Source organism: Pelmatolapia mariae, linkage group LG23 (assembly GCF_036321145.2).
Source record: "Pelmatolapia mariae isolate MD_Pm_ZW linkage group LG23, Pm_UMD_F_2, whole genome shotgun sequence".
NCBI lineage: Eukaryota > Metazoa > Chordata > Actinopteri > Cichliformes > Cichlidae > Pelmatolapia > Pelmatolapia mariae.
In genome coordinates this window covers 28,699,074-28,823,522 of record NC_086246.1, presented here as the reverse complement: position 1 = coordinate 28,823,522, position 124,449 = coordinate 28,699,074, and the positions used below count along the sequence as shown (strand labels likewise).

The 124,449-nt window shown below is 39.9% G+C and overlaps 3 protein-coding genes across 6 annotated transcripts; 1 reads left to right on the top strand and 2 right to left on the bottom strand.

Moving 5' to 3' along the window:
- Positions 1–2,997: 2,997 nt before the first annotated feature.
- stk11ip (serine/threonine kinase 11 interacting protein) lies at positions 2,998–42,061 on the bottom strand. 3 transcript variants are annotated; one of them, XM_063466949.1, is made up of 26 exons: positions 41,835–42,061; positions 41,482–41,549; positions 37,450–37,652; positions 37,285–37,359; positions 37,078–37,173; positions 36,885–36,992; positions 36,727–36,798; positions 36,495–36,624; positions 36,077–36,180; positions 34,099–34,188; positions 33,754–33,795; positions 33,344–33,514; positions 33,174–33,255; positions 32,428–32,934; positions 32,056–32,273; positions 31,842–31,952; positions 30,517–30,757; positions 27,647–27,804; positions 27,297–27,549; positions 23,740–23,849; positions 22,659–22,756; positions 19,663–19,844; positions 10,851–10,935; positions 9,653–9,735; positions 7,172–7,392; positions 2,998–4,622 (listed from the first exon to the last, which is right to left on the bottom strand). In XM_063466949.1, exons 2-26 carry the CDS (start codon positions 41,546–41,548, stop codon positions 4,482–4,484), a joined length of 3,648 nt encoding a protein of 1,215 aa, XP_063323019.1. In that variant the 5' UTR covers position 41,549; positions 41,835–42,061; the 3' UTR covers positions 2,998–4,481. The 3 variants fall into 3 exon arrangements, with proteins under 3 accessions (XP_063323019.1, XP_063323020.1, XP_063323021.1); XM_063466950.1 differs by having other exon boundaries at positions 19,663–19,841; XM_063466951.1 differs by lacking the exons at positions 2,998–4,622; positions 7,172–7,392 and adding an exon at positions 7,409–9,562.
- Positions 42,062–47,080: 5,019 nt separating this feature from the next.
- igfbp2a (insulin-like growth factor binding protein 2a) lies at positions 47,081–66,788 on the top strand. The gene is made up of 4 exons (XM_063466340.1): positions 47,081–47,487; positions 63,269–63,450; positions 65,507–65,647; positions 66,030–66,788. The coding sequence occupies exons 1-4, from the start codon at positions 47,088–47,090 to the stop codon at positions 66,180–66,182; spliced, it is 876 nt and encodes a 291-aa protein (XP_063322410.1). The 5' UTR covers positions 47,081–47,087; the 3' UTR covers positions 66,183–66,788.
- Positions 66,789–69,780: 2,992 nt separating this feature from the next.
- Positions 69,781–79,130, bottom strand: igfbp5a (insulin-like growth factor binding protein 5a). Of its 2 annotated transcripts, none has more exons than XM_063467101.1 (4): positions 78,274–79,130; positions 73,202–73,431; positions 72,824–72,943; positions 69,781–72,695 (listed from the first exon to the last, which is right to left on the bottom strand). In XM_063467101.1, the coding sequence occupies exons 1-4, from the start codon at positions 78,605–78,607 to the stop codon at positions 72,564–72,566; spliced, it is 816 nt and encodes a 271-aa protein (XP_063323171.1). In that variant the 5' UTR covers positions 78,608–79,130; the 3' UTR covers positions 69,781–72,563. The 2 variants fall into 2 exon arrangements, with proteins under 2 accessions (XP_063323171.1, XP_063323172.1); XM_063467102.1 differs by having other exon boundaries at positions 73,238–73,431.
- Positions 79,131–124,449: the final 45,319 nt, after the last annotated feature.

The following is a 124,449-nucleotide window of genomic DNA, read 5'->3' as shown; positions in this document are numbered from 1 at the left end:
AGCCTCTGCAACTGCACCTGAAATTACAAAAGTAAATAAAAGGAGTCAACCACAAAATATGTTGGTGTTTATTGTTTGAATCAGACTTATAGGAGGAACACTAAACCTGCTGCTCTTCACTGGTTTTGGAGGGATCCGGGGGGATGGGTTCCTCAGCCACGTGGCTGCAATTGAAGCTTGTCCAGTGCTTCAGCAAGCATGTGCACAGCACATGTAAAACACCAATGACTAAAAAAATAATTGCACCTTGAAGGTGGTTAACTTTCACAGAGCTGAACCTGAACCAGTGGTGATTCCAGAGTCTGCTGGGGCCCAGGGCACATACTAACAGGGGACCCCTCCAACCTCCGACTTTATCGTCTTTATGTTAGAAATGTTTAAATAAATAAATAATATCAATTTTTTTTGACTGAACTGAAACGAAAAAAGAAACATGGATAACAACATAAGGAGGACTCTTTGGAGTAGAGTGCACTTATGATATAATACATTAAATGTGGAACAATACTGTGGCATTATCAGCCTTTGGAGTAGGCACCTTGTCTTTCTCTTTTGCTGCTGGTGCCAGAAAAATAAGTCAGTGATATAGTAAGGGATATAGTATAAGGTACTCATAACAACATGTTAATAACATTAAATTAAAACGTTTTACAGAATTCCTCAAATTCAACTTCTGAACGGTCTTCTTGGGTGTTTACCATCTGTCCATTCATCCATCTTCTGCCACTTATTCAAGTCTAGCTTGTGAGTGTGGCAGTCTAAGCAAAAAGGTCCTCCGTCTCCCCAGCCACCTCCTCCAGCTTTTCCAAGGGGACATTGAAGAGTTCCCAAGCCAGCTAAGAGATGTAATCTCTCCATGTCCTGGGTCCTGTGGCCTCCTCCTCATGGGACATGGCCAGGACAACTTGTCTAGGAGGTGTCTAAGTCAAATTAAATCTCAACTCCCTCGACTGACTCCTTTCAGTGTGGAAGGATAGCAGCTCTACATTGAGCTCCTGCCTACAGACAGCATTCAATCTATAGTGTTTACTGTTTTCTTTTGATAGAAGCGATGTAATAGTTCCAATACAGATGATTAAACTATTGTGCACTGTGCCTGCACTGTCCATTTAGAGTTTTACATGATGAAAAAAATACAGATTTTAGCACCATGAAACCACAAAGTCTGCATTATCAATACAGAAAATACAATAAGCGCACCAGACTGCACATCCAGCACATCCAGCACAATAATGTACAGTTCAGTACAACTTAGCATAACTTCTAGTGCCCCGTCCAAATTTCTTGAATCTAAATTTCATAACTTTCATCAGTTAATTATAAAAATGTGTTGTCTGCTGGGCCAAGGGCCTACCAGCAGTTGCCTACCTTGCCTGGTGGCCTCTGGTTTGGACTCCCAGTAAGCTTCACTTTACAGGAACAAGCTCGACAGTTTGGTTTCAACTGGCTAACGGGAAATATAACATCAACATCCTTAAACAATCAAGAATTGCTTTGAAACCCCAAGCAGAATATTATAATGTGCTGTCTTTTCTTCTCTAAATTAAAGTTTTTAGTTTCAAATAACGAGGTCACCATATGTGCAAGTTAATCCCTTCAAAGGCTTCAGTGAGTTCTAAACACTCAGTTTCAGATGGTTGTTTTCTACTCCCAGATCTGTACGATGGTCATCTCAGCCACACATCAACCATCCCTAGTTTAAGACCGTGTGGCGGCAGAAGTCACTGGGACGTTTGTATCATGAAGGACAAGTGTAACTGCACTTTGCGAGAGGCAGCCAACCCTAAGTGGGAGGGTCCTTTCACACCATTGCACTGGCTCACATTAACTTCAGGACACATTTTCAGATTCTGGTTGTGACTTTTACATCCATACACCCCAGCACGTCCCTGAGGTCATGTGACCAGAGCCTGCTGATGCTCAGAACTAAAGACTCCCACACTCTGGAGCTCTGGAGCTCTGAACTTCAGCTCCGTGGACTCAGTGACCTATGAGCTCAGAACTAATCTTTTTAAACTTCTTGCTCATATGTTTTTGGCATTTTGGTTGTGAAGAATTTTGAGATATTTATCTTGAAAGATGCTATATAAATTAAATCTTACTCCATTTACTTTAAAATGACTTGTTTCAGACAGTACACATTTATCAGGTCACAGTTCGAGAAAAATAAGCACTACTTACGAACTGTGATTAGTACATCGCTACACTATTTAACTGCCTGGATAACACTGGTCTGGTAATGCTAATAAACAGAATAGATTCCCTTCAAACTTAAGTTAGCAAATGTTTAAAAGTAAGTTTTTAGTAAAGCACATTCAATACACTTCACATTTACAGTGCTGCTCCCTTACTTCATAGTTTTTGAATATTTGTCACACTTACATGTTTCAGATCATCAAAGACATTAAAAGGTTAGATAACCTGAGTGAATACTAAGTGCAGTTTTTAAATGATAAGTTCATTTGTTGAGGGGACACAGTTATCCAGACCTACCTGTGAAAAGCAACTGTCCCCTAAACTCAATAACTAACTGTGCCACTCTTGGCAGCAAGAACGGCAGTCAAGTGTTTGTGATAACTGGTAATGAGTCTTTTGCATCACTGTTGTGGAACTTTGTCCCACTCTTCTTTGGAGAACTGATTTAATTCAGCCACATGCCAAAGCATCTCAATCAGACTTAAGTCTGGACTGATTAGGCCACTCCAAAGCCTTAATTTAATTTTTTGAGGCATGCAGAGGTGGATTTGCTGGTGTGTTTTGGTTGATTGTCCTGCTTCATAACCCAATTGTTCCTGGAGCAGAATTCATGGTTCCATCAATTACAGCAGGTCGTCCTGAAGCAGCAAAGCAACCCCAGACCACCACACTACCACCACCACGTTTGACTGTTGGTGTGATGATCTTTTTATGAAATGCTGTTAGTTTATGTCAGATGTGAGACGAGCCTTTGTGATCTTTTTGGTCAGCAGTGGTTTTCTCCTTGAAATCTGAACTTAACTGAGACAACTGAGGCCTGCAATTCTTTAGATGTTGTTCTGGGTTCCTACGTGACCTACTAACGATGAGTCGTTGATGCGCTCTTGGAGTAATTTCTGTAGGATGCATGATAATGGCTCTTTACGTGGTTCAGTGGAGTCTCAAAGCCTTAGAAATTACTTTGCAACCCTTTCCAGACTCATAGCTGTCAATGTCTTTGCCGTTTCTTTAGATTGTGGCAGGATGTGTTGCTTTTTGAGATCTTTTAGCCTGCTTCACTTATCAGACCGGTTCTATTAGGCGATTTCTTCATTCAGCAAATTTGGCAGTAATCACACCTTGGTGTGGCTACGAAAAAATGAACTTCACTTCCAAACACATCACTTTCTTTAGTCAAGTATATGCATCATTGGCATCACATTGATATAAAAATAAAACAGTCTTCTGCATAAACCTGTTATGAAAAAAAAAAAAGCACAGAAAGAAATAAATTACATTAGTAGACCTAAATTAACTGCTGACCTTTGCTGTAACTGATATGTACAGTTTCCCATTACAGTGGTTACATATGAACACAGCTGTAGACGTTCTGTCTTACAGCTTTAACCGACATACAAACTAAATAAACAAGGATTCAGTTGAGATAATGTTTATCCATCACATTTACTGAATGATGACAGTGCCTGATGTCAAAACAGATTTTTCTCCCCGCCCTTGATAAATGCTCTGAAAACAAACCAATCAACCAAACCCGAATTACAAATTAAAATAAACATCTTTTTCAAAATGTTTAAACACGAGAAGTGCTACTGTTCACCGAACGTCTGAAACATCACAAGACCTTAATTGGGTGAAAACTGCGTGCAAATTCTTTGACGACAATGTCTTGAACCTTGGCCTTTCAGAGGCTCCCCCAGCCTCGTGCTGACCGCGTGATGCAAAGCACCCTAAGATGACGAGAGAAAAAAAAAAAAAAAAAAACGGACAAAGGCGGTTGACATATTCTAGGCTCAGCTCCTTGCATTACTTCCCTACAAATCCTAAGACAGAACATTTGTTTCACTCCCTTGACTTAATGCTTGTAACTCCAAACCTTCCCCCAAAATCTGCTCCATATTAGCTTGATGCTACAGACGATCAAAGAACAGCATGTGATGCATTAAGGTGCATTTCATTAGGACAACACAGCATCAACAAAAGAAACAAGGCACACTCCATTCCAGCTGTAGAAAAGTTCAGTGGGATGGTATCTGGAGGAAAAATTATGCAACCAGTGCTTTTACAGGCTTGTGTGCCACATGAATGAGTGCAATCATTTCCAAGTTCTTGGCTTAAAGCAACAAGCGTAATGGGACCAGACTGAGTGCAGACTGCGTAGAGAGAAAACAAAGACACACTCGCTCATGCTCACCAAACTTTACCCGACACCATACAACTTTACAAAACACACACACAGAGTCTATAACTTTTTCTTTCTTTGCACCCCACCCCCCCACACACACACATTACGCCGCTTTGTCTTGCAGACTTGTGTGCAGTTTTACTCCGAACATGGCCTCCCACTGTGTTCTGACCCAGGCCAGCAGACCCTGGAGGAGCTCGCCACTCTCTGAGCGCACACACCACGTCCTCTCCTGTTTCACAGTCTGCAGGAAACACACACGGGAAAGTATGAAAATTAAAGCAGTTAATCACATGCGAGTTAAACTTGGCAGGGCCACAATCTATAACAGGCTGCTGCACAAACAGAAGGAGAACGGCAGCAGAACTTTGTTATCAGATCTGATGTTGTCAAAGTAACAAACATTAGAAAACAGCACAGCATTTTAGCCACTTACTGAACAGCAGTATGGTTAATTCACCAGTACGTACGCTGTTGGTAACAATAAACGTCAAACACAATGAGATTGTGTTCATCTTCAGTGAAACTCTTGTGTGTGATATGGTCGTCACAAAATACTGGGATGGATGATATCTGTGACATTTAAAAAGTCCTCCACATAGTTAAGACTTAAATGTATAATGGTTCTTTTTTATGCTTTTCTACCATTAATATTTATTTATCTCCACATCCCTACACTTACACTGAGTGTAATTTGTTTAAAAACAATAGTAATAAAAAAATGGGGGCAAAGACTAAAGTAAGCACATGAACAATTAAACACTGACTGATGTTTTTTTACAGGTATTTTTACCACTATAGAAAAAAATAAATAAATAAAGATTTCAATTTTAACATGTAGTAATTAAAATTTGGTGGCCTTTTATGTAACACAGATACAACTCTGATTAAAGTCAGAAGCTGCATAAAAAAAGTTGGTTAAGTGGTGGGTTGCAAAGTGGCTTGCAGTGGTAACAGGCTACATAATAGATCCTGATATTTCGGGATTTAAAAATCTGATATATTGCCCAATGGTTGTTTTTCTTAAACAAACAAAAACAAACAAACAAACAAACAAACAAACAAACAAACAAAAAAACACATAAAGCTTATGTTTGTGTAATGACCCCCCCCCCCCAAATCCATCACGCCGCTTTGCCTTGCAGACTTGTGTGCAGTTCTACTCTGAACATGGCCTTGAACGACCTTTCTCCCATCTGTTTTTTAATTTTTAAAATTCAATAATGTTGAAGTCCAGGCTCTGGGGAGGCCAATCCATGACCGATTTTCATTATTTAGGGTCATTGTCATGCTGACAAACGAACGGGCTGCTAATCAGATGTTTTCCAGATGGTATTACATGGTGGATCGAACTCTTATGGTACTTTTTCTTTGTTCATAATTCATCAATTTTGACAAAATCTCCAACACCACCGACTGCAATGCAGCTCAAACCATAACAGAGCCTCAAACATGTTACACAGATGCCTGCAGACACTCACTGTTGTACTTCTCTCCAGACCACTTCGGGAAATACTGATGATGATTTGAACAAAAAGCGTAAAATTTGCATCCATCACTTCATCAGACCTGTTGCCACTGATGTTCGGTCTAGTTCTTGTGTACTTTGGCGTACATCGGACTTCTCTCCCCGTTTCCCTTCCTTGCAAACTGCTACTTCATAGACATCTTTAACAAATTACAAGACAGTTTACAGCTCATTGAAAGCAAAATAAAGGGAAACAAAGGTTGGCCCAGGATTTCTGCACAGAACTTTATGTCAAACCCCAATGTTAATGTAAACTGAGTGATAACATCTACCTGTTTAAGTATATCTTTACTTTATCTCCATCTCCAATGAAAATTAATTTCCATTGCTTCTACATACTGCTGTAAGAGTTTCCAACTTCGCCTCATAATCACTGACACAACCGCAGATTGCAGGTCTCATTTGTGCAGCATGAAAATATTTCTTAAGGTCTGGCAATGCCATATCTCATTTGAGTTCCCCTAGCTGTTTTCAGATTTGATTCTCAGCCTTTGACCAGCCCGTATGAACTTTGAGAAAACGTTATCCCCGGCTCTAAATCACACAACGTTTTCTGACTTTATATTTCACTGTTGCAACACAACAAAATTTTTCCACAGTCAGACAGGCCTGCCAAAGTACCCGAAACAGACAGACGCACACACCCACACATGCGATCACAAGATTAAATCAATACTAACTTTGCAATTGTAGTTGCTAATAAAGACGAAGGAATGACACAAACATCCCCTACCGCCACGGCCAATTTAAAACCTCGAAATACTTCATATGCAAATACGCGACTGTTTTTGTAAGTCATTTTTGTTACCTATTTGTTGCTTTATCAGCCTGTTATTATTATACAGTTCAGGATCTGCCAAAACACCAACGAGCCATTAGTTTGTTTCCCTAAATCTGTATGCGAGTTTCATACGAGGAAAAACTAAAGGTATGCCAGAACATGTTCCTGTGAACTACAATTTCTGCCAAGATACATAACTAATAAAGCGGTATTACATTCATTACTGCTTTCTACCAAAGAGAGTGTTTGCATTTTCTCATGCCTAATTATTCCTCATCTCCCCGGTGTTTTTAATCAGCTGCATGCAAAAGAAACAAAAAAGGAAGCTTGTCTGGAATCAAACCAAAGATATATTTATTCTTCATTTCTGTGTAGTTTTGAGTGGCAGCTGTCTTCATGAAAAGAAGCAGAAGCACATAAAGTTACTGTAAAGCTTTCTCATGACATTTCTGGGCTTTGTTTAAACTTCTGAGATCACACGCACCTCATCGTAAAGCTTTATATCCATCCTGCACTGGTCCACGGGCCACAGGAGAACTGAGCTCACACAGCTGATTGGCAGAGTTTCTAACACAGTGACGCTCCCGCTGCACGGCTCTTTGTTTTCATTCGCCGACGGGCTGTTTTTCCTCCACTGGTGATCCTCTCTGAGCAGATAGAGGGTTTCTCTAGTTGCCAGAACCGTCAACGGCATCCAGATAGCCTCTGAAAGAAAGCCAGAAAAGTTTCACGTTATTTAAATAACTCCAAAAGTGCCATTATAACATATTCACACAGAGCTAAATCATATCTTAAGTCATCTCAGGTCATTCTATAAAGAACTGCAGCATTTTCTCCCTCGAGCAAGAGCAACACATTTAAACTTTACTGTTTTGAGCTTTGAGATTTTAACCTCTGATCTTGTCATATAAGCTGCCTTTAGAGGTCACTGATGTTAAAAGCTTTACAAAGTACTTTTGATCTACAAAGAAAAGTTATGGTGTTACATTTCATGCCAGAAAGCTGCATCTTCTGTGGGACACGTGGAGGAAGAAAAAAAAACTGAGAGAGAAGTCAGATCCAGACATGTTAAAATTATAGTACTTGAAATTCCAGAGACCTACACAGCTCTGTGCAGCCTGCAGCTACCCCTGCTTTAAATGTGCCTGCTTTAGCAGAGCCAGTTAGGCGTCCTGCAGCGCCAGTATCTACCAAACTCACGCCAAAGCAGTCACCTGCCATCGCTGAGTAAAAACAAAAGATGTCTGCCTCATTTAATGGCACAAGTTTGATTGTCGATAGGCATCTCACGTCAGCTACTCCCCACAAATTGCATCCAGTTTTTTTTGGGAGGGGGGGTCCCTCTTCCTGCTATAATCTACTTTTATCTTCAAGGAAATAAAACCTTGTTGCCATTTCATTTGTAATTCTCCCCTTTAGCACATTATCCTGGCATTTATTCCTGCAGTAATTCTGGGGGTGCAGAAGTAGCGTCAGGGATTTAATTGGGCCAAGATTCCTTACTTCTGGCTAAAACCAACAGTTAGGATTTAGCTTTTTCTCCAGCTTGTAAACTAAATTACCTCAATACAAAAACCTCACGACAAACAACACTAACATAAAGAGATACACTCACCAGCCACTTTATTAGATAAACCTGTTCAACTCCTCATTAACACAAACATCTAATCAGCCAATCACATGGCAGCAACTGAGAGCATTTAACCATGAAGACATGGTCAAGACGACCGCTGCAGTTCAAACTGAGCAGAACTGTCAGATCGCCTTTTTCAGCAGAATGGTGAAAAAGGTGATTTAAGTGACTTTGAACGTGTCTTGGTTCTTGGTGCCAGACGGTCTGGTCTGAGTATTTCAGAAACTTCTGCTCTGCTGGGATTTTCCCATATAACCGTGTCTAAGGTTTACAGAGAATGGTCTGAAAAAGAGAAAATGTCTAGTGAGCAGCAGTTCTGTGGGTGAAAGTGCCTTGTTAATGCCAGAGGAGAATAGCCAAACTGTTTCAAGCTGCTAGGAAGGCAATAGTAACTGGAATAACTACTACTTGTTACAACCAAGGTATGTAGAAGAGCATATCTTGAAGCAGATGGGCTAGAGCACAGCAGAAGACCATAATGGGTGTGGTCTCCTGCCATCAGCTAGAACAGCAAACTGAGGCAACAATTCGCAGACTCACCAAAATTGGTCAATTCAAGACTGGAAAAATGTTGCCTGGTTTGATGAGTCTCGATTTCTACAGCAATACTGAAATGGTAGGGTCAGAATTTGGAGTAAGCATGCACGGATTCATCCTGCCTCGTATCGACTATTCAGGCTCGTGGTGGTGTGATGGTGTGGAGGATATTTTCTTGGTACACTTTGACCACCTAGTACCAAATGAAGATTGTTAAAACACCTTACCCTCCCTGAGTATTGTTGCTGACCATGTCCATCCCTTTATGACCACATAATGGCTGCTTCCAGCAGGATAACACACCATGTCAAAAAGCACAAATGACCTCAAACTGGTTTCTTTAACATGACAATGAATTCGCTCTACTCAAATGGTCACAGTCACCAGATCTCAATATGATCGAGCACCTTTTGGATGTGTTGGCAGCAACTGTGTAAAGCTATCATGTCAATATGGGCCAAAATCTCTGAGGAATTTTCCAGCTTGTTGAATCTATGCCATGATGAGTTAAAGCAGCCCTGAAGATAAAGGAGGGTCTAACTAGGTACTAGCAAGGTGTACATAATAATGTCATCAGTGAGGACATAAGTACATCCTGTGCCTTGAAATCTTATCTGTCTGGAAGCAAGTGGCTGTACTGAAAATAAAGAGATGAAAGTGATTTATCTAGTGATAACTGATAGACATCCAGAACGGAAGCAAACTCTGTGAGATAAAAAGAAACAAACAGAAAAAAAGAGTAATAAAAACTCAAGTCAGCAAAAAAAACAACTTATGAACAAGTGGATGTGTCACCTTGTAGGACAAAAGCCAGAACATAGAAGAACTGCAGCTGTCCGTCCTCCACATCTGCCTGGATGTCTTCGCACACTAAAGGCCTGACAGATCAGACAAAATCCAGTGTTAACATGACATACAAACACAAACAAAAATCTCCTTCAGTTAAAGATACAATGGCATAAACACCGATTTGTATAAAATAACAGGGCGGTTTGGAGCCTTGTGGCTGACAGGTGTGAGATTGAAGGGCTTCAACATCCCAGCGTAAAGTTCACAGTGACTCTGAAGCAAAGGGGATAATTAACATAATGACAGCTGACAGGAGTTGTGTTGTGCAAACACTGGAAGTGAGACTGTTGTTCGCTGCCTCAGAACACATGAAGGTTTGTTTATATTTTTTGATTTTGTGTTGTGAATCCTGGAGGAAAAATGACAAATTGGGAGATTTAAGGCCTTATTGTGTTGGCACCTGACTGAATTTGCTAATCTACTTAACAGGCACTTAACAGGCTTGGTTTCTGTCACTGTCAATGTATTTAAGCTAAAGAAAAAAAGTATTTATTTATGTTCTCTAACTTGGAAAAAAAATTTTTTTCCAGGATGTCTAAACTGCCTCATATACTTACACAGTTGGTGTGTATAATTGAAAAGTTGGATTATTCACAGCACGTTTTTTTTTTTTTTTTTTTTGCAGGTTTATGGGAGGTTTTTCTTTTTTTTGCATGTTTCTTCCCTGAAATCATACTTTCATGAGCTAAACCACATTCCTTTTCAGTGAGCACCCAGGAAAAGCTTCTATCTTCTGAGTGAGAAAGGAAAACATACAAATAAAGGTGCAGAAACACTACTGGCACTGTTAACAAACTACACGGGGGACATGCATGCTTTAGGACTTGCAGAGCAAAACACATGTTACAAATTAAGATGTGGTTTACCAGCTAATTTAGTGGAGCCATTTTACAAAATGGAGTCTAAAAAAAGCTGATTGTAATCAACTAAAGATGTGTCAGAAATGTGCAGTGTTAGAACTTCTACTGCCGTAACTCCCTTTAACCTACACGGCCCAACCACATACAAATGTGCACAACACTATTCAGACCACATCTTTCAGCATCTACGCAAATAAAATCAAAGACGCCTGCTGTTTTCTCACTGCATCCAGCGGGTCCTCCCTCAGCAAAAGTAGGCGTGCAGATGCAGTGTGGGTGCGTACCAGAGATGGTGCTCAGGGGTGAGCCTTGTGGTGGAGATCGACTTCAGCTTGCTCTCTGATTTGTGAGCCATCTCACGCACAATTCCTGAAGAAACGGCAAGAAAACAATTAGTAGTGGTCAAAGAATTACCCGTGAATATTCCCTCTCACCCAGGTTTTACTAGAGTTGGCTTGCATGATTCACTGTTAATTATTTTATGCTGCATCTTGGTGAGCTCCCTCAGTTCATTCTACCTGAAACAAGCCATTTTAGCACTTCTCCCTTTAACTCTTTAGCCCCCGAAAGCCTCCTAAGAGTAACCCTTCAAGCTCTTTTATGAACAGTTGTTTCTGTCGTATTTCAGACCTCCTCATAGAACAGAATTACTGGGTGTGCCTGAGAAGATAGTGAGGGTGGTCTCTGCCTATGCAGCCATCCTTGGATAAGTCCAGATACTATTCCAACTGTCATCAAACCACATGTTTATTGATATATAATGAGGTGTTAAAACTTGTCATTAAGGGTACAGGGGCAGGTTGCCAAATATCATCTTTATGTGGGAAAGTTAAAACCTTTCAATAGTTCTGCATTTGTTCAGGTATTTGAATATGTAGAGCTTATGCAGAGGGGTATGCAACCTACGCAAATGTGGTTATATGCGGTGCTCCAAAAAAAACCCAAAGCATGCAGCTTAGTATCGATGATGCTGTGCAAGCGGGTATATGCTTATTGGTTGGAAGGCAACAGGATGAAAAGAACGGATGAAAGGGAGTTCACCATGAATGGGAGAAGCATGAAAAAACAGCAAAGATTACAAAAAAATTGCATGAGAAGCATCAAGAGTGGCCGCAGTCATTTCATTGTTTTTAGCATTCAGTTTCACTTCAATTCAATTTTATTTAAATAGAAACAAACCACAACAACAGTCACCTCAAGGTGCTTTATCTTGGAAAGTAAAGACCCTACAAAAACAGAGAAAAAACCCACAACAATCAGATGAACCTTGTGAGGAAGCACTTTGCGACAGTGTGAAGGAAAAACTCATTTTTACCAGGAAGAAACCTACGGCAGAACCAGGGACAGGGAGGGGCGGCCATTCATGTGCTCCCTCTGTGACTGACCAACAAAAGTACAAACTGAGGTTTTTTCAGCATTCTGAATATGTAATCTGTTGAGATTTGGGTTTATATTTGTGGAAATTTTTAAGATATCAATTTTCATTGTGGGATATGATGCATTAGGGTCATTTTAGGTGACATTTGCAAAAAAATTCCAGAGGTGGAAGAGCTCTAGTATTCCAAAAGAAACCACAGAATTTCTTCCACATATATGGCGTGTCACTCAGTGTCCATCGATCTATCGCCGAGTTCATCATTAATGGACAATCCAGGCCCCAGTTGCCTAGATAATCCTCTAATTTATTGATAGGTCAATATTGACAGTATCCTTAGTTCGCACTGGTAGTTGCTTCATTTGGTTATCTTAAGTTTCAGGAGGTGTATTTGTCATTTGTCTGGCATGTTACATTTAGCACATTAAGAAATATCCAACCACCAAAAATTCAAAAATGGTTCCAATACTCAAAAAATGTAATGAAGGTTGAATGAAGATTAAGAGTGTGAAACCTCAACCTTCCCAACCAAAGATCTATTAGTTCACCACTGAAAATTACTTAAAATTTCTTAGATTCCTTCTGAAAATGACATGTGACCATTTCAGCAGTTTACAGCTGGCAGCTTGTTGAACACACCTCTGTTCTCACTTTCCTGAGGCATTTTAGATGAAGTTGACAGATTTGGGGGTTTAGGAACATTTAACAGGAGAAAGCAATCAGGTGAAAGGATACAAATATTACTTCTAAACTTGTAAACGTGTACTATCCTAGAAATGTCACACCCAAACTTTCATGGAAAGAAGTCTAAAGACAAAAGTGGAACCCAAGCCGAGACTTCTTCTGGTAACTGTCATAAGGTGCAGGTGTTAAATATCAGCACCATTGAATCAGTGGTTGAGAAAATGCTGGGAACACAATCCGCCGGGTCACGCCAACAGTTGTGAATTGTGGCGTATCATTGAGTGTGACTACAACAAAGGAAAGAAATGATAACTGGGGTCAAGTTTGAATAGATGAGATTTCAAAGATTTAAAGAGACACTGAGGGGGAGACGGAAAGAAAGAGGACAAGGCTCAGTTACAGCTGAAGGAACATAAAATGAGGGCAAAACATGCTCTCCTTTATTAAAAATGTGAGAATCAGAAAAAAAAGTCTTATCTAATTTTCACCTATGTTACAAAATGACACCGTATCCCCAAAAGTTCATCTACAGTTTGGTTCCTTAAGTGTGAGTAAAGTTTAAAGCATTTAATTTTACTTACAAAAGTGTTTATTTACATTTGCTATATGTCTATCTTAGTATAATGTAATGTATGAAAAAAAAAATATATATATATATATACACACACACTAGGGCTGCCACAAACGATTATTTTGATAGTCGACTAGTCACCGATTATTTTTGCGATTAGTCGACTAATCAGGTCATGCATCCACCAGCATGCATCTGCTCTTATATAACTATCATTAGCTTACAGCTTTAAGTGTTTAAAGTATGTGCTAACTAAAAATAAAGACAAGATGATAGTTTATTAAATTTTAATGAAATTTGCAGATTGTTTCGGTGAAGTTTAATAAACTCCTTGCTATCTAAAATATAACAGGACACCGGAGTATATTCTCGAGCATCTCACACTTCTGATAACCAGCTGTCTGCTTGACGTTTATTCAGCTGTGTAAAAACTATAACTTTAATCTCAGGCAAACCGATTTACTCAGGAACAAATAAAATACTAAAAAAGCCAAACAATAACATTTTTAAGTTATCTAAGTGACTTATGCATGTTTAACCTGAGTAGCGAAAGACGGCGGTGGGTTTGAAAACGATTTGCCGGGAGTCCGGTGTTCTCAGCGGCTCTAGTGAGCCTTGCCCCCGGCTAGCTATCGAGCTAGTGGGTAACAGACGTCTCCGAAAACGTCGGAGCGCTTTTGAAAATATGTGGTGTCTTGATAAACTGAGCAGATATTTGAGGTTTACACAGCTACATTCTCGCCTGAAAATATGTTAAACGTTTATTTTGTGACCCAGAAAGAATAATAAGAGTAATATTAAAACTAACTAGCTGCCGCCATTGTTGACAACTGAGCTGGGCTGCGCTATGAATTCTGGGACAGAGCTACTTCTTCTTCTTCGGGGTTTAACGGCAGCTGGCATCCTTGTACATGCAGTGCTGCCATCTTCTGTTTCAGTCCGTTATTACACTCTTAAATCCTGCTACTTATTCCTGCGTCTTTTGTGATCTTACAAAGCTTCAAACGAAGCGTCGACTATTAAATCAGTCGTCGACGATTTTGATAGTCGACATAATCGTGACTAGTCGACTAATCGTGGCAGCCCTAACACACACACACACACACACACACACACACACACACATATATACACATATATACTGTATATGTATACACACACATATACATATATATATGAAAGGTGCATATTCATTCACCACTTTACTAAAATACCCTTGTTCAACTCATTAACACAAAAAAAATCGGATTTAAACAATTGCATGGCAGCAACTCAGTGTATTTAAGTATGTAGGCATGGTCAGGATGACCTGCTGAAGTTCAAACTGAGCAGCAGAATGGTGAAGAAAGGTGATTTAAATAACTCTGAACGTGGCATGGTTGCTTGTGCCAGACGGCCTGGTCTGAGTATTTCAGAAACTGCTGATCTACTGGGATTTTCACCACACAGCCATCTTTACCAAGAATGGGCTAAAAAATAGAACATATCTTATGAGCAGCAGCTCTCTGGGTGAAAATGGCTTGATATCAGAGGTTAGAAGAGAAACTGGACAAAAAATGTTAGATGAGTCTCGATTTCTGCTCCAACATTTGGATGGTAGGGTCAGAACTTGGTGAGAATGCCACCATCTTGTCTTTTATCAACAGTCTGGGCTGATAATGCAATGATGTGGGGGATATTTTCTTGGCACACTTTAGGCCCTTTAGTACCAACTGGTTTTCTGAACATGACAATGAGTTCACTTTACTCAGATGGCCTCCACAGTCACCAGATCTCAATCCAAAGAGCACCTGTGGGATGTGGTGGAATGTTAGACTCATCATGGCTGTGCAGCTGACAAAACTGCAGCAACTGTGTTATGGTGTCATGTAAATATGGACTAAAATCTCTAAGAAATGTAACCTGCACCTTGTTGAATCTGTGCCATGAAGAATTAAAACAGTTCTGAAGGCAAAAGGAGGTCCAACCCAGTAGCAAGCAGTGTGTTGGTAAAGCAAGGGTAAAGTGGCCATTGTACATAGTGTATGTGTATGCATTTAACATCTATAGATGACTAATCTTGCTTTACTTTACTTTTAAGTACTATTTAGAAAGTGTCAAGCTTCTCTCTAAGCGTCTGGACTTCTTTAGGTTTCTTGAAGACATTTCACCTCTCATCCAAGAAGCTTCTTTACTTCTAAGACTAATTGGTGGAGAATCACAGAGTTCAAGCCCTATGGGAATGTCCCCAAGAGGGTCACGGACCCCCTATTGATCCTCTACCTAATCACACGAGCCAAGGTGTGAAAACGGGTGTGGGTCACAATCAGCCAAGGTTTCGGGTGAAACCTAGCGCCACCCTATCATGTGATTTACTGAGGTTTACTGAGAACCTTCACAGACATAAAGCTTCTCTTTTTCCTTTATGGAAACAGCCCAAATTTCAACAAAAACATTGTTGACATTTAATAAAATGATTCTAAAAATATACACCAGCTTTTAAAAGGTGTGTATCAATCTATAATGTTTGATGTAATGAAATGTCATTCATACTGACATTTCAGTAAGCATGAAGAAAGATTTAGGGTTCAGAAACCAGTCGTGACATTGGCCACACACACAGTTTTACATTCCTGATAAATTTCAAAGTTAAACAATCATTTTGAACTAATCAGTGCTTATAAACACATAATTCACCTCTCAGGATTAAGTGCCACAAAATTAGATCAACATTTTATTTTTTGTTCTCATATATTTGTAACCACTACCTTTTTTTATCCAAAAGGTAGTGGTTACCACTTTGCACGAGAACCCATTTTCATTTCTTAAAAAAAAAATAAAATAAAGAAATAAGAAAAGAAAAATCATATTTTGTCATTAAATCTAATTGTCGAATTGTTTAAAATCTTGTGGTTTATCAAACTCTGTTGCCTTTGGATAAAAAAGGTAAGGTTCTTGCCCCGCTTTGTGTCACGTGTCTGATGTTTTTCAAGACTGTGCATAGTTTTAATCATATTCATTTATTTTAATCATTTCCTTAAAAAAAAAGTTTCAAAATATTTTGGACAAAACTGACAGATGGCTCAGTCGCTTTCACGAAAATCTGCACTGGCCCCGGGTCAAAGTTTCCCCACACTCCTGGCAGTGTTTAGCATGTCTGAGGGGAAGCAGTGAGTGTTAAGACTAACAACGAGATTAAATAACGTGTTAACGTGGACAGTTTAGCGAGGTGCCATCCAAGACCGCAATCAGGAGTAAGTAAAGGTGACAAGCAGAGCGTGTTAAGAACCAAATCTGAAACAAACAGACTTTCACTAGAGCTCTGCTCTGTGTCAATATTGCTGTGTGGCTGCTTCCAACAACAACACCCCTGATCATTTTCACATGATATCAAATACCAAACCACCGTCTGATACGTTAGACACTCGGGACAGGAAATGGGTAAAGATTTGATTTTCTAATTCCAGTTTCCAAAGCAACATCTCTCTCAGTTGATACCGACAACTCGCACCAAATCTTCTACAACACGGTTTGATTGCAACAGTGAACATTAATAGAGTCCTTCAAGCGTGAGAAAAGACCTGGCAGACCCCCCCTCCCCCCAAAAAAAACACCCCAAAAAACCCTGGGCCGTAGTTTCCAGAGGTCTTGTGTTATCTCTCCTGTTTCAATAAAGCTGTGTCAGACTAGGTTGGAGAAAGAAGCTCTAAGCTCCAGAAAACTGTCCCTGTTATAACCACATCCTTCCTCTGTCTTCCAGGCAGCGAGTCCATCGTCATTCCAGTTGTGGTTTCGAAAAAACTTTGTCCACATGAAAGGAGCCAGCTTGGACAACAGTCAGACTTTGTTATGGTTAAGCTTTTCCGTATTTCTCCTGACAAAATATTGCAACAGCTGTTTTCGGGGTTAATTTGGCAGTGGCATCAGAGAGTTTGTCATATTAGCCACTTTGTTTTCAGGACAGAAATAAGTACAGCCTTCGTATAATTCACATGTAGGTGTCTAAAGCAATGAGAAACATCGGGATTCATTTGTCTTTTGAGAATGCACCTGGAAGGATACAAAAAGATCTTATTTGTGGGTTGGTGTTTTTTTTTTCTCTACTCCTTCTGCTTTGTTTTGGAGACATTCTGGTCTTGCTGAAAGCAATCTGGAATTATTTTCACCCACAAAGAATACAACGCAGTAAATGAGCGGTTTATGGACTTAAAAAGAAAATGCTGTTAGTGGAGAGACAAAACTTCAAGGAAGAGGGAGAAGAAAGAAGCAAGTGGGATGCCTAAAATGTTCCTTGATCCTGGTCAGTGAGGGGATCAAATAAGTTCATAAATACTCTCATATATGTGAGTGAGGCTCGAATTTAGCTTTGGAAACGTTCGTCAGACAAACATATTTAGATAATGAACTGCCTTTTTGTTTCAGTACATTACATTGAAATGTTTCTTCAGTTTTTTTTTGTTGTTGTATTTTTTACTGAAAGATGAAACCAGAGTGGAAATTGAAGATAAATTATTTTAATATAATGACCAACCACTAAACAATGCGACTCTTACAAAAGCGCATTGGTAAATGAAACCAAATTGTGGTAGCGACTCTCAGCAGAAATTCAGGACTATTTTGGCTAAAATATATACCCACTTCTGTGGCAGGAAGCCTTCAGAGAATTACTTGCAAAAGGGAAAATCTGCCCACTTTTGATAATTGGCAGTTGTTTCAGACCCTTTCTATAAGCGATGCGTGCAAAATGTCAATTTTTTAAAGGTTTTTGCCTTTTTAAACATTCCTTTGAAAAGGAAAAATAGAGTCTGCATTTATAAAAACAGATTACCCCTTCCTCTCAAAACAATATGTAAAAAGATTTGATATGATCTGAAATAATTACACTTGTAGCCTCAAAATTATGTTGAAATGTTTGAAGGATACAGTCCAATATAAGTAAATAAGTCAGCAAAACTCATTTGGACTTTTCTGTCAGTAAATGCCAGTGTTTTTGCCCATGTGAGCTGCTGTTAGCCTATGTTAGCTGCTGTTAGTGAAACTTTTTTTTTTTTTTTTTAAATTGGATCTAACATTATTGGACTTGGACACTTAGTGAATAAACTCGATACTCGACAGACACTCGAGCCTAACATTAGGCAGGCTAACAATAAGCATATTTATGCATGTTTATGTGTTAGAGCCCTGAATTCAGTTCAAGAAATGAGGCTTGAGGTGAGAAGGAAATGCGTGCCACATATTTGACCGGTCTCTAGCCACAGACATGCGGTAGATTACGTAGAACGGCGATGTCCATCTTGGCCACTATATTCAAGATGGTGGGACAGCTTTGCAGCTTCAACAAAGCAGCGCCTATAATCGTGTCAACCAGCTGGCAGCCAGTTGAGTTGTGCTCATTGACAAAGACTCATTCAGATTGATTGCAACATGTTGGCAATCTGTCTGTATTTATAAACTACACAGCAATTATTTGAACTTGAACAATCTCTTTGAGTGTGATTGCAGTCAACAAAAGTGGTCGTCAGTGTTGAATACCCTCCAGCTCTGTGTAACCATTTAGTCACCACAAGTGGTAATCGGTCACAGAATGTGAAAAAACTCAACACAATTAAAAGGCAGCCATCGGTTTTGTTTGTAGTTGTAAGGAGAATGCTGTCCTATTTTTACTTGTGACTGAGCCATTAGCTTGGTCTGAATTAGGAGGTAGCTTTGTCATGCTAACTGTATCCTGTGCCAGGTTGTTTTTCAGTTAAGACTTCTACGTGAACAGAAATCAAAACAAGTAAATAAACTGAGCAAGATCCTTAAAAAGTCCATATGCAAAACACAACACATGCTTTTTTCTCCACATCCATCAGGCTTGATCTGTACAAACATCAGGGACCATCCCTCTCTGTGCTGTTTTAATTGTAATTTTTGTTCGCATGGGTTCAATATCAAGACGTTATATGTGCTAAAACTAAGCATCGATCCTTTTCCACACATGCCAAAATGTTTTCCTGTTTTCTCCAAATGTTTAGGGGCTGGTAATTGTCAAATTGATTTTCCATATTTCTCCAGACATTCCAAAGCCCAGGAAGGAGTCCCTGTATAATAAAAGGTTTTCCTCTCAGCCTCTGGTCCTCTCAGTCAGACAAGTTGGTGTGGTGATGTGCTCAGTCTGTGGAAACCCAATACTGAGGGGGACGGGGTAGAAATTTGCGTCACAAAGCACACATATGGTATAGTATTACTTTGTGGAGGCGAGTGGGTCTGTGACAGGGAACATGTTGTTCAAATGTCTGCCTCAGGGACGTAACACAGCCCTCCAACTTTTAAAATTAGGTTAACTGTGTTGCATCTTCCCTCATTGTGCCCTGAGGTTAGTCCTGAACCCAGTGTAACCAGTAAACACAGCGAGAACGGGCCAGTCACATTGTCTTTCTGACTATATTAACAAAATAAAAACTTCCATACAGTTCCCTTTTATTCAGTGGGGTTTCTTTTTTACCTGTTAAACGGCCAAAGAAGCGTTTGCACCGCACGCTGTCCCTCACGAGCAGCGTGTAGGCCACGCCCACATCTTCAAACTCCATGTGGATGCTCTGAGAGCCCAGCCCCACCTCCAGGTAGCTCAGCTCCATGATTGGGTAGCTGTCCCTTTTCTGCAGCCAATTGGTGAGCTGGCCTCTGCTGGGAGGAAACAACATGAGGCATCAGGAGGTAAAGAAAATGTCCTGCCTCGCTGACCTCGATTAAACAGTTTACGTGATGTCTGACACTTGTAATACGTTTGTGAAAGTCAGAGTTTTGTTAGTGCAAATCACATCAGTAACTTATGTAATGCCTCATTTTTCAGGGATTAGGACACCGGGTCAAATCCATATTAACAGTCTGGTTTCCGAGACAGTGCCAAGAACAAGAGAATTCAGCACCTGCAACATGCAGTACATAGCAACTTTTGACGTCACCTTGGAAGAGCATCAGAGGAAAAGCTGATGTGTGAGGGAAGTCGACCTATTATGGCCGACAAATTTCTCACAGAGGGGAGAAAAACAGAAAAGAGCCCAGGGACTGCAGATGCTTTGAGGTCAATGTGTTTTCAAGATGTGACCTAGAAACAGGTTATTCTGCTGGGCAGGTTGTGCAATATTAGCCAGATCCTAATCAGAGGCTGTTGAGTTTTTCACCACCATCACAAGACATAATTGTTATCTGCCGCGTGGTTGCATGGAAAAGTTAGCTTTGAGGACGCTGCTTAAACTTGTCCTTAAGTGGCTTTGATTTAATCATCTTTTTATCTGTTTCGGTTTTATGGTCAGCATACACCTGCTCTTGGGGAAAGTCTTCACACTTGATTCAACGTAAATCAATCATCGAGGCACTGAAGATACCACAAAGCTAGAAAAAGCGCTGAGATAGTTTTTGTCATTAAGGTCTACATAAAGTACTAAAATAAAACTGCAAAACTCATAGTATTGCCATCACAGTTCAAACAAGATACAATAAATGTAAGAAAGCAAACAAATATGCATCGTACAGTGTCTTGAAAATGTACTTGCCCCGTCCTGATTTCTTTTTTTTCTGCTTACCAAACAAATTATAATATTAGACAACAATAATCCAAGTAAGTACAAAATGCAGTTCGTAACTGACAGTTTCATTCATTAAAGGAAAAGAGTTATCCAAACCTACCTGGCTCTGTGTTAAAAGTAATTGCCTTGTATTGTAAAATCATGAATAAACTGCGATTCACCACATTTTTAGAAAGCTGAGTTCAGTTTCACTCCCCAATCTCAGGTCCGATTACTGACAGACCTGTTGAATCAATAAATCACTTAAATAGAGCCTGTCTGTTAAGTGAAGTAGGTGAAATGATTTCAGAACCAACATGTGATGCCACAATCTAAAGAAAGAGCTGAGAAACAAAGTTACTGACATCTTTCAGTTTTTACAAAGCCATTTACAAGGCTTTGAGACTCCAGTGAGTGAGAACCATTATACACAAATGGAGAAAACTTGGAACAGGCGTGAACCGTACCAGGAGTCACCAACCTACCAAAATTACCCCAACAGCACATCAACGACTCATCCAGGAGGTCACCAAAGAACCAGAGCAACATCTAAAGAACTGCAGGCCTCACTTGTTAAGGTCAGAGTTCATGATTCAACAATAAGACAAATACTGGGCAAAAATGGCATCCATGGGAGAGTTCAAGGAGAAAACCACTGCTGACCAAAAAGATCACAAAGACGACGTCTCACATTTACCAAAAATATCTTGATGATTCCCAAGACTTTTGGAAAATATCCTGTGGACTCATGAGACAAAAGCTGAACTTTTTGAAAGGTCTGAGTCCCGTTACATCTGACATAAAACTAACAGCATTTCGTAAAATGGACATCATAGCAACAGTCCAGTCAAACATGGTGGTGGTAGTATGAGGGTCTGGGGCTGCTTTGCTCAAGTAAGGAAAATCCTGAAAGAGGATGACTATCAGTTCATGCCCCGAAGCACCTCTAAATGACTCAAAAAAAAAACAAAACAAAAAAAAACAACAAAAAAAACAAAAAACAAAATGAGGATTTTAGGGTGGCCTAATCAAAGTCTGGATTCAAATCCTGAACTTAAGATGCTTTGGCATTGACCTTAAACAGCCCGTTCATGCTGGAAAAATGTCCAATGTGGCTGAATTGAAACAATTCTGCAAAGAAGAGAGGGCCAAAATTCCTCCACGGTGACGTGCCAGTTATTGCAAACACTTGATTCCCCCCCAGGTCTAAATAGCTTTTTTTCCTTAAATGAAATCATCATTTAAAAACTGCATTTTGTATTTACTCAAGTTATATTTGTATTATATTAAAATTAGTTTGATGATCTGAAACATATAAGTGTGACAAATATGCAAAATACAAAAAAAGAAAGAAAAAAAAAGAGGAAAGGAGCAGAAACCTTTTGACAGTGCTGCATTTACAGTTTAGATATCTGCATAAGACTGAGAGGACTCTGTAGCAAATAGGACTAAAATCCCCTCTTATGATCTGACTCTACTGACCAATCATACTGGAGCAAGCTTCGGTTGCAGAAGGAAAGGTAAGATTACAGTTACTGAAATACAATCTTGAAATGATTGCCAATCATCTGATGATGATTTAATGTTTTGTTAGCTTTTTAAGAAGCTTTCTGCATCAGAAGCAGAGTAGTTGATGGGTTCCAAGACGGCACTGACGGTCATTCATGTTTGCCTTCTCTGTAGATTTCTGTAGTGTTGTTTTTTGTTTGAACAAAAACTTTGTGATTTATTTGGAGCTTTAGAAACTCTTGTCCCCAATTCTGTCACTACAGTTCGTCCCCTCTTCACCGCTACCAAACTAATTAATACTGGCTGAAGTGAAACACATGTGGGTAAAGGATGCTACAAAACTCCATTATGCTGGGAAACACAGAGATTTACTTGGGAAAGACTGGCTTAAGCAGCTTTGTGTGAACAAAATTGCTCTACTTACTGCAAATCTGATGTCATTTCCAGGAAATAAATACGTTGATCTGAGACAACCAGCAGCGAGGGAACCTCCCCAGGTTCTCCAAATTTGACAGCTGACATCTGAAAGTCCAGAGAAAAACAAGCAAACAGAAGGGGGTAAATGACAAAAAGCTGGAAAACACTGACCGTCTTAGCAGAAGAACAGAGAGGCTCTCCTGTGCTGATAAACTCTTTTACAACATTGTAATGAGCACCATAAAGTCAACAATAAACTATTAAACAACCACATTATCAGATGACACCAAGCTCTGCAAGTTTTCTTGCATCATTTCCTCCAATATAACGCAAGAAGTAAGAGAACAAGTGAAAAATGGAGCAGCCCCTGTCACTGGGTAAATAAACATAACCAAGATGAATGGTGTGTGACTTCCTGTTTCCAGCTGCTTGGTCCTGTTTGGCTCTTTGCTCTTTGTACAAGTGTCTCATAGAGACAAGCAACACCCTGGTGATTCGAAGAAGTCTCAAACAACATTTAATGACGACAGCAGTGCACAAGCTACACAAAGGAGCCAAAGAAGAGGAAGAAGAAAAAGAAGAAGAAGAGTGAGGCTTCAATGGGATCCTGGGAGATTTACTGTCAGAGTTCGTCTTGGCTGACTGAGATGAAACCGCAGATGAAGGGTAATAGGTCTTAAAGTTGTCACCAGCTATTAAGCTGGAATTTTTTTCACCCCACTGGGGAGATAATCTAAAGTTTTTTACATTTTTTTTCCTTTAAAACCACAGTCACAAAAGAAACAATAACACCGACATATAAAAATGCTGCACTGCCAAAATTGAGCGATCAGTCACAGGCTGCCATCGCCGGCAAACTTGTGCTTTAACACAGAGTCTGGAAATAATAGTGTTTCCTGCCTTTACACTAATGCCAGTAAAGATTTAAAGACCCTGAAAACATATTTTCTCAATCTTCTCCTTACTGTGAATTATGAAACCCTACAATAATACATTATTTTCTTTGGTTTTTTAAGCTTTTAAAAAAAAAGAAAAAAAATTATTATTATTTTTTTTTTAAATGTCCCCTCTGTGTGAGGCTCACAAACCTTAAGGAAAGAATGAAGTTCTTCTTCTTCCTCAAAGACTTCTACATCCAGGAAAAGCTTGAGCCGATGGTCCACCACCTCGTAATCCTCAGACAGAAGATCCAAATCATCTAAAAAATATATATGAGAAAAAAAAACTAAGTCATAATAAGTTACAAAGTAGCTAAAATCAGCTCTGTATTTATGCTTTCAGATGATTCTACATTAATATCGTTACAGCGTAGCTTCCTGGAAACACTGGGAAGCCTTGCATACAGTATTTCTTGGTTTTTATGAAACCATATTCGGAGTTTACTGTAGCAGACTGCAGCGCTGGCCAACAGCCCTCATGCAGAAAGGCATTTAAGAGCAATAAATCCACCAAAGAACAGCAACAGAAGTTATTAGAACTGTGATGGATGGTTGTAGCTGATCAAAAACGACAGGGCACGGATCTGCAGAGACCAAAGCTGAGGCCTTTGATTTGAGAAGAGTGCAAACAGAGATCTGATTAAAACAGCCTTTGAACTTTCAGATAACTGCTTTTAAATGGGGAGAGGTGCATGCACACACAAGCATACGCACAGGTTGACAAGTCTTTAGAGACCGGTTGAAGAGGTGCTCTGGAACAATGGATGCACTGTGTCGCTAAAAAAAACCCCCAAACAAACCCCATATTCAATGTGCGTCAGTGTTTTGGGATGAGTTGTCTCCAGAACGAAACTGCCATTTCAGAAGGACAGATTACATGGCTCTGCAACTGCAATCTCACAATTGGAAAAAAACAGAGGAAAAAAGGGGAAAAAAGATACAGAAAGCTATCATTACGACTCGGCCTTCCCTCTCTGAGGCTTTCATTCCTCTCCCATCACTTCCAGCAATGACTCTAATCTGTCTTGTTGCACATTTAACATGTGGTTCATCTAAAAATGGCAGCCAGATGTGTGTGTGTGTGTGTGTGTGCGAGGGGGGGGATCAGATGCTGTCACAGAGATACAGAGCAGCTCAGAGGATTTCTGTGCCACACAATATTCATAAATATTTCTCAGTCTGCACTCACTTTCAATTAAGACTTAAATCTGTCTTTAGGAAAGGCAGTAAAGCCGACGTAAACAGTTTAAACCACATGCCACAGCTGATGTGTTTTACAATGACCACGCGAAGTGCAGAATTTGAGTTTGAAGCAATAAAACTCCACTTATATTTTACTGCTGTTTGGCTTGTCCTTCAATAAACAGTGCTGCCAACAAAGTTATTTTAGATGTAAAAATGTATGTATGTGTATGTCGGGTGTGCATGTCAGGATTTTCACTTGGGTGCGGTTAAAAGGTGCATGGTTAGCTGTATTGTTTTTAAAACTATACTACAGGCTAACAGCCGAAGGTTTAAAGCATGACTCGAAAGAGTTCAACCACTACTCTTTATGACAAGCGCTCGCTTATCCATCCAAAGATGTGCACTGTGCCTGCAGTTAACTGATAAGAAAAGATGACATTTGAGGTGAAGTGATGCTTTTATTACTAAGCTCTTCATTTCTCTTTTACGACAACAGAGTGTTGGAATAGTGACTATAAAATGCTCTACAAGCATTTGCCCCCTTTTTGATTTCTTAGTTTTTTGCATGTGACGCTTACATGTTTCAGATCAAACAAATTCTAAGTATAAGGTTTTTTATTTACTTGGGTAATCTTTGTCAAGAATTAAAACTTGTTTAATGATCGGAAACATGACAAATATCCGAAAAATTGCTAATTAAGGAAGGGGACAAATACTTTTTCGTAGCAGTGTATACAAAAGCCACAGTGTAACATCTGCTGTGCATTGTGCCCGCTGCCACAACAAAAGAAAAACGAAAAGAAAAAAGAGAATAAGGAAACAGTTCAGTCGAGGGTACAACAGTTATTCTGTCTTCCTGCCTTTTGTCACTGCAGAGTTGCTCCAAAAAGTAAATGGTAAACGGCCTGTATTTGTATAGCGCTTTCCCTATGGACCCCAAAGCGCTTTACACTACATCCAGTCATCCACCCATTCACACACACACATTCACACACTGGTGATGGCAAGCTACATTGTAGCCACAGCTGGGGCGCACTGACAGAGGCGAGGCTGCCGGACACTGGCGCCACCAGGCCCTCTGACCACCACCAGTAGGTAACAGGTGAAGTGTCTTGCCCAAGGACACAACGACCGAGACTGTCGGAGCCGGGGCTCGAACCGGCAACCTTCCGATTGCAAGACGAACTTCCAACTCTAGAGCCACGATCGCCCTTTATCACAATAAAGGTAACAAGCTAACAGCTAGACAAAAGAAACAACAGCATGCTCAATTCAAAATGATTAAAATGTCTAATGGGTGCTAAACCACTTAAATCCAAAGTATTAATAAGAACTTCGGCATTCACATTTACAAATATTATAAGAGGAAAGATTGTAAGAGGAAACGGAGAAGCCTTTTAGCCTGTGGCCGCCCTCAGCCTTTCCACATTTGGGTGTGACTCTCAATAAACCACCACCTGGTCCTAGTCCATGGCCAGGTGATAGCAAACATTAAAGTATTAACAAAGTACAAAGTTAGTGAAGTTGTTCATCCACAAACAGAGACTGTCTATAAAGACAGAGACTGTCTTGCTTATTTAATCTTCCAGGATACCCTGTTGACAGATAATTTATCCAATCAGCTTCACTTTGGAGGTCTAATGACTGTGAATGTCAGGCTATAGGGAACGTCTCGTTGTTGTATCTGATTATATCTAATTCTCAGCTCCTCTTACCTTCCCCACACAGCAAAATCCACAAGGCCACTTTAATTAGTGTGCCACATGTGTGGTCCTACAAGTGATTCTATCACTCAATCTGTCTTTTTTTTTTTTTTTTTTTACCTGTATGTGGGTGTAATAAATGATTCCCTTTAATCATCCCATTACAGACCACACAGTTCAAATAGCCATTGTGAAGTACAGTACACACCGAAACCAGTAGTTAGGGTACTGTAATAAACAATAACATGTGAACATATACAAATGTCACAGTGTAACATGTATCCAAATATTGTGCCATGAGCCAAAGAAAACAAAAAACAAAGAGAAAACAAAGGCCTGAACATTTAATTTCATGCTTTAGTTATTTTTGTGTTTATATGATGTTTGAAAGTGAGGAGGAGGAAGGGAGGCTAAGACAGTTTGATCTGAAGAGAAAAACACATGAACTGGTTCCTAAATTTAAATCCATATGGTTTAAAAAAAATTATTGTTGCAATCTGCTGAACCCTACTCAAGAGAAAACTCACTCAAGTGAAAACCTACTACTTACATGTAACTTTCATTAGTAGTCTGAATGTATATTATTGTTGTATTGAATTTATATGTTCTAAATGTTTTGTTAAAATTCCTATTTTAAGACCTTAATGTATTTCCATTTTGTGTATGTAGTTAAATTTCAGGTTAGTATTGTCTTTCTGTCACAGTAAGAGGATCCTGGGTTGAAATCTACTGGCTGAACAGCTCAAACGACATAGACACGGATTTAATGTATGAACCTGGACCCTCATTATTTGCATTGTCTTCAAAGGGCAGACTCACCATTAGAGGTGGACCTTTCTGCAGGCTGTGCTTGCACTTGAGGTGGTGTAGCACCAGTAGTGGTGTAGTGGTAGCTGCCTGCTAGGTCCTCTCTACTTTGGCACACTGAGTTGCAGGAAAGGCGACTGGTCTGACTTGGACTATCTCCAATGAAGAAAGAGCTTCCTTGGGCAGTGACAAACATGGACTCTTCTGCTGCGGTAACAGCTTCTGGGATGGGACTGCTGCTGTTACTAGCATCTGTGTAATCATCCTGATGTAGAACAAAGAAAAAAATTAACAATTCTGAAAGTCAATTACCGCAGGAGACAGAGCAAAAGACAGTGAATAATTTAACATATGGGAAATACCTTATTAGCACTTTGCATGCTCACAGTTATGTCCCGATGGTCATCGTCACTGTCGGCCCTGAATGAACGCTGGATGGGTGTACTGCTGTAGGGAGACGTTTGAACAGCCACTTGGACAACATGGTCACTACCACATTCTGGACAAATCTGACTTTTTCCTGTAAATACACACAAAAAGTATATAGTAAAGGGGACCTGTAAAGTTTTTCCTTATTTTATGTCATAAAAACACTATTACAATGATGCAATCTCATATTAAACGTTGCTAAAAAAATATTCAAATAATGAGGTCAGTATATCTGGATCATGAGAAACTGGGACTGTAGCAGATGGCTGCACATCTTTATAAGATTAATGGTGTGGGCCCCCATAACAGGCCGCACCTATTCTTACATTTCTTGGTGTACCCCTCCACAATAGGCTGCACTTCTTTTAAAGATTACTGGTGAGGCCCTCCACAACAGGCTGTAACTCTTTATAAGCTTATTGGTGAGGCTCTCCAAAACAGGCTAAAGAAGCCCCGGCAACCTGCTGTTCAAGCCTTCTGTTTGCGAGGGGCAGCAAATTTAAGAAAAAGAGTAGGCTTAATGGGAGGGTGTCCTTGAAGAGAAAGGAACTAAAAGGCCTGTTTTCATTCAGTAGATGAATGGAGTAGCTACACCAAGACTCGGTAAAAGATATGACTTTTCTAACCTGTGACTCATGCAGAACTTCTCTTGTAATATCCAAGAGATAGAAATAGGTCCAGTTTAAAAGTTACTGTAACAACTGTATAGAAATCAAGATGTATTGTTTTTTAATCAAGATATGTTGTTACATATTTTTCATGTCAAGATACAAAAAGACAAGGGTTGTATAATAAACCTGTATGAACTTAGGTTTTGTACTCAAGAATAACAGGATGTTTAAAAAAAATCTGAAAACAACAGAGGAGTGACAGAAAACATGCATGGATATGTTTCAGGTCAAAGGAGATTATATTTTATCTGCAAGGAGTGTATTCTGTAACCCACATTCAAACAACTGTCTACGTTCAGACACGTGCAACGTGAAAAAATCTTTTGTTGCCCAAAATGTCAGCAGAACCACAGACTAAGCACACTAACAAAAGGTGTATGGTTCCAAAAAACTCTCCAAGCATTTGTCGAACACAGCCTGTACATGCCCGTGCAGGTCTTAATGTCAGGTTTGGTTGGATTGTGGGTAGGAGGCTGCTGGAATGATGACTATTATCTGCCTCCTGCTGATTACAGAAGTGGGAACTCTTGGCTATGGAATCCACAAGATAACGTGTTTGACGCTTCGAGAGAGGCTGTCTAAAACTAACATTTTGTCTTGTGAAATTATGTAGCTCTACCAGTGGGAAACTGATAGTTGGCAAGTACTCTGAAATCAAATGAATTTGGTACTTGCAATGTGTGGCCTTGTGTCATTTCTGCTTTGGTTTTTATGGTAGCTCAAAACCTGCAGACCCTCATATATTAATCATTAAAAAAATCTGTCTCTTACTATCATAGCATTATTCATTATTTTACTGCATTATTCACCATTTTTATCTTGATAAACATTTTTGGACATTTTTGGCTTAGTTTCCTCCTGACTCACAGACCTTCTGTTTGCAGGGTATAGAAATTTATATGAAAGTTGGCTTAAAGCAGTGATTCTGAAACATTTTGGCCATTCCCTAGATCAGAGTCCAAAAAATAAAGCTTCACACCCACCACCGGATTACTGAATTATTATCATTTATTTATGTTTAAACTGCTCATTTTAGTGCACCTTTATTATATCTTTTTATTGGCTATTATGACCAAAATGGCCTCTTTTTGTTAACAGTGCTTTGTGCCTGTTTGCCTGTGAAAATAAGCAAACCTATAATTTACTCACCACCCATTTTCATTAATAATAAAGAACCAGCCCAGCTGAACTTTAATAACCTGAGGTCAGCACGACAGCAGCAGCAAACTCTTCACCGTTTATTTTTAATTTTTATCATTCAATTTATTGTGTATTTTGACCCTGGTCTTCCACCGATGACGTGCTGTAGCTATGTATCCCACCACTATTGCTTGACCCACAGTTTGAAAAGCACTGGCTAAAAAATAAAGCTTAGGGCTCAAAGAGAACTAAGGGTTATTTTGTTAATCATGCAAAGCTACTCTAGGAGAGTCCAAGAAAAAAATATGGAGCTGGAAATGAGCACAAGATTGTTTTACCTCTTTATAGACCTGTCTGTGCTTTTTTTGGAACGATTTATTTCTCTGTGCAAGACATTTAATCTCTCTTTGTATACAAAAGGTGCTTTATAAATAAAATCTCCTCATCTAGAAACATCTAGTACTTGGCTATTTAAGGATAGTTTAGTTCGTGAGAGTGACCATGATTCATCAGGGATGACTCAGTTTCATGGATGAATCAGAATCAGTGTTGTAGTGTGCATGTCTGCGTGTATGTGTGTGGGCTCCTCTCACATGTGACGATGACAGATTCAGCTATAAACTAAAGCCAGATATCACTTTGCTTTGGCAGTTTTCTATTTTTTTTGTTGTTGTATTTTTTAACAAAAGATTTGTGCCTTAAGTGCATTTTTCCCCATTTCAAAACAGCTCCAAACATCTGGCTAGTGCAAACAGATCAAAAGGTTTTTCTTAAACTCTTCTTGCTGTTTATATATTTTTTCCTCTTCCTCATTTTAACTTTGTGGATGCCAATTTAAAGACAAAACATGCAAAAATACTTAAAGAAAGAATAATATTGATTTTATCTGCCTTGAGTGTTATATATATATATAACACTCACTTTACTGAGTGCCTCTTCCTGTGTCTGTTTATCAACTGTTGACAATGAACGCTGCGGGAACTCACTCTCACCTTTGCTGGCCCACTGTGCCTCTATCAGCTCCTCCCCGTCCTGTTCCTGCACACCTTCTGATAGCATCACAGCTCCTCTCCTCCTCGTTGTTCGTTCACCGGTTTCCTCTTCATCGTCCCCTCCCTGAAGAGTGAATTCTGACCTGCAGCGAAGGCACTGCAGGCAAATGCAGCTGTGACAGAGCTCAGAAACCCGGCGTTGGTTTTCCTCCACCACATTAGACAGTATGTCAGTCAGAGTCTGGTCAGCAAAAAAAAAACTGTTTGTTAACAAGCAGGAAAACCAAGACATTTCTGCTCACTAAACAGTTCTGCAGGAGTCCAAGGTGGTAATAATACATTTTTTACAGCAGTTCAGAGATATACAAGCATTCTCCACACATTCCAGACAATATGAACTTTTTCCTGTAACTACACAAAAAAATTATATAGAAAATTAAAGGGTACCTATAATGCTTTGTGTTATTTTATGTCACAGATATACCGTTACAATAGTGGATTCCCATATCAAACGTGGCAAAAAAAAAAAAAAAAAAATGGGTGGGCAATTTTCCCACAAGGCCACAAGAGAAACTGGGACTGTCGTGGAGGGCTACCTCTTAAGCTTGTGTGGTGCTCCACAACAGGCTGCACCTTATTATTAGACAATATGTCAGTCAGAGCCTGATCAGCAAAATAAATAATAAGAAATAATTCTGGAGGAGAGAAAGGGGGTAATAATACATTTCTGCCTGCAGCATATGATATATACAAGCATTCTCTTTTCTTTTCTTTCTGACAGGCAGTAGACTGCAAACTAAAAACTGAAGTATTTATATAAAATGTCTTAACAGGATAGGAGAACTCAAGAAAATATTAGAATGGGTTTCTATAAACTACTACATTTGACAAACTTCTGAATCTAGCAGCCATTCTTAGTTCTTTCCTTAAGTAGAACCTCAAGGTGCTCGTTTGGTTTTACACTTAACTCAGTTATGTGTGTATTTAAACATACATTACATATTAATTGAACAGCTTTCTGCTTTTAACATTTCATCTGACACAGGTTTTAGATTGTACTGCTGCTGATTGTCGTCAGGTACACAAAGGTAACATGGACTGAGCAGAGGACAGCCTGTGAACATGCCCAGACAACTGCAGCGTGTCCAAGAAGTCAGTGGGTGGGTGTTCTTATTTACGTACATTGCTTCATTGTACGCACCTTGCACGTCATCCGCATTGATGTGTGGGAAAATTGTGTGCTCCATCTGACAGCACAAACAACCACTCCTGGCAACAGAAGTTTGTGTGCATGAATTTAAATGTGTGAGAGTTCTTCAGCTAACCTGCAGTGCTTGCTGAGGGTCATCATCTAACAGGACGTAGCGTCTCCTCCGTTTGTCCTTGCTGATGTAGTCAAAGTAAAGTTCTACAGCTGGAAACTGATTTTCTAAATCCTGAAAGATAGTCAAAGTCATTTATCAAGCTGATAAAAACATTATATTTTCCTTTATAGAGGTAAAGATGTTAGAGATGAAGATGAAGAATCTCCTTTCATACCCCTCGGGTCCACGCAGCCTCAGTTGTTTCCACCTTAGCCAGGCTATCCAGCTCCAGACGACATCTCTCCTGGCCACACTGCATGTCCATCTCAAGCACTAAGCCCTTTTTGATGCACAAGAACACCTCCCTTCTTCCCTTCCTCTGTCCCTGACCTTCACCAAGCCCCTCCTCTTTGTCAGATAAGACACCAACAAGCAGAGGGTGACAAAGGTCCACTACGAAAAAAATAAAAGTAGTAGTCAGAGAAAGCAGATCATAACTGGAGGAGTTTTGTGCTGATTATCCTTCAGAATAACTGCATTATGTTAAGTCGAGCACATATTGAGGTAGATACTGTTTAAGATGTTTCTCAATTTTCAACCTCCCTACCTCCTAAGTCCTCTTCTTCTTCATGATTGGTCTCCCCACTCGCTGCTCTAGCAGACCTGTGGCTCTCTGGACTTGGCTGAGGTGAACTCACTACTCCCTGGCTCATCACCAGTCCATCTACCATGCTGTTATCCAAGGTGGACTCTGTCAGCTGAGGGGTCTGACCACCTTGCAAGGTGGACTCCATTTCCAGGTCTGCATCCACGTCAGAGGCCTCATTTCTGGGTTCGGAGGAAAGAATAGGTGGTGGGAGGACTTCCGGGACCTTGTGGGAAGACGGCGGCGATGGCTGCTGCTGTGGGATAGATGTAGTGGTAGCAGTGATGGTGGTGGTGGTGAGGCCGTTGGAGAGGGTTTGAGAGCAGGAGGTTTGCTGGTTAACAGTGGTGGTGAGCGTTAAGGGTGAAGCTCCATCTAGATGGTGTTCATATCTTAGCCAGTCTTCTCCAAGTTGTTCCCTGAAGCTGGACATGCGTTCAATCTCCTGCTGGTGCTGAAGGACGATGCCTAGAAGAGGAAAAAAAACAGCAAAAAAAAAAAACAAAACAAAAAAACATTCATGCTCGTATCCACCTCTATACTTTTAGTCTTGGACTTTGCATGACTTTTCTTAGTTGAGCATATGCTAAGGTTGTTATTTGATACTTTAGCAATATTTAACAAGAGCATACTCCATTATTACAGTACAAGGTAAATCACAATTTTTGCCTTTATGTAACATGTCAAAACATGTTTTGACAACAAACCCTGTGTGGAGGACAAGGGTCTGGACTCATAATCAGTATCACTGGGTTCGGATATACTGGCCCTCCGCACTTTCACCTTACTCTGAAACAAAAATTGACAATTTTTCAGTAAACATCAGAGAAAAGCACTAACAAAAGCATATAAACACCCAAAAGAGCATCACTTCTACCCTATTTTTCCTTCTGCGAAGGTTTGAGACAACCGCTTCACCGACGGACAGGCTGTCACTTAGCTCCCCCACCCCACTAGATGCTTCCTGGTAACTGTGTTCTGCAGGCATGGTGTAACCTGAAGGCAAAGTCTGCACCTGGACCATCAGCTGCCCTGGTTTTGGCAGAACCTGCAGAGAAGAATACTCCAACTTTACTACCACAAATGATTTTAAGTATTAATTCCACATTTGCTTTTTCAAATACAGTGCAAATAAATGCAGATTATACCTTGCTACAAAGTAAATAAATGTAGCAAGTAGCAACAATTTACACCGCATGAATTTCTGAGTCACTCTGAAGAGAGTCTGCTTTAGTATCAAGCTTTTAAACTGTGAGATGATGAAGTGATGTTAAGAGTGAGACTCACTGATATTTCAGATGAGGACAGTAGGGTGCCATCGAGTTTGAGCTATAAAGAAAGAAAAGAGGGAATGCCTGAAATTTTGGGTGAAAACAAGAAAGGCAATTCTGGGAAGCTTCTGCAGTGCAGTCACTCACACAGAAACACACTGCAGCTCAAACCTTTGTGTGAATAGCAAAGCTGCACTTTGTGACAAATTGAGACTTTTCTTGGAGAACAGATGACCCAGAAGCTACTAGAACTTAAAAACAATACTTTCACATCACATTTCCATCCTTCTTTGGAAATGTAAGGTAAACGTTTAAAGTATATATATGCATAATACATTCAGTTACAATTCTTATCACTTACTCTGGTGTTGGCAGCTTTTGGCGAGAGGTGTCTGACCGTGGAGGTGCGGTGGGTCTTCTGGAAGTACAGTGGGTTTCCCTCCAGATTCAACTGAAAAAAGACAGTACAGTTTGCATTGTTAGCTACTCTCCTATGGAAGAAAAACTCCCAATTTGAGACCAGGAGGCAGAAAATCTTGTGATAAAGCTTGTGATTAAGGCTATATTACATGACTTTAAAGTTTTTTGTGTAAAACCTCACCACTAGATGTCAGTAGACTGCTGATTGAAGTTAACTGAATTCCGTTTTCTTACCCCTCCCAATTCAAGTGCATAATTCTATCTATGGTGGCCGCTATGGCACAAACTGTGTATCTGATATCCCCGTGTTGGTGTTGTTTGTACATCATCTTAATAATGCTGGTCCAGGATCAACATTGCAACCAAGTAATCACATTGTTTTGTTGTCATAGCTTTGCAATGTGGGGAAAAATTGCCTTTGTTTTAAAACTTTCTTCTGGATCAAATGGTAAGCATTTCAACTCTTTTATTAGCATTAGCTAACTTCCTGGCTAATGTTAGCTAAGTGCTCACATGCCACTGGTCAGCTGCGATGTTAATCCTGGACCACTATTGTTATGATGATGATGTAGGATCAACACCAACACAGGGTTATCAAATCGTAAAGACTGTCAGTCCACACTTTACCTCAGCTGTCAATATGTGTATGTGTCTATTTACTCTGGAAGAGGCTGTAAATCTTTGTGAAAAGAGTCTGATACAAGTCGATGAGTCAATGAAGTTTACTTCTATCTGATTAGAGTGATACTGAGGTGAGTTGTTCAAGATATCCTGAACGTTTCTGTCAGTGTTTTTGCTGCTGTTAGCTTCGGTTAGCCTTTGTTAGCTGATGTTAGTGAAACTTTTGTTGATTAGGATGCAACACTGCTGGACTCTGATGCTTAGTGAATAAACTGCCATACAATGACAGGCATAAAGCCTAACATTAGCTGGCATAACATTAGCTTATAACCAGCTGTCATTGTTCATCCAGCTTTCGTCAGCTGTACGGAAATGGGGGGATTTTGCATCTAATCTGTTGCCATTAAGTAACTGTGACAATATCTGGAATAAATAAGCAGGTTTTCGTGTGTTAGGGCCCTGACTTCAGTTGTGCAGGGGCTTGAGGTGAGGAAGAAGAGAATGATATTCTATTAAGATACTGGTGGTGTTGCCTCCTTCCTTCCTGTTTTCAGTTTGTCGGTGGAGGGGACCCCTTCTTAGATGATAAAACACAAAGTATGAACCTTCATATCTAGAGTCTGAAGGTGCATATAAAAATTCAAGTTTGCCTGAACAGCATGGGAATGGCTACGAGTTCTCTCCTTCTTTGGGATGTATGTGGCCAGTCTCTAACCATGTAGATAAAATATGATTAGGCAGAACAGTGACGTCCATCGTATTCAAGATGTTTGTGGCACAAACCAGTGCCGGCGCCTGCGCATTTTTAATGGGCTAAGTCTAAGTTTATAAGAACACATCAGTTTGTTGGAAGACGTAATTACACACTAATCTGTGTATATTGATGAGTACAACTTTATTTTTCTATAACATAAACTCAGAAAATGGCTATTGCACCTTTAAACCATTGTTTAGTTATGCCGCTATAAGCTCAGGCAGCTGGGGGACCTCAAAGTCAACCTCATTAGTATTTTCTAGAGATGTGAGGTAAAATGCCTCCTCTGTATCGCAATGTTACAGACTCTTTCAAAAAAAATAAAAAAAACAAATACTGGATCCTGATCAATTCCAACAGTTTAGCCCAGCCCCACTTTTGTAACGTTTTCATGCAAATCCATCCAGAAATGGTTGAAGAAACCTGCTAACAAGCAGATTTAAAAACAATGAGCCCTAATCGCTTGACCTCACTGGGAGCAGTAACAAAGTATCATGTAAATTTGACCATCTGAGGATAAATGTGTGCATGTGTGCATCTTTACTGTGTTGAGGCAGTGCAGCAGGGAGAGAGGAGCCAGCTGGGAATGCTCCAGCAGGATGTTGTAGGCCAGGTCTAAATGCTGGAGAGAAGACAACTGTTCCACGCCTGTTTTAATGAGAGATGCCAATGATGCAAGTGAATTCAAACTCATGCACAAGTTCAAGAGCACTGGTTTTAAAGGAAAAAAAATGACCAAACATTAAGTTATGTAATTAAATTCTCATGTTCTTTTCCCTTATTAAAAGTGTCTCTGTGTGATGAAGAAAACCATCTTACAAAACAGAGGCGATAAAGTTTGTATATCTTCACGCTGCTTCCTCATCTACCAGCTTCATCACTATTTGGTCTCTTTGCTGAGAAGGTAAATTGGGCTTTAAGAAGAGTACGGGAAGCCTGCGACTGATAACAGTCGTTCCTACCGTTGATGGTTTCCAGTTCGTTGTTCCTGAGGATGAGTGTGACCAGCTTGGCCCTAGCACTCAGACCGAGTGTTGGCGCCCTCTGCAGGCAGTTGTAACCCAGGTTCAAGTGTTCCAGCTCAGTCAGAGCCTGGGCGAAAGCGAAAATGAAGTAAAACAATATTATTGTAAATTGCAGAATAAATAAATAAAGCTTAGATTCCATGTAACCAAATGCTGATAGCAATTCAACCTTTAGGAATTCAGCACACTCCTGAATCTTGTTATGGCTTAGATCCAAAGACTTCAGGACATTCAGTAAACTCTGTAAGATTTGAAGAAGTTGAAGTTGGATAGAAACCTTATGCTTATGAATCAGTAATGACACATTTGTGTATTTGCTTGTCTCACCAGTGACTGGTCAAGGCAAACTATGGAGTTGTAGCTGAAGTTCAGGGTGTGAAGTTCAAGCCACGGTAGCGCTGAGCTCAGATCACCTCCACACAGAGAGAGCAGCTCCTAAAAATGCACATCATATAAATCACTGAGCTTTTTGGTCCTCTCACATTCCCAGAAACCTGCTCATGCTACCAGCTGGGAGTACCTCCAAGGAACTGAGGCTCTTTGAGCAGGTAAAAACCTCCAGCTGGGAGTAAATTCCTCTGAGTCCCTCGAGACAGTGAGGGGGGATTCTCTTCAGCTGGTGAGGAAGAACAAGCAGAGGCGAGTTATAATGTAAAAGACCTGTGTACTTCAAAAAAAAAGCACCTTAAACAACAAGAAGTGAAAGTAGGAAGTATTCACACATTACCTCCAAACACTTCAGAGACTTGAAAGGGAAAATTTTTAACACAGACTCGAGCCTCACACCCAGCGGGTTGATGAGCTGCAAACACACAGCGAGTCAGAAATGAGTTGGCAGGGCCAACTTTTTGGGACTCAATGTGAAAGAACCAAGTTCTGGGTTAAAACCAACCTTGAGGGAAACGGTCTTCTGCAGGATGTCAAACAGGAACTGCAGCTGCAGCAGGGAAGCGGTGTCAGCTGGGTGGGAGGGCAGTGCGAGGAACCCGTGTTGCTGGCTCCGGGATAGCAAGTACTGCTCAAACAGCCTTGTGAGCTGCTGCAAGGTGGAGGCAGGCAGGGTCAGCGTGCTGCTGCCGTCCAGCACCACGTCACCTGAAGGGTGAAAGCGAGCATTCATGCTTAAAGTAATCAGCCAGATTTGACTCACAAGTGACAAGTTAGTCAGCTACAGAATGAATGAGTAGCTCCAATGCAGTGCTACAGATTTGGACGCATCCACCTGAATAGTGCTGGGCGATATGACGATATATATCGTGTGGACGATAGAAAAGTGTCTATCGTGCCATTTGTCTTCTATCGTTTCTATCGTTTCTAACCCTAATTTTATAAATTATTACATAAAATATATCATTAATCGTTTACAACCGGTCGGAGCAGGCACACTCCGTTTTCCCTAACTATTTTTAAATCCCTGTAGAACTGGAACCACGTAAGGTAGCACAATAATTTTATTTTTATTTTTTGCATATGAAACCGTAGGAGTTGTACTTACATCTTATTCCATTAGCTTGCCCTAGGTCACGGTTTCCTTCCACATATAGCTTTGCAAAAATTGCATAAAAAGCACTTGCAGCAACAAAAACATAATATTCCAGAAACAGGCTTTGCCGATCCGATCAGCTGTTCATAACACTTCCTACTTGGAATATAAGTCAGCACAACTATCGCATGTCCTCCATTACCTGCCCGAAACCGGAAGTGACGTCATTTTCGCGGAAAATGTAGTTTTTTAGCTTCAAAGCCTATGTTGAAGTTAAAAGTCATGTTTGACTTTATGCTTTTCTGTATCGTTTCTGGGATGCTTAGAAGTCAAATTACACTGTTGGAAATAGTTTATTTTGATGCACATGCTGTGTTCTTGCAAATTTGCATTTATTTATTTTCATTTTTCCTGTAGTGTATATAAAAATTAGTGTAAATCAAAAATAAAACTATGAAGACACTCAAAATAAATTTCTCGTGGTTGGAAACTATTTTGTGCAACTTTTTTGTATTTACAGTTTTGAGGGATAAGCCTCTTAAATTTCTCTAACTAGAAATATATCTAAAAAACAAAACAAAAACGATTTTCAATTTTTTTGTAGTTTATTGCACTTTTTTGCAATTTATGTAGTTACTATGGACTTAATGCATACACATTATTAAAATTTGGGCTATAACGGTTGTATTGATGTATAGCAACTTGAAATGCTCCCACAAATGGCACTACAGCATGTAAAATGTAAAGATAAGCTCTGGCGGACTTGGTTCTATGGTAGGTCTTAAAGGGTTAAATAGCCTGTGGCAAATATATTAGTGTGGTCTTCTCACTATACATACTCTTAACTTTATGCAAGAGAAAATAAAGTATAAAAAAATGATATTTTTTGCAAAGAAACTCCGTCTTGTGGTTTTGCGACATGGTGCTGCTTTACGTGCACCCGGATTTGCAACATGCTTTACGGTAACTCAAAACAAAGACTGCACCCTCTCCACTCGCTGTTTACAGACTGCATACTTTCCAGATGACCACAGGTCAGGTGGTATATCGTGATATATATCGTTATCGTGATATAAAAGAATTCATATCGTGATAAATATTTTTTCCATATCGCCCAGCACTACACCTGAATATTATTGTTGTTGGATGTCAGTGGAGCTCAGTAATTTAGGTAGCTATGCCTCTTTTTCACCAACTTCTACTCAGCGCGACTCAGTTTTTAAGGTTTTCCATTAGGTGGTAGTAGCTGGTACCACATACTTTTTAGTATCACTTTGGCCCCGGTTCTAAGCGAGCCAATCTGAGCCAAAAATGTGACATCAACGGACGGCATGCCGCTAATCGGCCAGGCAGTGACTACACTGAAAGAGACACCAGTGCGACTCCTTCCCAAGAATCAAACCTGCCATTTTTTAAACCTGGTAACAAGGGAAGTGTTTACACACACCTCCCACCAAAACCTTCACTTGCTGTGTTGTGTTTGTGGCGCATACTACTGAGGTCTTCGGATGTTCGGGCAGCCTTGCTGTAACGACCCCACCCACATTGAGATGGTACTTGTAACTGAAAAATGCAGAAATTGTGCAGAGTAGGTGCCAGTGGAAAAAAGGCTTTAGTGATCACAAACTTGGCAAATGGCTGAGAGTGTGTTAGAGACACAAAAAATCATAAACAAACTATTAAACTGTTGTTAGTGGTCTGATGTCAGCTAAATAATTTGCATTTCTGAAAATGAATCATTATCAGTGAACTATTAACACCACTCTCATTCATGTATTTAGTTCATATTGGAGAGTTCTGTGGACAGGAGGAACCTCAGAATAGCATCCCTGCTGTTTGGTGATGATGTGGTTCTGTTGGCTTCATCAGTGCATGACCATCAGCATGCACTGGAGCGGTTTGCAGCCGAGCATGAAACCGCTGAGATGGGAGCCAGCGACTCTGAGTCTGAGGAAGCGGTTCACTGCTGGGAAAACAGTGCAATGCTCTCTTTGGGTTGGGAAAGAGAGGCAGCCTCAAGGCGAGTGAGTTCAAATATCATGGGATCTCATTCACGAGTGTTGGGAAGCTCGACGGACGGTTTAGCGCGGCGTCAGCAGAAACCCGGCTGTTAAACCAGGCCGTTGTGGTGAAGACAGTTTCGATTTACTGATCCATCTACATCCACAACCTTCACCTGTGGTCATGACTTCTGGGTAACAACCAAAAGAGTAAGGCAGTGAATACACCCTTTACCTGGACTGTGCCTTAGAGGTGAGGTAATGACTTAGGCCCGGGGCACAGAATCGGCACAGCAGAGGCTCCACTGGACAGTTGAGAAAAAAGTGAAGGAGGGCATAAAAGTTTTTGTTCTACTGATAAAAACCTCCCACATGGACATTCAGAAATTAACTAATAGATAAACATTTAAATGACAGAAAAGATTATTTAAATTTAGCACTATCTGCTCCAGGAACTTCTTTTTACAGTGGGCCCACAGTAAAAATTAGCTTGATGCAATTTTTACTGAAAATCACAGAAAATGAAAAGCACAGAAAATGATTTCCTATTTTCTATGAATTAACGAAAACTTTGTTTTATAATTACAGGACAGTCTCAGCGATGAGCAACTAAATCTTGTTCTGAAACTTTACACATTTATTTCTTACAATTTAAGCACACAGTGCTTATTGACAGATTTCTTTCATTTAAAAGAAACCCTTTATCGTGCATGGTTAAATCTGTAGTTCAACTTTAAATTAAGAAAAAGGGGAGCTTCACAGGTCTGTCCCACTTGAGGTTAAAACGATCTATATGTGGACTGTGATGTAAAAGGAGTTTGACATCCCTGATCTAGAGGACTCTCAGAGCAGAGCTGCTGCTCTTGCCAGCTGAGTTGCTCCAGGCATCTGGTTAAAAGGCTGTTTTTTCTGTTTGTTTGTTTTTTTTAGATGTCTCCCTTTAGAGGTTTTTCAGGCATGCCCAACTGGGAGGACACCCCAGGGTAGACCCAGAGGAACTGGGAACGCCTCTGGATCCCCCAGGAGGGACTCGAAAGTATGGCTGCTGTGAATGTGACCCAGCATCAGATAAGTGGAAGACAATAGATGGATGGTTGATTTCTCTCAATAATATAACACCCCCTTTCAAATAACTCCTCAGACAAATTAAAAGGAAAACATTATCTGTAAACAGACTGTAAAACCCCCTACATTATTAATGAATAGGGGATTAGGCTGGCTCAGTTATTATCCCATACATCGTCTGTTGAAATAGCTTAAAGCGCAATCAGATTTTTTTGGGGGGGGTTGAAGGCTGTTAGATTATTATGTTTCCTCACAGAGCGAACCTGGATGGCCCTGAACCTGTCAACGTGAGTAAACCGCCTCATGATCCTGTGTCATGCTGCTGTTTTTGGACGGGTCTTGTACGTAAAGGGAACAGTGTCACACTGGCACATACCGTTATTTCGGAGAAGCGTGGCCAAGCTATGTACGAGAGGAGAGTGGCCCGTCTGAGGTGCAGCCATCCTGTAAGAATTCAAGAAAGAGTCCTGAGGACACAACTCACGGAAATTAAAAACAGAAAAGCTTGTCTTGCACGCGTTCAGTACGTTTCGTGCTGTTGTTTCAGCGGATTTGATAAAAACAAAAGACGACTACAGACAACTATACCACAGCCTCGGTTTTTCCGTGTTATTGTAGTTAGCGTTCAAAGCTTTAGAGACACGCTAACTGACATAGGCATTCAAAACTCTGCTATTGCTAGCAGTTAGCTCGGCTAAAGTATCCCGATAAGTAAGCAAAACGACATACCTGTGCAATGACAGCCGACAGCCGGATTGCTAACATCAAGGTGTTACTTATAGTAGAGCATATTAATTTTGGCGCACAAAGAAACGCCACGTTATGGTGCTCATTTGTTATTGTGGCAATACAGCGCAGAGTGATGTTGACATTTTTTACCTCCGTCACATGACGGAACTGAAAGCGTGTACGGTAGCCTCGTTATACCAAAAAGTATGACTCTTACGCGCCCATTAATAATAAAGTTTCTTCTTTTTTTAAATCGTTCTTCTTCTTTCTGCTTCTTCTTCTTCTTCTTCTTCTTAATATTATTATTATTCATAATAATAGTAAAAATCCTCACAGTTTGAATAAAGGCACACATTAAAGATAAATATAAATGTCGCCGCATACAGGCATACAGTCAAACATTCAGTTCAAGGTTATTATACTAAAATTAAACAAACATAAACTAAAACTAGATGTGCAAAAATTGTTGTTAACTGAAATAAAAATAAAAAAGTGGCCTTTAAAAAATAATAAAAATTAACTGAGATGATTTTTGTAAAATGTGAAAATTAACTAAAACTTTAAAAATCTATTTAGAGAAAGGAAATATCATTAGTTTTCCTCTTTGTCAGTTTGGTAAAGTTTGTTATTACAGCTTGCCTGATGAGGCTTTGATGACCTGATACTGATGTCTGCAAGACTTAGAGTACTGGCTTCAAAAAGTGGTGCTTTTTTATTTTAATATCTGTGCAGATTTTCCTGAATCTTGACTTCAGCATATGTCCTCTATATAGTATTAACTGAAATTAATAAAAAAATAACATTTTTAAACAATAAAAACTAAACTAAAATGAGCAAACCTGATCAGGAAACTGACTGAATCTGAATTTTAAAAACAAGAAAACAAAAATAAAACTGATTTAAGAAAATACAAAAGTATAATAGCTCTTTTATGATCTTACAATAATTCAAAAATACATATTTTTATACATATATAAGATGTAAACTATGGCCAAAAAATATTGAAAGAACGATTAAGACAGAGCAAGCCTATAAAATGAATAAGCAGTTCTTTACGTTCTACTTAAAAGGCACAAAAATAGAAACAGACATGTAGAAATGCATAAGAACTTTTTTTTAAAAGAGATTTTCTACTTTTTCATCAATAAAAAATTCTGTCATGTGCTAAAACATTTCTGGACATGATGTATAGTTGAAATTTAAACGTCTGTGGCCACTGGGTGGAGCACTTGCAGCAAAGAGGCTAGATTCCATATGATGGTCTGTATTAAATACAAATAAATACAAAACTGCAAACAGCGAGGATATATACAACTTTCAGATGTCAAAACCATAGAAAATGAGCATCTGTGCGTAAGTAGCTGTATATACTATATGTGTTTTAACTTTGTGCTTGAAAACCAAAAGCAAATAAAAAATTTTTAAAAAATATACATAAAGTTAATTCGATGAAGTCAGGCAGAAGTGTTGCAAATCTTACATGGACCCTTCAAAGGTCATGCACAAAAGACTTTTTCTGGCTTCTTCCCTTTAAAAGCCCATATAATAAGACACAGATCCTGTGGTAGCTGCGGTTTTACAGCTGCTGGCAGGTGTTGGTCCAATCAGATTCCAGCCATGGCAACCAATAAAAAACAGAGTTCGATGGGTGTCCAAGAGGCAACATTTGAGCTTGCACTGCAAAAAATGCACAACATCTCCTCATATCAAAACAGACCAGATTAAGTTGAACTGAATTTGTGGTGAACCAACATGAGCTTGATTTTAGCAGGTAGGTCAACTATAATAGAAAGAAGAATATAAATCTGAATATAATCAAGAATACTGTGAAGGTTTACAAGACAATCACGTCCATGTACAGTGATTACATCAGCATGTAACCAGGTGACAAGCTTTAACCTCTGTACACTTAACTGATCTAAACCAGGAAAGCAGTTTTCAGCAGCCCTTTTGTTTTATTGGGTAACACTTTTGGCTTCATAACAGATACTTTACAATGATTTGCATGAGCAAATAAAGCAGGAACTTTCCTAATTTGCACATGCATCACTTGTTGCTAGGCAGCAAACAAACATAGTCTCTCTCTCTCTCACACACACACACACACACACACACACACACACACACACACACACACACACACACACACACACACAAGCATTTTTCCATTTGGGACTTGTGAAGCGAACATTTCCATGTAAGGATTTATGCTCTGTAATTTGGTAAACATTTCCATTCAGTAAGATGCTGCACGTTTCACCCGCTTAAGAGACCTGAGTGCATATTCAGTTAACCCCTTAGTCCCAAAGTTTTATTTATTTATTCATTTTTCTTTTCACCTAAAAAAAATAGAATCCAAAGTGAGATTTGCACAAATGCTAATAATTTTACTTTGGCCAAATAAAAAAAAAAAACCCTGTACCGCAGAGAATAAATGAAAGCCTCATGGCCGTGATTCAGTGACACTGATGTTATCAAACATGTTTTCAAACCTCCAGGTGGTAACCCTTCTAAATTTCATACAGCAGAAATGAAGTACAATACATTCCACATGCAGTTTAGTCATAGTGCTACTAGAGGTCAGCATCAGCAAACCTTTGAACCTTTACATAATGTATGAAGTGGATCACCTTCATCTGGGAGGAAGAGGTTACCCATGCATGCATGTCTACTAGTTTTGAAAGTTTATTACAATATGAAGTCATAATCCAGCTGCGTGTGACCTTGGTAACTCCCACTAACCCCACTAATAGGATGATATATTATTTTCCTAACTCCCTGCTCATTGCTTTTACTTATCCAATCAGTAATCCAAGTAAAGGGAAACCTTATTTAAGACATTAAACAGTGCACTCATTCATTGTCAAAGTGTAAAAAATGGACTTGTTTTCACTGATAAGATGCCAGGAGAGTCCAATAACCTTAGTAAACTCGGTTTTATTCTTATTTGTTTAACTGACAATGCATTTTGAAATTAGAGATGACTGTGAAGTAACAGGCTTGCAGTGAGGCCTAGCAGTGTAAAATTAACAAAATACATCATATTAATTGGTAAGATAGTGATTCATCCCTCCACTGGCTAGATAGGAGTTTGAATAATTCATCAACAATGAGAGATTCTTTTCAAGATAAATGGAACTCTATTGGCTTATTCAAATGAGGAATTTTTACTTTTAATTAGGTATTTATGTGCTTTAAGTGCTATTAAAGCATATACATTTTTCATCTAATATATCGGCAATGACCTCACCGATAGACTCAAGAGCCTTGTCATCAGCAACACCTCTCATGTTCAAATGTGTTCATTTTAATTCATTTTTAATGTGATCTGAACTACTTCCAGATTACTGTTTTCTCAAACAAAAATTCTGCTAACAGTTTGAACTGTTCAGCTATATTTACTGGCTTACTCTTTCAGTAATTCATGTACTATTTTTGTCTGCAACTCTGTTCAGATTATCTTTAAGCAGTTTATTCATGATTTGACTAAATCTAGTCATGCGAGAGTTTAGTTAGATTTTTCTAATGTTTTGGCCATAATTCTAGCCAGCTGTTTATCAGGTCTAATCATTTTATTTCTTTATATTGTTTGCAAATTCTATTAGAAACATTTTTTAAACTCATTTGCCTATTGCGTACTTACCTATTACTTACTTAGCTACTACTGGCATATTATTTACCTACGTATTACTTACCTAGTACTTTCTTATCTAGTATTTACTTACCTATTATTGGCCTAGAACAGTCTTACCTATTATTTACCTGTTCCTTACTTACCTATTATTTACTCATGTATTCAAATAATAATGTTTTGCTGTATAACTATTATTTATTTATTATTCAAGTGCCCCCTGGGGTGATTGTATCCATTTCCGGGATGACCTCTTACATAAAGAACTCCCTCTGTATACAGACTGAAGCACACAGCACATCAGTGATCCCATATTTTTCTCTATAAATGTAGAATTTATCCAGAGTTTTTTTTTTTTTTTAATAATTCCATGGGGAGGAATTTAAGTAACTGACCTTGGTGGGGATCACTTTGCACACAGGGGCAGATACTGTGGCGTGTTAGGCCTATTAGCTGGTGACCATCCCAGACACATTACCGGCTTTCTCCCCCACTGCTTTTCCATCCATGGTTTTTGTAAAATGACATATGAGGTTCTATGTGCAAACAGCCTTTTGGGCATCCCCCTAACTCACACCCCCGAGATATAAAGCAGCTTCAAATGTGCCCTTTCTCCCTCCCTATACCCCCAAGGTGAGCCAGGGATGCCGATCTTGAATGGGGCTAAATAGTATGAAATCAGTGGGTACCCACAAAACAAAATAATCTGCATTTATATCTGCGGAGTAAGGTTACACATGCCGTTTCTATTTCTGGGCCCTTGGATAAACACCTATTAGTCTGGTGCACTGGACGGGGTTAATATGGCGCTTGTTTAGCGGGCGAGCGCGACACCTCAAGGCTTGGCCTCGCCAATCAATAGGAAACACTGCTGTGTAACACACACAGTAGCATCACTGTACACAGGTATATAGGCTGGTAGTAGCTGGCAAATTTTAATTGAGTGTCAATTGACATGTCAGCCACTGTGGGGAGGTCTTTCCATGTAAGGAATACTCTGCACATAGTCCTTTTGTTTGTTTGTTTGTTTGTTTATACATTCTTGGGAGTTGAGGGGAGAAGGTGCTGATTGAAACAAACAGGCTAATGTAAAGTAGTCTTTGAATATGCAAGCTGTCTTTTTTTCTCTCTTTTTTGAGCTCAACTTCAAGCCTCACGTCGCTTTTGGTAAAAAACCTGTTTTTCATTTGGGAATAGTTTGCCAGTAATCGCCTATAGGAGGTTAATTTTGCCTTGATACGGCCATAAAAAAGGTCTGATGTAACTGGTTCAGCTGGGGAGCAGCAGTGCAGGTCATTTAAAGATAATGATGATGACATTTATTTCCCCGCTTGGCATCAGTTAAGTTCTTCTTTCCTATAATTTGGGTTAGACGGGAACTTTCCAATAAAACACGCCATCGAGAAATATAATGAGAAAGTGTCACAACTGCTCTTCCCCGTGAAGGAAATCCCACAATCTTCCTATTTTCCCCCTAATTAACACAAGTTTTCTTTGGCCCCGAGAGCAAACCTGGGAATGTGTAGGACCCAGCAGACCTCCCAGCCCCCCGGCTTCACCTGTTCGCGTGCACATTTCTGCTCCTTCCCCCCCCCCCACTTGGGATTGCCTTCCACTGCCCCATGATAATTCCCCCAAACCTCATGCCTGTAACGATGCTGTTGTACGCGGGCTGCAGCTTGCTGATCCTCTCCGTGTCTCTGGCCGGTGCCTCTCTGGCCGAGATGGTGTTCCGCTGCCCGGGCTGTACCGCGGAGCGCCAGGCGCTGTGCCCAAAGCTCACCGAGACATGCGCGGAGATAGTGCGCGAACCGGGCTGCGGGTGCTGCCCCGTGTGCGCCCGGCAAGAGGGCGAGCTGTGCGGCGTGTACACCCCGAGGTGCTCCACCGGTCTGCGATGCTACCCGACGCCCGACTCGGAGCTTCCCCTGGAGCAACTGGTGCAGGGCCAGGGGCAATGTCGGCGCAAAGTGGACACCGAGGCAAGCGCCCACAGCCAGGAGCAGCGGGAGCAAACCAGCGGTCAGTCAGTTTACCGGAAACCTGCTTTTCTTCTATCAATTTTTAATGACACTGTCTAGACTGCAGGCTGAGAAACAGTGCAGAAATATTGCATTGTCATGAAGGCTAAGCCCTAATCTGGCTGAAAGGGGACTCAGCAGGGAAGTTGTCCATATTCCTCTTCACTGCATATTTATGGTACTAAACCATGTTTCCCCTCTTTTAAACACCTTTAAATAAACTGCGAGTTTGTATTTCACGCAGATTTCAGCATCTCCTCATAGTTGCTAGATTGCTACATTCATACATGGCCTTTGCATTGCCACGCATTTGAGGGGTGTCATTTTATTATTTGTGCTACAGCAAATGACTAGTTTTTAAAGCATTTTGCAAGGCGGGGGATGTAATGTGCATTGGGTCATTCTAGTGTGCACGCAGAGAAATAAACACAAGAGATAAAGGAACAGCCACTCTGCACAGCTCATCTCAGCTGTGCACCACACAGCTGGCCCTCCTGAAAAAGCTGCCTTTAAAACACTGCAGCAGAGTTAGTCACCTGCAAAAGCCCCAGAAGTTGTACTCAGTGGGATGGACACAGAAAACAGTGTAGTATTGATGTTGACATTTCCCCCAGGGGAGTGGAGAGAAAGAAATATATATGTAGAGAGGGAGAACGCTGAAGGAATGCCGCATTGAATGGAAAAGTGGACTTTAGGCTTTGACTAGACCTAACTATAGACTGGCTCTGACACTGACTCCATTAACTGTAGGCCGTCTACCTGGATGTATACGCTGGAGGATCACAATGAAGCCCGGAGTCAGCGAGGCTTATGTGGTTTGTGTTTGAGCAGGGGCAGGTCACAGTGAGGAAGAAAAGCAAACAGCCTCATTAACTGGCTGAATTTGAGGCCGCAAAACACAGTCAATGAATGTAGAGTGGAGCCAGCCGGGGTGTGATTTTTACTCATTTCCAAAATCCATGCTTTGTCAGAGTTTACCTTCAGACTGACACATGTTTACTTTGGGCACTGGAGTCCTGGAACATAGAGAAACTACCAAAAACAGGACTCGTGTGTAACCCCCACTCCCTGAGCACAAAAGGTCAAAAAAAGCTTTGTGATGCATTTTATGATTTAATCATCAACCCCAATAATTGCTTGGTTATGCTTAGATGAATAGTGCATGTAAAGGAATGAACTGAGAGTTACACAAGAGCAAAACCAGAGAGCAGACTACATGGGCACATCGTGTAAAGGCTTGCTAGACATCACTATTTCTTTGCCTTCTCTGAGGTTTTCGGCACCTCGTTCCACAGGTTGAAGGTTTCAAGATTTAGTTCGATGTGTCCAAAAAAACTGGTAAAAGCTTAGAAATAAGCTCTAAAAGCTGAACCTGGAGATGTTGTGGATAAAAGCTTTGCTGCTAATGCTGCTGCAGATGGAAGAGTGAAGTCTGAAACTCATGCAGCATTACAGTGAGTGGTCTAAGTGACATGCAGAGCTTTCTTGGGGTCAGAAGATAAAAGAAAGTTAGATTTTTTTTATTTTATTTATTTATTTTTTTTTACCAAAGTGAGGCTGGAAACACTTTCCTGAGGCTAATTTCAAGAGTCACAAAAGAATAAATTGCTGCTCATCCCATCATTTTTTAAAGATACTACACTAATAGGTGCTAGGTTGATTTGTCGTGGAGTCTGAGCTTTTGCGATACATAAGTCATCTGCAAAAAGCAAAAACACAAAGCAGCTCACAGAGGTCTCTGGATGATGAAGAGCAGCCTTTAAATGTTCTGGTTAATACCCATTGCATTCACTTTATTCCAGGAATTAATCTGGGAAAAAAAAGATTAATATAATAATTAAGTAGTTTTATTTATTTGATCCCTGAGGAGGTGATTCTTGAGCTGATTTGGCATCTGGGCAAGGAATCAAATGACGAAATAGTACAGCTGCTTTATTTGGATGTTTATATAAATACACATCATCCTGACATCATCTTCTTCTGGCTGGTCTTCCAATTCTTTGTCCATTTAGCATGTCAGCTTTTAAAAAGGAACAAAGACAAGGAACAGCAAGCTGTGTCTGCTTAGAGGTGGCATTTTTACAGTTTTTTTTTCTTCAAAAGAATTTATGTGATCATAGGTATACAAGAGTGCACTGAGAGCAGCTGCAGAGTCCCTATAATCTCTCTAATCAACACTACAAGTGACCCGCAGCAAAGAGGCCAAAGGTCAGAGCACCTATTTCTTTGATCCAAGAATAATCATGTAGGGAAAAAAAGGAAAGAAAAGAAAAGAAGAAAAAAAGTAAAGCACAGCTTTTTGTTAAAAGTTAGAATAGGTGGATATAGGAGATTGGGTGATATTAAATTATTGTTTGCAATCAAAACCAAAAGTCTGATTAGACTTATGACAAGAGACGAATGAAAAATATCAGTGAAAATACTCAAAACAAGATAGCAAATAGGAAAGGAACACATTACTGTGAGATAAAGACTGCAGTGATGCTTTAGGCATATGTGTCTGCACTGAAAAAAAGGCCATGTTGGATTTACTTGATTCAGTAGTGGACATTGGTTGCACACAAATGTTTTGCTTTGGCAGAAACTTAGACAAATGAGTTAAATCAACACAACTTATTCATATTCAACAAACCTGTGCATTTTGTGTTCAGAAAACGCAATTGAAACATGTTTAGATGAAGTAAGTTGAGCTCTTGGAATATTTTAATGCTTCACAATTTTGTCATTTTATTTCAACACTATTCAATAACTTTGACCCCAATACTACTTGGTCACTTAAATACTACATGTTGTCTTCATATTACATAATGTTCAACAAAGTCTGGAGTCTGGTTACCATAGAACTTGAACAGATCTACAACAACTACCATCCTTATCCTGGTTGCAGGGGGATAACCCTGAAGTGATAGGTTACACCCTGTACAGCTCACCAATCTATCACATAGAGACAAACAACCATACACACCAGATTGTGGATTTGAATCTAGGACCTTCTTACTGGGAGGCAACAGCACTAACCACCATGCCACCAATCCAGGTTTATCAGAAGTGGGAAAGCTATGATTTTAATGCTTGATGCAGAATTTTCTTTACGTTTTTGTCCTTGACAGGTTAAACCACAATAAAAAGCAATAACATACACATGGTGTGTGTGTAGTTGTCTACCTCTTATAACTTCAGTGATTTTCCTGCAGTGTGAAATCTCATGTAATCTTGTTAATTTCATGAGTCCAGCAACTAACCACTCTTACTAGATTGTATCTTGTCATCTCAACAAGAACAAATTAAGTTGTTGAATTTTGTACAGATCCTACATGATTTAATTACGTTCAAGATAGAAACATGAAATTTTTGTGTTCAAATTAAAAGGTAGACTTTTTTAATGTAACAACCACCCAATTTACTTCTTTTCGGTATACCACAAAAAGTAGAGGCAGCTGCTCAAATTGACTGAGATGGATGCCTTCCTCAAACCACGATCCAAAGCGTGCGAGACTGAAATCCGGGATTTAACATTGCTATATTATTGACTTATTTCACTCGAACATGATATGAACAATTTAATCTACCCGCTCTGCATATTATGTAGTTTCTACACTATATAGTTACAGTTAACTTTAAAGCATGAGGCATTTATGTTAAATATACGCAAGATGCTTACATAAATCCAAGAGCTGGCCAATCCCTTTTTTTCAGTGTGTGGTTGAGGTTACAGTGCTTTGTTCTGACCAAAGCACCTAATTAATAGCATAACTTGGTAACAGATATTGCTTCATCACTGAAAATTCCTTTCAGTGTCATGTTAGATTCGTATTAAAACTCTTTGTACAAATAATGAAGGTTTTTGACTAAGAGTGAAAGAAAACTGACTCATTTATAATTAGGTGTGTAAAGAATACGTTTGTCTACAGCCTGATCGAGATAGGATTTTTAAGACGGATACTGATACCGATATTTGGTGACGTCAAAATGCTATATTCTGATATATAAGCTGATATTGATTTTCATTCAGACACACGAAAAATTTGCTTGATTTCTCCCTGCCCAACTCTACTCAGATCGTCTGCACACATCCCCGTACTACACTATGTGCAAATTTCCGTTGGATTCCTAAATCAAAACGAAAAAAAAGCAACTTTTCTATTCTTCTATATCAAAGACATAATATTCTTCTACATTAAATACAGATATATTAGATCCTGACTGTTATAAGATTTTTAGGATCACTTTCAGATACACAAAAGATAAACAGATTTCGCAGTTTCACATCTGTTACATCTAATTGTTTATTTATCTGTATCTCAGCTGGTTGTTGTCTTTGCAGGATGCAAATATGTGTGTTGCTAACAGGGAAGTGACAATGTGCCCTTTAGTGGTGTTTTTTTACAAATGCCAGAAATAATAGATCAGCAAATGACTAATATGATGGGTTTTTCTTTCAAACAATAAAATAAAACTTATATCCATCATGTATGAATTCCCCTAAACTAAATACCCTAAATCCTCACATCTGAGAACCCTGGACTAGAATTTGTTTTTGTTTTTTTTTTAAGTTTTGGAGATCATACATGTTGGTCAGACCTACTGCACAAACTACACAATTCAGCTCTGTTCTCGGGATTATTGAGTTCCTGGTTTAAATGATAGTTGTCTACATCAGTGTATTATTATAACCATCTCATAATAAGTAAAGTATAATACACTGAAAGTGTATGTGCTAATTGTACATTCAAAGACATATAGCTTTTGCTTTAAACCCCCCCCCCCCCCCCCCAAAAAAAAAGAAAAAAAAAGAAAAGAAATCGTCTAGCATATGCTAGTAAAAAGGCTCCCCTTTATGAGATGAAATACATAAAGGAAATACAAATGGAGTTGTGTTAGTCATACCACTTGAAGTCAAAAAATGATTTAAAATCTGCTATATGTATGCTATATATATATGACAGTGTGGATATGCTTTTAGACAATATTTAGCTCTCAGGCTTTATACTGAAACCATTCAGATCAACATGTTGGTGCATCTTTCCCACTCTGGTTTTCATATAAGAAATTTATACACTGTAATGACATTTCTTTGAAGCCTACTTTGATAAACCTAATATCCAACTGTTTTTGTGGAGTCTTGAATATCCTGGATTGGATTCAACAGGATCAAAATGTGAGGATAGAGATCCTGAGATGATTGCTGGCACTTGACACAGACCGTGAAGATTAACAGATCTTAAATGTCAAAGTGGTCTCTGTAATGTGGTGAAAAAGGGAGAAAGAAATGGGATACTCCCTTGCAAAATAATGTTCCATAAATGAACCCGCGAACTGGTTAGAAAATTGGATTCTAAGAATATAATGATATAAAATATCAGAGTGTAAGTTTTTTCAGACACAACAAAATGGCAACAAAGTTATCCTATTTACTTGATTTTGAGCTGAAATGTCTTCCTATTTAAAATTAACACCCACATTTTTCCCACTACCCTGTGTTTATGCACAGTATCACTTGATATTCCATTCCCACAGAAACCTGGATCCAAATAAAGGTTCCTTTAAACAGATTGGATGGGCGTTTAATTGTTTTGACTGGAATCATACCATATACAACCTCGAAAGAGAACATGTTGATAAAAAAAAGCTCCAAACAGAGCCAGTTCCTGCACACAAGATTTCAAAAGAGTGAAGCAAATGCTGTTGTCCCCTTAACAACACCTCACTAAACGTACTGTTAATCAACCAACCACTCAAAACAACCGTCTTCCAGTGTTACTTTTGCTGTTATGGAGATGGGAAATGAGGTGGAAAGAACGGGGGGGACTCCTGTGACATCTGGTTGCTGAAATAACACTGTTAGCTGACAGGGGGCATTCCTGTGTACCTGCAGGGGCATTCAGACGGAGCCTGCAGGACTGAAATAGCTCCGAGATAATCTCGCCCAAAATGGGTATTTATGCCATCTCCCCCTGAGGCGTCAACTTCACGCATATCCGTGCCAAGAATCTCCTCGTGCCTATTGAGAACCAGAATAACTTCCCACCCTCCAGATTGGTCAAGGGTGATTTAAGACAATACAAACACTGTCTGAAATGCAACTGAAACTGGAAGGGTGAATGGGGGCAGTTTCTGAGCTTGTTCTAATAAAGGACAAATTCTTAAAAAGTATGAGAAAGACCTACAGTTGTCGTAAGAAGATCATCAGCTCAAAGGTGTCGTAAGAAGATCATCAGCTCAAAGGCACAAGTTTGGCCTTTTAATGCTTTCTTTGATCTGTTCTTTTTCCAGAGTGTAAGTTTTTATTTGACCACTCTTCTGGGTAGAATTGATTGAGTTCATTTAAATTGGCATCCAACCTTTAAGCATAGTCTACAAACTTTCAATAGGGTTGAGGTTGGGGCTTTGTGAAGGCTATTCCAGAAGCTTAATGTTAGCCTGCTTTCCATTCCAAAACCAGTTTTGATGTGTGCTTGGGATTATTGTCCTGTTGGAGCACCCAGCAGTGTCCAAGTTTCAACCATATGGCTCATGATTTGAGGTGAAGTTGAAGGATTTGAAGGTAGTTCTTCTTCACTCAATTATATCCAATGTACCAGTACCAGTGGTAGCAAAACAGCTCCAAGAACATGATACTACCACAGCCATTCTTGACAGTTGGTATAGTCTTCTTTGGTTTGAAAGTCTTACTTTGACGGCTCCAAAAACACTTCTTACCACTGTGGCCAGATAGCTCAATCTTTGTCTCATCTGACCATAAAACTTTCCCAGAAGACATTTGACCTGTCAATATGGGGAACTGCAAATTTCAGCCAAGTTGGAAGGTGCCAATTTTAAGCAGGGGCTTTTTTCTTGTTCAGCACCCTCTAACTGTCAACACTGATGCAGTTTCCAGGTCATGGTAGACCTGACCCTACACATCCAAACCAATTTCCTCTCATCTAAGGGTCTTCTTTCAGACCATTACAAAGCGGTGACACGTTCAAATAAGTTGTAGTTAGGTACAATTGTTTGAATGGGTGATCTTGGAATCTGTAATTGTTAATCTTCTATAATCTCTTCCGGAGCTCCAAAGCTTAGAACTCAACCCTATTGAAAATTTGTGGACTACATTTAAATATCAGGTCCATTCCAGGAAACCAACGAAATTAATAAACACCGATAGTTTTGCCAAGAAGAGTGGTCAAATATCCACCCAGAATTATAGCAGAAGCTTGTTGATGAGCACCAAAATATGTGCAACCTTTTTTTTTATTTAAAAAAATGGTACAGTGATAGATAATTAGAAGTTTGTGAACTGAAACTTTTGATTAACATATAACTCTGTAGTGTAGTGGTTAACACATGCATTATACATGGAAGGTTTATGGCTAGTGTACTCCCAAGCACAAATAAGTGGGAGGATTCTTAGAAAAAGGGAAAAAGGGAGCAGCTGAAAGTACCAACCCTAGTAACTTGTAGTTAGCAAACAGTGAAAATGAAATATTGTTTAAATACAAATTAATGATTAACTCATGTTTCTAAATAATAGATAAATAATAGCTAATTCTGATAAAACTGTGTAGAGAATCTGTGAAGATTCTTTGATTTACAAGCCTAATCTATTATAGTCTAGTGGCAGTAGTTAGTAGTACAGAGTACATGTGCAACATTTTTTTAAAAGGTCTGGATGTAATACAAGTCTAATAATATTTTTGTTATAATCGAAGTCATGTCCTAGCCAAAGAAAAAACTGTTTTTGTTGTCATTGTTTAGAGAAATCTATTTAATGGTGCCTTATTTAGTTTTTTTCTAAACAGATAAAAGTCAAGTTTACAATCATTGTTACTGACCAAAACATGCAGAGTGTATTTCAGGGCTTGCAAACATCATGACTCTATCTAAATGTTTGTCAGAAAGTACAAAATGTGCATTCTTTTAGATTTTTTTGTACCATCCCACAGCTTTCTTTTATTCCTTTGCTTGTTTCAGCACTTTTCCACTTGCTGTAGTCCATAAACATTATAGTTGAAAAATGCAGTTATTATTATAATGTAATTGTTTATTGTGACTTTAGTTGAAAGATTAATAGGATAAGAATGACATTTGTTGAAAATCTGTGTGGTCATCACCAAGAAAACCATGATCAGTTCCTAAAAAGTAGACCTTTGAGGTACAAGGTTTGTAGCAGAGTATTATTGCCAGCGTGATGCACTCTAAGCGTTGTCGTGTTACAGCTTGCCTCTGTTCCTGTCCTAGTTTAGGCCGTGTAAAATCTGCCCATAGTTCACCCAGGGGTGCCGGTAGTGATGCCTAGTCTTGGATACCACAGAGCATACATACATGCTGGAGCCTGTGCAAAAGCCTGCTTTCAGATCGCTGTTGCAGGCCAAAAAGCCTGCAAGGTAAACATATCTAAACTCTGCTGAGTTTGTGTTTCCAGAAAACAGCTCCACTAGGTCTTGTAATGGATTATAGTCTGTAATAAATCTACTCATTGACATATGACCTATTTATTTCACACCTTAGAGCGATGTTTAAGACGTTAACAGAGAAAAGATGTGCCTTTTAAAGCCTCTAAAATTTAAAGAGATCAATTTTGGGTAACTGTTGTTTCCACTTACTGAGAGTCAGAGAGATGTTTCATTTGTTCTTAATTTTTTTCCCCCTTTTGCCTTTGTGTGCAAACACACAAAATATGCGCACTTCTAATTGAGTAAGTGGTAGCCAAAAGTAACGCATATAGTATATCTGTCTATCTGTTAGCTTGACCTAGTTAGTGGATGTCTCTGGAGTTACACTTAAGCAAAGATTTAAACAGACGGAAATAATTGTCAGAGAGGATTGTTTGAGTTAATTACAGTGATTTCCAGTCTTGGAACCTTTCAAAACTTACTTGATTTAAAGTTCAAGGTGGGCATTTCTAGTACAACTTTCAGAAAGGTTGCTTGTATTGAGTCAGTCCTTGGAAGTCTCAATTTTGACCACTGCAGTTTCACCATGGGCACTGTCCTGACATGCCTTGATGGGGAGTCAATAACCACTGCTCATGCCATTGTGATTGTTATTTGGCCAAATGATCACATTCTGTGCTTAATACCAACCCTACTCGAGCCACCCCTCATTTCCTTATATTTTGTAAGGAGCCAGACTTTGTTGTTATTTTTTCTTGAGCAATATTTCTCCAGGCTTTCTGGAAGTCTTTCAAAGCCACTTAACACTGACATATGAATCATTCAAGCTTGAGAAAAGACATCTAATTCAAGAAATGGTTAGTGTTGTGTCGATATGTTGCAGACAACTTAGCAAAGAACCAATTTTAAATTGTATCTTTAGGCATTTTGTTACTGGTGGCCTGTTGGAAAAACCCTTAATTTGTTCCAATTTCTTTAATCAACAAAATATGCCAAAGATAGAGCAGTTTGACTGACAAAAAAATAGCATTTTTGCACTAACATGGTGCTCCCTAAAAAGCTGTTAGCTGAACATTTGGTTTTTCTCAGCATGGTGTCCAATGTGTTATTTAAAAAAATGAGGAAACTGGACAAGTGGCGGACAAAAGAAGAAGTGTCAGTCGTGAAAAAATATCTACAGCAGATGAACAATACCTAAAATTCATGTTTTAAGAAATAGAAAAAAATCCTGAAAGGCCCTGAAAGATGCATCTGGCCAATATACTGTTCATTAAAGCTTATTAGAAATGTTCTCAGTGGAAGGCTGGCTGTCAAGAAGCCATTCATAAGGAAGGGAAACAGGGAGAAAAGGCTGACGTCTGAAAATTACACAAGAACTCAACTGAAAATCAGTGGCAACAGGTCAGATGGAGGTATGAGGCATTTGAATGTCCTTCAAGAAGCCTGGAGAACTATTCCTGAAGACTACTTAAAGAAAGGACAAGAAAGCTGCCTGAGAGAGTTTGGACTGTGTTTGAAGAATAAAGGTGGTCTCACCAAATATTTACCTTCAAGCTGGAAAGAATGGAACAAACTCTGTTCTTGGTTTATATACTGCATTTCCATGTATGTTTGCATATTTTATTGAATTGTTGCGCCTATTTCCAAATTTTCCCAGCAAAATGTAAACAAATGAACGGTGGCACAAGACTTTTGCACAGTACTCAGTTATGATATGTATACGATGGAGCAAGAATGCTTGGTGCTTGGAGATTTCCTTTCTGAACCTTTCCATTCTCTATGGCTTGGCCAAGTCTGTCATTTGCTCAGTTGACCAAAATCTGGACAATCAGACATGACACTTCTGGCCTACGTGCCACCTGGGAATTCAACATGGATCAGATATAGAAAGGAAGCCTCTCAGGCTATTGTGTAGGGATTAATTCAAGCAGTAGACTGGACAGTAGGCCTGCTGCTCTGTTGATGCTGCTGATCTCCAGCCCACTGCTATGGAGTGGCTTGTACTGCAGAGGCCTAGTGCCCCCTAAAAGTGGGGTCCTGACCCTTTGTATTTGTGTGTGCATATGTGAGTTGAAGAGGAAGCGCACTGCTATAGATTGTGTATTCATGTGTGTGTCTGTGCGTGCCCAGACTTTTAGTGAACATCTCAGGTTTACTCAGAAGAAATAGAGAGTGATGGTTTTGCACTGGGATACTGTGGGGATTATGTAAGATGGCAAAACACAAAGCATGCAAGCAGCTGAGTGTTGTGTGCGAATCTGTGCACACACACACGCACACACACACACACACACACACACACACACACACACACACACACACACACACACACACACACACACACACACACACACACACACGTGCTTGCACACACCTGATTTCTGTTGACTTTTGCCCCTTTTAGCAAAGAAATGCTTTCCTCAAAGAAAATCCAGAGAGAGCACAGTGCAGCATCGTAGGGGGAACTGAAGTCCAACAACACTAGATCTATCTGATGGCAACAGGCGCCAGCACCTTGTTATTGTTTCGTTTGAAATTTCCTTTCTCCTGCTCTTTCTTAGGCCTTTTGTAATCATATTCTATAACCGGATGTCAAATTTACCTCTTGCAGGGTACAGGGAATGCCTCCTCAGTCCACCATCGCCGCTTTCATTTAAATACATTTCCACAAGTCTGCATTGTAAAGCTTGGTCTGCATAGCTGCGAACTATCCACTTGATTGGCCAACTATTTGACCTTCTTTACTGTCTCTGCTTATTTCCCTTCTTTCGTTCAGGTGTCAAGTGAAGCTCTGCATAAGCGAAATACACGATTTCCACCAAAGGTTCAGCAAAAAGACACAGTGTCCTGGCTCATAAATTCACCTTGTGAAATATTACTTGTAGCAGCAAGAATGCGCATCATGTAACATCTTTTCATCGAAAATCTGCTGGTTTGGAAAGACGCTCCTCTTCCACTCCCTGCCAACCCTCAACTCCAAAGTATGCTCTGTTGTCAGAGACAACAAGTTGGGCTGGACCTGATGGCCTCTTTCTTTGTTTGCTCCATCTGTCTGGAGAGCTTTTTTGTGCTTTTAGGTTAATGTTTAACAAGACTCCTAGCAGAGGAGAGACGGGTGAAGTAAATGAAAGCTGCCTGGAGGAATTTCTACAGGGACTTGAAGAGGCAGTTGTCCCTAAATTTAAATTTAAGGTTCCTGTTTTAAGGCCAGTGTCACTGAGGGCATTGTTTGCTCCTCTGGTATTGTGTATTTCTGTTTTAAAATGATTAAAATCGACACAGAGGATTAATCCTACCGAATTTGGTGATTTTTCTTTTGATCCTTTTTTTTTTAATATGATTCGCCCACACAGCTTTTCTCATGTTTATTTGTGTTCATTTGGGCACAATGGAAGAATTCTCACCTGCCACACAGGGGGCCTGGGTTTAATTCCTAGCCAATGTAGAGTTTTTATGGATTGGAACATAACTACTGGGCTCCTTTCTTAAGATGGCCTTCAAAGAAACCTTGGCCAAGTTGCCCCCGATTAGTGTGTACTTAAAATTTTAGACAAGGTGCTAACGTGATAGGTAAAAGAGGACTTCTATGGAAGTGTGTGCAATACGCTGAGGCTTGTAGTAAGAAAGTGCTTTGAGTTCACAGTTAGAGTAGAAGAGTGTTATATAAGTACCAGTCCATATACATTTTAAATGGGATCTGATCTATTTTTAGCTGACCATTTATTAGCTAGGGTTAGTACTTTTAGGTGCTATTCCATTTATTCTACTTTATTTAATGACCCACTTTCTCATTTACTTAGATATTTAAATGTTCATCAGTAAACACTATTAGCTAAGCACTTAACTACTAGTCATAAATTTGGACTGGTACTTACATAGAACTTTTCAACTCTATTTGAGCACTGAAAGTGCTCTCTTACTACAAGCCCATTCATACGAGCACTTTTAGGTTAACTTTCACTTCAATGGGCAAAACTCAGGTTTTAGTACCTTGCCCACGGATACTTCAACATGCGGACTAGAAGAGCTGGGGATTGAACCACCAACTTTTCAGTTGGCAGCTGATTTGCTCTGCCTCCTGAGCAACAGTCACCCCAAATTAAAAACAAAAGAAAAAAAAAGTTGGTGAACTTTGGCTTGATTCTTCTCAGGAACTAAGCCACTCATTTTCTTTGGGAGGGAAAAGCCAACAGCAGTTCTTCCTCCTGTGGATGATCACATTTTTATTCAAGTAGCATGCTTGGTGACTTCATTTAGAAAGAAAACTGAAAATCTGTATTTTGGAGTTAATTTTAAAGACATCACAGTTAAATCAATGTAGTGGCATAAAATAGACCTGTATGTATTATTATATGTTTGGGCTGCCAACCCAAATCAAGGCTTTAAAAAACATATGTATTTACCGATTAGCTCCACTGTTAAGCTCACCTGCTTAATATTGTGTAGGTCTCTTGTGCACAACCAAAAAAAAGCTTGATGCGTATGGACGCAGGGGTAAGTGGTTTTACTAGGATCTTCTAATTTCGGTCAAAATCACCATGATAAATCTTTGGCAAAGTAGAAGTAATACAAGTAGCACCAGTACAACTAGTAGCAATAGTAATAGAATATCAAGGGTATCAAATCCATTTAAATCACTGGCCATGTACAGCCTACTTGAATCCTAAGTGGGCTGGAGCAGTAAAGCTTAAAAAATGTTTCCCTTACTTTATGTAGTTTATACATTTAATCCCTGAGATGTCTAAACCTCTGAACGAGTAGTGAATCACATTTGATACATGAGTTTTTGTGAGTTTTCGAGACTTCTCAAACGTCAATGTGATTTTTTTCACAGATAAACCTAAAAAGAAAATTGCACAATAAAATGTTTTTAAGCAATAAAAGTAAAAAAAATAAAAAAATGAATGTGGGAGATGTGACGCAAACAAAAACGCACGTATTTGATTTAATATTTAATTTGTTATTTTTTAATTTGCTAGAACACTTGATTAAAAAACATTTTAAGAAAGAATTTTCTGTCAATTATTTCACCGTTCAGCCTTTAAATGGGTTAGAAAAAATATTGCCGTTCTGGCGATACATTTCAGTTTCTCCAAATTGAAAAAAGAAATGCTGCTGTAGTAAGTCAAAGACCCATCGGCAAGACTCTCTGGGCTTACACTGTTATGGAAATGAAAAATAAATTACTTTATTGTGTAAATTAAAAAATGAAATTATCTTAATGCACAGAAAATATTCCATTTTCAATAAAAAAAGAAAATGATACTGTAAAGATTAAAAAAAAGAAACGTTTCAGTCTTAAATTGAACACTAACAATAAAAAAAGGTTTTCTCTCAATGAATGTTTCATCTGTTAATTACTCTGCTGTATGACAGGCTGTAGGTTAAATCTTTGTCAGCAAGAAAACTGTTAAACTCGTGAAAATACTGTTAGAGGTCCAATTTTTATGGTGTCCTTCTTTAAAATTTCCACATTTTTCCAAAGCCATCCACTGGGCCACTTTTGGCCAATGGGCCATATGTTTGACACCCCTGCACTATATGGACAAAAGCACTGGTTTTCCTACACATCACACCTACAGGAAGCTGCTCAGCCATGGAAACCATGCCATGAAGCTTTCGGCTCACAGTTTTTGTGCTGATGTTAATGTCAGTGGAGGTTTGAAGCCATGCAGTTACTGACAGAAAAGAGTGTTGTTGATTTTTACGCACTCAGCGACCCTGCTCTGTAACTTTGCTTGGTCTGCTACTTCATGACTGAATTGCTATGTGTCCCAAGTGCTTCCTCTTTGCAGTAATACCACTAACAGCTGATCTTGGAATAACAAGGAGGGAAAAACTTTCATAGTATCACACTCGAATTCAGTGAGATCTTTAGAACGACCCATTCTGTCACAAATGTATACTGCATGGTTGATTTTATGCACATGTGACAAGTGTGGCCCATCTCTTTTGTCCATACAGTGTAACTTTACATATTTGATTATATCCATTGTATCTTTTTTTATCAGCACCATTAACATTTGCTTGTTGGACTGATTCACACTGTAAAGCCACCATGGAAACTTCATCATGACTCAAGTTCTGTAGTGGCCAACATTTCTCAGCTCATAAGCTGGTCAAGAATGTGGGGTTTCTTCTCTCTTAAGAGAAAGGAAATATTTCCAGTGACTCACTGATTGTGCTGATACATTTCACAGTGGTTTGGACACATTTTGTGGAAAAGTCAAATGCGTTAAATAAACTATCACAAGCTAAGGAGACGTGCTTGTAAAAATGCAACAAAAAGTAAAACAAACAATAAAAAAACAGCCACAAACACAGATGTGTAAAATACAGTCTGTTCTGTGTTTATATCAAAATTAAGTGAAAAAATGCATTTAAAACATTTTAATGCTTTTAAACACCAAACAGATTATGTAGAACCTTGTGCTCCATAGTTTTATGATTTATACAAGGGTAGATTTGCATGAGTCACACTTTACAGTTTTTATCAAATATCGTCTGAAACAAGCTGTTTTACATCTTCAACAATGCCAACCTACCTTTAAGAGCATTTCTTTCCCTGACTGGCTCAACTGAGCTGTGTGCCTTAGATGACCATATTATGCACTGAAAAAAACAGTGAAAGATTTGGAGGAGTCTGAAGCTTTAACTCCACAATGATACATTGTGTTTATTGTCTATCTAACCATGTCTTACACACACAATGAATAACATTATTAATCTGTTTTTTGCGAATATATGTCTTTTATTTCCTATTTAGTCTATAAATTCTAAAATTAGTTACTTTACATGGACATTAGGCTGATTTATATCACCAAGACACTGTTTGAGATGACATTGTATCTTACAACCGTTTTTAGCTTTGAAATCTTATTTCAAGACCTCCTAGTAACAATTCACAATTTAGACTTTTGTTAATACATGGGTCCTGGGTTCAACTCCACCATCTGGCTAGGAATTATTGCTGTTACTCCAAAGGACATGCGGTTATTATTTATTCCTGATGGAGCTCAGTCTCGGAGGTCAATCTCACCTCTACCCTGTAAAAAGGCTATCAGTGGTTTTCTAAGCACCTCTTTTGTTGCTCTGAAAAATGATCTGTGCAATCTGGAGTGTGTCTCCTGTCACTTCCAGCGGCTGAAAATTCCGTTTCATTACCAAGAGAATGACAGTTAATGGGAAACAGAGTGGTTGAGTGTGCAAAGACACTCTAGGTTGTCAGCAACGTGTCCCCAAACAATAGACATAAGAACTTTCCTGGCTAAACCGCACAATGTTGCTGAGCCGTTAAAAAACAAACAAACAAAAAAAAACCCCAAATTCTTTATAGCTTTTTGATCTTTTTAGCATTAGAATGAAATCTTAATCTGCTGCTTTTGTGTCATAACCCATCATCCACAGGAGAGGCTGTGGAGCTGCAGCCGGAGCATGCCGCGAGCGAGATCCCTGGTATCCGAAAGCCCAATAAAGAAGCCGCCTGGCTGGGGCCCAAGGAAAGCGCCGTACGCCAGCACAGACAGGAGATGAAGACCAAGATGAAAACCAATAAGGTGGAAGAGGTGAAACCTACTCGGCCCAAACAGGCAAGGCGAAGTGGCGTGTCTGTTTTATTTCTGTAGAGGTTTAACAAAGTCACACTCATGTGATTTTACCCCTGATTTTAGAAGCTGTATTTACACTGATGTGTTACATTTTAATAACACATGGGATCATTACACTACTCGGTTATTTTAAAGTCTGGTAAGATTTTGCTTTGAGACACTGGGATCACATGAAGCTTGCGCCACATATCAGATGTAGACGCTGAGGTGAAATCGCCTGAATTATGCCCTGCAACAGAGCTTAGTGTTGATATAAGATTGTATAAACTGAGTACATCTACTGTAGTCCCTTTGAGTGTGGAGGAACAGCTGCACTCAGACTTCACAGACATGTGCTGCCCCCCTCTGGTGCTGCAGGTTCTGATCTTTTAGACTGCATTGAAGATATTTAAACGGACGAACCTTCAACCTTTAATACCCCTGACCTGCTCTGAGTGAGATTTTTGGGAAAACCTCATCATTTTTATCCATCATCTGTCCACTAAAACAATCAGGTAAAGGTTAAATTGCTTTGCTGGGAACTTTAGAACTTCTCAACAAGATTTCTGGGGGTTACCGATGAATCATTATTCACAAGTGGCTTTCATAAACAGAAAGACCTTTAGCTGTAGCTGAACCGAGTCAAAAATGTGCCAATAGCTTTGCAAACCTGCTGTTGATGTGCATTGGAATAATTGGTTTTAATTGATTTTAAAATAAATTTTTAAAATATGAAAATTAAAAAGACACATGAATGAACAGATGTTTGATTTTCAGAGGGCAGCCTTCAGAGGGAGCCTTGAAGCTCCAGCACACCTAAATGCCACTATGGATGCCCATGGGTTACACTTGCTATAGCTTTGCAACTGAATTGAATTATATTCCTTCCTTTCCAGTACAACAAGATTCAAGGTCAACTTCTCCTTTCACACAGTAAAACTGAAAAAAACTCCCTAAAGGTAAAAAGTGATTGAATAATATTATAAAAGACAATACAAATATACGATGTAAGTATAAAAGTATGAATACAACTCAAGTCTCTTCAAGTCATTGTTTGTATTGTTTGTACATGTATTACTTGTACTGTCTCTAGTGTTTGGAATCCTGTTTTTATTTATTAGTTTTATTTTATTTATTTTTATTATTATTATTTGTATTATTTAACTTTATTTATAATAATTTAGTATTTTTATTTATTTATTATAGTCAAATTTTTCTATGACTGCTGTCTGAAACGAGTCTAAGAAAATAAGGATTGCACTCTACAGAATAAACACCCTGTCTATATTAATATGTGCATATAACAATAAACTACTCTTACTTCTATATAAATGAAACAAGGTGCAGTATTCATATAGTGCAAATTGTTTAAAATATGGCTGTAGAGCCAATTTTGCAGTAGCGAGCTGTAATTTGTCTTTTTTGTGATTTGGCTTCACAGTTTCAGTTTTGTTTGGTTATTTTAGTTGAAAATTACATTTTACTGATACACTGTCAAATCCTAGCAACAGTCACCTCATCGCCATCTAAAGCACATGTACACACTGCAATAGTTTATTTGCACATCCTCGAGAGACAAAATAACAAAGTGCAGTATGACAAGAGGGACACCTCAATGTCAACCATATGTATTTAATTTGTGTAACATACTGGGATATTTATAATTTGAGCTATTTTGTTGTGTTTTGTAACTTTGCAATATATTGTATTATTTAAATTATTTTAGCTACTTACTGTTCTTACTGTCTCAGAGCAACTGTGACCACTTAATTTCCTTAGATATTAATAAAGTATTCTGATTTTGATTCTCAAGGTGCTTTTTATTGCAGGGTATAAGGTAAAGACCCTACAATAACACAAAAATGTTAGTTTCAGTTTTTCTGAATATTATTATGTGAATAGCCAAGATTTAGGAAAATCCGAATTGTTATTACAAGAAGAAAGAGAAAAAAACGGTCCTTTGTAAACGCAGGTGTCTCACATGTAGTTATAGTTAACTATAACAACCTTGCTGTGGACGTGACAGGCTTGTTGTTCTTATGTTTGCTTTTTTCTGAAGACTCAGTGTCAGCAGGAACTCGACCAGGTCCTCGAGCGGATATCCAAGATGCCCTTCAGAGATAACAGAGGTCCTCTGGAAGACCTGTATGCCCTGCATATCCCCAACTGCGACAAGAGGGGGCAGTATAACTTAAAACAGGTGACTCTGGGCTTTTTGGGAAAGAGGGTGGTAAGCCCGGAGGTTATACCCAACTGAAAATATGCAGGTATGGAGAGGGGAGGTGGGCATCGCAACCACCATCTCTAATAATTGGTTGCACTGACATATCAAACCCTACAGTCATTTTCTCATCATAATACTGTTAATAATAATAGTAATAATAATAACAGTATTAATAATTATTATAATGATAATAACAATTCAACAAATTGAACACGAATTACTAAAAAGGGGGGATTGCACATTGTGAACTGATAAGCTTCTTTTTGTGCATGCACTTTATAAAACATGTATAGTAAGACTGCTAGCTTAGCATGAAACGTGCAGGTAACAAAACTACAACATAAATTCTGTTTTTCAGTGCAAGATGTCTCTCCATGGTCAGAGGGGGGAGTGCTGGTGTGTCGACCCACACACTGGCCGACCCATCCCATCAGCTCCGACCGTGAGGGGTGACCCCAACTGCAGCCAGTACCTCACAGAGCTGGAGCTCCCTGACATGGCCCAAATCTAAAGTGGCATCAAACATCCCAAAACATAAAAGGAAAAAGAAAAACTGTAAAGAGGTTGGGAACAAAGAACATCAGAGTAAGCTATGTATTATCTGTCTGTGCGTATGTGTCTTTAGTTCGTACAATGACACTGACATTTGAAGTCTTAACCACCAAAAAGGATTAAATGATAGAATCCAGCTTGCTGCGTAAGATGTAGCTGCAGATTACTTTTAGAGGGGAGTGAGTGGAGATAAGACTCCCTTTTCCCACTTAGATATTCAGTAGGCGTCATCTGGAGCGTCGGTGACTATGCTTTAGTGATTTTGACTTTGCTCGGATTGCTTTGTTATCAGTGTTTTGTACTGTATGCATTGAAAAATGAAAAGCCTTTAACATATGTGATGTTTCGAGGTGTGTTTTAATGCTCTAGCTTACAGACTACTGTTGGTTTAATACTATACACTAGGCTTTGAGTACACCTGGCTATTAATACAAAGTATTAAAGATGAAATGTAGTACCTGTTGGAAGTAGCGTGCATTAAATGTTCAGCCGAAGGACATCACCGTAAGTGATAAACAGATAATGCCATTAAAACTACGATACAATCAATCTGTGCACGTCATCATTCATGTGATGTGAATGACCTGAAAGCTTTTCAGAATGAATGAGCGAACTTGACAATGTTCAAACCTTGGAGATTTAGACTGTCTGTGCAAAAGTCTCAAGCCATCCCTCATTTCTTTATGTTTTTCTTCATAGAAGCCAGATTTTTCTGGCTTCTAAAGTTTTAACCCACTTAACAATGACCTATGAATCATTAAAGCACATAGCAAACAATTTAGCAAGGAAGCAGTTTGAAGTTTTAGGTATTTTGTTAATAGCAGGCTTTTCCAAAAACTAGCTATTAGTGCTATTAGCTAAAAACTTGGCCTACCTGGGCATAGCGTCGAGTGTAGCAACAGCTCTTATGGAGTGATGAATCCAAGTTTGATATTTTTGGTACAAATCATCATCTGTATGTATGAAAGACGGTTAAGAGAGAGGTACAACAGTGAGTGTCTAAGAGGGTGGAGGCTCTGTCATCGTTTGTGGCTGCTTTTCAGCCATTAGTGCTGGAGATCACAGAAAAGTAAAATCAGACTTTGATCCACCATGAAGTACTATCTGGAACTTCACCTGATTGGCACCGGCATCATTTTTCAGCATGACAATGATCTCAAACACACTGCCAATGCAGTAAAATCACACCTGGATAGAAAAACACACAGAGGAACACTATCAGTCATGGATTGGCCGCCACAGAGCCCGGACCTCAACATTATTGAAGCAGTGTGGGATCATGTTGACAGAGAACAGAACAGAAGGCAGAAACATCCAAAGAAGAGCTTTGAATGTCCTTCAAGAAGCCTGGAGAACTTTTCCTGTAGACTACTTCAAGAAATGTTGTTCAGACTGTGCTGAATAATAAAGGTGGTCACACCAAATATTGACTTTTAAGTTTGTTTCTATAAGTTCTATAAACTCTACTCTTTATACTGTATTTCCATGAATGTTTGCACATTTCAGAAAACTTGCTGCACCCATTCCCCATTCTCCTAGCAGAATATAAAGAAATGATGGGTCAAGACTTTTGCACATTACTGTATGACTAGACAGTTTTATAATACCATAGCCTGCATTTCCCCAAGTGAAAACATTAAATATAGTCATACCGTTTTGAATTAAAATAATATATATTTTGGTGCATACTTTATTGACTTGGCAGTTGTAGCTTGTTCATACTGACCCCAGCAAGCAAAACTGCAGGACTGAAAGTGTGAAGAAAACATGGTCTTTGTATTTTATCACATTCTGCAGAAAACCTGATTTACCCTGTCCTCTATTATCAAATCTCACAATAACAGTGATCTCCAAGCATTTTATTTTATAAGGTCAAGACCCAGCAACAGTGAAAAATCACCTGTGGGCAAGCGCAAAGCAACAATGAGAAGGAGAAAAAGTCCTTCCTACACTCAAAAAAATGAAATTGGGTGGTTGTTACATGTACAAGATTCAAACTTGTAATTTGAACTAAATAATTTCATGTTTCTATGGTGAACGTAATTAAAACATGTAGCATCTGCATGAAATTCAGCAGCTTAATTTGTTCTTGTTGAGATGACATGATACAATCTAGTAAGAGTGGTTAGTTGCCTGGACTCGAGAAATTCACAAGATCACATTAGATGTCAAACTACAGGAAAATCGCTGGAGTTTTAAGAGGCAGACAACTACACCCACACCACGTGTATTCTATCGCTATTTATTGTGGTTTAACCTGTCAAGGACAAAAACGTACAGAAAATTCTGCATCAAGCCTTGTAATCATAGCTTTCCTACTTTTGTTAAGCCTGGATTGACAGCTTGGTGGTGTGATGGTTAGTGCTGTTACCTGACAGCCAGAAGGGCCTGCGTTCAAATCCACAATCTGGCTGGTTTGCAGTGTGTATTTAGAGTTAGGTTAACTGGTGTTTCTAAATTATCCATGAATGTAAGTGCAAATGATTGTTTGTCTCTATGAAATCATCAACCCCCGTATTGGTTCATTAAGCAAGACTAGCAGTAATTTCCTTGATTAACAAAGTAGTTGTTCAAACAACGAGTTTTCATTGTGTTTTCCTAAAGTTTTTCACTTGTGTAGAATGAATTAAAACAAATTTCACTTTACATACTTCAATAAATCACTTCAAGTCAATGTAAGTATACTACGTTGATCCAATGTAATCTGGTTACATTAAACCACCAAATGCCAAATGTGTTGGTTTGACATGGTCAAAAATGGGTTATTGTACTTGGTTAAATCACGTGGAAAAAGGTGCCATGATTAAATTGTGTTCATCCAACAACAGATTTTTTTGAGTGTAGGAAGAAGAAATGTTAGGACAGGCAGGCGTTCACCCTGAGTGGTTGGGGAATGAAGGTAATAAGATGAATGGGAGTGAAAGACAGGGGAGTGAAGAAAAAGTCCTAATGGCATCATGTGAGGTCCTCTAGCTGCCAAAAAGAAAAAATAACGAAAGGTTGGCTTAGGGTTATGTGATCCAGCCCTAACTATATGATTTATCAAAAAGGAAAGTTTTAAGCTTAATCTTAAAAGTAGAGAGGGTGTCTGTCTCCTGACAGGAGAGGGGCCTAATAGCTGAAGTCTTAAACTCCCATCCTACTTTTGGAACCACGAGTAAGCCTGCAGTCTAAGAGTGAAGTACTTTATTGGGATAAAATGGTAGCGTGAGGTCTTTAAGACATGACAGAGAATAATTGTTCAGGTTCTCAGAATTCTAGATCTCGCAGAGAGCCGATGAAGACAAGCTAACTTCTCTTTGTCATCCCATAAGTGCTCTCATTGCAACAGAGAGCAGCCAAAACCACTCAGTGATGTCGCAGAGAGACGTTCTGCTTTGACAGCAGATGGAAGCCACCTGCGTGAAGACTCACACGGCTGTCTTTAACAGCGTCAAGGTCACAGAGATAGCAAAACGCAAAACACACAACTACTGACTCAACATGTTAACCATGGAGGCCCCTTATTAAATACTCGTGACAAAAGTGCAGACGTACAGTTTTTGTGAGTACATGAACTTTATTTAAATAGTGATTAGCCTTTACAAAAAACAAAAAAACGAGTACATCAATTACACACCTGATAAATATTTCACCATAATGTTCACATTAAAGTGTTCAGAGTGTTACTGTGTTGTTGTGTTTACACGTGTGCCTGAATCAACAGCATGACAGAGGTTTGCACTGAGAAAAACAGGCTGATGTGCCGCTGTCAGTGTTCCCCAACCATCGTGATAAAGCGAGGAGACATTTCTATATTTCATTGACTGAATATTAGGATTACACAACAAAATAAACAGCAAATTAGGCAAATGCTTGACAATAGAATAAATCTTTTCCTCTGTCGTCATAGCAGCACTTTGACTGGAAGATCACGATAGTCTTTGTCAGCAACCGACTGAAGAGTGAAAACCACATCCACACCTAAAATTGTTTTCCTCTTTTGGGCTTGATCTGTCCCTCATCCAACAGCTCTGTGGAGCCACATGCAAATCAAAATTCAAACTGGCGTGGGGCAGAAGGCACTTGAATTTACATAAAAACTCAGCGACCTTGCTCTTCGCAAAATGAAGTACCCGATGAACCCTGAGAGCAAGTCACCATTGGCCAGCACATTTGCCTGTGTGGTGGCAGTGAAGACCCTTCACATGGAAAAAATAATCAATGCGGGGCCTTTGCATATGATTTGTGTGCGAGCTGTGAAGGGAAATGCACAGCACCGAGTCTGGCAGACAGTAGTTTGAGCAGACTATGCTCATGTGAACTGAAATCAGAGCTTTTGAGAAGCTGAGAACTACAAGGGTATGGTACGCTTAGCACACACACACACACACACACGTACAGTCACACTCAGGAGCATGCACACATACTTTATACATACATTTACAAACAGTGGAAACAGCTGTCTGGAAAGTGAAAGTTCTATGGGTCTGTCTCAGCTTACACCAACATCAATAACAGAAAATTAAGAATGTGCATAAATCTGACAATAAGAAAACTCACGGGTTAAGATGGCAGGACCTAATGTCCTTCCTCATAAGGGCTTATTTATCAAAAATGCAACCTGCTTGGAACATCCTGTTTCACAAGTATACAAAGCTCGGCTGAGAGTGGCACCAGCCACAAATAAGTTTCGTCCAAGTGCACTGGAGGACAAAAAAAAAGATATAGACTTAGCTGATTAGGATGGAATTTTATAGGTTTCTTTTTCTTGGCTTGAGACAACCAGTTGAGATGAGGAAATTACTAGTCCCAGCGCAATAACAATCTGGCGCATAACCCACCTCTGCTAAATTGCAAACCCTTGTTTTTGTACAAATTAAGCAATCAACAAACATAACTTGTTTAATTAGAAAGCGTTGCAGACACTGGTTTCCTTCCTTCTTTTTTTTTTCGATCTGCCAAGCTAACCAGCTGCTACCGCTAGCATCATATACGAAACAATGATCCGAGTCTATGCTACTAATCTTCTCATATAACTTTCATTGTCTCAGCCAAATAAATGTGCTGTCTTACTAAAATGCCAAACTTCATTAATGCTTGTCAGCTTCTCATAGCAAACCTTTTCATTTCTGAATCTATGTTGATCATAAAATTAGCTGCATGACCATAATGAAAAAAAGTCGCTGTTAGCTAATTTTGAGCTCCCAAAATGCCTAACAAGTACCAGTAGACTGAAGAAGTTACTTGGAAGTGATGAAACGTTTCTCCCACTGAAAACGCTACGTCCAGATGAACAGAATCAACCTTTTGGGAAGTGACAGTGGACACCTACAGCCAACTTAGTCACTGTGTCACAATGTGTATACTTCCTTTAAGACACTTCCATGTTGTACATTATCTGCTCTTACACTCTGCATTCATTTAGACAGTGTAGAATTTGTGAAAATGTACAAGTTATCAGTCATTAGACCACAAAATAATAAATTCTTCAACACTGAAGATATTCTTCTACATTAAATGCAGATAAATTAGTGCCTGACGGATATAAGAGTCTTAAGACTGATCTCCATACCAATATTTGGCCAATGTATAGGGTGATATTTTCTTACATTCAGACTCTCCCATCTCTGCTTCACCTATTTAAATTTAAATGTATTTTTATGCCATAAATTTTGATTTTATAGGCAAATAGCTCATATAAATTAGTGCCTGAAAAAAAAGCAAAAAAATTGCCTGTGTTAGCAACCTAACTAGCATTAGTTATTTGTATTTCCCCCTGTATGCTCAAATTTTTAAGCATGATCAGACATTAACCATTGGGTACTTGTAGAACCCTTAATTTAGCACTCAGAATAACAATGGAAGTTATGGAAGTACTTGATTTGTGACACAGTGAGTACTAGATGATATTCCCACTTAGCCACCTAGCATATTTATCATCACCATTGCAAATATATAGATATAAAAAAATATTGATATTTAGCCACATTTAAAATATGTCTTGTCTTTTTTTGGAATAAATTCTATAATAGTCGTAGCACACAACATACTGTCTCTATATGATCTATGGTTATGAAGAGATGAGGTGTTAGCTAACCTCAAAAATAGTACACAGTCAGTGGGAAGCCAGAATAGAGCTTTACATGTGCAGATTCACTTAAGCAAGCTTTTTGATTTGGCTCCCTTTACAAAATTACAAAAAAAAAAAATTAAAGATGATAGAGTCCATCACACCTGAACATATACAGTATAAAACCATTTGTGCCATATTTTCCTGATTGTCAGTCATAAAGTGTGCTAGCTTGATTGGCAGGCTTTACGAAAAAAATAGGGCTCAATGAGTACAACCGGTTTGCCCTCATTCATTGCTGTTGTTGTCGAGATCTTTGCACTGCAGTTCTCCTCCAGCGTAGTTGATGCCGGGGATTTTGACGCCAAACCGGTCTACGCACCAGCAGATCCCCCTTTTGCGACCGCGAGATGGCTTGCACTGTGGGTTAAGAAAGCAAGACTGGAATAAGGAACTTGTTTTCCATTCATTTGTTGTGGCATTTTGACTTTGTTAGACTGGCAGATATCAAAGTAGCAGTGCAATCTAACTTTTTAATACATTTATACCTGTTTGCGCTTGAAGAAGCCCTTCTTGTCACAGTTGGGAACGTACAGTGAGAGAGCAAAGACCTGAGAAGTGTCCTTCATGGCCTGGATGAGATTATCTAGCTTTCTTCTGCAGGGGCCCTAGAGTCACACAGAACATAAATCTAAATGTCTGCTTGATTACAATGCATATACATGCAAAATATTTCAATTCTGGTTAAAAATTATCTGGAAAATTTGAGAAGCCAGATGCAGTGGTATGCAATATCTGATTTTGTAGAGCCAAAGTTTGTTCATTCAGAGGAAAAAAACTAAAAATAAAAAATTGTTCAAAATCTTGCAAAAAAAACAACAGATCTTAGTCAGTGTTTTTTTTTTTTCTTTTCTAATTTTATTTACCTTGGTATGCATCTTTGTAATCTCTACATCACTTACAAAATCAGGATCCAGTTTATCTATGCTGAGTGGAGCCAAGTTGCTGGCAGGCCCAAGCTTGGCCAGCTGCTTCTTACGGTCCTTGGCCTGCTTCATGGCCTGGGCCTTGCGACTGCTAATGTGATCTCCATATAAGGGCACCTTTGTTTGTGGTGGGACTGGGACACGTAGCATGTCATCATGAGGCTGTCCACCTATTTGGGATGCAACAAGACACAAAAGAGGTAGATCACTTATTAGTTTTCTGAAAAAAAAAAAGTGTTATTTACACCAAAATGCATTGCGGCTATGGCCTCATGTGTTCCTTTGGTATAAAACATTTGCTATTTTTGGAAAATTTCGAAAGCCTTAAAAACCTGTTGCTGCTGGATTTCAGAGTCTGTTGGAGCATTATTACTGCCAACAACATAACACTGAAGAATGTAATTTAGCACAATAAAACTAACAGTTTTTGCACTGAACCAAAAAGTGTATTGCACCATGCTTGGGCATGTACAGATGCGTGTTTCTCCAAGAGCTAATAAAGCAGCAATCTTTTTCTGGCATGTCCTGCTTTAGGAGCTGAAAAAAGTTCTGGTAGAGTCCCACCAGTATAGAGGATGTAATACAGGATTTTTAAGACAGGTAACAATATCAATATTTGGTGATGTAAATATCCTATATGTCGGCCAATATTTTTTTTCTTTCAGGTACACAAAGCATGCACAATTTCCCTAAAAAATTGCTAAGTGAGTCATTAATAAGATAATGACACAATGTAGTTTAAAAATAATTTTATCATGGCAAGTTGAGGATGACTGTTTTTAGACTTTGTTCTACTCAGAGCAGCTGGTTGTTGTGTTTCAAAACACGTTATGCCAATCGGGAAGTTGCATAGTGCCCTCTGGTGGACAAACTGCACAACATCAACACTCATAACATAGTTAAAGGGTGTTTCTTCCATCTCTTCTTTACTTTCATTAATCTACTTTTATAAATACAGATATAGTTAGATTGGTAAAGAGTGAATATATATCACAAACATCAAACAATGTTCTTACACATGTAACATATCTGCCTGTGTCAGAAACCTAGCAAGCATTAATCATTTGTATTTGCTATTGATGTTCAAATTTTTCACCATGAGCAGACATTAACCATTTGGTTACTCATTGAACCCTTGAGTATGAACACATTTATGCACTCAAAATAAAAAGTCTTTTTATGATTTATTGGTATGAATAGATGAGGTGTTAGCTAACCTGAAAAATAGTACACAGTCAGTGGAAAGTGACTTATAAAGTGGTTGAATGGCAATTCTCGTGTTTCTTCTTTACCTTTTAATTTTTAATTTTATCAGCCGTTATAAATGTCAGTAAGTGTCAAATAAATGCCAGCATGATGCTTTCAATAACAAAAAGTTTAACTAAATCTTTTTATGCTGATCCTCTACACCCCATAGTTTGGGAACCAAACAAACAGATTTGCAGCCCAACAACTCAAAAGCATGTCTCTGTTAAACATGGCTTCCTTTACTGCAAAAGTTTGAGTCACACAGGACTACTGTTCAACATTTCATCTGCAGTCAGTAATGGTGGGCCATTTCCACTGGACGCTTACAAGTTAAAGATGAAAAACAAAACAAAAACAGCAGTAGTAATCATTCCAACAAGTCAACAGTTGTAATATTAGTCCTGTGTGAACATGGCTTGACATGATGGGTCAAAATTAGGAGCACCATGACTGTTCCAACCTGGATTTGTAACTTCTTGAACTGCCAAATTAAAAAGCTCAAGAGGGCACAAGGCAGCAGTTTCCAATTTGGAAACGTCACAACACAACGTGATGATTTCACTTGCCCCAGCTAAATGCTTATTTAGCACAGTTAGTGGCTACAAGCCAGATTCAGATTGGATGTGTTGACATACGGGACAACATAAGCTACATTTATGGCAAGTCAGGCTGCCAGTTTGGGGTATATGTAGACCAGGGGTTTTAAAACTTTTATAGCAAGTGACCTAAATGAGATATTTAGTCTCACCCTGGCACCCATGGCCATGAAAACATGCTATTACCCTTGTCATGTGGCAAGCCACCAAAAAACAGCCGCAACCCATTTTGGGTCCCAACCCCCACAGAAAGCTTCATGTACAAGTATCTTTCATCTGTGCAAAAACACTGCTCTGTGCTAAATTTTGGGGAGTTGCACAAACCTCAGCACTCGCCCCTCTCCCTTGTCCCCACCCTCAGCCACAGTGACTGCACTGAGGCCAGAGTGAGTGACTGTGGCTATTTTTTCCCCCCCAAACAGCACTATAAACTGATATTTCATCGAGTTTCTATCCTGAAACATGCATTAACTGTGCATGTGTCCTAAGCCCCCGTTGGCCCATTTCCACTGCTGTGTCACGCACTTGTTTCCGCTTTCGTTTTGGCAGATTGAAAACTCCACATATAAACCTCTGTAGTTCTGCCAGTGACGTGGTCGCTAAGCTACTAAGCTAACTGCGTGGTGAACCGAGGTCACTGTGTAGCTGCAAATGATGCTTAAAACCTCGATGAGTGATGATGATGAAGCTCATGATGATGATGTCATCCATCCATTCCCCTTAATGACAGGTTCTTGGAAAAAAGAGATTCCCCCTAGTTTCCTGCTGACAATGTTTTTTTTTCTCTCTTTCCCCAGGGAAATCTGAGGCAGCTCAGCGCCAGTATGTCCAATCAAGTCTTCACTTGCTAATCCCCAAGCTTGTCTAATCTGACGTGTGCTGACTGATCACATCTTTCACTTTTTTTCCCCCTTTCTTCCTGCCTCTTTTCCTCTTCGTGATCCTGGAGAGCTATGCAGCTCCCTGCAGGAATTAATGACTTAAAAAAATCTTTTCTTCATCTTCATCTATCCAGTCTTTCCATGTATTCTCCCTTGCCACATCTGTCCAGATGTTACTGTTACACATCCTTTCAAATGTAAAAACTAGATTCTCCCTATTTTTAGCTGTTGTTACAACTTAAATGCCAGCTTATGTCACGGGTTTTCTGCTCTCTGACACACAGCAAATATGGAAAATATGGTCAGACTGCACACACGAACACTTGTGCATTAATATAGCTGTACATGCCTATTATGAATGCATATATGCACGCATATCCACAGCCCAGGGTTGTCAGGTGTCTGCAAAGCGTTTTTACTCTATGGGGCATGTGCTCATGGGTGTGCATGTGGGTTTTTTTGTTTAATTTATGTGTCAACAGAACGCCCAGCAGGAGATGGGGAGTTAATGATGAAGCTGACTGCCGGGCAGACAGACGGGGGATCAGAAACCCACGCTCAGCCTGCATTCTGCTGAATCACTGCACAGCCGGGGCCTGCCTGCAGCGCCGAGCCGGAGAGAGGGGGAGGGAGTGGAGGGAGAAGACTGTGTATAGATGTGAAGAAGAGGAGACCAGGACGGGACTAACAAAGAATGATGAGAGGGAGCAAATAAGTAAAGGTGAACAGATCAATCCAGATATCCATAGTATCGATACCGACGCTGGTATCGGTATTGGATTGATACTAGTGATAGGATCGATGCTTTGTTTCTATCCTCTATCTTCAGTATGTCTTTCACTGAATTGTATTAAATTAATTATTGACAAATGTCACATGTATTTTATTTATAGCTTATGACACATTTAAAATAACAGGCAGATTTAGATAAAAAAAAAAAACAGTATCAAAATACATAAAAAGCTGAAAGGTGTGTTTTATTGTGGAAAGTAAAAATCACAGCTCTCTCTCAATGCTCTCTTCTACATAAGCTGCTATCACAAATTAAACGTATCGGTATTAGTATCAGCAATATTGGCCCTGTCTGTGCTTGGTATCGATCGTATATCGTACTGCACAACGCTAATTGAAAGACAGCACTCACTGTAAGCAAATGACACATTTCTGGCTGGGGATCAAAGCTGACCTTCAGTTCAAAAGTAAGATTTTGATTCACGCTCTTTTCCCATTTTCCACCTCTTGTTACTGGACTTTATGCCAATATCACATAGCAAGAAAATCTGTGGTTCTTTTTTTTTTTCCTTGCTCAGCCCGCTGGCGTTTAAAACAGAGTAGGAATATTTATGTTTCCATTGAAACTCTGCAGGAAAAACGGAGCAAGAGATAGAATGGAAATGGTGAATCGTGGAGATGGTGGGATAGTGAATGAGGTGGCGGAGAGAAGGAGAAGAAGAAGAATAGGTTGGAAAAGATGAAGAGGGACAGCAGCCAGGCAGGGAAAGAGGAGAAGAAGGCTGTGTGTTGGGACAAAAACAAAGGTGGGTCAGGTGTGTGAGAAAAGGCACAGGTGGTAGACGAACTGACAAAAGAAAGGAAGAAAGGTCTAAAGACAAAAAAAAAAGAGACAGGTAACCATAGAGGAAGGTATGTGGGTAAAACATGATTTCACACCTTGAAGAGAGTGAGTGCAAGCTAAGGCAGCTCTGCTGGAGCCACAGAGGAGCCCCGCTGAGAACCACCTGTAATCTTCTCCCTTTTTATGTCGTCTGACTGGAAGAGGGAGGGGAGGAGAAGGGGGACTCCGCTGATTTATGGCTTGCAGACCCACAAGGGCCCTATAGTTGATCACCACGGGACACACCAGCTGCTGAAAGAGTTCACGGGGGTCAGCTCACGTGCTGAGGTGACTCCCATCAGCCCCTCAGAAGCAAACTGAGTAGAAACAAAGTTGCAGGAGAGCGGAGAGCGCAGTGAGATCATTCATCCTTCTCGCTCTCTGAAAGGGAGTTTGTGCATCTCTTGTGGGCTTCATCAAAATTCCTGCACTGACAAGGGAGGAGTAACATCTCTCTCCAGCTGTTTACTATTTCTTTGCACCGTCAGATCTTTGGGTGAAGCAGGAATTGCGCGTGATGACACTACCAGAGCTGTCACGGAGAACATGGAAGTGTTACTGCTGCGTAACCCACATTTCCCATTTGTCCCTTTATCTTTAAACTAACACACACAGCACTAAGAGTAACCGCCTCTCCATGTTCCCTTCACAGGTAACCCTCCACAAGCCTACCTTTTGACGGATGCAGCAGTTTGTACAACTTCTCGTTCCTGCACACCCCGCGGCCGTGCAGGAGCGCGTGCAGCGGCTTCTCCTCTCCGTTCTTGGGCAGGCAGCGGAGCCCGCGCGTGCATGGCCCTGTGTACACACCGCACGGCTGGCCCTCTTCGAGCGCGCAAGTCATGCAGCACCCGCAGCCGGGCTCCTTCACCGGCTGGCAGCCCACAGGCACCGGCGGGCACATGGACAGCACCTTCTGATCGCATGGCTCACACAGCACGTAGGACGAGCCGCAGCCGGCGATGGTCAGCAGCGGAACCAGCAGGAGGGAGAGGCGCATAGGCATGGTGGGTGCGGGTCTGGAGTGAAACTGCGTGGAGTGGAATGGAGTGGAGTGGTGACGAGTCGGTGGAGACGAGTATCAGCTAAGCGTTGCGGAGAATCCTTTCTATGTCGCTGGTCTCAGTCCGAACATCAGGCGGGTGCGAGTCGCATCCACAGGTGCCTCTGCGCGCTCACTTGTGAGTGTCAGCGTATCCGATGCTCGCGTGCTCTCTCACTCTGCCGTCCTCCTTAAAACCCCGCAGAGTTACCAAGAGTTGAAAAAAAGAGCCAAACAAACAAATGAAATTATCCAGACACCACGTAAATCTCCCTTAAGTGATGCCCGGTTCCGTTTACGCGCAGGCTGCTCCTCTTCAAATGAAAAAAGGAAAAAAAAGAAAGCCCGCTGATTCCTTCTCTCTCTCTCTCTCTCTCTCTCTCTCTCTCTCTCTCTCTCTGTGTGTGTCTCTCTCTCACTGTAGGTTACTTCGCCCGCGCGGATTGCGAGCAGAATGTATAATCTGCGGCTTTGAGCTTGCCTTTTAAAAAAGAAACTGCCGGAGGCGAAGCCTGTAACGACGGGTATGTCAAACAACGCGTGGAGGGGAGGAGGTAGGGTGGTGGGGGGGGATCAGAGGGAGGCGCACTTGTCAAGTCCGTGCGCTGAGATGCTGATTTCACAGGGCGGGTGCTGGCATGCCTCCAGATCTGCCAGATACTAGACGATGCTCCCGTAGGCGACTGAATGAGACCTTATCTTTCTCACTGCACAGTTGCCATTTAGGTATGGTCAGTTTGAAAAGATGAATAAGTCCGTTTAAAATCTAAAGCAGAGGTGTTAAACATAAGGCCTGGGGGCCTGAAGCAGCCTGGCAAAGACTTGACAGGTTTAGTGGACCTATTTTGAACTTTTAACTCTATTTTCAGTCACGGTCAAGTGTGTGGAAAACAGAGAGATAGGATCCAAAAGCAGGACTCAGCAGGCCAGCTTGGAATATGCACAGTTTTGTTGCTGGAGCTCCTTGGCATGAAGGCAAATGACTGAATAGACAGGGTGCGCATACACACAGGAGGAGATGATGACGATGACATGACAGAGACAAACTGAGGGCTTAAATAGACAGGATAATGGAAGGATAGGAAACAGGCAGGAATAACTCTAATAAAATGGAGGAAGTAAACTACACATAACGGATATGTGACAGAAGACTATCACAATAAAACAGGAAACATACACGGGAAAACTAAACACTGACAAAAAGTCCATAGCTTTGACCCGACTGCCACCCACACTACACCAAAGCAAGACATTTTCTTTGAATTAATGAAAACTTTCTGTTCTAAAATTTTAAAATTAGAGGACAGTCTGTGCAACGATCTACCAGAACCTTATGTGTAACCTTTTCTATAGGTTTATCGTGTAGTTTCACCAGTCTGGCCCGGTCCACATCAAAGTGGGCTGTGTGTGTCATGAATTTGACATCCCTGATCTAAAGGAATTTCTCTGTTTTAGCATTTTACACCTGCTTTGCTTTCATAAACTGGTGAATTTGGCCTTTGAAGGATCCCAAACACTCTTCTATTCTCAGAGAAAACTCAGACTCGTCCAAAAGTTAAGGGCGGACTCTTGCATGTGAAATGGGAACACTTTTATAATTCCCCTCAGATATCGAGTCGGCCTCAGTTTTTGTGGCCAAGGCACTGTAGCTTTAAATATTTGCGAGATGCCTGTCTTAACAATAACAAACGAATTCTCCAGCAATGTGTGCTGCAAAGTGTCCAGATCAAGGCGAGCTGCACTCACGGTGACCTTATTTTATGTCTCAGCGAGGTCAGTGTCCACAGTGAGATAAGTAGTCAGCTCTCGCGGAGTGCAGAGCGGTCGTAATTCACTGGATGTTTTGGCAGATAGCAATATATGCCTGAGGATTTCAGATGATGAGCATGTTTGTGTTGTAAGTAAACAGATTATCTGCACACACCAAGATGAATTCATTTAATGCTTCTGACCCCGGTCATGTTCTTCCTCTTGTTCCTCTTCTTATTACTGCATGTACTTTCTAGATTATTTAGCTTTATTTTTCCTCTTTGTTTACATCCTGTTAGATCTTAGTGTTTAAATTGAGGTTATGTGTCCCATAGTTGTATTAATCCAGATGTTTTTAGCTGAAACTGCCCTTTGAAACACCTTTATTCTTCCTCTTTCCCCCTCCTCCCCTTACCCCTCTTTGTGAAACTTTGTCTGCAAATTCTGCTCAGGTCTCCAGACCCCCTGTTTGTCTTTTCCCTTGACCTTTATGCTGTATCGGGTGACGAATGGCGTCACCTGTGGCGAAAAGTCATCTTGGTGTTGCCCACACCGTCTACCTGTGCAGACATGGAAAGAAAGAGCACCATTCAGATTGTGAAGCTGTAAAGGCACGTCTGTGCTTCGCAGGTTCCAACTGCAAAGATCTTCCTCACAAAGCTCACTCTCAGACTCAGCTGCACATCTATGATTCATAAATTGATGATTTATGACCCAGAGACACATTGGCAGTGCTAATATGTCTGCACTACTTTTTTTTTTTGTTTCCAGATGTGAGACGGAGAGGATTTGTGGTCCAAGTGCATCTAGGGTTTGTGAACCACCAGAATGCAGTGTCTGTTAAGGTTAGGCTTTCTATATAAATTAGCTCTGAGTCAGCTGATGTATATTGGCCATGTGATGCACAGATGGTGACTTTAGCGGCTCTGCATAGAAGGGCAAGGTTTAGATTTCCAGTGCTGTTAATGCTTAGGCCAAATTGTTGTATGTGCTGAGGATTCAGTCCCAAATCTTTAGGAGTCTAAGTTCCGTTAGCTACATGCTTTGCTTGTGGGGGTTAATTGGCACAGATAAGCCATGCTTTAGTACTTACAACTTTAGTCTTAATTCAGTTTGGTATGCTTGGTTCTGACTTAGTGAAATTTTTATCCACACCAGCACTCTTAGGGCAGGCACACACAGGAAGAGACTGGCAGGATTGTGGAAATCAGAAAATAGTGAAATTTAACAACTTGTGGCTGTAACAGGCAAAATAACTTCTGGTCAGTAAGTTGGTGGGTGCAGAGTTACAGTAAACAGCTCTCAACTTTGAGGTAGGGTGATTTAGGAGCAAAGAATTCAAAAACATAAACAAAAAAGACACCATTTATCCACGTGGACTCAATGCTTGACCCAGTAAACATACTGCACTGTTTAGTTGTGTATTGTGCAGTCCAATAGATTGTGGACAGCTATCCAAACAACAGAAAAGTCATGCTAGGGAAAAGCATGGCTGCAGACCACAGTGTGACCAAAATTAATTTTACTGTGTGCAATAATCTACCAATCTCTTTCCCTTTGAAATGGTCTCTTTGAATTCGAGGATCAGGTCTGCAATCAATCAAGGTCAGCTGTCATTTTCAAAGCAACTTTGGTGCATCAAGACATCAATGAAAAAGGGGGTAAGATAGAGTCAGCTTACTATCGGTCAATCATTTTGCAATCGTATGGTATCAAGCTGGCAATTGCATTCAATCTGTTTGTGATATAATGACATTTAACTGTGATAAATTTGAAAAAAATCACAAATCTATTCCTAATCTGTTGCCATTTACACAGAAATGCACATCACAAGCTTACATTCGGGGTCCAACCTAGACTCAGAGATAGTTAAGACATTAAAACAAGAGTAAACAAGTGTAAGACCATGACAATAATGAGAGTATAACCAGTTTACTGGAGAGAGACACGTTGCAGAGTTGAGCTCAGCTGAACATGCTTCTGTATTGGCAGTATTTTGGTAGACCTTGTGGAGTTATGGAGCTTTGTCGGTTGCCAGATGGAGGTAGTGCCCAAAGTAAATGGTACACCTGGTCTGCATACTCCCTTCTCTGTTCTGGCTCACTTGTCAGCCCATCAGTATTCGACATATGCTTAGTTGAGCTTTGTGCTTTGAAAACCCCTATCTGTAGACTCTCTGTAGGCAAATAACTATGCAAAAAGAAACAACCATGACAGCGCAAAAAAAGCATGACCCAGACTGACTGCAGTGTGTTTGTAATTGTGCAACTAGTTGCAAATCTTCCCAATCTGTCTGAGAAGGACTGCACTCCTTCCAAGATGGTTGACTGGTTGCCTCTCAGACCTTTGCTGTAAACTTGTCACAGCTCAGCGGCCCAAGATGAGAGATGGGCTCAAACGCAGACTCAACCAGAGACTCAGGAAGTGATGAAAAAAGAACTTTATTTAACAATGACGAGGTGCACAAGGTAAACAGAGCTAAGGCTATGAAGTGAGCAGGGACTATAAACATGAATTATGAGAGGCTACATGTGGTTTAGCCCAGGAAACAAACAGCTGATCCGTCCTCCTGAAAGCCTTTGTTCTCTCTATATAGGTACATAAAGTCCTAACTGGACAGAGAGCATGTAGGCGCTCCTTTTCAGAGGAGGAGAAAGGAGGAGGGAAAAAAGCTTCTAGCTCCAATGGGGTGCATTGGAGATAAGGATTTTTGGGCACAAAGGCCGAATTTGGCCTGAGTGTGACTCTAGAGTTATCCCGCGTGAATTGGGTGCACTGTTTGTGTATTGACAGTGCATAAATATCGCTGACACACTTCGCAGATCTGGTGGCAACCGATTTATACGCCTTGTCAGCCAGGGAGGACTGCAGATGACCAGATGACATGGAAAGTTTCTGGTTTGGGTGGAGATGAGAAGCCACCAGATTCTTCACTGTGGGAATTTGGTAGATGCCCTTCTTCTTCATTCCAGCGCAGTCAAACACCGCCGCTCCCTGCACGGGGTTGGGTGACGAAAATGGCTTTGCCCAGCAGCGTGTGACCTCGTCCATGCATTCGGGGAAAAGCGGCAGTACCTGCTTAGTAGTGCACTTTGCTTTGGGGTGCCTTTTACCCTGGTATCGTCAGGTGGAGGTCTCCGTTGTCACCGTGGTCCATGGGATTGCCAGCTTTTCAGCTGCCCGTTTTGCAACGTCAAATAGCTCCATGCTGCGGGACTGTGTCCCAGGGTTATCACAATCGGCCCCTTGTGTCGCAGAATTCCAAGCAGAGGGGGCAAAGAAAATGTCATCATCCTTGTCCGAAACGAGATGTTCCAACGCTCCCTCAGAGGATTCGCTGAGTAGCTCGTCATTAGCCTCGAGGGAATCAGGCAACATAGCTTTGCAGCTGACCTCGGCATCGTCCACCAACAGGAGGACGATATCCATCTCGCCCCAGCTCGTTCGACGAAGGCTTTTCAGGGTAAAGCCTTCGCACACCGGGTTCACATGAATCCGGTGTGGAAATAGCCGCATGGGTGTGTTGCAGCCCGAGGCCCATCACACAAGCATCATGTGTATCTGAAGCTGAGATTCTGCAACTGCATGGGCAAATTCTGGGCAGTGGTTTGCAGTCTGCCATATTAAGGAAGCTTGGTGTAGGTAGCTTGGAATGGCTGGACAGCTAATGCAGATTTTTTTTTTTTTAAATCGGTCAGTTAGCTATGGTGAGCTAGTATGACCTAGCTAGTGTGGTGACTAGTGCTTGTGCTACTTGGCTTGGTGACCGTGTGAAGCAAAGACAGTTAGCTTGGTCAGCTAGCTGTTGTGCTAGGTGCGTGGTGCCAGCTAACACACTCTCCAACCTGGCTCTGTGGTGAAGAGCAGGCGACTGGAAACTGATAGCCGTGCTAGCGATCAAGGTGTTAGCTTGCTCACGTGGACAGTTAAGCTAGCACTCACGTTGACAGTCAGCAGAGATGAGGTTTCTAAGAAGTGAGAAGAGGAAATTGAATGACCGGTGACGCTGCGTCACACCCATTTATAGGGAGGAGGGTGGTCCCTCTCTGACGCAAGCGTTACGACTGCCAGCCAATGCTGGCTGGAGTAATGACATAGAGGCTTCTGAGGACAATGCTGAGAGAGTGTTCCCCATAGTGAGAAACCGAAACGAATGTTTGAAAGAGAAATATGAGACTCAGAGCTAAGAGGGAAGTGGCAAATAACATGTGACGGGACACTATGATGGCTCGGTGCAGGAACTTGATGGGGGAAACTGTGGCAGGTCAAGGGCATCGTTCGCAGGTGGAGAAAAGCAGGAGGGGAAGGCGAGAGACTGAGGTCTGGGTGACTCCAAGGTTCCAAGCAGTTGGACAGGTAGGCAGGCAGGTGAGAGTGGTAGTAACTGAGAGGGTTTTACCGGCAGCAGCAGGATGGAGACCAGCGTCTAGGTAAGCAAGGCTATGGCGAGGTTGCAAGATGGCTTCCGTGAACCGACTAGGAGACAGGAGAATGAGGTAAGTACAAACAGCATGAATAGCAAGGTTAACAAGAAGCCACACACTAACATGGGAACACAAGGAACACAAACAGAAGAAGATGTACAGGAGTGACATCAGACATAAAATTTTTGTTATTTTTTACTATAATATTGTACTGCCAAATTGCCTTATATTTTGATGATCCTTTAAATGAATAAACAATAGGACTTCTGGAACAATGTCAAAGTGGTGATGTTTGGTCATAATGTACAAAACCCCATTAAGCAAAAACCAAACACAGCATATGAGCGTAAACACGTCATACCAGCTGTCAGCATGGTGGTGGAGGTGTCATGATTTGGGTTTGTTTTACTGCCATAGGACCTGGACACCTTGCAGCCATTGAGTCGACCATGAACTCCTCTATATATCAATGTATCATGAAGTCAAATATGAGGCCATCTGTCTGACAGCTAAAGTCTGGATTAAACCGGGTCATGTAAGAGGACAATGGTCCCAAGCACAGCAGCAAATCTACAGCAAACTGAATCTGATTGAATTATTCTGGCAGGACCTTAAGAAACCTGTGCATAAATGAATGCCTGCTTACTTCATTGAACTGAAGTTGTTTAAAATTATTGCTGCTCAAGATTGTTCTACAAGCTACTGAATTGTTTTTATAGGAGTACATAGAGTCCTGTGGAAACTTTCTTTTTCTCATGAGTGTTTATGGTGACGGCCAAATTGCTGTCAAAAACCAGCTGGGTAAACTACATCTGGAGCTAATGATTGTGTGATGTGATGATGTAACACACTGAACTGCCATTTTTGAGGTCAAGAGTTGACTTTGACCCTCTTTTGATAGAGTTTGGTATTGTTAGTCATGCACGTTTCCAGAGGCTACTAGACAAAAAAAGTAAACTTATTTCCCTATAAGCTGATGCAAATTATTCCAGGTTGCCATTATTTTATCTAAACTTGAGTTTAGCCTTATTTCTACTTTGTCTTTGATTTTAGGCCAACCTGTAGCAATAAACTTCAATATGTTTGACCTCAAATGCATTTAGTTTGGTTCAAGTCTCTGTGAGTCCAGATCGTGCCATTTTGTGTGGAAGTAACGATTAATTTCCTGCTGCTCTGTTGTCTGAACTGGCTGCTATAACTGCACCAGTACTTTGACTTCCCTGAGAAAAAAATTGCCAACATTGGAAACTAATTTTAATAATTTGTTTGATTTAAACTTGTGGTCTCATTTTCTGTGAATCAAGGGAATGTGTCATAACCTGAGGAGATGCTCGCTTGAATCACAGTCAGGAACAGAAAGGTAGTGTGCATTAAAAACACAACCTCCAGCCAAATGATGTCACCCTCCTCATGCTTGGACACTCCCAACTCTGCAGTGCTGGTTTGCATCCAACTCCTATAGCAGCAGTAAGAGAGAAAAATAGGTCATGTGTGCGGTAGAGAAAGAGATGTATGTACATGTCATACTCTTAAGAAACTCATGGCAGAACAACCGTCCACTACAGCCTGGGCCTCAGAGCCTCCACCACTCACTTTTGCCTTTTTATTTCTTCATTTCTCAGACTTTTATTTCCCAATGGAAGAAGATTTTAGCGCATCAAAACATCCTTGCACTGAGCTTAGCATATTTATTTTGCATTCAGTAATGTTTTTGTTATAAATGTGTCAATGATTTCCCTGTGACATCATCAGCTTTGGTTGTCTTGTGAAAAAGATTAGAGCAGTTACTAAAACTAACTTCCAGGTCTGTAACATCGATGCTAAATCACTGTCCACAAATTATGTCATAGCTGAACAGCCATTGCTAATGATGATGATGTTTACAGTGACAGGCTCTGTCACTGATTGTTGAGCAAAAGGGACAAATCTGAACTACAATGTGTAAAATTTGCCACTGCAGACCTGGGGGGTGACGGGGTGTGGGGGTAGTCCATGACAGGAATCTCCGTGGATTCCCGAAAACTTTGAAAGGTTTCTTTACCATTGTTCGTCTTCTGTCTGCAGTTTGTCTTTCATAGTCTGACCTAGTTTATTATCAGTTAAAAGACACTGCATGCGCTTGTTCTGCGCTAGACAATGGATCTTGAGCCAGCTTGAGCGACGTCTGAAGAGAGGAAATGATCAAAAGCAGAGAAAAGAAGCAACCTCAGCACAAAATAGTTTGGAGAGGCGATACAATCTATGGCTAAGTGTCTGATTTCTTTCTATCCCCAGGACCTCAGGCTAATGTGCTTTAATACAGGAGAGTTAGGGAGAAACAAATATGCCAAACAATCTTTGTGAAAGTGATACTTTCAGAGTCTGCACTGTAAGATATTTTGTGGTGCCAAAGCATAGACTGACATCAAGTCAATCATTCTTACATAAATGTATTAACCACAGACTGTACAAAGAAGATGTGCCATTCTGTGTTGTTATACAAGCATCAATGAAGTTTATTTGCAAAGCCTAAAGCTTAGCAGTTTTGAAACACAACATTACATACATGTGAAACTAAAGGTCACTGCATGCTCGCCCCCTGGTTTGTCCTCTTTTGAGACTCAAATGAGAACATCAATTCAAAGAATGAACTTCTTGTTGGATTCAGAATGATATGGAAGTATTAACTGAGCTCATAAAGTCCTAAGGAAAGTGTTTAATGAAGTCTCACAGATTAGAACTGGAAGTCTTTTTTGCAATCAGAGTTACACCCTGCTGGCCATTAGAAAGAATGCCAGTTTAAGGCAATTCCAGATTGACTTTTTTTTTTCTTTTTAGCTCTGGAAGCAACTTCCATCTGTTATATACAGTCATATTAACATTAAAACATTATTGGACCTGGATGATTTTTTCTCTCTCGAATCCATAGGCAGTAAATAAGGCAGATGTATTCACTGTCATCTAATGCTTTTGGACTTTTGGTAGTGTTTTGGCTGCTTCCATGTTTGTTTTTAGCTTACATGGCATATATGAATGAAAGGGTTGCATGCTCAGTTAGAAGGTAATGCTAGCAAACTTGGTTAGCAAGATGGGATGCAGGGATCCAACCTACAGACTCATATTGACTAATTGGTGCCAAATGATAAACTTATAAAACAGCAAAAAGTGAAGCAAAAACTCATGAGACACAGCAAGCCCAAATTAGTTTTTGCACCAATCTCTAAATATGCTTTCTAATCCTGTAAAGTTGGCCATTTTAACATGAGGATCTGTTATTGTCTCATGTCCTTAGCTACCCATGTTAAAATATCTAATGTGACAGCACAGTTGTTTTTTGTCACTAGTGTCCATCTAGCTCAAAAACAACTTTGAATTTTTATTCATATTATTTACTTAATTAAATTTTATTTAAGTCTACAATTTGCAGTATTATCATTAGGAGGCTGGCTGCTTTGACACATGATTGTTTGACAGCTATCTACTAGGCATGTACAATTCTGGCATTTGTGTGTTAATATTTGTTTGGATTTAGCAGGTATATGTGTCTGTCCTGTGTGCGTATATAGTCAGTGGATAAAGGCAAGGCAGCTAGCATTAGCAAAAAACTTAGCACTCTAGCTTCTTGACTAAATATTGTCACTTTTGGCTTCAGAAAAACCCAAGATGCCAAACTTGAACCAAACATACAATTTATAAATATTTTGAACTTTCACAGTCAAATTGTGAAACTGAAAAAGGAGCACACGATAATCCGTGAAACTGACAGCAGGATTGGTGGGGTTAATTAGTTAATTACTAATTGTTGTTGTTCGAACATCTTTACCAATGAAAAGATGAAAAATATGCAGTGTAAAACAAATATACATACGAACTTTTTGGATGCATTTAAGTGAAAATCCCCCATGTATGAAACCCATCTATAATCAATGCAAGACTAAAAAGCTTCTGCTGGTGTTAATCTGTATGGAGCTGACTGTGGCTTGAAAGATGACTAATATCCGTGACTTATGCATGCCACACCACACAGTCAGAGCTTACTGTAAGCGACAAAACCGAGTAAACAGCTGCAAATGTGCTGAGGCAGCTTGTAATCCAGAATCATTTCCCAGAAGAATTAAAAGAGCCAGGGTTAGATACACAAGGGCTAAATTTCCAAGAAATGCAAGTGCGTTTGAGTGGATTGAAGATGAAGTACAGGTAGAGCTGATGGAACTCTGTTTATATGCCACAGTGATCCAGATATACTTTATACCTCCAATATCCCTCATGGCTCTTTGATGACAAACAGATGAAACATTATTTAGTCTCTACTCATCTCTTCCTGTTGACCAGGAAGTGTTTAGCAGCGGCTGTTTTTAATTAATGGGCAAGTACCTTGAGCGGTGATTAAGCTCAGTGTTACCTACAGAAGTTCAAGCATCACTGAATGAAATTCCCAGCAAAACTTGAGCCACACCACATCAATGGCTATGCAGCATTGGTGACAGTATCTGGACTGAAGAAAAAACAGCATAAAGTGCTGTTTACAGCCTACAGTAACGATAAAAGGAAAACAATTCTTCTGCCAATCCATATTTTTTTCTGCCTTTTACCGTAATGAGTCTGGCTGCGGTTTCTCTGATTCACAAACTTGTTAAGATGACAGTGCACTTCTTTGCCCCCATGACACAGCAATTACAGTTGCCAATGCCAAATTACATGTCGCATATAGAGTGTGTTTGGGAAATGTAAGCCGCAAAATCAGCAGGGTGCTGTGATCTGCATGGAGAACTATAGAGCAAGGCAAAAGGTGGAAAAACAAGCACAAGTGAGACGTTTAAAGAGCTCCGTAGGCTGCAGGGTTTGGTGAGGGAGGATTATAGGAAGCAGTACGTGAGATGGAAGATTGGGTAAAACCCTGTCAGCACATCTGTGTGGCCCTGGCAACTGTGGATGGGACAAAGGAAGCTCATTGGATCCAGATGTTGGAAAAGCTTTGGTTCTCCTGTGCCCTGGCGACTCTGCTTAAAGAACAAGTGCCTTTTTTTTTGTGAATTCATGGAACCTGAATATTCAGATCTGGCGGAAGATTGTTTCTTTTGTAACACGAGCTGCATCCAAACGGCTTGCAGCAAAGACAAATTGTGTCAGGTTGTCTTTCACTCAGAGGGAGGTAACTTGGATTTGGCTCACAACAACCAATGCTGACATGCCATAAGAGAATTTATACCAAACTCTCTTTAGGAATTTCTGCATTTCCAGTATCCCACAATGAAAAACTCCTAAATCTAATGTGTTTTCTCTGAAAGTGCACATTCTTATCAGTGTAATTTACAGCTAAATTCAGGGCTGGGTCACAATGCTCTGCAATTCTGCCCTAGCACCTGTTTAATCAGAAAATATAAAAACATTTCTTGGAATAAAACGATTTTTGGACCCCTTGTTAGAATCATTATTGAAATGAAAATGCTTTCTCAGAATTTGCGGCTTCTATTTGTCTGCAGTTTGGTATGCAGAAGTTCTCCCAGGAAAATATGGATGAGTTTGGCTGGAAGATGCTCTCCGAGGAACTGTTTTGATTTACAGCGCTGAGGTTTTAGCCCTTGTTGTGGGCCTGCACAGTTTGAAGCTGCGGTCACGCTGGCCTTTCCCACAGGCGTCCATGTACAACGCAATGAGTGATGGTTACGTTTTAGCAAAGGGTCTTTCCCAGAATAAGTCCCGCTGTGGTTTTCATGGTCAGTGTGATTTGGCGAGCCCAGACTAACTCCTTCTGGTGTTGCTCACGTTTTGTACTTCATTTGAGTCAGTGTGTGCACATAATGAAGTGCTTCCTCCAGATGACCTCTTCATTTTAAGATGGCTTGTTTGCAGAAACAAATAAGTCTGTAGAATGGCACACTGATAAAGCAGTCATCCATAGGTGTGGGGCCAGTACTAAATTGCAATGAGCAACATACAACTGCAACATCGATTTGCTGTATTGGAGGAATGTAAATTAAAACATAGTCCAAGTTTCAGTAATTATTGAAATCAATCAATTAAAGTCTCTCTCTCTCTCTCTCTCTCTCTCTCTCTATCTATCTATCTGTATATATATATATATATATATATATATATATATATATATATATACATATATATATTTTAAAAAAAATCAAAATATCACATCCCAAGTCCCACATGGCCTTTACATACTGAATTCAGGACAGACACTGGATAATGAAAAACTACCATTTAACAGAAGGAAACCTTAAGCATAATGAGTGAGACTCATGTAGCCTTCCCGACACAACGATCTCTAGGGTTTTCAGAGGATGGTTAGAAAGAAATGTGAGTCCTCTGAGTGAAAATGTTATGTTGATGAAAGAGGGCAATGGCTAGCCTGCTTGAGATAATAGAAAGGCAATAGTAACTCAAACTCATTATGGAGAACTCGATTTCTGCTGAAACATTTGGTTGAATTTGATTTAAACAACATGAACGCATGGATCCAATCTGTGTTGGATCAAGAGTTCAGGTGTAAGCTTTACATGTAATGTGCTAATTCATTTGTAAATCAGATACTGGGGAAAGGCTGGTCATGGTCAATGCTAGGTTACATCTAGTGTACCAGTAACTGGTTGCATTTTACTTGGACTTTGCTATGTTGCCCAGCGTCTGTTTTATACATGTTCCCATGTATAAAATTGTAAAATACCATATTAGTGAATTTAGATTACACCCACATAATCTTACTTGGACTTATAATAACTGTCTGTTTGTCTCTTCAACTAAAAACAACTAAAGCGCCTTGGACAATCTCCTTGTGTGCTTCATATCCTGTGTTCTACCTCCTCAGAGTCTCAGTTTTTGCACCAATAAAAACATAAATAACCCGAGGCTGTGTCTTCACAATGCAGGACTTTGTGTCTTCAAACTGGAGCAATAAAGCAACTGTGTAATCAGGTTAATCAGGTTGATTCCTGTCTCAATTAGGCCTGGGTAATTGCGAAAAAGTCAAAATAGTTGAATCATCCTTTGAAACTTGCTGACGCGGGAACGGCAACACACCTAACTGCAACCTTCAATCAAGCAGTAAATATGTCAGATTAGAACGCTCATAAAGCAACACCCTTCATTTAATCTACTTTGACTATAGTGTAATATTATATAGGCGGCATAGTCTTAAGTTTGAGTCAAAGGAAAAAATGCGCCGCATGCTTTGGGGCAGATGTGAAATGAAGCCCTGATTTTGCTTTGACGCACAATTTACCTCTTACATAAACTTTTTTTTTGTTTTTTTTATCCTGCGTACACACAAAACTGACAAAAACAGCAAAACGATTTCTTAGAAAACCATTATTTTTCTATGCAGTTTTACACTTTTTAAGGCTTGATATAAGATAATTTTTTCAGTCTTTCAAACTCAGCGATGTTCTATCAGCTCTCCTGTGAGTGCGGGCTTTCATAAACACTGGTACACTTGTTTTACACCCTCCGAGGTAAATTATCTCCAGCAATGTTGACTTGTGTATAATTATGTGTGGAGCACAATCCAGTGGTTTATTTTACAACCCTGGCACAGTTTGCGTCAGATAAGTCATGTCAGCGATACAAGAAATCCTGCTTTTGCCAGTGTCCTTAGGAATCATGCACATAATGTCAAGGTGAGCGGCCAAGGAGACCAGCATGGCAATTGGCAAGAGGGAAAAAAAACGTTTTCCGTGAGCGTTGCAGATTCCTATCAGAGGTGCTGAGCTTGTCAGCTCAACATTTTTGGGCTCCAAGGTCTTCAGATAGTACACTGATGAGAATCATGGAAATGTGCATGATGAACACTGTCGCCCTGCACCGTCAAGTATCAGATATGTGCACTGCACCCTCTTCCAAAAATCATCAGGACTGAAACTCTTGTTCTCATGTCTTTTCTATGAGCTGCTGCCAAAGCCATGTCTATTCCAGGATACATGATACTGTAACAGACTTTGTTAGAGTTGAATGAGGGCGTTGTATTATCTAGACAGAAAGAGATGAATAACAAGGGAATGAATTTCTTTAAATGAACATCTTAAAGAGCACGCTTTCAAGAAAGGTGACTGCAGAATCTTGCCAAATCTATCTTGAACATGTAGTTGAAAAATTATCTCTCAAAGGGTCAAAGAAACCTTAGAAAGGAAGTGATTAGCTTAGTTGAGGATAAAGGCCACTAAGCCAAAAGTAAAAACTTGTGGCTGAGCTCAGCTGCACCTTCCAAGGTTATCAATAAACATATTCTGTCTCATTAGTTTAATGCATACACAATGTAAAGATGAAAAGTTGTGTTATGAGTGTTTGCTGAGTAGTTTTTAATAACATCTCTCAGGATCCCTGGGTGGTGGTTCCAGGGTTATGTAATTTCACTATAGGTTTGGGGTTTTGAGAAGTGTTATTTTTTTCCAGTTTCTTTTAATAACGATTTGGTTTCCCTGTGATTATGACTGTGTTAGTACCCTGTTATAGCCTGTTAGCTTATTTACCCGAAACCCCCCCCCCCCCCCCCCCCCCCACACACACACACACCAAAGACTGTAGTAAGATGAACGTATGAAGGCCAAGAAAAACCATGTGATAGTTGCTGATGTGAACATCAAAACGAGACTGTGCAGCACAGCCAAAGCAATTGCATTACATTTGCCGGGAGACATGTGTTCAGTAAATATGGTGAGTAGCAAAGTAAGTGATTAAAAGTGTTAATATACTGGCCAAAAATATGTTATCCCCTTGTGCAGTTATTTTTCTATAGTGGCAAAACGTGCGTTGTGTGCAAAATAGAAAGAGTTCTCAAAGTTCTTTGCTACAAGTTTTAGTCACAGTCATCATGCAGGTACAATGAATGGAGTGAAAGAGCGGGGCCCTGATGATTCTGTGTTAAGGTTTGGTTGCATCAATTTTAGAATGATGCGAAGATGTGAAGATGTGAATGCCGTTTTCTGTTCATGTGAAAGTGCAATAAAACTATTTTATCTCTAAAATCAATGAACAATTGTTACTGAACAAATAACTGCGATTTCAATATTGATTAAAAATAACTGTGATAATTATTTTGGCCATAAACATACAGTCCTGATAGACAGATTTTAACAGATGTATGTTGGCTCTGAGAGATCACAATGCTGTGCAACCTAAGAAAACACCAGAAAATAAAAAATTGCTGAAAAAGCTCACAAAACAGAATGGAAGTGATTTAGGGGAGACAATAACGTAGCGAAACAGCTGCGGACTGCACCGGGACACGCTGAAAAGAAGGGATTCATCAAAAGTTGTGAAGGAGAAAAAGTTTATGTAATACTGTAGATAGATGCTTGCTATTAGTCACTTCTGCAGCTGTTAATTCACATTTTTGTCTCTCCTAAATCACTTCTGTTGTGTTTTGTGTGCCATATAGATGAGTATATGGCATTGTTTGTAAATGGTGTTTACAATCTACTAGTGCTACTAGTATATGAATATACTGAGTTACATGACATTGTTAGGCATAAGCTGATGAGAACTCAATTTTTAGTGGTGTTAATGTCTTAAACGAACTGATAAAATGATTTCTGATCTTTTCTGTGGACTTAACAACAGAGACACACGCTTTCACACTTTCTTCTTGTGCACTTGCAACTTTTAAGTCGTAAATTTCTCTGGTCAACCTCTTTTTGTTTTTCTTCCTCGGTCAAGTGCTGACTTACAGCATGCTTCACTCACTGAAAAGAAAAACAATGCTAAACAAACCTTTCACTAAGCTGTCACTGACACGTCTTAATACCCTCTACAGCCGTGATTTAATGACATGTCATGAGAGCAGCCTGAGTCACTCTTCTTGGCCGAGACGAGCTTCTTACAATCACACTCTGGAGTTGATAGAAATGTGTCAGAGGGATGTGCCTTTTTCCTCGCTGCACACACAGAGCTGCTCTTGTTTTTTGCCGAAGCCGGATGTGTGTCGTCTGCAGGTTGATAGCTTTGTGTTGCGTAAAGGAGTTATACGTAAGGTTTAAATAGGTTTTAATCTTTATGCTGCACTAGTAAAGCCATACATCGATAAAATGTATGAAACAGCTTCAAATGAGCCTGCAAATGCTTGTGAGATGTAGGCATTTAGGGCTAAACTTGAATCTTTTTGTTTTAGTGTATTTGCAAGTTGAGAGCCTTAAAGCCTTCCAGGATTATGGCATTTCTCAGAGATTAGGCTGCATCTACGGCTTCTTGATGCCAATTTATGTTGCACTCAAGCCAAGTCTGTGAACCCGATGACATTAGATAAGACTACAGACACATATGCACGAGTCATTTTCCATTCTTAACACTTTTTAAGCCTTGAATAAATCAGAATTCTTTTTTCACAGAGACTTTCTGTGATTAACCACATGAATCAAATTAGGCTTTACTTTTAAGGCCTTTTAGCTGCCAGGATCTGGACACTCTGTATAACAGTTTAGTAAAATTGAGAGCTGGTTTCCAAAGGATTACTGGAATTCATTCTTTTTCCCTACAGGTAAATGAGATTGCAGATCAGTCTTTTGCACAAGGGTATTCCAGCAGGACAAATCTTCACAACCAGTTCTTGCAGTCGAGAGAAGCTCTTCCATCCAGCTGATCCAAATCAACCCACGACCGGCAAAGAAGCAAAGTTTCCATCTCTCTCTGTTTGCAAACCAGCTTCCTTCCTCTGCCAAAAGACAGAACAGGCTGCTATTAATTACAAAGAAATATTATCCTCTTGCGGGAGGTTTGCAACAACACCAGTATCCAAAGCAAACAGATACGGTGTGCTTGGAAGCTTGGTGCCTTGTACAGTTGCCATGCCATATCCAGGCCCGCAGATCCTCTTACAGCAGATCAGAGGGATGGGGGGTGGGGGGTTTGTTATCATGCATGCTGCAGCATCATAATGCCCATTTGAGCGTCAGTCCTTGAATTCTGAACCGATACGAAAGCAGGATGTAAAAGTGATTTTGCTCTTTTCCCTGTTGTAGTTTACAACTTTCACAGTCTGCTAAAAGAAAAGTTATCAGAACAAACTTCTGCCGGATCAGAGGAATCTGATTGCAAAAGTGCGTGATAAATACTTTCCAACACACAGCGTGATAGCAGATGGTTGTGTGGGAGGGCTGCGAGTTTCTTAACATGCATAACACCATATCAACCCTGCAAAACAGCGCGGGAGGATGAGGGAAATTGCATTCATTACACTCAAGATGTTACATTTTGTTGTAGGAAGCCCTTCCAAGGTCAAGAACCACAGAGATGTGATGATAAAATCTCAGGGGCTCCTCTGCTAATACTTGCTGAGAATATGATGCATGATTTGTGGTAGCAGAAGCATATTTTTGTGCTGAACAATAAAAGCTTTCAGACAGGTATTTAGTTCCTGAAGCCCTTCAAAACTGTCAGTTTACAACTGAACCTTGAAAGCTGGGGCCCCCTGACAACATCCCATCGTATTGTACATAAATGCATCATAAATAGCCATTATTCCCTTGACGCTACCCGCAAACTGTGAGGAAAGGACATCCTGTGCAGTCAAAAGGAGAACACTCAGTGTCACAATGATGGATGAGGCTAGACCGTGTTGTTTTGGTGGAAAGCTGTGGAGGCAGGTCTGCCTGTAGAGGTGTGTGAGAGAGATGTTACTCAGGGGGCTGCTTCAATGACAGCTACACACTGCTGCTGTTTTTGTCTGAATGTGTACTTCACAAAAGAGGTCAGGAGAAGCTGGTGGCTTGCTATTCAGTGAACTGAAATTCAGTAGTTTGATATTTTAGGTGACATTATAGTGTATTTAATGTTCAGTACTCTGAAAAAGTCTGAGTTGGATCTATTTTCTTGATATTTTCTGGGAAAATGCAAAATAAGCACAGCAGTATATTGGAACATGCAAGCACACTGGAAATACAGTACTTAAGGTAAAATCAGAGTCTGTACAAAAAGTCTGAAAGTCAACACTTGGTATGTCCACCCTTTTTCTTCAGCTTAGCCTGAATGCTCAGCTTTCTTGTTTTTTCTTTAAGTAGTCTTTAGAAATAAGAGTTTGAAAAAAGAAAGAAAAACATACGTTTGTGAAGATGTCTCACCCAAGAGGTTTATTCAAAGTTTTGGTGGAGCCTGAAGTCTGGTTGCCTTCTTTATTCACGCTCTTAAGGGTACCATGACATGGTTGACTGAGAACCTACACAGACAGACATTAGGAATAGTTCTCCGGGCTTCTTGAAGGACATTTAAAGTTTCTCTTTGGATGTTTCTGCATTTTGTTCTGTTCTCTGTCAAGATAATCCCACACTGCTTCAATAATCTTGAGGTTTACTCTGGGGAGGCCAATCCATGACTGATACTGCTCCACTGTGTCTTTTTCTATCCAGGTGTGCTTTTATTGGCAGTGTGTTTGAAATCATTGTCATGCTGAAAAATGATTGCATGGTGGATCACGGTGGTACTTTACATTGTTTATAATTCATCAATTTTGACAAGATCTCCAACGCCACTGACTGAAATGCAGCCCAATCCATGACAGAGCCTCCACAGTACTTTACAGATGGCTGTAGCCACTCACAGTTGTACCTCTCTTATGACGTCCTCTGTACAGACTGACAACAATTTGAACCAGAAATTTCAAATGTAGATTCATCACCCCATCAGGCCTGTTGTCACAGATTTCCTGTCCAGTTCTTGGGTAATTTAGCATACCTCAGCCTTTTCTCCCTGATTTCATTCTCCATTCCTACCTACTGACAACAACTTGAACCAAAAATTTACAATTAGGATATATCCCACCATCTTCAGACCAATTTTGTGTAATTGGCTGAAAACTTGACATATCTCAGTATGTCAAGTTTCAACTAATAGTTGGGAATAGCTGGGAATCACCTTGTTGGTGCCAAAATCCTATTTTATTGCAAAAGCAGCTTGTTTCAGATCCGAGATCCAGCATAAAATATAGAAAAACAGAAGTGTGAATGAGCATAAGGTCATTTTTTAAAAAAACTGACTAACTTTAATCATATCAAAGTACATGCTGTACTTCAACATTGCATTCATGCCTGCACAACTGTGGCTGACCAAAAACATCAGATGACTTCAATTTCGTGCAATTACAACATTTTTGAGTGTATGTGTGTCTGTCAATTTCAGGCGAAGATGCTGTGTAGATGCCCCTCTTCTATGGAACCAGCTTCCAGTTTGGATTCGGGAGACAGACACTATCTCTACTTTTAAGATTAATCTTAAAACATTGCTTTTTGCTAAAGCATATAGTTAGGGCTGGATCAGGTGACCCTGAATTCTCCCTTAGTTATGCTGCAATAGACATAGGCTGCCGGGGGATTCCCATGATGCATTGAGTTTTTCCTTTTCAGTCACCTTTTTCACTCACTATGTGTTAATAGACCTCTCTGCATTGAATCGTACTTTTTATTAATCTCTGTCTCTCTTCCACAGCATGTCTTTATCCTGTTTTCCTTCTCTCACCCCAACCAGTAGCAGCAGATGGCCGCCCCTCCCTGAGCCTGGTTCTGCCGGAGGTTTCTTCCTGTTAAAAGGGAGTTTTTCCTTCCCACTGTCGCCAAAGTGCTTGCTCATAGGGGGTCATATGATTGTTGGGTTTTTCTCTGTATCTATTACTGTAGGTCTACCTTACAATATAAAGCGCCTTGAGGTGACTGTTGTTGTGATTTGTGATTTTCTTTCAAGAAAAAAAAACACACTTGTGGCTGTTAAAAACCACTAACCTTCTCTTAACAGCATGGCTTTCTCTCATTGCCTGGACAACATCTACCCCTCATCATCATCAAATCATAAAATCTGAGGAGATTCAGTGTTCGAATAGAATGCCTTTATTGTCACTATACAGTTGTACAATGAGATACAGACACAGATACAGATTCATGCATTCACACAAAAGCCTAAACTTAAATAACTTGCTAAAATCACTAAAAGGCTCCCTCCAAAGTGTGTGTGTATGTGTGCGCACTGCCGCTGTCATCAAAAACTCATTCAACAGCTTCTTCATGCTAAAAGCTCAAGTGAAAACAAAACAGTAAAAACGTGCTTATATCGTCAGGGAGTTAAGTCGAGGCCTGTGTGTTTCTGTCTTCGTTCACCTCACATGATGCTCAATAAGGAGACTGGTGACATTCCTTCAGTTCTTCACATCGGTTAAAAAATTGTAGTATCGGTACTGATAACAACAACAGATGACTTCCAAAACTGGAACTCTGAGATGCTCATGGTTTATGACCACCAGGTTTTGTACTATGAGCCATATCTAATTCCTCTATTTACACCGGAACCCTTTTGTTTACACTGCAAATAGCCTGCATACAGAACTGACTTCACAGATGTGGTCATAAACAGATATATAACCAACAGGGAGAAAGATCTGCGGGCCTCAGAGCTAAACCAACAGTTACAATAAACAAGGAAGAAATAATCAGTCAAGCGCGTGATTTGCGGATACAGAAACCTGAAAGAATTATACAAAATCAGCATGCCGTTTTGTTTTAAGGTGAAATCGAAGAGGAGAGGTCTGACTGTGGTCTTTGCTTGTGTTCAAATTGTTTAGTGACATGCAGAGCCAGATACTCCGTACCTCAGCATCCAGGTTCTAGTATTTCTTTATTAACTTGACCAGAAATTGATCAGAAAACCAGTCCCAAAACCCCAAAATGTATCAGGAATAACATACAGAATACAAAAATAAACACACACAAAAAGAAAAAAAAAGGAAAGGTACAGCCTGAGGTCATACGTGGAGGAATTAAGAATAAATACCAAAGGGAGGCTGGAATGGAATGGAACAACAGGTGGTACTCACCAGCAACTATATTAGGTACACCTGTTTAACTGTTAATGCAAATATCCAATCAGCCAGTCTAACCAAGTCATGGCAGCAAGTCATCACATGTAGTCATGATCAGTGATGGGAATAACGGCGTTACAAGTAACGGCGATACTAACGGTGTTACTTTTTTCAGTAACGAGTAATCTAACTAATTACTATTTCTATCGTTACAACGCCGTTACCGTTACAAACAAGAAAATGCGGTGCGGTCGCGTTACTATTTTTCAACAAACAGACGGCTGAAGCTGTGTTCAGTTTACCGCACCTTATATCAGTTGCACGGAAGTAGCTGTAAGTAATCTGCAGGGGTGCACATAAGTGGTCCACAGGTGCACATCCCACTTGGAAAAGTGGGAAAAGTGAGCTGGCATTTGTATGAAGCCAGCTCACCTCCTGCAACCACTTTTCCAAGAATACGCGCTTCTTTTGAAGTTTGGACTCCTTCTGACATTTCTTTGGAGGTGGAGGAACACCAAAGCAATTGCTTAAAGGAGCTTGCTTCTTCGACATCTTTAAGAGTTCTAAACAAATGTCTGTCCTCCTCCAGAAAATCTTATGTACGCAAACTCGCGTTGCAACTTCTTATCTGGTGCGCGTCTTTTATTTTGACAGTGCATGCGCACCTGCTGACCACTTATGTGCACCCCTGGTAATCTGGGCGCTAGCTTTAAGCACCTGCGCGCACTCCCGCGGGCGGCAATCACTTTCTAGCAGACAATCACTTTCTGCCTGACAATCACTTTTTGGCACAACACCTGCAGCTAGGGGGGCAAAACAATCGCACGAGTGCTGCTGTTTGACTGAGGAAGAATAAAGTAGTCGTGGTAAGCCAATCACATGACTCTTTCAAGATGACAAACCAACAAGGTGATATATACCAGTTTTTAAATTGTGTTGATAGGCCGCGTAAAACCAGAGCCATGATAAACAATATATACGCGGCATTTTTTCCTGAATACTTTCGTCACGTTTACTGTCTAAGGACAGCGCTAGCAAGCACTCTCTGCTTATGACCAAAAAAATAAAAAACAAAACAAAAACAGCCCTTTCGTGTTGGTGGAAAAATGCACCATGTCGACCAATCAAAAATGATATGGCAACATGACATTTGGTTGTTTAGGAAGAGGGGGAAGTTTTAGGAGTGACGGCGAGAGAGACAGAGACAGAGAGAAAGAGAGAGAGAGAGAGAGCAGAAAGAGAGAGAGAGCGAGTTTTGAGATGTGAGAGATTTGTGACGTTTAGCGTGTTTGGAGTGTGCAGTTAATGTGTTGTCTTGTGTAGTTAGTGTGTAGTGTTGTGGATAGTTTTGTGTTGTGTGTAAGAACAATGAGGTGACTGCTGTCTCCAGGTAGAAACAGCAGTGATACACCTGCTGCTGTCAGACCTGCAGGTATCAGGCTGTGATGTTCTCCTTTATAGTGGACAGAAATTATTTTTTTGGAGTGGCACAAATAATTTGTGTGGCATCTTATTTAATGCAGAACAGCTGATTGTTCTGTAAATAGTTTGAAATGGTTATTAAAAAAAGGGGGTAAAAGGGAAATGGCTGAAAACAACTTTGTTTGCAAAACTTGTGCATATAATTTTAAAATTGACAATTTATATTTGCATTTAAAGTTATGAAATATGGTTAATTAATGTTTGTGGTTGTTACAGTAAAAAATATAACTTTTTCTACTCGGATTTTATGTTTTTTGTCTAATTTTAGATCAATTGTGTTAATGCAGTATGTCAAAATGAAAACATAACTGTAAATTCAGACACGTGAGGTTGTGCTGAAAAGAATGATACCAAACAAGGCAAATAAACAGTTTTTAAAGGTGAAATATAGAGGAAACATCAAAAGTAGTTAAAAATGGCCAATAATACCCTGGACCCCAGAGGGTTAAGAAACTCATGGCAGAACAACCGCCCACTACAGCCTGGGCCTCAGAGCCTCCACCACTCACTTTTGCTTTTTTATTTCTTCATTTCTCAGACTTTTATTTTTTAAAGTAACGCAATAGTCACTTTTCAAGTAATTAATTACTTTTAGAATCTTGTAACTCAGTTACTAACTCAGTTACTTTTTTGAAGAAGTAACTAGTAACTATAATTAATTACTTTTTCAAAGTAACTTTCCCAACACTGGTCATGATCAAGACGACCTGCTGAAGTTCAAACTGACCATCAAAATCGGGAAAAAAGGCAATTTAAGTCACTTTGAATGTGGTAATATTATTGGCCCCAGACGGGCTGGTCTGAGTATTTCAAAAGCTGCTGATGTATTGCGCTACACATAACCATCTCTAGGCTTTACAGATGATGATCTGAAAAGGACAGAATGCCTTGTTGATGCCCGAGGTCAGAGGAGAACAGCTTTGAGCTGATAGAAAGGCAATAGTAACTTAAACAGCTGCTCAATGCAATTAAGTTATGCAGAATGTATCTCTGAACAAGCAAATGGACTACAGCAGCAGAAGATGACAATATGTGCCAGTCCTGTCAGCCAAAAACAATGAACTGAGGCTACAATTCACACGGGCTCATGTATTTGTTTTGAACATTGTATATTTATGTGGTATGCGTATTTTGACTTTTGTTGTCATGATGCCAGGTCTCTCTTGAAAATGAGATTTTTAATCTCAATGAGATTTTTTACCTGGATAAATAAAGGACAAATAAATAAAAATTGGACAAAAGAAAACTGAAAAAAATCCCAATTTTTGCTAGAATCTTTGGATAGTAGAGTCAGAATTTGGGGTAAACAAAATGAAAGCATGGAATTATCTCGCCTCATATCAAAAGTTCAGACTAGTGATGCTGGTTTTCTCACTTCGGACCCTTAGCACCAGGGAACCACCGTTTGAACACTACCACCTACCTCAGTATTGTTCTTGACCATGTCCAACCCTTTATGGCAGCATCGCATCATAAATGAGCAGCCAAGAAACCTGCAGCAACTGTGTGATGCTGTCATGTGAATATGGACAAAAATCTGGAATCTTTCTAGTAATCTTTTCAGCACTTTGCTGAATCTGTGCCATGAAGAATTAAAGCAGTTGCAGGAGCTAAAGGGGGTCCAACTTAGTACTCGAAATGTGTAACTAATGAAATGGACAATGGGCATACATACTGGTGCGTGACTGGCCAATTTAACATAGTAGGTGAATAAAGAAGGCAAAAAAAAAAAACCCCAAAAGAAAAGAAAACAGAGAGAAGTAAAATTAATTAAGGGGAAAATAAAGTTTCTGTTGGTAGTTCCTTTTTACTCTCCCTTTAATTGTCAGTTGTCTGCTTTGCCCTCGTTAGTGCAGACTGTGTTGTGATCTGCCAGTTACTCTACTGTGTGTAACCTGAGTAACACTTACCCCATTACATATACTCTCCCAGGTTAGATATGTGATGACAGGAACATGAATTTTTACTCTCATGTTTTACAATAACAACTTCAAAACAGCTACCACTATTATTGATTTTTTTCAGCTGACCGCAAGTGGCTAAAACATGCATTAATTTGGCAGGTTCCTTCATTGTCATATGAGCCTGAATGTGGTGTGCACACACTGATTCAAACAAAGCACACGAGAAGCATAAATATCCAAATTCAGGTCTTACGAAGCTATGGTCAAACACATGATGATGAGCATAGGGCAAGCACAAAGGGGAAAAAAATCTCAAGGCCATTCATGAGGGGAGCTAACAAAAATTCACGAAGAAAACAGAAACTAGAAACAAAAGAACACAAGTGAAACACTCACAGCTGGAATGCTTGACTAGACAGAGTAAACAGCTAATTGGGCAGAGAACAAAGGGACGCAGAGGAGTACATAAACAAAAGAGACTGAACTGCTGAACACAGAAGATTCTAGTTGGAGTACGGCAAATAATTATAAAAAAGAGGGAAAGCAAACAAAGAGTGGAAGCAAAACTAGGAAAAAGTTGAGCATTTTCAAAAAACCCCAAAACAGGACGAACTCAAGAGGTGGCAGGCATGAATGGATTCAAGCTCCTGACTTAAATCACAGATCTTGACCACTTGACCTTGTCTTTTTGATTCACACTTGGTTTTCTCCAACCTGAGGGCTGCCTTAGAAAGTAGAGAATGAAATACTATTTTTGGTATTAGGTTGATTGCTTTATTCAAAGTAACTTTAAACAAAAACACCATCACATCTGGGAGCAGTGGCTAACATACTTGTCCAGTGATGGCCTCTTAACTGTTTTACTCAAAGGTAGAGAGAGAAAGAGAGAAAGCGAATTATACTTTTTCACTTCCACTGCGCAGTTTTTCAGGAAGACTTGGGATTTGAAGTTGCTGAACCTAGCTGATGCAAGCCATGTGTGTTGTTTTTCAGTGCTCCAGTAGGAGTTTGTATCATGCATCTTGACAGAGACAGTCAGTGCCAGTGGTTTATCACTCACTCTGCCAGATGCTGAAATCATTGGCTTGCAAAACCTGTGCAAGTGCTCTTTTCTGGAAACAAGATAATTGCTCGAATCCAAACACAGTGAATTTGCATAAAGAAATATTATCTCTTCATATTGCATCTCCATAATAAATTCAATATTCAAGATTGTTATTTCTATAAAAAGGATAGACAGAGAATAGAAGTGAGGCATGTTGTGTTTTCCAAAACAAGCAAATCAATGAATAAAACAAGATTCTATTGAAAAGGTTTATTACAACAGATAGCTAAACCTCTGTAACTATGAAAGCCAAAAACAAGAGAACGGAGGCAGCAAATCTTAAATGGTGGTGAAATAAAAACAGCTGAACTAGAGCATCACCCAACGAAAACACTTCTCACTTGCAGTAGAAGGCAGCTACTTCCTGGTAGCTCACAATACTTCTGAAGTTGGCCTAGCAGGGCTGGCCAGCACCTCTTCCCAACTTTTATAGCCATTGCTGATTGCTGAATGGAGTTAACTGCACATTGGCTCCATAGGAGAAAGTGGGTGGCACCTTAGCCAGTGAGAGAACAGCAGGAAACCACCCACACAGCACCACAAAGTGTTGGGTCACACACTATAAAAATCCATAATTTAGCAGTGTTTTTCTGATTAATTTGATAGAATTTTCCTGTTATTTAAAATACATGAATATAATTAATTTACAAACAGACTGAATTAACATGTCTAATGTAAAATATGATGAAAGCCTTGTATCTGTGAGTAGCCACAATTTTCCTTTTGTTGTGAAAATGTCATTTTTTTTTCACGTAAAAGACTAAAAAATACTATTGCAGATTTAACATAACTTCTGCAATGTTTATTTAACTGTTAAAAACTATTGAGTTCTATCAATGAAAATTAGTATTGGTTAGAGGTTAGTAAAATAGAGCTCTTATCATTAAAAACAGGTGTTCAGCATGTTTACATCCACCTATTTTCTTCCACTTAGTCAATTCAGAGTCGCTGTTGGGCTGGAGTATATGCTAGCATAGGGTGAAAGGCCGTGTACATCCTACAACACGGAGTGAAAGAGAACCTTTTACATTCTTTCACACCCATTAGCCTAATAGTCACTAAATAACTTATTGTGCATGTCTTTTTGCTGTGTGAGGAATCCAGGCTATCCGGAGAGAACCCAAGGAGGCACAAAGAGAACATGCAAACTTCAGGTAAAGAGACAGGCCCCAGTCAGTGGATTCTTGCTGTGACATCACTGTGGCAGTTAGCACACCCTTTTTCTAATTTTTTGTTTTCCAATTTTGATGAGCCAGTGCAAATGGTAGCCTCCTGTTCTTAGCTGACAGGAGTGGCACCTGCTGCTGAAGATCATCTGCTTCAAGGTTCCTTGTGCTGCGTTTTCAGTGATGCTCTTATGCATACCTTGGTTGTAATGAGTGGTTATTTGAGTTTTACCTTCATGTCAGTTCAAAGTAGTTGGGCGATAGTCATATAAATCACATTCCTTCCCCATTCTGATGCTCACTTTGAATTTCAGCATGCCACCTCGACCATGTCCACATGGCTAAATACATTGTGTTGTTGCCATGTGATTGGCTGAATAGACATTTGCATTAATTAATGTTTGAACAGGTGCACCTAATAAAGAGGTTGTGAGTATATATCAGAGTGTTCCACTGGCAGACTAGGGAATCATGCTAGCATAGCATGACTAACAAACAAGTAGTACCTTGAATCAAACAAACCGTCGTTTGGATATTTGTACTGTTGCATGATGTGTGCAATGGTGGAAGTCAGTGGAATCTGCCAGTGTCTACAATGTACTTCACTGACACTACACGCCACAGTTGTTGACATTCCTGATCCCAGAAGTCTGTCTCGGGCTCCTTGCGCTCAATCACCTTTCCGCCTCATGTGCATCATGACGTCAAGACAGAAATCTAATATTGTTCTGCGTTCAGCGTGTACTGTAATCTGTCTTTTCAGGTTATGGCAGGAATTAATTTGCAACTGACATATCAAAACAATGTTGACAAGAGATAAAGGCAACAGTAGTAACAGGATCCAACTTCTATACATACTCCCTCAACTACTCACATGATATTCACTGACCACTGATATTTGTAATATCAGTCAGTAGTTCAAGGTACATATGAAGATGTGCACATGCTGCATGTAAATTGTATAAGTACTGTACATATGCAGATCTGCATATGTACAGTACTGACTCAGTACACAGCAAAAAATGAGACACATACATCTTGCCATGTACAGTTTAAAAGTGAGGAAATTTGCAACCTGTGAAAGGAAACATATAATCTGAAAATGTAACCCCCCCCAAAAAACATTCATGCCGCACTAAATATATCCATAATAATCTGCTCGATAGCCTATTAAAAGCAGAACTTCTACTGCACAGAAAGAATTCTTGCCATGTTGAACTAAAAGAGATTTACAAGGTGGTTGATATTTGTGGTTTACAGATTAAGGAATTTACAACACATACAATATACAGGGCTTGTGGGCATGCATACTTGTCTCTTCAAACAAATCAATTTGAGATGGGAGGAAAAAATGTTAAAGAAAATATGCTCAAAGAGGAGAGTGTGTGCTCATAGAGACACTTTTTGCAGTTTTGCCGTTTTCTGGCAGCCTCATCTCTGAATGAATGTGTTGAGGGGTGTAAGTTCCATCGTGGAGGAGATCGTCTCGATTTTTATTGCCATTGGCAGAATTCATAGACTAAATAATGGTTGTGTAATGGAATCGGTGCTCCGTCAAACACAGGAAATAAATGGTGGTGGTCATGTTCATTCACGGTGGTAATTATCATTGCCATTTTGAGGAAAAAAAGAAGAAGGTAAAACCCCCTCAAAGGAAAGAAATTATTAACTTTGGAAAGACACTGACTGCTTCACATTGATCCAGAATTTAAAACCGCCCATGTGTTCTGTCTGGTGCACTCAACATTTTGATACTGGGCAACTTTTGAGGAGAAATCAGTCCTGCTCTGCGAGGATGTGTTTGCCTCAAAAGACATTTTCCAGCCAGCTGAATCTTCAAGCAAAAGGTTTCCTTTTCTTCTCTGTGCATTGGAAAGATTTAAGAAACATGATCTAAAAAAAAGAAAAGAAAAAAAAGATTTCATATTAATAACATCAGTTCTGATTTTTTTTATAAGAAAAATAATCTTTTTAATAAGATCATCTGAAACTAATTATGCTGGTACAACTCCATACATAGTAAACTGGAAGAGCTTGGGTCCCAGGCCCTTTCCAAAGCCTCGAGGCTTCTCAGGGGCCACATCATAAAAAGAAACACTTACGCCCGAACATGACTCAAGTTTGGGAGTATTCACATATATGACACTGTGTGTGTTTTCTCTCTGTAATCATTTGGAGATGGTGCCCATCCCCACGCTGTCCTGTTTCTAGACTATCGGGCATTGTTCCTGCAATGGTTTCAATACTTTATTTTCTCAGTGTAAACATGGACAGGTTTTTAAAATTATTTTTCCATCCATCTTTTCTGAGTAGCACCAGTAGTCAGTAGTTCCAGTGGTAGCATGCTATCTAGTGTAATCTAGACATGCAACAGCAACATCGACCAGTTTTTTTCTAATAAATCCTCAGATGACCCATAAGCCAGGTGAGAAATATTAACCCTTTAGCAAATTTAGGGTATAATTTCAGTGAGGTATGCCTAAAAAAACTTTTTAAAACCCCCCCAACAATCTGAAGACATCCTGATTTGAAGCCAGAACCACCTCAAATGCCTTCTTCACTACAAATGGCTTTACCCAGATATCAGAGCTGCTCATGCTGTCTCAAAGACTACACTCAGCCATCTGAAGGCAGAAGCTCATTCTTGCTGTAATTTCATCTTTTGGTCACAATTAAGAACTTATCGCGACAGGAGAGACAGAAGACTGGAAGACTTGTAAATCAAAAGCCTTGTCACAATCATCTGCAGTGCTGCTTGTACTGCACCACTAGACTCTCAAACTCCACCTTTGTGCCCTAAATTATTGGTAATAGATCTGCAAAATAGGTTGATAGACAATTAGAAAACCAATACTGTGAGCTTAGTCTGATATTTGTACCCTAAAAGCCATGTTAGACTGAACTGCTGCTGCTACTGTGAAAGGCTCAAAAAAGACTGATTTTAAAATAAAGGTTAAGACGTTGTATTTTCAGCAGAACACTGCAAGATGTTATTTGAGAATTGCAGGCTACATGGAAAATTCTACAGAATTTCTTCAATGTTAAAAGATCATTATGCAGGCCAGGAGGTGAACAATCTAGTCTGGTTCTAACCCACTAGCATCCAAATCCTAGAAGATGCTAAGACAGCATCTTCAATTTATGTATTAACTGAAACATTATTTCAATTTCTGATCAATTTCTGACAAGTACGGTTAACACTTTTGAGGTAGACAAGATAGCTGATACCATCTTCGTAGCTATACAATTGACACGATGCTGGAGTCAGAAGGCTTTTTGCTATAAAACAGTATTGTTGTTATTTTCACAAAATGTCTATCAGTCTTACAAAGTTACAAGTCTCCATGCCTTGTTGAAACTCAAAGATTTAAAGCACAAAGTACTGCAAATAGTGCATGGACCTTTTCCTGATTCCGGCAGGTAAAATCCTGCTTATTTTCTTTCAAATCTAAATCTGTGCATGACTGAGGTCAGTAGTCTCATAAAACGACCCTTTATCAGCTGAACTGGCTATGAACACTGATGTTCCCCCTGATACATAGTCATTGTTCCAGAGAGCTTCATACAAACGTGAAGATAAAAGGGAGTCAGTGAGCTGTTGCGAGGACATGACGAGAGCCCAGGCCTGTTCTGCTGCTTTGGCTCGAGAACAGCTGGCCTGTTTCAGAGCTGAGTGCTTGACGGCCTCTTCCTGACCAACATGTGGATGTAAGATGAAGCCCAGTGTAGGAGAAGCCCAGTTTCCACCCTTAATAAGCCTGAACCCAGTGCTGTTATCTTAAGGAAACCCTCAGGAGCTGTGAATCGGTCAAACTGCGGATATGACATGAGTTAGGAGTGTTTTTCTTTGCAAATGAGCTAAATCGAGGCTTCTCCGGAGAAGACTATCACTGGCATGAGCAGCTCACAAGCATCACTGATGAGCTTTTAATAATCTGTTGTAAGGCTGTGCATTAAGGATGACTAGCAGTTACCACCTGCCTCTCAAGTTTGTGAACACCTCCTATCACTCTCATTTTCATTTAATCTCTTTTTGATCCAATAAACAATCAGACTCAATTCTCTATGCCAAGTTAGAAAAAAAAGTAAGTAAAACATGAAGGAGGTGGAGTGCAAACCAAAACAAGCAGGTTGATTTTTCCATATGATAAGACTGGAGTGGGAATTTTCCCTTGTTTGAATATTTACAGTTCAGTGATATCTGCATGTTCAGGGGTCAGATTTTTCCAAAACGACAGAGTCTCTTTGTGGGAAGGTCATACATGGTTGAGATGCCTCTCACAGGCTGTGCAGATTTCCATGCATATGCAGGCATATTTTAGGCTCAGATTACCAGGAAGCGGAGTTGGTGTCATTACTCAAAAAAAAGTGTTACGCTTTACTTGCTACTTTTTTTTTAAAAAAAGTAATGAAGTAGGTTAATTACTTGCCAGAGAAGGAAATTTGTTACACTACTTGAAAAATTAATTTTGTGTTACTCTGTAAAATTATCTAAAAACAGGTTACCAGATATCAGTATAAACCTGATGCTACAGTTCTACAAAGCAACACAAATCACATTTTTTTCTATGTATGAAAACAAAATGGGCAACACAGAGCAAAGCTAAAAATCAGCCCATAAGGAGTTTCAAGTGTTTGCTGCAGTGATTCTATGGTAGAAACAGGCAGAAATGGAGGCTACAATGCTGCGAGACTGACTGAAACTGACTACTAATCACTGCCTTTGTTACCTTTTGAAGCTTAGGCTCTGGCTGCTGGACTGAGGTTAGCATGCACTCAACTTCAAAATCACTCTGGGTTCTTGGCTAGCTTTGCATTAGCATGCTATCTGCGCAGATGTTTGCAAAGAGCTGAAGTTGCAAAAGAAACATGCATCCAGGACAGCATGTTTCTGTAGTGTGCATTTCACACGTTACTTTAACACGTTACTTTGGAATGCATTACAACCAACACTGCTGGTGAGAGGCTGAGAAGTTCATGTTCATATTTCAGTCAGGCATGAAATTGTGTGCTTTGCATTTTCTTACTTGAGAATACTTTGCCATACAGAGCGGAAGAGCCAGGGATTGAACCACCAACTTTTTGATTAGTAGAAAAAGAGCTACAGCTGGCCCCCAACATAGTTTCCAGATAAGATTCAATCACTAGTTCAGTCATGACCCTTTAAAACAGGACATCAGGGTGGCTACATGTCTTCTATTCATTCTATAGAAAAATATCTTGGCCTGATGAATTGGTACAATATTGTATGTATTGTGTTTCAGAGATGATGTAATGGGTGCATCAACCTGCTGCTTAGGGGATCCAGTGCTGCCATCTGGTTAAAAATGGCTTTGTCCACCTTACTGCATAATATAAATGTTAAGCCCTGAACTGGATTACACTTACCTTCAAAATTCAGCCTTGGTTTCAAGATAATTGTTTAATTCAATCAATCTTTAAAGGTAAATTTAATAAGCCACCACTCTAGTATATGCCAAGACCTAATCTATATTCAGTTTCTTAAAACTGGAGGTTTTATCACTCAAACCCCAAGGAGATGGAGAAATGCTTGCACTAAATGCTTTTATAATGCTTTGTTAGATGTGTTTGAAACATGGTAAGTCCCAGGCCAAAAACCTTTAATAGATCTTTCTCTTAATCTTTGATCTTTGGCATACAAAACCTTCATTGTAATAACCTTTACTTGAAATATCATTCCTCAACAGCGGTTTACCTCCCAGCTTTCAAAGTCACTTCTAAAGACCTAACAGAAAAGCATTTGGTTTTGATTTTTCATTCAATGACTTGGTCATTGATCAAACCCAGATCAATAGTATCAAGGTGGAAGCTGAACACGGAGCAATTGATCTGCTGTCTGAACTCAAATAGGGTTTTATTGCCTTGATTTCAGTTGTGTTTGTTTTGTGTCTGTTACAATTGACTGAAACGCAAAACTCTTCTGTTGCTCAGGGGATCTCTTTAAAAAGGAGACATTGCTGTCAGTGGAAGTTTCCCTGTTCAAATAAATGTGTCAAATCAAATCAATTATGTGAACAGGACTAAGAACAGGATTACTATCTGCAGCCTGTTACCTTAACCTCTGTCCGCATTAAGACTGAATGGAAAGTGTATATGAACTCAGCCAGAACCCAGCCAAGAGTCCCACAATTTACTCAGTGGGAGTGTGTGCTTTACTTCCAGCTCATAATGCGCTGTGGTGAAGCACGGAGTGACACTGCCTATGTAATTTGTCAGGGGGGAATGTGTCATGCATATTTTTGAGTTTGAACACCGTCTGAAGCCATGAGAACCTCACAGGGTTCTGATCACGTTACTTCATTGCTCGCCTTCGTTTCTCATGCCTCTAACTCTAGTTAGTGAGGTGGGGCCTTGTGGCAAACAAACAGACTGGGCTACTGCTCAGAGCTGCATCACTGACTCTTTAGAATTACCCTGGTAATACAGCTGCTGGTGCCCAGTCCATGTGCTCACTCGAGATAATGTTTGTAATTCCACCAGATGTGCCAAGGTGTGCTTGAGAGGCACCCCAGAAATGTAGAAGCAGCTCCACAATGAAAACTAGAGTAAGGTGTATTTTCTTATGGCACAGGGAGGCGGTAAGTCAGATGCTAGAATTGCCAAATTTCAAAGACCCTGTTGGTTTCAGAATGAGAAAATGACTATATCTGCACATTATTTGTTAGATAATTGCAGTAAAGGTCCTTCAAAAATAAAACTAACAGCACTAATAGCACTAACACCACAAAGTGAATTAAAAAGGCCAATTCAGTGACTTCTAGAAGTAATAGTAACCAGTAATGATGTATAACTTTAAGCCTTTTTACAATTTAACAAAGCCCTAAAATTCACCTGTCACTGTTATTGCAACAGGAAGTCTTCTAAACAGAGCAAAACTTTTATTTTGTGAACATTAATATTTCTGCTGTAAAGCTGCTGAATAACTCACTTTTAGACCTTTTTCAACTACCTGTTGGAAAAACCGCAGATTTTAACATTCACAATTTAATTTTTGACAGCAAACATGTTGCAGTATGAAACACACCTGTGTAACAAACCAACTATGACTCTAGCAGATTGCACAAATAGGACAGCACAGCCATTGCCAGCAAGTTTGAGGTTTATAATGTTGCTCTTTTAACTCCTAATGTCAACTTGTTGCACCTGATCACCTCTGTTCTTACCTTGTCACCAGCCTCTCTGCTCAATAAGTAATATGCGGTAAAATGCAAATAATTACCAAGAATGGAGAGAGATAGATGACTGTCCCTGTCACAGAAGGAATAAAGTGAGGCAGCAGTAAAATTACGTATCAGGAAATAAAGGTGACAAGGGCCTTCAAATCTTAAACACTTATTAAAAGAGGTTACATGTGAGTGTACGTGTTTTGACAGGTTATCAAATTTAACTATGACCTAAAGTTTTCTTTGTTATCTTGATCCAACAGCCTCAAAGAATAACGCCCACAAGTTGTTCCGCATCTGTACCCAGTCTGCACCCATTTATCCGATAACAATCACAAAATAAACACCCACACAGCTTTTTTCCTCTTTAGGTGCAAGGGAGCCACCACAGTACAATATGAATGATGAGTACAAACAAAACTGATAATCTTTTGACAACACACAGCACATTCATTCAGCATACAAGCCTGTTGGTCAGAGAATATTGTTTTTTCATGGAAACAGAGCTAACAGGTAAATAAACACTCACTGGCTATTGAATTCGGCACACCAGTTCAGTTTCTCATTAGCATAATTCTCTAACCAGGCAGCCTTTGCCACCAAATCAGTGTATTTAGGTGTTCAAAGTTCAAACTGAGCATCAGAATCAGGAAGAAAGGTCACTGATGGTGGTGTGGTATGGTTGTTGGTGCTGGATGGGCTGGTTCAGAAACAGTTGCTCTACTGGGATATTCCCTCACAACTGTCTCTAGGGTTTACAGAGAATGGTCTAAAAAAGACGAGATATCCAGTGAGCATTAGTTTTCTGAACACCTCTGAAAACACGTCAACCCTTCGAGCAGATGGGGTGTAGAAGCAGAAGACCACAACTGTCAAATAAGAACAGGACGTTTAGGCTCGCAATAGAAGATTGGAAAAATGTTGCCTGCTCTGATCTTGATTGGTGCTGCCACATTCAGATGATAGGGTCAGAATTTGGAATAAAAAACATGAAAGCATAGAATCATCCTACCTAATTTCAACAGTTTAGGCTGCTGGTGGTGTGATGGTGTCTTGGATATTTTCTTGGTACACTCTGGGCTACTTAGTACCAGTCTTTGAATGCTTACCCAAGTATTGTTGCTGACCATGTTCATCCCTTCATTAGTCTACCTATTAGTCTACCAGTCTACCTATCTTCTGATGGCTGCCTCCAGCAAGATAATGCATCATGTCACAAAGCTCAAAAAAATCTCGAACAGGTTTTTTGAACATAACAAGGGGCTCTTTGTACTCAAATGGCCTCCACAGTCACCAGATCTCAAGGCAATAAAGCACCTTTGGGATGTGGTGGATTGGGAGATTCACGTCATGGATGTGATACTATCATGCCAATATGAATCAAAATCCCTGAGGAATGATTCCAGCACCTTGTGGAATGTGTGCCAGGAGGAATTAAGGCAGTTCTGAAGGTAAAAGGAGGTCCAACCCAATTCTAGCAAGGCTTACTGCGTGGGCAGTGAGTGTAAAATTTTATTTCAGAAACAGAGTACTTTAATAATCCCTAAGGAAATTATGTATTTTGACAATCTTTCATTTTCTTTTGGTAGCACTTTAGAATAGAGCCAGTGACTTAGTTCCCACATATTTTTTGTATGTATAAAGTAGTAACTATAAATACTTGTTATACTTCATGGTTCCCATTATGGTAGTGTGAAGTGGTCCCGATTTTCCTCTCCAAATAACATCAACATACTGTAAGTGCACTGTACCTATTTGCTTTAAATAAAGCTCCAATGTACATTCTTTATGAATTGCAATAATGTGACAATGAAATATGGAAATTTGTAAAGAAATGACAGAATAAATAAGAACAAATAAATCACTGACTCTCAAGGAGGAGCTGAGGAGTCTTGGCAGTCTGACAAGCCTGCAGCTGTAGAGCATTAGCATCACATGTCTGCTTTTATTTACCTCCAGGGTTGACACACATATGAAATATATGTCAATCATATTTGAATGTGAATATACCTGCTTTGTTTACTTGGTTTTCTTGGTACCGTGGATCTGCTCACTCTTGAACAGACCCTGGGGTTGGACACATTTGTGGACAACTGAGACAGCAGTAAAAGCAAAGAAACATGTTTGTCTTCTGAAGCTCAGTGTCTCACTGTGCAAATGCAAGTGCTGCTTGGTTATGCATACTGTATATCCTGCAATAAGCCCTAAGGCTGTGTGTCCCCTGGTAAAAAATAGCTGCTAAAGCTGGACTAGACTGTTTAAAACACAAAAATGGGAGCTGAAAAGCAACATTTGGCACAAATGTTTTGAATCTTTGACAAAATTGGATTTATAACCTTCATAAACAGTTTCCTTGCGAATGCATGAGCCCAGCTACTCATTTTGGGTTGTATTGAACAAAACATTGAGCTGCATTCTTAGCATCAGAAAGGAAGAGTATCCAGGATGTGCTTGCTGACTAATGACTTGACAATGAGCTTGAGGTTTTACAGTCGGGTGCACACCTCACTTTTCACAGCTGCTTGGGTCTTCACAACAGGACTTCACAAACCAACTTGTGACCATATTTTATGCTGTCTGTGGACCTTACAGTTCTGCTATTATACAATTTCCATTGCCAAACATGTCATCATCCCAGAAAAGTAAAGTCTAAAACTTTAATTCAGAAACATAAAAGGGTAAGGCAGCAAACCCAGTAAATGGCAGGCAGGAGGCAGAGTCCATACATGAGAAAGTTGAACAGGAAAAAGACTGGCCAGTGGGCAGTCACCAACTGGAGGTACATGCACACTGAGGAGACTCACTGACAGGAAAAAAGAAAATCGGCTGAAAGCACAACTAACTGGCGTGTAAGAAGTAAGGCAGGTGGTGACTAGACAGAAACCAAACATTGTGATGCTATGGTCCAAAATAAAAATAAAAAACAAAGGAAAAAGAGAAACATAAATAAATAGAAACACCAGACAAACCAACAAAAACAAAACTTCACAAATCCAATGGGTTGGTCAGCAATGGGTAGGACTCAGCATGAAATTAGAGGAAGTAGGTGCATTTTGGGACATCGTGCATGCAACAGTGCATAGGTCCAGGTCACTGGGAAAGTGCTTGCTCATTTCCAGTGTGTTATCAACAGATACATTACTGAGAACAGTTGGTGATAAGGAAATCTATGTGACTCCTTGAAGAAAGAGTCCCAGCATGAATCAGTGGCTCCATCTTGTGGGCAAATAGTCTCTCTCTCTCTCTCTCTCTCTCTCTCTCTAGCATTCAAAATAAATAAATAAATAATAAATAAATAATAAAATAAAATAAAAGATTATTAATCTGCCCAAAATACTGACTTTAATTTCTAATTTAATTTCAAATTTCCATGACATTTTCTTACACAAGTACGATGTAAAGTGTTACATTTAATGGAATCTGGTCAAATGAAATTTGAAGAGAATGGAAGAAGAGAGTGGAGGCAGGGTGGAGTGGGTGGAGACAAGTGCCAGGAATAATTTGTGACAGAAGAATAGTGGCAAGAGTGAAGGCAAAGGTCCACAAGATAATAGTGAAACCTGCTAAAATGCAGGTTTCACTATTATTGAAGATGGATTAGAAATGAACTTGAGAGAGGGACATCTCAGGTTTGGCAGTTTGGAGACAATGTAAGAGAGACAAGGCTGAGGTGGTGTGGACATGTGCAGAAGAGAAATAGTGGATACATGGTACAAAGGATGCTGAATATGGAGCTGCCCGGCAGAAGGAAAAGAGGAAGGCCACAGAGAAGATTTACAGTGCAGAGGGTCGGTGTGACAGAGGATGATGATGATGATGATGATAGGGTGTCATGAAGGTGATCTGCTGCAGGGACCCCTAAATGGAGCAGCAGAAAATGTGATGAGTAAAAGTAAAGTGTTTTCAGAAAAATACATTCAAAAAAAAATTCATACTTTGCTATTTTCCACCTCAGCCAACGGACTCCACATTTCTCACATGCACAGCTGCCCACTACACTTCATCTCGCACTGGTTTAGATCCACACCAGCTGTTTTTTTAAAAGAAGCCACAAAGTCAATGGTACGTACAGAGGGAATGAAAACTGTTCCACAGTTTTGGTACTAAGGTTTGGAAAGCATGACCCCCTTAGTTTTCAAACAGGTCTGTGGAATCATCAGAGGACCACTATCAGTGAATATAAGGATCCAGTTTGGATGCTAATGCTCTAAATAAGCCCCAAAGCTGGCTCATTTGTGTCCAAAGCAAGTGCTAAGGGGTTTTATTCTTGAGGTTAGATTTGCGAGGATGCGTTTCCAGGAACAATTCTGAGCACCAGAGGGCACCAGAGACTAAAATGTTCACACCCAAGATTAATTATATGGCTGCAATGTCTTGCCATACACCAGTGATTCGCATATACTGAACATAATTTCATTTATAGCTTGTTAAGGATCTAGCCAGGAATTATTTGAAATCTTTAATCCTGAAATGTTCTTTCAGTTCTTTACACAGAACACTGCACTGGAAGGATTCAGTAAAGGTTCAATAGCTGCTGTTTAACTAGGATATGTTTAGGCATGGTGGTTAGCACTGTTACCTCACAGCAAGAAGGTCCTGAGTTCAATTCCACTATCAGGCTGGGGTCTTTCTGTATGGAGTTTGCATGTTCTCCCTGTGTTTGCGTGGGTTCACTCCAGGTACTCTGTCTTTCTCCCACAGTCCAAAGACATGCAGTTAGTGGGGATAGGTTAATTGGAAACTCTAAATTGCCCATAGGTGTCGATGTGTGTGCGAATGGTTGTCTGTGTCTATGTGTTAGCCCTGCGACAGACTGGCGAACCGTCCAGGGTGTACCCTGCCTCTCGTCCTAAAACACCTGGGATAGGCTCGAGCCTCCCCGTGAACCTATTAAGGATAAGTGGCAGAGAATGGATGAATGAACATTCAAAGCTTTTTAAAATAATCTAATTATGAATGATTTGAAATCTTTAATCCTGAAATGTCCTTTCACTTCTTTAAACCGATATGGAATAAATGAAGCTGAGGATATCTGATGCTGGTAAACTTACCCAATCCTCCTGATGAGGTTTCAGTTCCAACACTGACAAAGGAGTCTTAGCCAGTCTTGGAGGAGAGCGAGATTCAGAAATACAAGCATAAAGAGAGATTTACCTAATATGTACCTAACAAGTAAAGGTCTTCCACTTCCTCTTCCTCTGTCATTAGAAGAACACCAAAGATAAGCTGACGGACATAAAATAATATTTTTGCGTGTTTTCTTAGTGGAAGGGTGGCTATCAAGAGGACATTTGTGAAGATGAGGAACATGAAGGAAAGACTGGGGTATGACAAATTACACAAGAGGTCAACTGAAAATCAGTAATTAAAACATTTCCTATCAAGGGGAATATGTTTTCCAAGCAAGAGACTGACCTGAGGGGACAGGAGGAGCCAGGCCTGGTTGGGTCATGTTATTGTTAAATCACAAGTTTAAATACATAACCAGAAATCACATAAATCTCTGCACTACACAATTAGACAATTGTACAATTTTGTGCTATTAACCTGCAAAGTGCACTTAAAAATACATTTAAAAAATCAAATTAAATCAGCATTTCAATGTGTGAAAATCTAATTACAAGTAAGTATTATGAAGTGCTCTAAATTTTGTTTCCACTAGTTTATTTAAACATCCCAAAATCTAATTTGTTTGTTCCATGTAGAGCCAAACAAAACCTGTTTTGCCTCAAAATCTATTTAGAGTGGTGTAACAACTTCCCCAAATAAGTGTCTCAACAGTACCTTTAATGAAATTAGTTTGAATTACCTAAATAAATAATATTTTAAAGTATTCAAAGTACACATTATCAGCAACTGTGTATTCTCAATAACTGGTTAAGTGACTGAAAACGTTGTCCTATGCACATCCAACAGGCTCCAGCATAAATGATCCACTGGATCTTTGTTGCTTTGTAGAACTTTAATGACTGTCAGAGGCAGTTACATTTTGTTTGCCAATCAGCTAATAAGTTTCCTTTACAACTTTGAATTAAACTGTGTGGTTAGCATGGTTTAGCTGTTCATCTCTCTGACTGCACAGTCTCTGACATGAAGAGACAATATCCACTTGAAATACTTCATGATGACAGATGTGAGGGCTACAGGTGTGTAGTCATTGAGGCTGTCTCCACTAGTCTTTTTGGAGATAAGAATGATGGTGGAGGCCTTCAGACAGGTGGGAACTGTGGCATGAGTCAGGGAGAGGTTGAACAGCCTTGTGAGGATCCCTGCCTGTGGTGCACACAAGCTTTGACCATAGCCCTGGGATCCACTGCTGATGCACATGAATCCTTACTTAAAGTTGAGATTTTGTATCCTTTGGCAACAACTGATCGCATTCCTGTTTATATGGAACTAAATTCTGAGAATGTAGAAATAAAGGCAAGTTTGCTTCAACAGTTTCTGACATCTATCCGTCAGTAAGTTGTACTGCCTGAAATCTAAGTTTGAGCAATATTAATGTACAAAGGGATGTTTTTTTTGTGTGATAATGCTAATTTTGATCATATAGAGCACAGTAATGAATTATTTATGATGTACCAGAAGATCATGAGCTGCTTGAATAATGACTAATAATAATAATAAAAAAAAGGTCAATGAGTCATGTGTCACTGCCAGGTTGGTCAGAATATGCCTCTGAATTACGTACTGAGTGCAGGGAAGATGGGCCGCTGCTGGAAATCCAAGATTCGGTATGAAATTTGAGCATAAGAAACTTCGAGTCCTGTGTTTGGGTCCTTCATCCTGGCTGCCACAGCACACCTTGACAGCTCTGTTCTGTCATTCTGCCAAACACACCCAGGCAGTGACTTTACATTTTGATCTGCAAACATTTTCCTACAAATGCCAAGTAATGGACCTTCTAATTCTACCTTTTATATTATTATTTTAAGAAATCATGTTAATCATTCATAGTCAAATTTATAGAGTGTCTGTAATACAGTGAAGACAATGGGAACCCCAGGATAGTACTGTAAATGTATTATTAAAATTATGTAATTCTAAAGTGCTGATTTACGCTGATTTGGTTAACAAAAACACAAATGAGCAAAAATTGCGGGTTTTCACATAGTTCCTGTAAGCTCATAATTCCAGATGAAGAAAGGGAAATCCCATGCAAATGATTTTTTTTTTTTTTTTTTTGCGGTAAATTGACTATATCTAGCTCTTCTCTACATTTACCCCTTTACATGGATAAAGTGAGGGAAATAAATTTTGATTTCCTCCTGAATTTGTAAGTCTGCCCCTCCATTGCACAAACATTATAAATAAAGTTCTAAATTGATTTGCATTGGATGAATGCACTGGGGGCAAGGAGTAGTTCAGTGTATTTCTCAAATATGAGAATGTGTTGAAGTTTTTTCAAGTATGTTTATACTGAGGACAAAAAGACTTGGGGTGAAGTTTTGAGTTGCCGTGTTAGATAGACCTCACCTAATGACGGTATCTGGTCAGGACTGGAAAGGAATTACTTAGACTAAGACCAGTGTATATGGTTGTGTGGGTGTGATTCAGAGAATGAAAGAGCCGCCCTATGCAAATATTTTCTCATGAGCAAGCATAAAAAGTCAATTCACGTGCATACATTTTCAAAACCCGTTTGAAATCAAGAGAGCGATGCATCCAATCTTCACCTGCATCCTGCTCCTGCTGAGCTCATCTGGAACTTTGAGCAAGTATGTTCACGTTGACAAGATGTGGTATTGGAATGCATCTTTATCTTACTGCCGGCAGTACTACACAGACCTGGCCCCTGTCAATAACGAACGTGATATTGCAGAACTTAGGAAGATCAAGAATAGCATTGGCTACATCTTAATTGGACTGGAAAGGAGCTCCACAGACACAAACAAATGGATGTGGTCAGGAGGAGGGGAGGTGACCAGGTTTTTCTGGGCATCAGGTGAACCACGAAATGAAACAGGCAGAAATTATGGCAGCATTGACAATAATGGATGGCACAGTGTATATAGCTATCCAAGAACCTTCTTCTGCTACAGAGCAATAGTGGTGGGGGAGGAAAAGACTTGGGAGGAAGCTCTGGAGTACTGCAGGGAGCACCACAATGACCTGGCCAGTGTGGCATCAGAGACTGAGATGATGCTGATCCAAAGAGAGCTGAGGAAACATAACACAACTAATAACGTCTGGATTGGTTTGCGCTTCTTGTCTCAAGACTGGTTGTGGGTGGATGGACAGGAGATGGACTACGAGGCCTGGAGTGAAGGGGGAAAACCATTGTGCCCGCACCCCAAGATGAAGTGTGGAGCCCTACAGGTGACAGGAGGGAGTCTGAGTGTCTGGGACGCACATGATTGCGCGGAGAGACGCAATTTTATTTGCTACTAAAGTAGTCTGTTTATCGTGCTTACCGGAGTTTGGTTGTTTCCTACTTATTTTGTGTCTTGTAAAAGCGTAAAATTAATCCCTAAATGATAAGAAACTACAATATTGATAAAACTGATAAAGATGCAAAATAAAAACACACCTTACTAATTATACTCATCTGTTTTCAGCAACACTAACAAAGTTCATTTCGATTCAGTTGTTGCTGTTTTTTGGGTTTTTTTGTTTTGTTTTGAAATGATGATATTTGTGTGCACATGTATCTGTTTAAATGTTGGCTAGGCAGAAGAAGTGTAGGACGTTCAGTTAGGTCCATAAGTATTTGGGCCACTTTAGTTTGCTTGAACTTTACTCTCTGGTGTGTATTTGTATTTTTATTTCTCGCTTATGTGGCTGGTGAAACAATGTAAACAACAACAACAACAACAACAATAATAATAAAAGTTTTAAAAATGAGTTTGAATCAAATTCTCTTTTCTCTTTTGCCTCAGAAATTAAACAGAAAAAAATATTTAAGTAATGAGTCTTCAAGGACACAGGGAAGCCTTGGTTTGAGAAGGGTGGGACTGCTGGCAAACCTTGTGCCTTGTAAGCATGTTTTATTACCTTTATGCACCCAGGAACTTATTCAAAACAGCAGTTACTGTAGTAGTGTCCTTGAAAGTGTCCTGAAGGTCTTGCTCCTTGCAAGCAAAAGAAATGATTGGTGGTTTAAGACTTTTGCAAAGTGCTGTACTTATCATCTAATAAAATGCAAATTTAGACGAGAACCCAGATGAGCTGTAGAATTTAAATATTAACCAAAGGTGCCTTGATGGTCAAGGGACTTCATTTTGTGACCAGGTTCTTGTGACCAGGATATGACTTAAAATTCAGTTTTGTCTGATATGAACAAATGAGTGCATATATTTTATTTACATTTTAATATGGTTCCAGTAATGATGACAGTACATGAACATGATGTGGAGATGATTGAGGCATGGTCAAAACCCTTAATGCAAGTAGACGAAATTCACCAAAGTGCCCGTGTTTTAGGTTTGTCCCTGTTATTTGCACAGATACATGCACACATAGAAAAACAACTGTACAGTAATTGAATTGTTTCTTTACAGACTCACTCAGTTTTTGTTGCATAAAACAGTGAAGCCTAGAATCAAACTCTGTGAAGTCGGACACAGACACACGTACAGACCAAGGCAAATGACGTGGTGACAGCACTTTTATTTATTTAAGCTTTCACTGTGGTTTCAGCATATGCATGGGACACACACACTCCCGCTCCGTTGTCACGTCCGCATCCTCTCTCTCCGACTGTCACTATGAAAATAAAGAGTCACAATCAATCCCTCATCCAAGCACACCTGTTCACCCCACCTCTGTCCCGGGAGCTCACTGCGCCACCCCTCCTCTGCAGTCGGCCAGAGAACACACCCACGCCACAAACTCACAACAGATTAGTATTTTTCACATTCATATTTTTAAATGTACTGCAGTCTTTTTGAAAAGTCAAGTTTGAGCTATATCGTACATGATTTCCATTCAACTCTAACGCTGTTCCAACTTTAGTAACTTATAAGGAGGAAAAAGTTCAACAGGTTCTCAATAAAACTAAATTTCAAAGTCCAAAGTAGCTCCTTTACCAAATGGACCATCCCAGCCTTGCCGTATTGGTCTATTTGATTCACCTTTGCTTTTATTGTTTATTTTATTTTATTTTCACTTGCTAAACACGGGACAGACTTGACTGGGGAAAAGAAAAGGGAGAAAGAAAGAGGGAAAAAAAACAGCGGGGAAGAGGAAAGGTGATAAAGGGCAAAAAACAAACACCAACAAAACAAACAGACAAAAAATACATATATCAATCACCTGGATCACCTGTTGAGAAAGAAAAAAGAGAAAACAAGCAAAAAAGAGAGAGCAATATAATAAACAACATCATCACGATGATCTATGTGAATATAACAGTAAATACTAAATACTGAATATTATTGTGGGATCGACAGCACACAGTGTGCTTTGAGGTAGGAGCCAAAAAGGGTGTAGTTTGTGTGTGTGAGCACCCGTGTGTACACCTGTGAGCATGAGCGCGCTTGTATTTAAAAGGTTCCTTCATGTAACGATCTGCTAGAGGGTGTGGGGAGCCACGGCCCCGTCTTCCAGGGCATGAAGCAGGTATGAAGGAGATCCAGGCTCCAGACATCCAGAGGCCCCCAGAGCACAAGAGACCAAGGAAGACCAACAGAGGGGCAACTGTGCCACTATCCCAGAAAGAGCTGAGGAGAGCCCCAGATGAGGGGTCGCTCAGCAGCTGCGGAGCAGAAGCCAGGGGTTGTTGCAGTGATGTGCCCTGAGCTCCGCCAGCAGCCAGCTGTGCCAGGGTGACCGAGCCCCAGGCCGAGAGGCCGAGGGCACCCCACCCCCAAAGGGGCCCGAGCGAGCCCCAGGCTCCAGGCCCCGACAAGCAGCTGGACGCCCATCCCCGGACACAAAGAACCACCAATGCACCGATGTCTGAGGGCGTCTGCCACTGGCAGGGGGAGTGGTGGGGGGAGATCCTCCATACCTTGGAGGGCCTGAGATGTCCCCAGAGAGGTGGCATCTGATACCCGACCTGACATATAGACACAGACAAACAGGCACACACAGATACAAACATCCATTCCCACCCTCATGCTCTCATATGCAAGTCCAAAGTAGCTAAGTTTGCTAATACTGAGCCTCTGATAACTTTCATGTCTAATGTCCAAAATCACTTGTTTTGTTTGAATTTGTATTTATTGCACTTTCAAGCTAACCATTAAAGCAACATGCTACTCTAATTTGTTTGTCCAATGTGACATTGAGCAAGACCTATGCTTTGCTTTATGCAAATTCTCTTCTTACACTTCTCCTACTACAGCGCAGTAGTGGTGGAGGAGAAAAAGAATACTGCAGGGAGCACCTATTAAAACAGAAGCATTCAGGTGTGTGTGCTAACACAACGCCAAAGAGGAAAGATATCAACAATAATCTTACCAGAAGCATTTGTTGCTGCCCATCAATCTGAGATGGGATATAAGGAAATTTTGAAACAATTTGAAGTCCATCATCCTGATGTGAGAAAGATTATTCACAAGCGGAAGTACATGACATTACTTGTTTGGAAGCCACTCATCCAGTCCAAGCCTGAACCTGTGGCTCCATCTTGTGGACAAATTGTTCCATACTATCAGGACCTGCTGATTTCAGGTGCTCCATCTAAGAAGGTTTTTGAGAGGGAAATGATGAGACAATGGGTACATTCCAAAAGTCCCTCCTAGTCCCTATTCCTAACCTCTTTTCCTAGATGAAAACTTCATTGAGATCAAGGAAAAGTGGGTGGGGGATTACCGGGTAAATGCGCTACACCTAGTCCTAATCCTCAGAACCCTTTGCACCGTGCTCAGCAAGTTATTCATTATATCAAAAGCATACTCATTCTCTTCTCAGCTATCTGAGAGGAGAACTTGCGTGAATCCTGAGCTCACACTGCATTATTTTGGTTAGTAGGCCTGCAGTGCTCTACCTCACACTCCCTCCTCGCGATTTTTGAGCCACTAATTTGCATTCTCTCTGCACAATGCTGTTTTATACTGAAGTGAACTGGCTGTATCTCATTATATAAATT

Bases quoted from the DNA above. Each gene is read 5' to 3' on its own strand.
- stk11ip (XM_063466949.1), bottom strand. From the start codon at position 41,548: ATGGCTGCACCTCAGACGGGCCACTCTCCTCTCGTACATAGCTTGGCC. The intron at 36,181-36,494 runs GTAGGAACGACT...TCATTAAAACAG, and splicing joins CGAACTGGAAACCATCAACG to GCGTGGAACAGTTGTCTTCT. The intron at 33,796-34,098 runs GTAAGTGATAAG...CTTTCTTTATAG, and splicing joins CAAAAGCTGCCAACACCAGA to CTCAAACTCGATGGCACCCT.
- igfbp2a (XM_063466340.1), top strand. From the start codon at position 47,088: ATGATAATTCCCCCAAACCTCATGCCTGTAACGATGCTGTTGTACGCG. The intron at 47,488-63,268 runs GTCAGTCAGTTT...CATCATCCACAG, and splicing joins GCAGCGGGAGCAAACCAGCG to GAGAGGCTGTGGAGCTGCAG. The intron at 65,648-66,029 runs GTGACTCTGGGC...TCTGTTTTTCAG, and splicing joins GGCAGTATAACTTAAAACAG to TGCAAGATGTCTCTCCATGG.
- igfbp5a (XM_063467101.1), bottom strand. From the start codon at position 78,607: ATGCCTATGCGCCTCTCCCTCCTGCTGGTTCCGCTGCTGACCATCGCC. The intron at 72,944-73,201 runs GTAAATAAAATT...GTGTGACTCTAG, and splicing joins TTACAAAGATGCATACCAAG to GGCCCCTGCAGAAGAAAGCT. The intron at 72,696-72,823 runs GTATAAATGTAT...CTTAACCCACAG, and splicing joins GCTTCTTCAAGCGCAAACAG to TGCAAGCCATCTCGCGGTCG.